This window comes from Sturnira hondurensis, unplaced genomic scaffold (genome assembly GCF_014824575.4).
Source record: "Sturnira hondurensis isolate 20B ecotype Veracruz unplaced genomic scaffold, ASM1482457v3 Scaffold0010428, whole genome shotgun sequence".
NCBI lineage: Eukaryota > Metazoa > Chordata > Mammalia > Chiroptera > Phyllostomidae > Sturnira > Sturnira hondurensis.
This window is the reverse complement of record NW_028083059.1, coordinates 11,479,827-11,624,005: the sequence shown is the minus strand read 5'-3', so window position 1 is coordinate 11,624,005 and position 144,179 is coordinate 11,479,827. Positions and strand designations below refer to the sequence as shown.

At 37.0% G+C, this 144,179-nt stretch overlaps 2 protein-coding genes and 1 pseudogene across 2 annotated transcripts; 2 read left to right on the top strand and 1 right to left on the bottom strand.

Moving 5' to 3' along the window:
- Positions 1-26,381: 26,381 nt before the first annotated feature.
- On the top strand, positions 26,382-26,482 carry LOC118995900 (uncharacterized; annotated as a pseudogene).
- An 11,213-nt stretch (positions 26,483-37,695) lies between these two features.
- Positions 37,696-38,173, top strand: SNRNP27 (small nuclear ribonucleoprotein U4/U6.U5 subunit 27). Its single transcript, XM_037058828.1, is given in 4 exon segments — positions 37,696-37,804; positions 37,806-37,871; positions 37,873-37,925; positions 37,927-38,173. Coding segments are annotated over 4 exon segments (459 nt in total). The 5' UTR covers positions 37,696-37,711.
- A 26,852-nt stretch (positions 38,174-65,025) lies between these two features.
- On the bottom strand, positions 65,026-142,650 carry PROS1 (protein S). Its single transcript, XM_037059002.1, has 15 exons — positions 142,404-142,650; positions 114,283-114,440; positions 111,617-111,641; positions 100,314-100,400; positions 98,630-98,752; positions 98,396-98,527; positions 95,959-96,084; positions 93,653-93,774; positions 91,715-91,830; positions 84,643-84,832; positions 76,890-77,057; positions 75,430-75,598; positions 71,787-71,935; positions 69,562-69,787; positions 65,026-65,367 (listed from the first exon to the last, which is right to left on the bottom strand). Exons 1-15 carry the CDS (start codon positions 142,480-142,482, stop codon positions 65,207-65,209), a joined length of 2,031 nt encoding a protein of 676 aa, XP_036914897.1. The 5' UTR covers positions 142,483-142,650; the 3' UTR covers positions 65,026-65,206.
- Positions 142,651-144,179: the final 1,529 nt, after the last annotated feature.

Sequence of the window (144,179 nt, the reverse complement as noted above, 5' to 3'; positions counted from 1 at the left end):
AACAAATAAAGTTAATTATAAGAAAAACTTATACAGATAAAACCCCACTTTTTCTGCTGTATATTTTGAATTCTGCGTAAGATATTTTTGGTTTGTTTGTTTTGTTGATCTTTAGAGAGGGAAGAAAGAAGACAGAGAAACAGAGAGCAAGGGAGGAACATCAGCATGAGAGAGACACATGGGTTGGTTGCCTCCCCATCCTTGCCCCCACTGGGAACTGAACACACAGCCCGGCTATGTGCCTGGACTGGCAAGCAAGCCACACTGGCCAGGGCAGTAGTAAGAAGTTTCTGAAAGCAAAAAGATTCTGCCACCAAAATTATTCTTGAGCCACAGATGACTCAAGAATAGTTGAGTCATCTTTACTTCTTTCTTTATTGTGATTAATTAATAGCTTTTGGTCAAGTTGATTAATTTTGATTGATCTGAACTTTGGTGTCTTAGCAAATGCCCAAATAAACTCTTATTTATGGTTTTAGAGGGTGAGTGTTTGTCACTTACAGTAATTGTACTATTATACATTTCTAGAACTCATTCTGCCACCCTCTGGTAACTCTACCATAGTTACATTCCTTAGAAACTTTTAATTTTGCTGAAGTAAAATATAAAAGGAAAGGGGAACTGTTTTTCCATAAACTTTGGTTCTTTCCAGAATGTGTATTGGCTTTGCCACCTTATCAATCTCAGCCTCCATTCTAATATCATTTTTCCCCCAAACAGTTTAAAGAGTATGGTCACAAGAGAATAAGCAAAATTTTGCTAAAGTTTGTGTTATTTCTATTTCTCTGAACACAAATCCTGTCTTTTTATTATCTTTCTTTCCTAAAAAGTGCTTCCATATTATATCAGACATTCTTCTGTCTTCTCTTTCATTTTGTAAATTTTACTTGAAGAAAAAGAGAATGCTAATACTATTCAGAGACTAGCCCACTTGCCTTTAAAGGAAGGTGTCTAGGAATCCCTTGCTGGACTTTAAAAGAGGTTGATAAAGATACAAATAACAACAAATGGACATAATAATCACCATTAGGTTTATGCATTTTACCCTACGTTTCAAGTTGGTGTTAGCTAGAAAATTACAGATATGGAAAAAATGCAGCTTGGAAAATAAAAAAAGTTCATTCTCTTTTAATTGGATGAATGTGACTCAAAGTCTGAGCTACTATGAATGCCCTGTAAATTTTCCTTATTTAGTATTTGTCTATAAAAATGCCAAATAGAACTATAATGGAGAATTTGGGTATATTAAATCACAGGGTAACGCCATACAGAAAATAATTAACACCCACTTTTCTAAGTATGTAAAAGACAACAAAATGAAACTCTGTTCTATATTTTCAGAGATTTATTTGTGATAATAATGACTCTAAGAAAATCATATCAACTCTATGAAATCCAGTCATGTTTACTATGGTTTGTATTTTACACTGAAATATGTTATGCTTTACAGGGATAAAGAAATAACATAAAGTTCAGAAATGAAACCTTCATCACTTTAGAAATCTAATCTTATTTCTTAGAATCTCTAAAATTAATCTAATTTTTAAAATGTTGATGGCAAATCACTCACACATGTCTACATTTTTCAAACATCAGCATGAATAAAAAACTGAAACTAAATTTACAGAAATGTACAGAACTTAAAATAATTTTAACACCTGTAGATTATTTTTAAATAGATCTGAATCTAGAGTTCTTATTTTATGTGATTGTGTAGTTTTCAACACAACTAAGCTACTACATATTAATTGAACTTTAATAAAATAGCATTTTGAGATTATCTAGTCCAATTATATATCAAGGGAAAATAAAATACTTGCCCAAGATCTTCCTGCTAGTTAGTTTGCCAAATTAGGACTAGGACCCGCATCTAATGATCTGAAATAATAAGTTGGAATAGTAGATTGCATCACAATTAAAAAACACTTCCAAAAAACATTTTATCTAATGCACTTTCTACTATACCAACCTGTTTTTTCCCTCAATTTGGTTTCTCCTGTTTTTTCTAAGTAATCATATCATTGTGCATAGAAATAACAAACTACTTGCCTTTACCTAGTTGCTTTTAAATGGAATTGAATAGCTCATTTTTTAATAATGAATGTCATTCATCTCTCTTAAGCAAGGTGACTTCCTTACATAACAAGTAACACTATTCATTGACCTTTACAAATGAGAACAGTGAGGTTTTAATTCACATTTTCTGCCATCATTGTTACTTGATTAGCAAACAATTCTGTATCTTCATTTGGCCTAAGCTAAAGTCGACTACTCATTTAAATAAAATACCTATATTTATATAGTTGTTTTTTTCTCTGAAGTGTTTATCAGGAGCACATATAATGATCTTTGAAATGTGTTATAACATAATTCAATGGCAGAAAATATAAGCCTAAACCACTTCATTCTATTTCATGGTAAATTGTTCGCTACTCTGCTTTCTCAAGCATTTTCTTTCAGGCTATGACTATATAAAATGCTGATGGTCATATCTTGAGAGAAAAGAGATATTTGCAAATATAATTGAAATGATCATGAATATCTCTAGTAGGGATTAAGGTATAAGAAAAGGAAAGAGCCCCAGCTGGTCGGGCTCAGTGGACTGAGTGACAGACTGTGAAGCAGAGGGTTGCTGGTTTGACTCCCAGTCAGGGCACATACCTGGGTTGCTGGCTAGGTCCTTAGTGGGGCATGCGTGAGAGGCAACTACATACTGAGGTTTCTCTCCTTCTTTTTCTTCCTCCTTTCCCCTCTGTCTAAAAAAATAAATAAAATCTAAAAAAAAATACCCTGGCTGGTGTAGCTCAGTGGATTGATCATGGACCTGTGAGCCAAAGGATCGTGGTTCGATTCCCAGTCAGGGCACATGCCTGGGTTGCAGGCCAGTTCCCAGCAGAGGATGCACGAGAGCAACCATACATTGATATTTCTCTCCTTCTCTCCTTATCTTCCCCTAGAAAGATAAATAAATTAAATTTAAAAAAAGAAAAGGAAATAAACATGCTGTTTTGAATAACATATGGAATTTGTTGACACTCAAACCTATCATTCTAACATTTGGAGGGAACCACTAAAGACAGATATACTGAAAATAGAAAATAGCACAATTTTAAATTATTTCATGCACATTTGTTTGTATCTATAAGGTGCAACAAATTGAATCATACTGTGTCCCAAAATCAGACCAGTCTGCAAGTAAATTTTAATTTCTGGATGTAGACGTAAAGTGTGAATATAAAAAAGACTTCCTCTACTTGATTTATGTTTGTCTATATTATTTACTTCCTTCTTCCTTAAAACTGTGATCTTTATGTCTCTTTACATACAAGATAAGACAAATAATTTCATTCTGTACCTCAGATATGATTTATTGTCCTTCCTTATTGGGGAAAAGGACTAATTCCATGGATTATCCAGCATTACATATGGTTTCATTATCTTTGTTTATTCAGATACTACTCAATTTTCTACTTGACAGTGACTGTACAACACAAGCTAGCAAAAAAAATTTTCATTTTGATACCAAGAAGTCATTAGGATTAACAAGTTAATATTTATCAAGTCCACTCTAAACAGTCAAGTGTATGGTTCTGCATTATTACAAAGGATTATCTTGGTGAACCAAATTAACAGAGATGAACAGCATGGCAAAACTAAAATCATCTGCTTTTAGGAATTAAGTAATTATATATAATTAATGGAAAGAAATCATGATTAATGAATACATAATACTTACACAATGATTAATTAACACTTTTAAAATAATTAACTCTCCAAATGACCATTTTCCACAAAATTAATATAGTTTGCATGAGTAGCTGGTGACAACTAAAATGCTAATAGCTCCTCATTATAGCACTGCCAGAGGGGTGGAAAAACACGAGAGCAAACCTTTATGTTTTTTCATTAGTATGCTCTTCATGGTTCTCTTGCTGAGGAATAATCATTCACCTTCAGAAAATTTAGCTTTGGTAGAATTTAAGCTATAAAAATACATGCACATACTTATATGTACAGATGATATAACTACATATGTATTTATAGTAATCGCATTTAATTTGGAGAAAATTTTAAACTATCTCAGTATCATCTTTGAGATGTTCCCTTTCTTCCTCCCTATAGTCAGTCATCAGTTTGTATATATTTTTTATTTCTAGACCTGTCTCAATTTACCCCTTTCGCGTGCTTCCATCACTGCATGTCTGATCTTCTACAGGTATGCTTATTTTTTAACTCCTATATTCCATCTCACACACAGTCTAAAACCTGGTTAACAACCGGGTGTTAACCCACGCAAAAGGCATGGTGGTTCTCAGTACCCATGAAGCCCCAGCACTGCAACCTGATTTTCAATCTGGTCAAAATCCAATTTCGCTTCTATTTCAAATCTTACTTTATTTACTCTTCTTTTCTTTTTTAAACAGTTCTTGTGTGAATTGAGTAGCTACCCTTATTTTGCTAAAGTTAGTAATTCAAATACTTAATAGTAAGATGATGAAAATTCAAAGTACTCTCATTGTCAGCTATTATAATGGTGTTCTGAATAGCACTCAACTTCCTCTTTAAGACAGTATGCTAGTTAGCACTGGAGAGAGAACGAGTCCTGACCAAAGAAACAATGAGATCAAACTTCCTTCTGTGACTATCCTGTCTAAGTGCTCTACAGTTATTACCAACTCTTTCTAGGACAATGAGTATATGCTGTAGGAATGTGTCTTCTTTTTTCATACTTGACTTTGGACATTTACCTCAGTATCTTACCAGTTGGATGGCCCTGGGTTTGTTCATCATAGACTCCTACACACTGCACCTGGCAGAACATCTGCTGGGAGTCTTTTTGGGATGTCACACTTAGCTACATTATGAGGGGGAAGATATGTGAGAGACTAACTTAGCCTTCAGTGCTGTCTTCAAGGCTATTAGAGGGCACTGCTATAACAGGATAGTCAAGAAATTCAACATTGTGCAATGGTAGATCTGGGAAGATCTGAGAGCGAAGGTAGTCCAAATGGCTTATCTCACAAACAGGGTCCAAAGATACGGCATGGCTGGGAGAGTATTCAATAGCGAGTCAGAGGATGTGATATAATCCGAAAGTAAGTGTTCTGACTGCTAGCTGATGCATGGTTTTCCCACTAATGCATGCTCTAGATCAGGGGACTGCAAAATGGGTGTACCTTCCCCAGGATATATGGAAACCAAGCCTCTATAAGGGTGTAGAAAGTGTTATCATTTCTAATTATATTTACTTTTTATATTTAGAAGAGAAAAAAGGACTTACGCTTCATAAAATTTTAATACACAGATTGGCATTCGTCCCCTCATGAGGATGATACATAGGTCAGATGCTCATGTCCCCTGCACCATTCAGCTGTCCTGAGAAAAGAGTGGGACGCCAGCCATAAAGACAAATGGGACAGAGGCTCCGTCACTTATTCCTTGGCTTTCATCTCACTGATGCGCGCTCTAGTCTGCATTCGCGCCAGAAGTAGATTGATAGATCACATGACTCAGTTTTAACCAAGTGAATTTACAAATCGTACCATCCAGTTTCAACTAAATTAGACCTACATAAAATGGACAAGTAGCTAGGACTACATTATTGTTAATTCTAGTATGAGAGTCTCATTGGCCACATTACAAAGTAAAATCAATAAAATCTAATCATATCTGACAGGATATAAACAAAAAATTAAAATGAGTAAGAAAACTATTAAAATATGAACATATATCCACTGCCAACAATAAAATAATGTTACCCTAAATGTATGTAGATGTTTCCCCACTTATGATGGTTTGATTTACAATTTTTCAACTTTACAATGTTGTGAAAGCAATATGCAGACAATAGAAACTGTACTTTGAATTTTGATCTTTTCCCAGGCTAGCAATACGCAGTAAATACTCTCTTGTGATGTTGGTCAGTGGCAGGGAGCCAGAGCTTCCAGTCATCCACACAATCACAAGGGTAAACAACTGATACTCTAGCAGGGGTGTCCAACCTTTTGGCATCTCTGAGCCACACGGGGAGAAGAAGAGTTGCCTTGGGCCACACATTAAGTACACTGAAACATGTAATCCCAAAAAAGTGTCATAAAGTTTTAAGTAAATTTACAATTTTGTGTTGGGCTGCATTCACAGCCATCCTGGGATGCATGCAGAGCATGGGCCACAGGTTGGACTCCACTGCCAGTGTACTCATTGACCAACTGGAAGCCAGTGTAAGTGCTCTGAGAATGTTTAAGGTAAGCAAGGCTAAACTAGGATGTTCTGTAAGTTAAATGTATTCAATGCTTTTCAACTTAAGATACTTTCAACTTAAGATGGGTTTATAGGGACATAAGCCCATTGTATGTAGAGGAGCATTAATATTGAGAACTTGGTTAATGATAATGGTATCTGCATATATAATGAATGAATGAATGAATGAATAGATAGATAGATAGACAAATAGATAAATAGATGGCATAACCATATATAGGTGGTCCGGCACAAGGATTGCCCCCTTTTTATTACAAAATCTTTTATTGCAAAATCATAAGCATGCAATTCTATACCATAACAATACCACACTAAAGCACACCATTTGATATTTTAGGTGAAATGTTCAAGTCAAACCTATAAATTATTACACCTATATCATTACCCCACCAAGCACACTCAAATAGGCATTAATTCAGCCAGACCCTGTATTTGAAGACCAGTGTTCTATTTAAGGAGCTGTGTATCAAATAACAATAAATGGGCCCAAAATTGGAGACAAACCAAATGTCTTTTAACAGGAGAATGGCTAAGCAAATTGTGGTATATTGATACAATGAAATACTACGTGCAATAAAAAAGAAGGAATTATAAATAAAAATCAGTAAATATGGACAAACCTCCAAAATGCCATGCTAGGAACAAGAACGTAGATCCAAAAGAAAAAAAAATACTAACTGATTTTTTATGTATGAAGTTCAAGTCAAAATTTTATGGCGATAGAAATTAGAACAATTGCTTCTAAGGCAAGAGGAACAACTGAAAGAGGGTAGGAGAGGACTTTTTAGGATGATAAAATGCCCTGTCTTTAGGTGCTGGTTCCTGAGGTACATGTGCTTTTCAAAATTCATTAAATGCTGCATTTGAGATTTGTGCATTTCATTGTGTATAAAGTTTGACTCAATATAAAAAAACATTTAAATAAATAACATCTGGTAGAACTAGCACTTTTACTTGCTGTTCCTTTGTTAGAGCTCTTTTCATGTGACGTAATAATTCTCATTTCTATATCATCTCCCCTTCCTATTGGGAGTAGATATTATGACTTCTTTATCTGTTTTTTCTACCACACACGGAATATCCATGGCATTGCCTCAAGGAAGGTATTGTTGGACAAGTAAATAAATAAAAGAGGTACCGATTTTTTATTTACAAGTTGCTTAATATCCTTTTAATTAACAAGCAGTTGGCTACACTGGCTCCATGAGGGAGCTTCACATTGCTTCTAGGACAATAGTAAGTAATAACATTTTCCAAGTCCCTGAAGGCACCTTGGATCCTTAAATTAGTCAGCTTTGTGTCTCAGTTCTAGGTGGGCTTCTTACTACCTGTGGGGCCTTAAGTAAATCAGTTAACCTTTCTGGGTTCATTTCCTCCACGATGTAAATTATGATGGTAAAACCCGACCCAAGAAGTGCTGAGGACTGATTATAAATGATACAGAAAAAGCGCTCTCATATAATATGACACATATAATAACCCACCATAAATATTAGCTTCATCCCCACATCATACAAACAATGTGAGAGCGTTTCTTCTGCAGTCATCAAAATAATTCAACCTACTGTTGCTCTCAACCTTTGAACATGTGTGCAGAGGGTCAGAGAGGTTCCGTAACTAACCTCTATTTCCTATGTATTTTAGAGTCGCCAGGCTACCTCTCCCCAGTCCTCTGTTTTTTAATTTGGTGTGACTGGTTAAGTGGAAGTGTTAAGCTCCACAGCTTTTGTGGCTTGTGTGTCAAAACCCTCTTTTAAACCCACTAGAAACTTCCTCCCAGAGCACACCGACTCTTTCAGGATGTGACAGCTGACTGTGACAACCCCTTGAGGAATTCAGTTTTGTGAGACTGCCGAGTTATCCAGGGAGCTTCTCCCCCGACACTGCTATTTCACCAGCCACCTCACTCCCAAATGTAGTGTGTCAGTTGCTTCCTGCGAACTGCCTCACAAGATAGCCCGTTAAAAAAGCAAAAACTAGTGGAAGGAAGCCAGTACTTTATATTTGTTCTGTTCTCTGTGAATGTCGTTTCTTTCTTTCTTTTTTTTTTTTTTTTAAGGCTAGGCGCTGATCTTTGTTTATAGTAGTGAAACTGAACTCTAAGCTTAAGGAAGGTTTCTCCACACTCCCAACCCACCAGTTAACACTGGAAATTTATGAATCTCTGATAAAACCTGTTTTCTGTACACCAGGCACTTCACAGCTAAGCCTATAGATCACAAGTATACTAAGCTCTGAAATTTTAACTTTTAGGAAATAATACCTGTCAACTCCTTCATGTATGCAATACATTCATATTTAATGTATGTGATTTGAAGGAAGAAAAGTATGACATTGGAAGCTAGTCTCTTGATAAGAAAATATTTGGATTTTAGTGCTTTAAAATGGAACATTTTTTCCTGAATCCTTACATTCCCACCACATTTTCTATTTTAAATACGAAAATACCTAATTTAATTCGGTTAACTAATTTAAATAAGAAAGATGATCCTGCCCTGGCCAGGTGGCTCCGTTGGGTGGAGCATCATCTCGTACACCAAAAGGTTGTTGGTTCTGTTCCCTGTCAGGGCACATACCCTAGGTTGCAGGTTTAACCACCAGTAAGGGCCTGTATGGGAGGCAACTGATTGGTAATTCTCTCACATTGATGTTTCTCTCTCTCTCTCTCCCTTCCTCCCTCTCTCTAAAATCAATAAAAATATATCCTTGGGGGGGGAATTTAAATAAAAAACAAGGTGATCCTAATGGCATTTCTACTGGACATGCTGGAGGAAGACTTGTGTATCCTCAGATGACTTCCAAGCCCACCATATTCTCTTAAGGAAAGTAACCAGAACTATATATGATGCTTTCGAATGTATACTGTGTGAAATCAAGCTCAGTTTTGGCCACAAGTGATTGTAGCAATAATGAATGTGGTAGTATAAGAATAACACATTGGCATTGAAGCCAATTCCAATTCCTACGTCTGAAGGGCTTCGGTCTGAAAATGTACGTGATAAAATTGTCTCATATTGAAAGATGGTAAGCTAAACCAATCAAATTATTTTGTTTGTAGAAATGTGAAAATAAAATGAGAAGGTGTCTCATATTCCTCTTAGATCTTCGATAATACTGAGTTATGGTTTCAGTTCTCCTGAAGGGACAGTGCATGCCAATCTTAGAAGAACTTTCAACCCAGAATTTCCACATAAACTTAATAAGCTTCCCTTGCCAAAGGCAATTCCTATGTGTCTCTTTCCTGCAGTGTTCAAGAATCTGACTAATAAAATGATACCAGTGCTGGGAATAATGTATTTCTTTTTATGCATGTAACAATGTAATATAATAAAATAAAGCCCTACCATTGATATCATAGATTATATCTCTCACTTGCAGCTTTCCTTACCATTGGAAACATGTCTAAAGGGAACACAATTGGAAGGAAGAAAAGGAATTAATTTAGAAAAGCAGTTGACTATGAAAACTGTACAAGAGGGAAGGGTTTTCATGAACATGAATAAAGGGCACATGGACAAAACCAATGGGAGGTAGGATCAAGGGTGGGAGGTGGGGATGGCTGGGGTGGGGGTGAGTGGTGGGGGGACAGTGGAGACAACTGTACTTGAATAGCAATAAAAAATATGAAAAAGGGTGATTATTGCTCTCTAAAAAAAGAAAACTGTGCAATTGGGATAATACTAATTACAAATAAGTAAATAGCCTAGATCATTGTACCAAATTCATTTTTCTCAGGCTATGCCAAGGTTAAAAGCAGACCTTTTGTTTTCATGTAAATGACTGGTAAATACCAAGTATATGAAAAATGAAAAATTTCTCCCAGTCAACTATGACTAACTTAATAGCTGTTACTGAAAAGGGGACCTGGCCCTTTGCTGGTCTGCCTTGCACTAGTTGGTAGTGTGTGGGCTCTTGACTTTGTGTAGGAAAGATTTCACAACATGAGTCCAGGTGACTGTGAGGGCATGTTTATTAAACCTTATGACAGTAAACAAGGAAGGGCATAATGCAGAAGAAGCAACAGGAGGGCTTAGAAATGAATCTTGAAGGGCTGCTTTACCTCACTGGGAAGTCAGAGAAAAGGGGAGCATTGGGAGCAGGTTCCAGGGATCTGCCAGGACAAACTGTTGCTACCCATCACTGCCCCAGTTACAAGGTCCACGGAGTCTCCCAGAGTTTAGACGGTGCATGTCTTGGGTAGGGAGGAGGGGAAGGGAAAGGCATGTGAGTGCTCCAGGGAGAGTGAGGGAGAGTTCACCCCAGTTCCTTCATCCTGAAAGCTTTCAAGGGTAGAGATCTCAGGGGAGGTCCCAGGGGAAGAACCCAATGAGGGGTCATTGGCTTTCCAGGTGTGTCCCGTCAGGGTCGTGGTTGGTACCAGGGCAGGGGTCATTACTTAATGCAGCTGGTCCCAAGGCTGGCCTGGAGTCACCTATCTGGCTTTGCTGTTTTTCTGGCCCTAGAGCTGAAACCCAACTGAGGCCTAGATGTTATCTACAGGGAGGAAAGCCCAGGAGAGGAGAGGTTTCCCTGGGGGTGAGGTGCTTATCTCCCTGGCTTTGTCCCCTGCCAGGCACTTGGGGCTTTCCACCCTGGTGACCATCTGCACCTGTTTGCAAACTGCTCAGCCAGTTTGTTCAGCTGTCTCTCTCAGTTTCCCCATTCCTCTTGCCAAGGAATTTTCCTAACTTCTTAGTATTCTGCCTCACAACCAACAAAAGCAGATAACCAGAAATAAGGTAAACATAAATACTACCCAGCCAAAAAAAATTTAATACCAAGTTATAGTGACACTTTTAAAATAAACTCTTAGAAGGCAGTGCGAACTATAATGTAAATTATATCAATATCTAAAGTAGGTACTAATTACATATGGAGGGTTTCTGTTATTTTAGCATAGCCAATCATTATTTCTTCCATAATTTTGCTTTCTCAATAATGTAAGCCCTGATGCTATTTGTTCAAATGTCTTAACTTTTCCATAACATATGCTGCCTTGTTTATAATGCAAATCTAATTATATTTAGTCATAAAAACATTAATGATATTTTGCCCCTTATAATTGGTTTTAGCAACAACAAACCTCCTCAATTTCTGTTAGGAGCTTGTGGCTTCATATAGTCCAGTTACCAGTGAAATAAAGTATTTTTGGTGTTTTAGTCTTACCTGTTTTTAGTTTAGCCCTCATCTCTTGCAGTAATGTGAAGGTGCGAATGAGCTCCCTACTCCACCCATTATTCCACTTTGATGCAGCGGGCCTTGGAACAGTTTATGACACCTCTTCCTCCCACCTGTTTTGCACGGTGACTCTCATCCAGACTCTTTGGTTTACACTCACCCTCCCCTCCTTTTTGGCAACTTGCTTCCTTATATCTAATCGCTGCCCAACATTATCCTCCTTTTCAATTCATTGAATACTTTTCCTAACCCAGGAACATGTGTACATGTTTAAGTTTTTTTCATCTTTTAAAAAAATTGTTCTATTACAGGTGTCCCAATTTTTTCCTGTTGCTCTCCTGTGCCCTGCCCAGCACCTCCTCCCAACCTCCTACTCCCCTCCCACAATCACCCCCACCCTGTTGTCCATGTCCATGGGTCATTTATACTTGTTCCTTAATTAGGCCCTTCCCCTTCTTTCCTCCCTTTATCCCGCCTGCTCTGGTCCCTGTCAGTTTGTTCCTTGTTTCCATGTCTCTGGTTCCATTTTGTTCATTTGTTTGTTTTGTTCATTAGGTTCCTCTTATAGGTGAGATCATACAGCATTGTCTTTTGCCACCTGGCTTATTTCACTTAGCATCATACTTTCCAGTTCCATCCACGCTGTCACGCATGTTTATTAAATTTTTGATTGGATGGGTTGACTTGGTGTTGTGGAGATGCTCTATTTAAATAGCTAATTGAACTAATTAGTCCTAGGTGTCAGAGAAAAGCCAAATTTATCAGAAGAGAGCCAGGTAGCAGAAGATAAGGGTCAAAGTCTAGGTTTCCAAAAGAATGTTAAATTTAAGTACCTATCAGTATTAGGCAAGATTAAACTATTCAAAGCCACCAACCTGGTATCTGGCCTAGTATTAGACTGCAAATTCGAAGGCCAATTTATAGAAAAATGGGCCCATGTCTTCCAAAAATGACAGAACAAATGTAGCTCGGCTAGTGAGCATAATTATTCATTATCTACCCACTTATTATCAGAGGGCAATCGAATCAGACTCATCAAACATTTACTGATGTTCTGAAAGTGCTGGTCACGCACGCTAGGTATTGCAAAAAAAGTGGAAAAATATTTTCATTATAAAGTGTTCCACACTGCATAAAATGAGACAAAGGAAGGTCTGTAACTTGACCCTAGATACTAAGCATTCTAGTGACTATGTAAATTAAACTAAAGTTTTTCTCTGATGAAGAAACAAAGGATTTGAAATATAGGTAATAAAAATTGGTCTAAACATGCACTGCAATAGCTCCTTGTACTTCTTAGCGGTGAGAGGTACAAATAGAAGTCTAGCTTCAAAATATTTCGAGTGCAATGAAGGTACATATTAGTCCTTGTTCTCCACAGAAATCATCTGAGAAAGAGGATGTCTTCTGAAATGCTAAGGCTACAAAACAAGATAAAGCTAAACTTAAAGAGTTTGCCCCTGAAATTCGGAGTTCAAGGAGCATTGAAATTTTATTATTCAAATGCAACTTTTTAACATCAAATGAGGTGGGGGTTTTTTTCAGCTCATAAGCTCAGACTATGCTGATGGAAAATCTGGAGGGTCACTCCTGTGTCATGTCTGTGATTGGAGTGGTTGGTTTGTACTTGCCACTTATGAAACAACTTCTATGTCAATATTCTTAGAATTCATAGAATCATAGAGTGGAAAGGGATCACAGAAATCCCCTACAGATGGATGACTTAGTGATAGAAAATTGAATCCCATGACTAGGTAGGAAAGAGAGCACTAACACCAGTTTTTCCTCCCACTCCACTAAAGCAAATGCAAAGGGAAAATCTCCTGTCCACTGGATAGTTTCATTTTAACCATCACTGTTTAGTTCCTAGACCCTTTTGCACACCAATACTGCTTTCCATAAAACTCTAGGTTCTGCTGAGATATGATTTTTCAACATTTTCTGATGTAATTGCTATTTAGCTAAGCAAAAGAATAATTTGAATTGATTCTTTTTTGGCTTGCATTTCATCAAAAAATGTGAAATTTCACCCCTAAGCTATTCTTTCAAAGAATAAGTAACTTTTTAAAATGAATCAAAATCATATTTTGTAAGCATATTCCAAATCACTGTTTCGAAACACTTTGGAAACTCAAATTGCTATGTGTAGCCAAAAGGAAATACTTTTCTTTTTGCTGTAAGAGCCCTTATCTAAAGAGCAAAGGATTTAATTACCAATTCAACAAGAGTTCATACAACCCTATTCTAAATAGTATGAAAATATGCTGCTATAATTTTAAGTGATTTCTCTCATTAATATATGTATTATTTTCTTTTCTAGCAAGAAATCAAAATATGTAAACCAGGACAATGGTTTAGTTACCAAGAATAACTCATTAAAATAGAATTGAGAGAAAAAAATAAGAGCCGTCAGACAAGAAAAACAAAGAAAATAGAACAGTGTGAAGTATAAAAGATAAGTATGAGAGTTTTATATCCATATGGAAGAATAAAAGTGAATACAGACTTCAGAGGACAAAAATCATCTAAGTAAATTTGACCAAAGCATGGAGGATAAACTAGAAAGAAAGAGACCAGAAAACAAAAACATTTTTTTACTAAGATTCTTATTTTCCCTTTAGCACTAAACATGATTCTTTACTCTATGTTTAGTTTTATCATTTCTATATAGAAGCAAGAATTCAACTGAGGAGAAAAAGTATATATACTTAAAAAACCCTTCTTTGCCAAGTTTTAGGGTGGAAATTTACAGGATCTAGGAATTGAGGGGAGGAATGCACAAACGAAAGAGTAGCGGTATAAAAAGAGGCCCAGTCAGCCTTTTCGATCGTCTCCAGTAAGGACTAATATCAGTCACAGCTGGACCTGCAAAGCTTCCAGCCCTGCTGGGTAACCATCTGAGTATTGAACTAAATGACCCTCCATGATTCTCAAATACTGTAGTAGATCAATTGCATGTTAACATTTGCACAGCTGGTTATTTGGTTACATGTGGGCAATTCCCCAAGTCCTCATTTGATTTTGGAGTGTATCTGTTCACTTAAAGCACACCACCATGTGCTGCCCCGGACAGCATATCTGGACCAGGGGAATTAGTGCAGCAGGCCTGTGTTCCTGCAAACGGAATCCTCCCAGAGAAACATGGGAAGGCATTCTGATTTCATAGGTTATAGCCCTAACTACAAACTATCTGCTAATGGCCATTTTTAAACAAAAACTATTAAAATTAGCCAAAAGCTAAAAAAAAGACCAAGTGGCAAAGGTAATTCCCAAATGATCCAGTATATGACCTATCAATGTGGCCTGAATTTCAGCACAGTTATGAAGAATCTCCTTCAAAGAACTAAGTCACGAAATACCACAAAAACTGCCTATACATTCTAAAATAATTTAGTAGGCCATATTATGAGACCTTACTAATGATTGTTAATTTATGACATTTTTAGTTTATTAAAGAGCTCTTAGATGTTTTCATTAATATATATATATTTATACATATATATATATATATATATATATATATATATATATATATATATATATTATTCCCATTATGTGGGGATTTCTTTCTACCATCCAGTGAGGAAAACAAAAGGAAATCTGTTCTTCCTTCTTCAGAAAAAAAAGAGGTGAGACTATGGAAGGGATGTCAATCCAGCAGCCCTCCTTACTTGCTCCTGAATGGTGACATCAAGGCTTTCCTGCTGCTGCCATTTAACAACTACTTCCCTGCCCCAGTTTTCGGATACTTCCCCTGAAAACAGCGATTTTCAACCAATCTGCCTTAAGAATTTTTAAAACATGCAATACCTGCCTATTTAGTCAGGGGCACTGGCTTCTTTTCCCTTAGATTGTCAAATAAAAAACTGATAACAGCCAACACAGCAATAGTTGTCTGGTGTGGATGAATCAAAATTACACCTATTTTTGTCAGGTCAGCAGAAAATATATAATCTGCTTTTTGGTGTGCCACAGAATTTCAGTAATTCATTTATGTGGGCCATGAGATATTTTTTTAAAGGTTGAAAATTGCTGCCCTAAAGCAATGGTTACAGAGTCCTCTTTCTCAATAACTTCAGTTTCAGGGTTTTTGCTTGGAGACAAACTTAGATATTGAATTTATTCAATTACTTCTTAAGGAAGAACTGCCTAGATGATGTTTGTACCCAAACTCTCTAACTCTCAGTACCTCCTTCTGTAATAATTCAAAGGTCTATCTGAAAAAGTTCTGTGATAAATAAAGGAGTAAATGCACATATATGGTGCAACACCCAGCAGTTCAAACATGTTCTGTGGCTGTTAGTTCTTTTTATCAAGCACTCCACCAGAAGACACAGAGGCACTCTAGAAAATTTTTAAAGGAATTTGTAGCTGGGTATTTAAGGCAGAAAAAAAGAAAAGAAGAATGAAAGAAGAACTAGAAAATAGCAAAGGTAAAAAATGCTTTAATTCACTTCACTTTTCATTAATTCATGGAGCTATATCTGCATTGTGCTCTACCTAGAAGCTAAAAAGACGACAAGTGAGTTAATCTCCATTCTATTATTCTTTATTTTTCTTTACAGAACATCCTATTTCAAGCAGCAGCTACAGATATATTGCATTTCTGAACATAATGGAAAGTGGTTAACACTATGGTATATTTATTTGTTTATATCTTGGCCATTAAAATAAATAAAAAGAAGTAAAAGGTGGTAGTCAAGATGAGCTTTGAGTAATGAAAACCCTTATAAATTTGACAAAACTATACTAAAATATTTCTAAAAAACAATCTGAAGTGGATATATAAACATCTTTATACACATACATACATATACATGCCTGAGTCTTTTGTAGTTAGATGCTTCAGAACTTATCGCTGATAACTTTCGTTTACAAAGCAAACGAAAATGAGCATGTACATGGCTGAATGAGTACAGAGAGAAATAGAAGGAAAGAAACCCTCCCTGGAATCATTAAGGTTTCAGCATTGCCACTTTCCCCTTTGAGGGAAGAATTAAATATTTGGTTTTTTCCAGTTTCCTAGAAAGTTCTTGAAATTCAAGTTTTGGGGGGTTTTTTGCAAAGAAGTGAAGAAGGATCGGACAGCAGAGACCCAGGAACCAACTGCGAGGTGTTAATGAGGGTGGAAGAGACAGAAGCGAGACAGGGCTAGGTAGCTGGTACAGCTGGGGATCATTAATAGCAATCAAGGGCCACTATAAACAAATCAGTATGAAACAGAGAGGCTCTACATTTTCCTGGCTGGGTAGAAGGAGCCATCTGGACAGAGAGAACTTGGCTTACAACTCTCATAAGGGAACTTGGCTTTTTTTTTAAACCACTTCAGCATAGTCGGTCACTGAAGTAAACAAACTGAATCTGCTTATCCTGTAACATTAAATTACTATCTCAAAATATAGAATCCACAGTGGATTATGACTAATTTAACACAACAATATAGGAAGAATTTTACAGCTAGGGAAAAGTGGGTATAGTTTTAAGAGTAGCCAGAGAAGCTTAAACAAAGAAAGGAGAGAGAAGAAAATGTTATTTGTTTATAATATATGTGTGTGTCTGTCTGTACAGACACACAAACACACATATCATATTCTCCAGAGTTTAAAAAAGAAATCATGAGTTGTTTAATAGCATTCAAGTCAGCAGAACTGGTGAGTGCAATCATATTTGTTTGCAGTCCTGGGCCAGGAAGCTGCTAATAAGGATGGAGCCACAGAATGATCTGGAAAAACAAGCCTGAGAGCCTTTCCTTCCAATAAAAGGAATGGCTAGGCACAATAGAAAAAACAACAAACTACTAAAAGGTGGCCTTTTCCAAGACCTTTCCTTCTGGTCCATACATTTACAAATCTCCATCATCTCTCCCTCACTTCCAAATGTCCACGTGTTCACTATACCCAGACCAGACTCCAGATCTTTTAGTTTTAAGCGTGGCATTTGCTTTACTGCTCTACCAACCCCTTTGTTTCCCTCTATAGGATGCAGCCTCTCACAGTCAAGGGAACTGAGAGGCTAATCTCCACGGGGGTAGGGGATTCTCTGTCTTTGAATCCTCAGGGTTAATTAACTGTCTCTCCTGACTTCCTTTATTTTTTTTTCAACTGTTAACTGTGTAAGGCCGATTTTCAAATACTGAATCTAGTTAAAACTTTGACTTCAGAACTCTCGGGTAAATTAGTTAAAGGTTTTATGTAAACTCGTGACCCCACATTCCCCATGACTTGTTTTCTGCTTCTGCTGGCTATGAAAAGCTAATTGTTAAAAAATTGCTATGGAATACATTCATTATTCCTATTCAGTTGGGTAATTTAATCCTAAGGGATTTTCTAAAGAAGGCTAACCACATGGAGTTGAGCTTAAACAGCCCAGAGTGCCTGTTAAGCTTGCGTCTGAGTTATGCTCTCAATGTACAGCAATGTATTGTGTAGTTAAGAGGCCCACTCAGGGCAGAATCTCTGTCCTATCATTTAATAGCTGTGCAACAGCTAAGCAAGGTGCATAGCCTCTGAGATTCAATTTTTCTCATCTGCTAAATGAAGAAAATAGTAGCCACCTCACAGTGTTGCTGGAAGGTTCAGTGTTTTAATGTGTGCAAAGTCTTTAGCATGGTGCCAGGCACAAGGAACAGGCTCCTTTAAAATAAGTCAACTCACATACAGATGGCCGTAGACATATAAAAAGATGCTCAACATCACTTATCATCAGAGAAATGTGAACTAAAACCACAATGAGGTACCACCTCACACCTTACACTAGAAAAGGCTGTCATCAATAAATCCACAACAAACAAATGTTGGCAAGGATGTGGAGAAAAGGAAACCTTCTTGCACTCTGGGTAGGATTGTAAATTGGTGCAGCCACTCTGGAAAGCAGTATGGAGGTTCCTCAAAAAATTAAAAATAGAACTACCTTGTGACTCCATAACTCCACTTCTTGGTATTTACCTGAAGAAATCTAAAGCATTAATTCAAACATGCATATGCATCCCTATGTTTACTAAGGCATTATTTACAATAGCCAAGATAAGGAAGCAACCTAATGCTCATCAAAAGATGACTGGTTAAAGAAGATGTGTTAACTATATATAGGTTGGTCAAAATTCCATATTTTTTTTTCTGTAAAATAAACACATTTTCATTCGCCAGGAACTTTATTCATATTCAAAATATCCAAAATATCATTTGGATATTTTGAGTATGTCTGCTATGTCCCACAGGGTATAAGGTTGATCGCTCTCAATTTAAGTCTCGATTTGATTGCTATCAACTTCAACTGGTCTACTGGACTGTGGAGCGTCATCCAACAAGAAATCTCCAGCATGAAACCACTTTTTGGAAACCACTTTTGACACATTTGATCAGTCACAGCACCTTCTCCATACACTGCACAGATCTATTTTTGCATTTCAGTTGTATTGTTACCTTTCTTGAAATAATAAAGCATATTATGCCCAAATGTTGCATATGTTCTTCCATCTTCAATATTAAAATGGCTGCACAAAAATTCACCAGTTTTGATACATTTTTTAAATGCACCTGATATGGCAGCTGTCACAGTATAATCTAACAAAATTGTTTTGAATGAAGTTAAAGATAACTAAGTGCTACTATAGTCATCTTACGGAAAAAACTAAATGAACTTTTTGGCCAACCCAATACAATGGACTATTACTCTGCCATAAGAAAGAATGAAATTTTACCACTTGCAACAACATGAATGGACCTAGAGGGTGTTATACTAAGGGAAATAAGTAAGAAAGAGAAAGACAAATACCATATCATTCCACTTTTATGTGCAATCTAAACAACAAAATGAAAAAACAAAAACAGAAATAGACTCATAAATACAGAGAGCAAACCAATGGTTTCCAGATGAGAGAGCTTTGGTGGACTGGGTGAAAAACAGGGAAGAGATTAAGAAGTATAAATTGGTAGTTAGGAAATAGTCATGGGGAAACATGTATGTGAAAAAATAATTTACATGCATGTAAAGTACAGCATAGGAAGTATAGTCAATAATGTTATAATAACTATGTATGGTGTCAGGTGGGTACTAGAATTTAGGTAGGTCACCTCATAAATTATATATGTCTAACCACTATGCTGTATACCTGAAACTAATATATTAAATGTCAACCATAATTGAAAACATAAAATAAAACAAGTCAGCTCTTATTATTTTTTCCAGAAACTTCTCTGGAAAAATTTTATGACTTCCCTCTATTTTAGATAGACTCATTTGATATGTACCTTTTGTAAAATTAAAAGTATTTTGCTCTGCATAGTTATACCTTTACTTTGCCATTAGTTTTTATCAAATACATTATGTGCACAGAACTTTCACCAAATAAAGACAGAAATAATTTCTTGGTTTTTGCTTTTCTCTCCCAGGCAGGAATTATAATTTGGTTGGGACATAGTTTATTATAAGCCATCAAATACATTTCCCTGTAGTGTCATTGCATACCACCTATATAAATATTTTTCTACTCATTTATTTATTTATTCTTTAGAATAAAAATAAAGCAATGCGACAAACTATAATTAACTTATCCTAGGGTCTTATAAATGGCATGTACATCTTTAGTACCTTGACCCTCTCTTTGCTGTAATGATTTCAAATACCTTAGAGGTTTTAAACTAATTCTGTGCCTTCCAAAAATCCTTAGTTTGGACTTATACACAGAAGGAGAGATTTATATGAAACAGAGACTACACTTAAACAAGGAAAACCTTAGTTATATGTCCTGACATCATGAAATTATTCTTTTTTAAATCATTAAATTAACAACTATTTATAAAATATTTAGATGTGCCAACACTCTGCTAAACACTGGGGATAAAATAGTGAAAAAAATGACTTGACCTTATGGGGTGTAAATTATCATGGGGAAGATAGAAAATAAATAAATAACCTATATGATGTGTTAGATTGTAATCAGTGCTAACGAGAAAAAGATAAAGTAAGGAGGAATGATATAAAGCACGCAGATGGAAGGTTGAAATTTTAAGTGTTGACTCAGATGGTCCACTGTGAAGGTGAATTTTGATGAAAAACCTGAAAGCACAAAAGAACTAACTCTACCAATATCTAAGTGAGTTGCATTTCAGGGAGAAGCAGCAGCAAGGGCTAAGTCCCTGCGTCAGGAGTAGGCTTGGTTGTTAGAGGAACAGCAAGGGTGACCTGGCTGACACAGAATGAAAGGAAGAGAAATGGTTGGTTGGGCAGCATCCCACAAAGCAAGTAAAAATAAACAGTCACCAGTTCCATTCCCTGTCAGGACATATGCCTGGGTTGCAGGTTTCGTCCCCGGATCAGGGCACAATTAAATGGCAACTGATGTATGTTTCTCTCTGTCTTTCTCCCTCCCTTCCCCCTCTCTAAAAATAAATAAGATCTTTTTAAAATAAATTATTAACTCCAAAAAAAGAAAGAGAAATAGGAAAAAATGACAGAGAAATGGTGGGAGCATCAGCATGTATGGTCTTACCTTTGTATATTCCTTGAATCAGTAATAAATATTGTCTAGAAAATAATTAGAAGTTTTAATATTCTATAAAATATGTGTCCCAGACTGAAATACCCTAAATAGAGTATTTTAAATAAGGAAATAGTCTTTTGGCTAATCATACCAAACTCTTTATTTGCATGTATATTTATTTACATGTATATTATCCATAGTGAGTGTTTTGTATATATCAGCCTTGATTCAATCCTAAGTGTAAAGAAATATATTGGAGAATATGATTAGTGAATCTAGGTCTATTACCTTCTAAGATAAATAACACAGTTAAGCATTTGATAATTCCCCTTTAATAACCACCGTAGAGGTAAAGAGAATCTATGAAAAAGAACTGGCCTCAAATAATGGGTAAGAAGCTCTATCCAGTAAAAAGAAGAGTTTATCCCCATGGTTAAGGAATCTGCATCCATTATTCTCAGTAAAGAAGATTCCTTCAGAAACTTCTCGAACTCACTGTGGGCAAAAATAATTCACAGCAGAGAACTGGCAGTTCTACAAAATGGTCTAATAATTCCTTTACAGCTTTGGGTCAAAAAAATATGCTCACACTGAGGCATGATAATTTTTAGTGAAGAAAATGTTTAAGTACGCAGCCTCTATTGAAGAGGGAGACACTGAGAAGGACCAAATTTAACTGACATCAATTAGGCAAAGTGAAGAGACCCATGCTAGACGCTCAGAGAGGAACTGACATCACAATCTACCAGGAAATAGAGACACTCCTTAAAAAAAAACTGACTTTTAAAAACAAACTAAAAACATGCTTTTCTGAATTATTTTTATAACTTCAGGTATAAATTTACTTAGGTAAAATAGAAATATGTAAGGAGTTTTTATGTAAAAAATATACAACCTTACCTAAGCAAGATTATATTTATTCACTTAACAGTGCAGAGAAAATAGTTTCTCTTTGATCATTTTGAATGGTTTAGCCATTTCTCTATTTATAGCCATTATGAAGTCTACTCCTCCCATATCTGATTGTTTTGCCTCTCCAAAAAATAAGGTCTATCAGTAAAAAATATAATTATTATTATTTATTTTTTAAAGATTTTATTTATCTTCAGAGGGGTAGGGAAGGAGAGGGGGAGGAAATATCAATCTATGGTTGCCTCTCATGGTCCCCTGCTGGGAACTGGCCTGCAACCCAGGCATGTGCCCTGAATGGGAATCGAACCAGGATCTTTTGGTTCACAGGCTTGCACTCAATCCACTGAGCTATGCCAGCCGGGGCAAATACAATTTTGATTTCATAATAATAATGCTGACCTCTGTAAAGGAAACATACAAATAGGTTGTGAACTTTCTTGTTCTCTGCCTAGGAAGATAAACCTTTCAAAGGTGATAGAACAGAAGTTGATTTCTTTTACTCTAGTCCATTCAATTCACATGAATCGTAAAGCCACTAAATATACAAAAGACACCTTGATACTCATCATCTGTGACACCACTTTTGTTAAATTAAAGAAGGGGCATTAGAGCCCTGGCTGTTGTAGTTCAGTGGTTTGAGCGCGGGCCTATGAACCAGAGTATCAAGGTTTGATTCCCAGTCAGGGCACATGCCTGGGTTGCAGGCCAGTTCCCAGCAGGGGACCCATGAGAGGCAACCATACATTGATATTTCTCTCCCTCTCTCCTTCCCTTCCCCTCTAAAAAATAAATAAATAAATCTTTTTAAAAATTATTAAAAAACCAAGGGGCATTAGCCTGAGGTGGCTTGAATATCATGGCAGCCTATGTAAACAAAACAAAATCTAGGTCTGTAAAAGTATCAAGGTTACAAAATCAAAACCTAAGGACAAGCAATCAGAAACAGCCAACTAGGCTTTGAGCTATAGCCAATCAATCATCTCCTTGCTTTGCTTCCACCTTTTCTCCTGTTGCTAGAGTGCTCCTAACCACTTCTGGTTTGGCACTGCTCTATTGGAATTAATGTTTGATCAAATAAACTCTTAAAACTAAAATATGCCTCTGTTTATCTTTCTTTCTCATCAGTATCTATCAGAATTAATAGGTACCTGAGCTAATATGTATCTATCAGAATTAATAAGTGACTGAGCTTAACCCAAATTAATTTAAAATTGACTTCAAGCCAGCCCAATGGGAATGTATGAGTTTGCTCAATGGTGGCAAACAAAACCTGAAGATAGACCATTCTGTTCATGCAGTTCCTGCCCTGTGCTTGGAGGTGAAAGAGCCCCACTACTCACCACCATTACACAGCAGCATTCTCAGATATCTCCCAACACTACCAGCAATTCACTACCTGTGTTTCCTCCGGGTTCCAAGGTCCCAGAGTTCCTTACTGGAGTTCAAGGGTGGATGGGAGAGAGAGGGAAAAACAAACAGGAAGGAGGAGGGCATCCATAGTCCCAGCAAGAGCTCCAGGCTGGGATTCAGATTGCTTCCCCCCCTTACCTTCACCTAATAAGCACACCATCCTAGTGCCTTGGATGAACTCAGCTTGAGTAGCTATGCCTATCATATCAGCTATGATTCAACCCCACTTGTGTTTGAATACCACTTTTTACGGCCAGCCACAAGGCTTTGTCTTCACAATTCACATATTTCCCTTTTGCTCATTTTCTTCCTGCCCCACTGCATTCAATATAGAGATAGTTCCTAATGCAGTATACAATTAGGTTTGAGCAATAGATCATAGTTATGAAGGAATCCTTCACCAATGTGGTGGTTTCTCTCTACAATGAGGACACAACTATTTCCCAACCCTAAAGTTCTTTGTCCAATTTGATAAGGCTCTCCAATGCAACTTTAAAAAATGGAAATAAAATTGTATTTCACTCCCATTTGCCTTCAAACTTCTAAAACTAGCACAAAATGTCAATCAAATGAGGAATTCAGGATGCAGTTGGATCTCTGTACCAGCCTTAAAAAAAGTAGCCTCGTAATTTTGCGAGTTACATGGTCTTCTCATGCTCAACACCAACAGTCATGTGATACAAAATAAATTATGATTCAATTAGCACATTGCTCCAGTAAAATGAGGGAAAGATTTTTAAGCATGTTTAAATCAAATTATGCCATGCTTATGAGGTCTTATAACTTGTTTTCAGGTGTCTTCACTCACCACTAACGACAGTGGTGTGGAGAGAGGTGGGTGTGCACCAGGGATCAGGAGTCTCGCTGTGGTCATGCATTCCTCAACTCAACCACTTTGATTTTTTCTCCTCTGAAGTCTAAGAAATAAGAGTTATCAAAAACTCACTGTTAGGTAAATTAACCTTGAAATCTGATAAATAATTGTTCTTATCTATCCAGGTCTCTGTGTGTATGTATTTGTGTATATATGATGATTCTGTTTCTGTTATTCTATGTAAAGTTATAATGTAATCTCCTATATAAAAATGATATTAATTTTGTACATAGAAGCTACTTTATTCAGGAACTTCTACATACAAAACTTTTTTTCAACTACCAAAGCTCCAGATGCTCCTCTTTTTGCAGGATAATTCATTTCACGCTCTTAAAGTGGTAGCCCGTAATAATTCTGATTAAAATTAAACACTTTTTTCTCACAGCTCATTTGAATTTGCACTGATGTCTCTCTAGCTTCCAATGCCTGACTCTCCTTTTCCATTCTCTTCATCATAAGTTTTCCTCCGTTGCCCACATACTAACCTTCCTAGTCTTCCTCCTTCTTCCTCAATGCTCTCCATAGTTAATAGAAGGAAGTTGGCACATTCCTCTCCACTCAGACTACAACATAAAATATCCATTGTCTCTCTTCTACCTTTGAAAGTAAACCAATCAATGTGCCTAGGTTATGTAGTACTAACTCTAGCCTTTTACACATGTCACCAATTTCAAGTGCTTCTCTAATTTGTATTTTTAATACAGCTAAGGTTTGCACATGTTAGATATGTCAGCTGATCTAATCTTCACAACCACCCTATGAGGTAAGTACATTATCAGTCCCATTATATAGAGCCATGAAGTGAAACACATAGAGGTTAATTGTCAAATGTCACAGGTTAGTAAGGAGAAGAGCTGGGGTGTGAACAGAGCCATTGTGGCTCCAGAGCTCATGCTCTTACCCACTGTATGAACCTGCTTTTTGTGTTCAGTATCTGTCCTGTTCTTTATATTTTTGAAGCTTATACATCTAGAATACTAAAATCTTCATTGTTATAAGGACAATGCAATTTAATTCAACCTATATCTGAATTTTTAACTTTTATTAATCATTAGGAACTGATGCATTTAAGGAATTAACTTGGACAGTGCCATACAAAATGCTAACATATAAGAAAAAACTACAAGGAAGAGATGAGGAAAAATATGATGAAGCTGTATAAATTATATATTTGATGAGATTTCATTATGTAATTTATCATCTCCTTCCAAAGATGTCTACTTCCTCAAACCATTGCTGAAAGAGTATATTAATATTCTAGTGCTTTCAAATGAATTACCTGCTTTGTCAGTGGCATTTGTGGGCTTTTTCTCTTTTGGAGGGGAACTACAGTGTATCTCAAATTTTAGAATCATGTTGCTGTTTACAGTGTACTTTTACATACATTGTTTTATTTATCATATCAGCACTGACCTCTTCTTTTTCCCTGACATGAAGTCACTAAAAGTGACATAAATAGACAATGAATTTCTTAGGAAACCCTTTATTTTTAGAAAGTGAAGGTAGTTCTTCATGATACATGCACACCACTCCTTCCTTAAGAACTAACCGTGTGTCTGAACTGGCGCTGAGGTTCACATGCTAAGCAGCCCCCGCAGGCCCATCCCTTCTGTGTGTCACTTTCTACTAAGTAGTTGTTCATTCCATCCTAAGCCTGCTCTAATTCCTCGTGAAAGGGTATGCACGGTTAAATTACCACAGGTTAAAAATTAAAACTCTCTCCTGTTGTCTCTCTCTCTCTCTCTCACATACACACACACATAAATATAAAAGAATCATCATTTTTAATGTACTAATATATAAAGTTCTTCTACTGTTTCTTAAACAAAATAAAAGCTAATAGCAAATTAGGAGGTAGTCTGTTCTCCAGTTTTCTGTAGTCCTATTTCAGAGGAAATGTGTTGTGTTAGGTTTAACAAACAGGGGCGGGGTGGGGGGTGCAGGGATGGGAATATAAGACAGAAAACTGTACTTGAACAAGAATTAAATACAAATAAAAATTAAAAAAACAATTGCAGCTACACTAATTATGAGACTAGGTCTACTTTGTGTACCCTTTCTTCCCTTGAATTTCTATTATTTGGGGGAATATGTTATCCTTTTTGTATTGTTTTTATTTTTATACTTTTAAAGGCACTATTCCACTACTTTACCAAAGTATTGGTATTCCACTGACTTTACCAAACAAAAAGCCCTGATAAGAAAGATTTATACTGGTCTGCAAATAACAGTAGATGAAGAAGTTCATTATGAAAAAGGCCGCCAGTGCTTGCTTCGGCAGCACGCGTACTAAACTCAGAACAGTACAGAGAAGGTGTCCCCTGTGCATGGATGGCACACAAATTCATGAACTGTTCTATATTTTTTAAAAGGAAAAGATCACCAGCACTTCTTTATTCTGCAACCCAATAATTTCACAGTTAACAGGAACAGGAAATAGGGCAGTCGTTTCTCCAGTATAGACTTTTTCAAGGGAATTCATGTGATGTGACTGCCAAAAATAGATTTCTACATCTGCTTAGTGGTCATTGAAGAAATGACACATTTTCAAAGTAAACCAGTTTTTTCCAGAGGCTCTTACTTTAATAAAAACAAAACAAAATATGTAACCAAAGGCCCTAAAATGCTTGAAGAATGTTTCGAAGTGAAAGTTTTAGTCTCATAACATAAATAAGCATCAAGTGCATCTCTAAACTCAAAAACGGGTTACTCTGAACTTGAGAAGGAGTCACTACATGGGACACATACCAAGCTTTGTGTCTGTGAGTTTCCTTTGCACTGGAAGGGAATTACTCAGCATACTTTTACCACCCAGCAACACAGATAGCCTGCAATTATGTTTAAGACAAATCCATATTGTGGAACCAAACAATCACTGCTATATTAAAATTCTCGAGTAACACAAAGATCGTTTTAACACACAAAATCAATCCAATTGATGCTTGAAATCCACAAAGAAGTCACTGTAGTTGTTCCACAACTATTCCTTTGATTTATTTTTTGCTTCCTTCCCAAAAATTAGACCCCAAGTTGAATTAAAATCCTGTCTAGAGACATATGTAATTGATACTCTAACCCCAAATTTAATTATGTGTAAAATGATAAACATAAAAAGTTTTAGACAATTAATATGGTGAACATCAAATACATTCAATGAATGTTATATTTAGAAAATCTCAACATTTAACAGGCATGTAATACAAATGAAGTATTTTTCTTTGTATCACACACAACACATCATGAGAGAGAACATATCAAAATTGGTTACAAACCTTCTTTTGTAAGGTCCCTGACCTGTCTTAACTATCACTGGAGAAACCAGATTACAAGATTCAGTGACAACAAAACCTTCCTGAAACTGTGGTGTGCTTTCCTTCACACAAATATGTGATTGATGCTACATAGCTCCATTAATGGAGACACTAGGCTGATGACATGCTAATAACATGAAAACAAAGGACAATTCCTTGTCACCAACCAGACCTGTTGTGTGTTTTTTTTGTTCCTGTGGGCTTAACACAAAAAACTTTTCATGTCATTCAGGTTTTTTTCTATTCTGAGATATTTTCCAGGAGTCTATTTTTATTCAATTGCTTGAGGAGCGGTGACTTTGGTTCTGGCCTTTGGTTCACAATGTCTTTTAATGCTTGTGTAGATCACCAAAAGCCAGTTAGCAAGGATGGCGAATGCCAGCGTTCCGTAAGTGATGAGCCAGCTGCATCGAACGCCTGTGTTCAATGACAATGACATAAACTCATGTTTTCAAGGTAGTATTAGGTAATAATAGAACAAAAGCTATGGATCCAAACTGCTTCCGTTCAGGTTTAGTTCTGACACTTTCTGTGCCTTTTACCATGTTAGTTTACCCTCCTTCACTTCAATTGCCTCAATGGCAAAAGGAAGATATAACGACGTTGTTATGAAAATTAAATGAGTCAACATGTATTTGTAACACTCAAAAATACATGTCATAGGGTTACATTTCATAATTTACAGTTACTCAAAGGACGTTTGATTGTATGACACTATAGCTCCCCTTTCTATTTCCAGCAGAAAGTGTAGCTTCTTTAGCTATGATTGATACCACCATGGCAAGTGTTGCAAATACTCAGAATTGGTGTAGGCTACAGCCTAGGCAGAATTTTTATTTTGCTTTTAAATTAAATCAAATTTAATTTTTATTGCATTTTTCCATTACTNCAGAACTGGTGTAGGCTACAGCCTAGGCAGAATTTTTATTTTGCTTTTAAATTAAATTTAATTTAATTTTTATTGCATTTTTCCATTACTATTTAGTCCCCTTACACCCCGCCCCCCACCCCACCATCCCCACACTGTTGTCCATGTCTGTGAGTCCTTTTTCTTTTTCTTCAGTCCGTCTACCCCTACCCAATGGCTGTCAATTTCTTAAGGCTTTTCAAATTTTCCAATGTGCCGTCAGGCTTAAGAACCACCAATCTGCATTCTTTCTTACCTAGGTGGGCCGCCCCTAGAAAATATAGTCAGAGTGTGGTTGGAGGCAAATACTGCTAGTTCCCAAGTTCCTATGAAATTTGTTCTCAATTTTTTGCATGCATCAGAGTTACAGAGAAGATTTGTTAAAGATTCTAGCCATGCCACAGGGTTTCTGGATCATTAGTACATTGGGGATAAGGCCCAAAGGTTCACATTTCTAATGGGTTCCCGTGGAATGCTCATGTTGCTGGTCCAGTGATCAGGAGTTGGGGCAGACCAGCCCACAGCAGCCATTGTACTGCCCATGTCTTAAGTATGGCCTGCATTAGTTGGGGTTCTCCAGAAGACAAGATATAGTTACAGATATAGGTAGATAGATATTTTGTTTTCTTGGGGAATTGGCTAAAATGATCATTGAGGCTTGGTAAATCCAAAATCTGCAGGGTCCGATAGCAAATTGGAGATCCGGGGTCTCACAATTTGAGTACAAAGGCTGTAGGCTGGCAGAATTCCCCCTTGCTTGGGGCAGGTCGTCTTTCTTGTATAAAGGCCTTTAGCTGATTGGATGAGACACACCTTCAATATAATCTGCTTTGCTCAATGTCCACCAATTTAAATGTTAATGTGCAAAAAAAAAAACTTCACAGAAACATCCAGAATAATCTTGGGCCAAATATCTGGGCACCATAGTCCAGTCAAGCTGACACACAAATTAACCACATACGTTATCTGTATACAAGTGCCAAATCCAATATAAAAAAGAAATCACTTTTTTCTTGAAATATTTTTATTATTACAAATTACTATTCAAAAAATGAGATTAATCATACATTGGTAGAAACAATAAGACAATTTGAGTGATCCAAAGTGCTTGAGTTTAGTCAAAATCAGTGACAAAGTTCTCACTGTATTTAGTGATCCAACAGGAAAAACTTTCTAAATAAAATTTTGAGACGCTTATGAAAAAAATAGACACAAGACTCGTTCTAGGTACAACTATGAAGCTGACTCTTCTTCGTCAGAACAACTTCTCTAAATTGGTGGCAGGCTTCAGGTTATCCTATTCTTTCCATCTGTTCTGTGTCCCAATCCCAACAGTTCCTAATGTCAGCTGTAAATATAACAGCAAATCAAATTAGAGTGCTGTAGGGTAAGTGGAGGCAGTCTGGCTTCCTCACCCAGGTGTCTGGGTAACTAAAGGGAAGCAGTGTTCCCACAGCCTTCGAGGGGCCTAATAACCAGTGTTCTCACAGCTTTGAGACTGGGTCTGATAAACTGTGCCCATAACATGAAGTGGGCTGGCATGTGCAGAATTATGTTATGGTCTGTAATATTCTGGCAGTTTTCTGGCTTTGTTTCCCTCTAGTAATTAAACAGGTAGGGACTCCTTGCTGGGGGCAATGATGAGAGAAACACAAAGGGACAGGTGCCACAATGGATGCCACGCTGGGGAGTAAAGGCCAGGACTTGAGACATGCAGATAGACACGCAGCTTGCAGTGTGCGTGGCTCACCCACCCATGAATAAAGGCGTGTCAGACATCCCAACTGCTCCACGAATATCATTCCATCTGCGGGAATACCATGGACCTGCCTGGCCTGGAAGGGTTGCAACCCAAGTGTTAAATGCTATGAAGTACAGAGATGACTTGCTGACATTGATTTTTACGTGGCTGGATAAAACCAAACTCTTCCCAACGTTATTTTTCCAAAGAGCTGCAATGGACAGCAGAACAAAGCACGTGGAAGAACTTGTTTTTCACACTGGGGTCTACTGCAAGGTTAGAATTGGTGGGAGAGGTTTTCCAAAACATATGCTATGTAACTATCCACACAGGATATATTAACATGCCCCAGGATGGGGTCGTTCCAGATAATTCAAATAAAACCCCTTCCTTTACCCCCTGTCAGTGGCTCTCAATCCTAATTGTGTATTAAATCATTTTATGAGCTTTTATGACATACAGATGCCAGAGTTCCTCCCTAATCCAATTAAGAAATAACATCTACGATGGCTGGGGAATCACTGTATTTTAAAAGTTCCCCAGGTGATTTTAATATGCAGCCAAGGTTGAGCACCACTGACTTATATTACAAAGAAACTATAAAATATGAGGTCACTGAGTTTGTAAAGAAAACAGACAATACTATTTATCATAATATAAATAAAATCTTTACAGTTACAGTTTTACTATATAGTTACAAACTTTACACTTACAGCCAACAAAAGTTGGAAACAGCCTAGTGTGTGATGAACTTTGGGAAAAAACAAAGATCTTAAGCACCTTATAACTTTCCATTCTCTCAGCTTTATAATTCTTACTCATTGAAAAATTTGTATTCATTGAAAAATTCCACTATGAGTTAGTTAAGCATAACAATTTTCAGAATAAAATAATGATTAATAATAGAGTTCTTTTCTTCATTAAAGGGGCTTTCTGTCTACTAGTCTGATGACCTTGAACGACAAACTCCCTGCAACTAAGCTGAAGTGTTCTTGCAACATTTGATCAAGGAGAGTAGATTCCCTGTTTCATATCAGCTGAGGAATCTCAACAGTTCTGGCGCAGACACAAGCTCAGTGAGTATTAGTGATTGGCTGATCGAGGATAAATTGTTTTATATTATTTTCAATTCCTAAGGTATTTTAAATACATATTTTTAATACACATATTTAAATAAGATATATATAATGGATATATATACACTTTGATTTTAGAAAAGCAACCTAAACCTTCAGAAAATTTTTATACTGCGTAATATTTTGCCAGCCTCAGAGGTAACTAAAAGAGATCAAAGAACTAATGTATAGAAAGAATAAGAAACACTGGAGAATTTTCATTTCCAAAATATCTCAAATTTTAGATTTATGAATATCTTAGTGTCTGAAAAAAGAAAAAAGTATAGCTACTACAAATTCTTACTCAATGAGGCAACCTACACATACACAAAATAATGCATGTGAAATTGTAAGTGGAGCAGACAATTATCGCCGTGGTTGAATTATAAAGGTAACCGCCATGATGCCATACTTCCCCCAGAATCCCATTCATTATGAGGGAAACGCTGCCAGTGTTGTTCATGGAGCCCTAAGCCCTGATCACTTGCAGCAAATACTCTTGAGAAAACTCATAGTCCCAGTGAATTAAAGCAACTTTGTTTTAACAGCCTGTGCTCTGAAAGCACTTGGTGTGAGAAGCAGGATTCAGGGCTCGCAGGCAGCATCAAGTCCAGCTTTGTCTACTTTTCTGAAATGGAAATGTTTAGACTGACTTACATACACTTGCTCAGGATGAGTTGCTCCATCCATAGAGATTCGAGTAACAGTGTAAAGCTTGGGAAATCTGAAACCAGTTACAATGAGATGTTTTTTGAACATAATTTTTATAGTAAAAATTTTTGAAGATCTAATGTATTTTTCATATACCTTTAAATGTTTACCCAGAGCAGTGTGCTCAGTGGAATCTGAAGGAAGACATCAGGGTAATTAACAGCAAAAAGATAATTCAAAGACTATCAGAGTACCAGGGGGTAGTCTCCAATAAATGAGTATCACATTTATATTATTTTAAATTTTACATTTTACATTTTAAGAAAACACAGGTCATTTATATGCATTTCTCAAGTGGGTAATGCTGGTGACATTTTTAATGGTGTGTTCTGTTGTGTTCATTTTAATTTATTCAACTTCTTAGTGATATTTCATTGTGTTTGCAATTATTCCATAACTAAAATAGTTGCAACTATATTTGCAAATAAAAACAACAGATAAGATTAGAAATATAATATCGATAATTAGTATAATTTGTTTTGATAAGGTTGCATATTAATAATTATTTTATATATTTCATATAATTATACATAACATTAATATTATGTGTAATTAAACTACTATTATTTTGAATGCATAAAATTAAGGCATTTGACCATATGACATGTATGTTATTTGTAAAAATCGGTTTTGAAATTAATATTCAAATACTACTTCTATTCTAACCTTATAATACAAGTTTTTTGTTTTACTTTAAAAAAATGATTAAGAAACATTACATCCAAATAGTAAGGTCATATAGATCTATTTAACAGTAAAACGGCACTGTCATAGAGAAATTTTAAAAACTAGATCTTATATTTTGTAGATATAAACTGAAATTGTAATTAAATTTAAGCACATAACAGATAAATAAAAGAATTATTATGAGCCAAGCATTTCCAATTTTAAATCTGTGACTATAGTTACAATTTCAGTAAGTGAAAAATATGTACCAACCTCCTTAAGTGAGAATTCCCCGCTGTTGCTTTTTATAGTCATTAAAATACCATTCATTTTCTGCATAGTGCTGGTTTCATCATCAACAAGTTCCTAAAACCTCAAACTAAAATATCTTTTACAGGATGAAAAAAAACATTAATCAAACAAATTTTCCTGAACCATCAATTTCATAGCAAGAGTTGGGAGACACATAGTCAGAAGAGAAATTGTTACATTAGTATATGTAATTTAAAACATCGTTTTTACAGTAAAACAAATACTGATAACATGGAGCTAAGAACAATTCCCCCAAATGCTTAGGGTTCAACAAGAGACATCAAACGTGTTAGATACAGCTGCTTCGGGCTACACTTCAGCCGCCTGGGACACACAGCACAACTCCAAAGGGCTCTGGGAAAAAGTTTGAGAACTATGACTGTACTCTTTCCCCCTGCTCACTGAACTCTCAACTGCATCTCCAGCCTAAATTATGCGAGCAAAACTATGTTTCTTTGATTAAATTCAACAGGTAATGAGAACTTATTACAAACCCAGCACTCTATATGTATTCAAAACCTACTCATGGATTATACACAGTAATTAAGGAAATAAAGAAAACATTAATTTTTATAGCTTACAGACTCAGTAAGCATATAGGACAGATCTACATAAAATAACACATTTTAACAAACCCTGTAATAATTCCCACAAGTAATAAAATAATTACTTAGCCCATACAGAGAAGGGGGAAAGGCCTTAGCATTAAAGTGAGGAGCAGACACTAAGAGAGGAGCCTTACTTTTGCTTTTAAAAAAACTGGGTAGAGGGGAGGAGAAATGCATCCCTATTTGCAGGAACAGCTTGAGTAAAATAATATCACTGGCAATAATCAGGGTTTGAAAAACACCAAGATTGGACAAGAGTGGATATGAAAACAGATTATGTCTAAGTCCCAGACCTGGGGAACAATGCCAAGGTAAGTCTGAGGAAAGATCTCATGAGGGGAAATCTCATGAGAGAAAAGCTTGCATTTGAGTTTGAATTATGTTGAATTTTCAGTCATTTGGGGGACAGCCAGAAGGAAATGAAGAGTAGTGTTAATGCCTGGCCAACATGAGAAGAGATGACAGGGAAAAGCACAATCACTAAAATTGTTCATTGTTTTGACCACAGCCTTTCTTCTTTCAACACAGAGCAATGTATATTCTCAATGAAGTTTTTGGTAGCATCTCTAGGACTTTACTTGCAGCATCTCTGAGGAATGAAGTTCAACTCAGAGACAATGAGTCAAATCTCCATCCACCAAATGGCGTATTTTTTAGAATCACTTTTTTCACATGCATCCAAAGTTTTCCTAAATCTTCCCAGAGTCTAATCATTAACTCGAATTTACCCCAAGGACACTAGAAAACTATGTCTGGTGAAGGGGCCTAGAATATCAAGGTGAAGTGTAGGCAGCATGATCACACTTCCATCGTTGCACTCTTGGAAAGATGGCATGGTACAAGCTCCCACGTGAAGAGAAGCAAAAGGACCACAAGAGTTTCCTGCATTTGGCCACCTGGTGTGCTTTAAAAATACAGAGTAACCCAAAGAACAACCAGGCCCACGTGATCCAGGCTCAGCTCAGACTCATTGTTAAAGAAACATACTAGACTAGAGGAACCAGAAGGAATTAAAAGACATTCAAATTATTTAAAGATGTCCTTTTGAAAAAATGGCAGCAGTATGGAAATATACTTTGAAAACCACAAATCATCTTAAATATCCATTCTGCCCATCTGTCTGATTCTTAACATTCTCCACATGGATAACAGCAACTCCTAAAAATCTTTCTCTCTGATACTCTCATCTCCCAACCAAACACTCTACTCCGCCCACCATCCCATGAGGGTTTTTGTTTTTCTTTCTCTCATTTTCCTTCCATCGCTGCTCTTTTATCTCTTCCAAATTACACCATCCTACCTTTTCAATTTGTTTTTCCATTGGATCAAAGTAGTATCGAAATAATATAGAAACCGAGAATTCTCCTTGGAGGTCAAGGGCAAGGAGAAAAGAAGGGGCAAATGAGGGGAGGGGAAATCACACATGCATTAACGTTTTTTTGTTCGCATCACATGTAAACACTTAGTTTCAAAATAATTCACCATTATTATGTTTTATTTTGTTCTCAAACTCCAGGACCTTCAGAAGACAATTAGCATTCTCAGGAGGTCTTCTTTTGCAGGATCCCTTGGGCTTTTGAAATCAGTGGGAAACCGAAGAGAAATCTACATGTCAAACCACAGAAGCCTCAAGGGTCCTCTAACTTTGAAGATGCCAAACGTCTTCAGTGGTTTCCTGGCACCTGAGATGAAATGCTAAGCGCACAGTGCTCATAGGCCTGTGGTTTCAGCATTGCCACTCACCAGAAAGCAGGCATGGAATTTATGTCTGCTCCGAGAACTAGTGAACTGACAGTCCCACCTTGCCTCTTTTTCTCCCCAAGACTGTTTTAGTCCTGTTTTGCTTTTAATGAGTAAGAAAATGTTAACTGCATTTTTAATCAAATTTTATTCATTTTTTTTAAATGTTAGAGTACCATCAAGACAGAAAAACTCTATAAAAATAAAGAGCACATTGATTTTTTTCTAAAATGTTCAAGTAATTTTAGGTTATTGGTTGTGAACATCTAGCTAACTAAAAATATTTATATAAATCACTAGTTTCAATTACATAAACTGTAATGATATTAGAATAACAACATATTAAACACAACTTAAACTATCCTTTCACACATAGTAAGACCTTGATAAATATTCATAAACAAATCATTCTCCTTCAAGAGACTAAATTGTTGATAGTGATTGCAGATAATGTCTTTACTAGAAAACTGAAACATTAAATTTTTCTGAAAAACAAAACAAAAATTCTTTAAGCAAATTTTCTCTTAAGAGAAAGTCCAATCCCAGGTAGTTTATTTCAATCATTTTCTCTATGGTAATATTACACACATTTTAAGAATAACTATAAATATATCAGAGAATGTTACATTCTTAATCTCCATTTACATAACAATAAACCACCATATAGTGAGTTCGGAGAAACAAGGGTTGTAATTATGGTGGAAAATGTTACAATGCTCTAACACACTGCTTACTCAACCCTCGCCCTTTCTGGTACTACTATAATTATGTGATTTATGACTATCCTTTATATCTACTCAACTATTTATTCAGCTGCATAAAGACATCAACCAAAGTAGCACCAAGTTGCATATTTCACCTTTGTGCTAGATTGCGTCAAAGACATTATTGAATTATAACTGAGTAACAGACAACAGTTACATAAAATAAATGAAAATCATACAAAGTGAATGAATTCTTGTCAAAGCATATGTGTACCACTTACCTCTTAAGAGAAATGCTGATACTTTCACTGGTTGAAAGAAAATTTGAAATAGTTTCTTAATTTTTCATAGCTAAAAAGTTCTTTAAGCAAATTTGCTTATTCTGTGAATACATTTGTTTAATAGCATTATAAAGTATTACATCTAAGGCACCATTATATTTGCAGACAGCATATTCTTAGGTCACAAAATTATGATTCATATATATCAAGTCACTTAGCACTGCTGGTAAGTGTTGCCAGCCTGAAATATAAAACAGAGAGGATAATAAAACTTTAACAAGCAGCTATAAAACTAATGAAATATAATCTCACATATACCACACTAATTCATCCAGGAGGAAATACAATCGCCCAATCCTGAGGAAGAGGAAATGAAGCCAGGTCCATAAAACACATATTCATCATAAGTAACATGGATCATTTTAGAATTAGAACTAAAAGAGAATTCAAGCTGGTTACAGTAGTATAATTATCATAGCCAAATAGAGGAGGATGACAGGATAAAGCACAGTTCACAAGTGCTTGTTTTGGCTCTGTTTAACACCATAGAAATAAAAATATTGATGTTATTTTTAATGGGGATAATCTTTCATCCTGAGGACAAAGAAATGTCATGATAGACAGATTGAACAGTGTTTAAAAAGTTAGTTATGACATCCAAGATCAATATGTAAAGGGGTCATGAGTTTATTTATATATGGTTTGCATGTGCCTATAATAGCTATGCAATCTATTCCAAAATAACTTCAGGTTGATGTTTATTACTATATCCCTCAAGGTCGTAATTTGACAATTGTGTATACCACTCCCCACCTCTCACCCCTTGTTCTTGTCTGGTTTTGAGAACCTAAAATTCCAAATTTAAGAATAAGGGAGGAGAAAGAGAAAGGAAAGAATGAGAAAAGGAAGAGTGAGGAGTGTAAATGAAGTAACAGAAAAGATGCCATTTGTTATACAAGTTCTTTCTCTGTAGCTTTGATGTTCTGCACCCAAAGTGTTTTAAACCAATAAGACTAACAAAAAATGAACTTATCCAAAAGAAGGAATCAGAATAGACAAGATTTCCTTTTAAGAGACAGCCTCTGTGATTGTGCGTGCAGGGGAGTTTACACATCCAAATAAATTAGTAAGGGAAAAAGGTGGACAGTTGTCCGTTCTCAGACAAGTAGGAGTTCTGAGAACTTTCGACAGTGGGAAGATTCAGAAAAAAATTAGAGAAATTCATATCAATGATGCACTTCTATCATCCAAGAGGCTAAGAAAATGCATAGCATCAAGTAAGATCAAATAAAGAAAATAAGCCATGGGACTCAGTTCAAGTATGTTTATAGATGAATGCAAATAACACGGAAGAGCAATATGGTGTACAGAAATGGTATAGAGTTTATCTGCTGCAGGTCGAATTGACTAAAGCACTTTTGAAACCTCAAACTAATAAGGTGATTGAAAAGACAAGAATGAAAAAAAATAAGATGTAGTGGAGTAGAGGAGATCTCGGAATGGGTGGCAGCCGCAGCCGCTCCCTGCGGAGGGAGCATAGGTGGTCCTGGTCCAGCTCCAGGGAGAGAGAATGCAGGTGCCGACAAAGGTGCTGGTTGGTCCCCGGAGGAAGATCAGAGAAGAAGCTGCTCTCAATCCCTGCACAGAATACACTCCAGGTTCCTACAGGTGACACAGATCCACGTCTCCTTCCCCTTCTCAACTGAAAGAAAGATGAGGAAAAGAAAGCAAAAGAAACAAATAGCAAAGAACATCAGAATACTGAGGAACACTTGGAGGGCAAAACAGAGGAAGAAATAGAAATGATGAAGTTAATGGGATTTGCCTCCTTTGACTCCACAAAAGGAAGAAAGGTGGATGGCTCTGTAAATGCCTGTGCCATAAATGTGTCTCAGAAGAGGAAGTACAGGCAATACGTGAATCAAAAAGGTGGATTTAACAGACCTTTGGATGAGAATTGAAATGTTAAAGAATGATTTTTTTCCCTTATTGGGATCAGAAAAGTAGATGTTATATTTTATATTTTGTATTCATCAAAACAGGATCACAGTCTTTCCTCCTTGTAAAGCAAGAAAATTTTATTTATGATGTGTGCAGTTCACTTATCTTGCCTCAGAAGAAGAAAGGTTAAATAATTACATTTTTTTCTTTTAGGAAATATAATTTGGGATAGTCATTAACCCCATTTTTTTGTTCTTATTCCTGTGGAAGCTGTATATGATTCTTTGGATGTTCATTAGGACTTTTTTAAACACATAAAAGTAACTTGGAGGTAAGTTACTCAAATAAAGCAATATTTCTTAAAAAAGGAAAAGAAAAGAAATAAGATGTGGCATAAAAAATTGTTCCATGAATAATAGGAACAACTTTTTCTTTTTTTCACTATACATTTTATAAATAGAAAACAAAATATAAGGTTTAATTCTAATACAACTAATCAAGTTCATCTTACTTTCTGTGATATCATTTATCTTTTTAAAAAAAGTATACTCAACTTCCAATCAAAATGGCAGCATAGACCTGGCTGGTGTAGCTCAGTGGACTGAGCCTACAAACCACAAAATTGTGGTTCAATTCCCAGTCAGGGCACATGCCTGGGTTGCAGGCCAGTTCCCAGCAGGGGACTCATGAGAAGCAACCATGGATTGATATTTCTCTTCTCTCTCCTTCCCTTCCCCTCTGAAGATAAATAAATAAAATTTTTAAAAAATGGCAGCATGCCCTGGCTGGTGTAGCTCAGTGGATTGAGTGTGGGCTGCAAACCAGAGGGTTAAAGGTTTGATGCCCAGTCAGGGCACAAGCCTGGGTTGTGGGCCAGGTCCCCAGTGGTGAGGGAGGCACATGAGAGGCAACCACACATTGATGTTTCTCTTCCTCTTTTTCTCCCTACCTTTCCCTCTCTCTAAAATAAATAAATAAAATCTTTAAAAAATAGCTGCATACGTAAATGCATTACTCACCTCCTCCCACAACCACATCAAAATTACAATTAAACTATAGAACAATCATCATATAGAACCATCTTAAATTTGGCTGAATAAAAGTCCTACAGCTAGAGAACTAAAAAAGAAACCACATCAAGACTGGTAGGAGAGGCTGAGACACTGAACAGGCTGGTCCCACACCCAATGTGACAGATGAAAATTGAAGGGGTATCTCCCCTGCAGAGGTCACTTCTGAGGAGTGAGTGGTCCCTGTCCCACACCAGGACACCCAGCGTAGAGTTCCAGATCCAGCAAGAGAAGTCTCCATAAATTCTGACTATAAAAGCCAGCCAGGATTGAGGTGGAAAAGACAGAGGCTTCTGGAGTCCCAGGCAGTTCCTCTTAAAGGCCCACACACAGACCTACTCAGACTCACTCTGTAGGAGCTCCAGCACTGGGGCAGCAGCTTGAAAATCAACTGAGACTTATGGGAATGAACTGAATTGTCTGACATCAGGGCAAGAGTTGAGGGGGCACACTTTCTCCCAGACAAAAGTGCTGGCAGATGAGCCCTCCCCCAGCAGAGCTGGCAGGCAAGCATCACATCTGAGCTTTCATCAAAACTCAGATGTTGGCCCCACCCTGGTGATTCCTTGAGACCTCACCCCACCCCACATACAGGCCCACCCAAGCTATTTTCAGTAGCTTTTTCATACATACAGCCTATCTTGGCTCATGCTTCAGAATTTCCTAAAGTCTCAAGCAAGTAGCCTCCCCCCTCAGAGCACCCTCTACCTCTCATTAAATGGCCCCCATCTAGCACTACCTTTGGTTAACAACTTGACTTTGTCTGGGTACCTCCAAGCCCAGAACAAGCAGCAGCCATCTACAGATTGCTTTCTAGCACATGCGGGTGGCCTAGGTAGGACAGAGGTGACACCTGACCTTGGCCTGCCGTTCCCAGAAGGCCCTAGAGCCAGCACACCCAGTGGATAACTTTAGACTACACCAAAGCACCACCAACCACTCCCACAAGTGACACACTCAAGGTGTGGACTGAGCCAGCACCATAACCCTACTGAATTCAGTCCCTTCTGTGTGGTGAGCCCCTACAAAGCTGATCCTCCACAATGGTCACTGGTCATGACAGTCCTTACAGCTGATTGGCCCTGGGGGTAAATCCTTCCCCTTTATGTGCCAATAGTAATCAAAGCTCAACCATAAGAGGAGGGTACACACAGCCCACCTAAGGGGAGCACCTGGAGTGCACAGGCCTAATGAACTAAGAGGATGTGCCACTGGACCCTATGGAACACCTACATCAGGTCACAGGAAGGCTGCCAAAACAAGGAAGAAAAGAATCATGTCCCCAATGAAAGAACACAATAAAACTATAGTAAAAGAACTAAACAAAATGGAGACAAGCAATCTACTAGATACAGAGTCCAAAATACTGATTAAAAGGATGCTCAGAGAACTTAGTAAGAACTTCAACAGCATTAAAAAAAACAGTCATAAAGGATGGATACACTAATTAAAATGAAGAATAACTTACAGGAATCAACAGTAGAGTAGGTAAATCTGAGAATCAAATCAGTGACTTAAAATGTAAGGAAGCAATCCCTGTCTGGTATAAGCCGGTGGATTGAGCGCTGGCCTGTGAACTAAAATGGAAGGAAGCAAAAAATACCCAATAGAAATAGCAAAAAGAAAAAAGAGAATAGTGTAAGGAGCCTCTGGGATAATTTGGGGCATCCCAATAAGCACATCATAGGCATAGCCATCAGGAGAAGAGAGAGAGCAAGAAATGTTTGTGGGGGGAGGTAGGAGAGGGTATAGTGGGATAAATGGTAATGACAAATACAATTTAAAAAAGAAATTAAAAACATACTACTGGGGAAAAAAAGAAAAGCTATTTGAAAAAATAATGACAGAAAACTTTCCTAACTTGGTAAAGAAAATAAGCACACAGGTCCAGGAAACACAGAGCGTTCCAAACAAAATGAACTGAAAGGTGGTCACACCAAGACTCATCATAGTTAAAACACCAAAGGTAGAATCTTAAGAGCAGCAATAGAAAATCAATTAGTTGTCTACAAAGGAGCTCCCATAAAAACTGTCAGCTGATTTCTCAACAGAAACATTTCAAGTCAGAAGGGCTTGGCAAAAAATACTCAACGTGATAGAAAGTAAGGACCCACAACCAAGATTGCTCTACCCAGCAAAGCTTATTTAGAATCAAAGAACAAATAAAGAGCTTCCTAGACAAGAAAAAAACTAAGAATTCATCACCATCAAACCAGTATATACAAAATGTTAAAAGGTCTTCTTTAAGAAGAAGAAAAAAATGATAAAAATATGAACAATAAAATGAAAATAAATACATATTTACCAATAATTGAATCTAAAAAAAATACAAATGAACAAACAGAAACAAACTCACAGAAGCGGAAAACCTTCTGACAGTTGCCAGATGAGAGGGGGGTTGGGTGATAGGTGAAAAGTGAAGGGATTGGAAAGCACAATCGGTTGTTACATAACAGTCATGGGGATGTAAAGCGCAGCACAGGAAATAGAGTCAATAATATTCTAATAACTCTGTATGATGTCAGATGGGTGCGAGATTTATCATGATGATTACTTAGTAAGTTACGTAATGTCTAATCACTGGGATCTACACCTGAAACTAATATAATAATGTATGTAAGTTGTAATAAAAATAATTTAAAAATAAATAAATGAAATATGTATACTCATAGCAATGTCTTTATTTCAGTTTGCTGTATGAGTACTATCATTGAAATTCCAGCCAAGATGGAAGCATAGGTAGACACACTGTGCCTCCTGCACAACTGAAGTAAGGACAACAAAAATTTAGAAACGAAAAAAATCCAGTAGTGACAGAAGACTGAACAGTATGGAAGTCTGACAACCAAGGAGTTAAAATAGACACATTCATACAGACCAGTAGGAGGGGTGGAGTCGGGCGGCTGGGTGGAGAGGGGTCTCCACAAAAAAAGCGGTGGTTGGTGGGCCTGGGGCTCAGGGTGGCAGCAGGTAGACCCAGAGAGGTGGCAGATTGTGGAGGGGCGTGGTGTGCAAGGCAGCTGGCGAACCAGGCAGTCCCACATTAGTGCACAGATAAACCAGGCAAAACTGGGGAGCAAGACAGACCTCGCAACCCCGGGTCCCAGAGCTGGGAAATAAACCCTCAAAACACCTGTGTGGGTTGAGGTGCCAGGAGAGACTCCCAACCTCACAGGAGAGTTTGTTGGAGAGACCCACAGGGTCCTAAAATGTACACAAGCCCACTCACCCGGGAACAAGCACCAGAAGGGCCCAGTTTGCTTAGGGGAAGCAGAGGAAGTGACTGAAATCCGTCAGAGAGCAGAGCAAGTGCCATTGTTCCCTCTCAGATCCCACCCCCACAGACAGCATCACAATCCAGCAAATGGGTTGCCCCACCCTGATGAATACCTAAGGCTCTGCCCCTCATACATAACTGGTGCATCAAGACCAAAAAAAAAAAAAAAATGGCCCAAACGAAAGAGCAGATCAAAGCTCCAGAGCAAATATAACTAAGTGACGAGGAAATAGCTAACCTATCAGATGCACAGTTCAAAGCACTGGTGATCAGGATGCTCACAGAATTCGTTGAATTTGGTCACAAATTAGATGAATGAATGAAGGCTACACCAAGTGAAATAAAGGAAAATGTACGGGGAACCAATAGTGATGGAAAGGAAACTGGAACTCAATTCAATGGAGTGGACCAGAAGGAAGAAAGAAACAACCAAACAGAAAAAAAATGAAGAAACAAGAATTCAGAAAAATGAGGAGAGGCTTAGGAACCTCTAGGACATCTTTAAACGTTCCAACATCTGTATCATAGGGGTACCAGAAGGGGAAGAGGAAGAGCAATAAGTGGAAAACTTCTTTGAACAAATAATAAAGGAGAATTTCCCCAAACTGGCAAAGGAAATAGACTTCCAGGAAGTTCAGGAAGCTCAGAGACTCCCAAAGAAGTTGGACCCAAGGAGGAACACATCAAGGCACATCATCATTACATTACCCAGGGTTAAAATGAAAGAGAGTGACATGTGCACTGGCCTGCAGTGAATGTGGCATTATGGATGGAAGATCAAGACAAATTCACATGGACTACCAAGTCCTGTGGAGAAAAAGGAATGGCACAGCTATTTCCTCAAATGGGGAACACCTCAGAGCGGCCTGGCAACTCTCTCAAGGGGAGAGCACACTAACCTTTGCCTAGATGGGCTTTTATTGTTTTTTTTTTTTTTTGCACAGAAGTTCAGGTACAACTTAGTAATCATTGTCGGGCAGTAAACAGTAGATAGCATACAAAGAACTATTAGGGCTTCTTCTGAGTCAGGGTCTATTAGCTAAAGGACTACAAGACTTTGTGAAAACAAGCCCTGGCTGGTGTAGCTCAGTGGATTGAGTGTGGGCCACTGAACCAAAGGATTGCTGTTCGATTCCCAGTCAGGGTACATACCTGGGTTGCAGGCCAGTTCCCAGCAGGGGACTCATGAGAGGCAACCATATGACATTTCTATCCCTCTCTCCTTCCCTTCCCCTCTAAAGATAAATAAATGAAGTACTTTTTTAAAAAAGACTTTGGGAAAACAAATTCATTTTCTGCTTGGGCCTTTATCATTTAACTAAGAGCATTCTTAGCAAAGCAGTCGTCACAGGATTTTACATATCCTTTCTCAGACCTAATTACCTGGGAGCCCACCATTCCCAGCACAGGGCTGCACCACCCTCAGTCATTGTTTTCAAGGCTTCAGTCAGGGAGAAGAGGCAGATAGCCAAGGGATTTTCAGAGACTTCTCTCAGACAGACTGAGGACTCCGGCTTCACCAAATCTGAGGGGTGAGGGTTCATCACCCCCTTTCTCCCTAGACCCCCAAGTCCTTTCCTGGGGCCTCCACATGATTATGTCTGTCTTAGGTCGTTCACCACTTGGGGAATCTTACCTGTCACTGGCTAACTGATCAAGCATTGGAGACCAGTTATGGAAAAAGGAGCAGAAGCGATGCTCCTGCCAGGGAGATTAGCTTTGTCTCCTTAGTGGCCTTTGGTCCGAAGGTCACTCACTCAGCCTTACCCATGGGGAGTTTACAGCTCCTGAATTCAGGCAGGGCAGTTCCCAACAGGAGAGACTCCTAGAAGCATCACAAGAGCAAAGGAGACAGTTATGTACAAAGGAGTTCCCATCAGACAGCAAATTTCTCAAAAGAGACCTTGAAGGCAAGAAGGGGCTGGAAAGAAGTATTCCAAGTCATGAAAGGCAAGGACCTACATCCAAGATTGCTTTATCCAGCAAAACTTTCATTTAGAATGGAAGGACAGATAAAGTGCTTCTCAGATAAAGTCCAGTTCAAGGAGTTCATCATCACCAAGCCCTTATTATATGAAATGTTCAAGGGACTTACCTAAGAAAAAGAAGATAAAAAATGAAGAATATGAACAGTAAAAAGACAGCAAACTCATAGTTATTAACAATCACACTTAACACTAAAACAAAAATAAACTAAGCAAACAGCTAGAACAGGAACAGAGTCACAGAAAGGAGCTCAGATGGAGGGTTAGCAACAGGGGAGCGGGAGGAAGAGAGATGGGGAAGAGGTACAGAGAATAAGTAGCATAGATGGTAGGGGGAAAATAGACAGGGGGGAGGGCAAGAATAGTATGGGAAATGTAGAAGGTAAAGAACTTATAAGTATGACACATGGACATGAACTAAAGGGGGGAATGTGGATGAGAGAGAGCATGCAAGGTGGAGGGGAGTGAAGGGGGAAAATGGGGCAACTGTAATATTATAATCAATAAGAGATATTTTAAATTAATAAATAATTTTTAAAAGAGTACTATCATTAGTCTTAAAATTGTCCTCTTCTAAAAAGATACGTTTCATTATTTCTCACCAACCCTGAAATTTTATTTTTTTCATCAAATCATACTTTATTTAAGTGTTCTGTATTCTTAATACATTTGTTTTTTATGATTCTTTTAGTTTCTTTTTTTAAATTACTTCATTGTTGTTCAATTACACTTGTCCGCACTTTCTCTCCACCACTCTCCCCCACCCCAGGCAACTTCCCTTGCTTCCACCCTCCCCCTTGGTTTTGTCCATGTGTCCTTTATAGTTGTTCATGTAAACCCTTCCCCCCACTGTCCCCTCCTCCCTCTCCTATGGCTATTATTAGATTGTTCTTAATTTCAATGTCTCTGGTTATATTTTGTTTGCTTTTTTTTCCCATTGTGTTCCAGTTAAAGGTGAGGTCATGTGGTTATTTGTCTCTTACCCGGACCCTGAAATTTTAACAGCCAGGTAACATATAGCTCATTTTTAAACAGATAATTATTCAGTTTATTACTCACTTCTGATGGATGTCCTAGGAGTTAATAATACTAGAAGAAAAAAAGCACTTTGTAGAAATAAAATAATGAGGTTTGCAAGAGTTATAGGTTGATAAAGAATTAACTTTTTATACCCAGTATTAATGCCTGATCATTCTTTTCAATAAAAATAATACCAAAATAGCAATGCCTTTAACATCTATCTGCTATCACTGATTATAATAATCTTATCAGCCTATGGTGGGGTAGCAGGAACCTCAATATAAACAGTAAAAATTGACAATATTTTAAATATGAAGGGGTGAGGGTATGTAAGGGGACCAAATGGTAATGGGGGAAGAATACGATAAAAATTAAATTAAAAAAATAATAATATGAAAAATATTCTGTGGAATAGGAGAACTGAATTAGGTCACATTCATGTTTTAAGCCAGTAATTTGGGCTGTTAACATTTTACAGTCCGAAAACAAGCTTTTTTAGGTTGCTTTCATTGTAAGGCTTTCATGCAGCGCCATCGTGTGGTAAACCAAACACATACCAGTTTATTTCAGATAGTGTTAAAAGTCCCAAAGAGAAAGAATGTGCTAGTTCAAGCTGAGAACCATCTTACCAAAAATCGCCTATAGAGAGTTAGCTGTGTAGTGTCATAGTGTAGCTCTAAGCCTAGGCACGTATTTAAAAGCAGGCTCAGACAGTGTTTGTTTGAAGCCAAAACCAAGTCAGCATAGCTGAGAAGACCTCAGGCAGCAAATGAAATTTCCCATTTCTGAGCTGTTTAATATTCTGAGTATCTTATTTAAAAGACCTATCAACTATTCAAAGTTGTGTTATTTATATAATCATTTCCCAAATCAGAAGTTACAGTTAATATTTTATAACCATAGTGCCTTTTTTATCTAACTAAAAAAATCTGGGTACATGAATAGACAAGTTTAAGTGCACATATGGGGTAAATCAGAGCAGTTCAAATGGGAAATATTAGACCCACAGCATGATATTGTCCTGTTCTCATTTGGAGCATGCACATTTTTTCAAAAGTACAAAACCAACTTTTGTTCCAACTCTCTTTTACTTAATTCTCAATCTCATTTCTAACACTGAGGGATGAGTGTAATAATTCAAGTCACGATGACAGTGAAATTATTTGAACAGATTTATATTCTGTAAGTTAAGTTTTTTTCTCAAGGTCTGAACTTAGAAGTTAAAGCACAAGTTAATAAATGACTGATTCAGAATTTAAATACAAAAGTTTTTATAAATCCTTTAAATTTTTTTCAGATGTAAAACATTGATACAATTTAAACATAGTAAAAAGTACGGACTTTTGGCCTCGGTGGAGGCATAGATACACTTTGCTTCCTTGCACAACTAAATGAAGGACAAGAATAAATTTAAAAACAAAAAACAACCAAATGTGCCAGAAATTTGAACTGTATGGAACTCCAACAACTAAAGAGTTAAAGAGGAAACACTCATTCAGACTGGGAGGAGGGGCAGAGGTGGGCAGTTGGGAAGGAGAGGACACTGGCAAAGCAGCAGCTAAAGGCCAAGGCAGGTGAGTTGGCAGCTAGCAGTCCCACACATGGGTGCAGATAAACAGGGAACAAGACAGTCCATGCAACCCAGGGCTCCAGCTCAGGGAAATAAAGCCTCAAAACACAGATTGAAAACACCTGTGGGGGTTGGGGTGCGAGGAGAGACTTCCAGCCTCACAGGAGAGTTCATTGGAGAGTCCCACAGGGTCCTAGAACATACACAAGCCCACCCACCTGGGAATCAGCACCAGAAGAGCCCAATTTGCTTGTGGTGGCAGGGGAAGTGACTGAAAGCCAGCCAAAGGCCAGGCAAATGGCACTGTTCCCTCTTGGACCCCTCCTCCATTCACAATGCCACAAGGCAGTGAAGTGGGTTGCCCTGCTGTATTGAACACTTAAGGCTCAGCCCCTTACAATGTAACAGGTGTGCCAAGGCAAAGAAATATAGCCCAAATGAAAGAACAGATCAAAACTCCAAAAATAGAACTAAGCAAGGAAGAGATAGCCAGCCCATCAGATGCAGAGCTCAGAACACTGGTAATCAGGATGCACACAGAAATGGCTGAGTATGGTTGTAAAATAGAGAAAAAAGTGAAGGCTATGCAAAGTGAAATAAAGAAAATATACAGGGAAATAACCTTGCAGGGAAGGAAACTAGGACTTGATTCAACGATTTTGAGCAGAAGGAGAAAATAAACATTCAACCAGAACAGAATGAGGAAACAAGAATTCAACAAAATGAGAAGCTTAGGAACCTCTGGGACAACTTTAAGCATTTCAACATCTGAATGATAGGGCTGCCAGAAAGAGAAGAAAAGCAAGAAAATGAAAACTTGTTTGAAAACATAATGAAGGAGAACTTTCCCAATGTGTCAAAGGAAATGACTTCCAGGAAGTCCAGGAAGCTCAGAGAGTCCCAAAGAAGTTGAACTCAAGGAAACACACACCAAGGCCATCATAATTACATTACCCAAGATTGGGTAATCATAATTATATCACCCAGGATTAAAAATAAGGAGAAAACCTTAAAAGCATCAGGAGAAAAGGAGACAGCTACCTAGAATGGAGTTCCCATAAGACTAACAGCTGATTTCTCAAAAGATTCTTTATGGAAAGAAGTTATCTGAAGTTATGAAAGGCAAGGAACTACATCCAAGATTACTCTTTCCAGCAAAGCTATCATTTAGAATGGAAGGGCAGATAAAGTGCTTCCCAGATAAGGTCGAGTTAAAGGAGTTCATCATCACCAAGTCTTCATTATATGAAATTTTAAAGGGACTTATCTAGGAAAAAGAAGAAAATCAAGCTATGAACAATAAAATGACAACAAACTCACAACTATCAACCACTGAATAAAAACAAAACCAAACTAAGCCAACAACTAGAACAGGAACAGAATCACAAAAATGGAGATCACATGGAGGGTTATAACCAAGGAGAGGGAGCGGGGAGAACAGGGAAAAATGTACAGGGAATAAGAAGCACAAATGGTAGGTACAAAATAGACAGGGGGAGGTTAAGTAGAGTATAGGAAAGTGAGAAGCCAAAGAACTTATATGTGTGACCCATGGCTAGACATGAACTAGGGAGAGGAAAGCTGGTGAGAGCAGGGTGCAGGGTGGAGGAGAATAAAGGGGAGAAAAAATGGAACAACTATAATAACATAATCAATAAAATACACTTTTTAAAAAGCTACGGAGAAGTGCAATTTAGTTAATGATTTCTCTTACTTTATAAAGCAGAAAATGAGCTGATGAAATTTTCTCCTTTAATTGAGAGTATAAAGAGAGAGAGATGCGGTCATTTAACCTGTATTTTCTTATTGTTTTAAGAAATGCCAAGCACTTTCAAACATATCTCAGACTATAAAATTTAAATACACCAGTCAACTTTGTGAAACAAATTTCTAATTTACTTGTTTCTTTTTTCCCTTCTCTATTGAACACCAACTACAAATCACTTATTATGTATCTAAAATATATAAAATTATCCCAAGGTACAAAATCAGAAAGAACATAACTATAAATCTAAATTTAGGGTTTTAAACTGTCATGGCTTTTACCACCCCATCTCACATAGTGACTTTTTATAATATGTTCATGAGTTTATGATAGTTTTGTATAAAATAAGCTTGTTCTGATCACTTTCAGTAGAAAGGGATATATAAAGAAACATTTTTAAAATGACCTAGTAAGTATACATCCTAATGAGGAAGCAATGTTTTGAGTAAACATGGTGTTTATTTAGCCCAAAAATTAGATGAACAAAATTATTTTGTTTATGAGTGTCTATTATGGAAAATAAACCCTGTAAATAGACATAATAAAGAAGTAGAAAGCCTATTGAAATCTCAACACAGTTAAAAGGAATACTAATTAAGGGGATGAGACCACAATTAAGACCAGTTAACACAGTATTTAATTGTCTGCTAATCCCAGAACAGTTCAATTTAGCCACCATGTGTTTGGTTCAACAGGAGCATCGGAGGCAGCTGCCACTGGTAGGGCTACGGACCAAAAATCTCCTGAAACTTCAATTCTCATGAAGGAGAGGAAGGGCGTCCAGAAGATCTGGCCACGTGTTAACATCAAGGAAAGAGTATTGGTCAACTATATATTAGTTGCATTAAGGAGAAGGTTGGTTGGGGGCAAGAATCTTAGTCAACTGTTTTTTTTAATTGCAAATTATAGAAATCCATTTGAGATTGTTTAAGCAAAGAAGGAGCAGTCATTATACGGATATTAGTGTATAGTTCTACTCAGAGCACAATCCAAAGGCTATGATGGGATTAGTTATAGAAATTGAAATGATGTATTTAGAAAGTTGTGTAACATTTGAAACCGTCCTTTTGTTTGCTAGTTCTTTACTTAAAGAAATAGTCTAGGCTCTATATTAGTTTTTATGGCCATTGTGACAAATTACCACAAACTTTGTGGCTAACAACAGAAATCTTTTTCTCTCAGAATTCTAGAAGCTGCTCCTGCCATCTTTTTAAAAGGGGGCCTTGAGCTGGCGAAGCATCTTTGCCAACATAAGCAGCGAGCAGGAAGTGCTTAAGAGTTTACCACCACTGCCTCCAAGGATGGCCACCAGCCAGGGACTGGTGGGTGAGGTAGTGTGAAAGCCCAGCAACTTTGCCTTGAGTCAGGACAAACAGTGTATTGTAACGTACACTCCAGGGTTACCCTGCTGAACCAGGCTGTTGCCAGCCTTGCTTGTAATAGCACCCTTGCTTATTACCTTCCCTCTTAGGCAACCCTCCCTTACTAATTTACTTGAGAGCATTTTCTTTTTGTTTTCCATTATTTATTTTTTTTCACATTTAATGTTTATTTTTTAATTTATTTATTTTTCAAGTACAGTTTTCTGTCTATTACTCCCATCCCATCCCACTCCCGTGCTCCTCCCTCCCATTTCCACCCTTCTCAGTTGTTGTCCATGTATCCTTTATATTTGTTCCTCTAAATCCCTCCCTTATTTCCCCTGAAATTCCCTCCCCCCTCCCCTCTGGTCACTGTCAGCCTGTTCTCTATTTCAGTGTCTCTGGTTATATTTTGCTTGCTTGTTTGTTTTGTTGTTTAGCTTCCTGTTAAAGGTGAGATCATATGGTATTTTCTTAATAAATTATTTGTATATGAATCCCTTGCCTATGGTCTCTTTATTTTGAAGAAACTGACCTAAGTCAAAGGATATTTCACAGATGCCTTATTTAATGTCCCCTTAGGTTAGGGAACCCAACTAAGACAAACCTATTTTATACAAACAAAAGGCAATAAGAGCACCCAAACCTCACTGATGAACTAGAACCAGATCATCCATCTCTCTTTGTCTCTGCACCTCCAGAGTCCCATGAACCGTCCCCTCTGCTTTCTGTACGTCCATTTCACTTTTGCCTTTGCACACATCTGTCCCTGTTTTACTGAAATGGCCATAACCATCAACATAATTTTGGGGCCTCAATTTATAATTTCTTTCCATTTAATATAGGAACTTTCCCAATCAGTAATGAACTTAAAAGAAGCTTATTTAATGAACTTTAATAGAAAAGAAAGATGACATAGTTCTAAAAAAAGAAAAAAATTACAAAACTCTTTATAGTGATAAGCCAGATTAATTACTTCTTGGTCCCATTTAAGTGTGGAATAAAAGTGGATCTGATTGACCCAGACTGTTGGGAGAAATAACAATGACACTGGGTAAGATTGTTACCATAATTATTTAGCTAATTGTTAAAAAGAAAGGGAAGCAAAGGAAATTAGACATTGACCTTAATAAACTGGGGAGCATGAGCCTGTTTGCTTCATCAGGAAGCTGTAACTTCATGCCTCAAGGGATCACAGCATTGCTCCACCAGGGGAATTAACACTTCTCCTTTTCTCCCCATGTGGTACCAGATTGTTGGAGGTCACAGGGGAAGATGCTTGACCAAAGAGGCCTGTCAGTCTAACTGGGGGGCAGATCCATCAGAAAGCCTGCAAAAGCTTGGGAAGTTGATTGATTCTTTTGAAAAAGTACCTGGTCTGTCCCAAACCCAAGCTAATATAGTCCCAGGGGAACAAAGCTGTCTCATTCTCACCCAGTAACACACTTGCCCTGTGCATTCCTGCATTCTCTCTCACCCCGAAGTGTAACCATGTGGGTCTAGCAAGTACTGGAGCCTCAGAAGACTGTGTGGGGTCCAAAAGTTTAAGCTTTAATATGAAACGGAAACTCCGGATACTGGTTTTGTTTTGGCCTTGCTGAAGACGTGGTTGGACTTTTTCCATGGTAGGACAGAGAGAGACGGAACTGGAAACCCAGGGACAGATTTTTACCCAAATAAATCATCTTTGCCAAAGCACAGTCTCCGGTGCATGGGTCCTTGGAATGTTTTCCTCACAATCTAGTGGAAGAGTCTAATTTCTACCTACAACAGAACCAGTAGAATTATAAAATATACAGATGACTGCCACACTTTTAAAAATCTCCGTCTCTTTGAAAAGAAGAGGTGCATGGTGTGGGCAGATACCACCCACGTGGAAGCTACAGAAAATGTCTGGAGAAAGACATGCAGAGCCTTATTTCGGGAGCCCTAACCAACTGAGGGAAACACTGATTGACACAGAGGCGTTTCCTTGACCAACAATGTATTTGTGTTTGAGTACAGAAAATTCTTAAAGTGAATGTAACATAAAGTAAAAATGTTAATAATTAAGCCATTATTGAAGAGTAAAATCATTATTCGGTCTTTGGGAGCTTTATTGGTTAGACTAACATAACTTTTCTACTGTCATTAAATACAATATTATCATTAATACTTAAAGGCTAGCTATCACTTAATAAATACCTATCACATACCAGGCATTTATTTAAATCTCTATATGTAATAGCTCATTTACCTGCCACAGTAATACTTTGTAATGTATTTTATTCCCATTTTAAAGATCCCCAAACTAAAACTCAACAAGTAATAATTTACTCACAGTCACACAGCTAGTAACCTGGAAGGGAAACGTAGGTCTCTGTTTAGCAAAGCCCATATCATTTCTACTCCACCACACCATTTACCCTGCGTAACGTCTTTTTTCCACAGTGCCAACCAACAATCCTATTTCTAAATCAGTTCTATTTCTAAATCAGTTCAGCTCGTTTTACAACTTCAGCTGCCTCAGCTTCACTTCCTTCCTTTTCAGAAGTCCTCCTTAAGGTGTTACAGTGTTAACCTAAGACGTCTCATGAAGAGTGAAGAGCATATCACATGTACATATACTCCATTTCATGCCTTGTCCAGTTTCACAGAACATGCACACAACTTCCTCCGTGGGGGATAATGAACCCTCATTTGGTTCCATGTGAGAACTTCCAAGCAAGCTTAACTCTTCCTGCCTCTGGAGTGAATTAAGTGCAATTAGATAACAGGCAGCAGAATATACCAAATAATCTCTTATTCTACTGTGGTTATATTTTTAAGAAAATTAACTGGGTAAAACTTAAGCCACTGAATAACGTTGAAGATGAAGGATAGTTCTTGATTTTCCTTGGTGAAAACGGGAAATTAAATGTGACTTCACCTCACTGAAGCTTTGTATCAAAGATTACTGCTTAGGGATAGACCATACAATAGGAAAACTACCTCCTTATGGGAAGTCAGAAAAATAACAGTGTACACTTTAAAAGGTTAATTCGAATACACTCACAGATTATCAAACACCACACATTTGTCATTGACTACACAGACTACACATTCACTACTGTGTTAAATAATTTAAACTTAATTCAGCACAACATGCCTGAACTAAATGTCTTATTATGACTCAGGCACTGTGTTTGATTCTGAGGTCACCACTATGAGTCGTCCATGGGTCTTGATCACAAATAAAGAACTTATAATCTTGTGATCACATAATTAAGTCCTTATTGATTCAAGCATATAAATTTATATATTATGTATGTGTATATAATATATTGAGTACATTCTTGTAGGAACTGGGGGTCCAAGTTGAGAAAAGATACCATAGCTGCTTTAATAGTATACATTACTTAGTAGGGAAGATGGATCTTAACAAATGGATAATCATTACAAATATGTAACACAATGAATAAAAGAAACAGGGTGCAATGAAGCATATAATAGGGGAAATTATCTGTCAGGGAGGGAGGGCAAGAAAGGTTTTCCTGAAGAAATGATGAGGTGGATAGTTGATGTCAGAGTTGGGGTGAGTTAAGTGGGGCTGGTGGATTTCCAGAATGTAGGAATAACTGGGGCTAAAGTCCTGTCATTTACGAAGCTGAGTAATGTCCAACTAAAGTGACTTGAAAGCAAACAAGGAGGGAATGGAAATTATGAAATTAGACTGGTAATGTGGGCCAGACCGTGTAGAGAGTAGAATGCTAAGTTAATAACCTTGATCTTCCTCTAAGAACCATGGAAGGCACTGAAGAGATTTCATACAGAGAGTTTTGGCCAGATAACTCTGGTGTAGTAAGGAGAATGGGTGGAAATGAGCAAACACTGAGAAAGATCCACAGAATGAAAATGACTGTAGCAGTTCCAGTGGGAGGTGGCCAGGGCCAGGAGTAGAGGTGCTAAAGACGGACAGAAATAGACACATTTGAAATGTGTTTAGGAGCTGCTATCAACAGAAATACACAAGAGCATAAAAATGTTTGGCCAGAATACAGATGGAATAAGTCATTCTTTCTAGGAATAAAAAGGAAAGCCTTGACAGAAATAGTATTAAATGCGGGCTTGAACAATGAATGAAAGTTTGCCAGAGAGCAAGTGAGGGAATGGTAGTTTATGCAAAGAAAACTGCACAAACCAGTGGAAGCTTAAAATGAAGGCTCTTTAAAGCAGAAACTCTTCCTGCTGCATTTTTTTCTGCCCTCAGCACTTATCACAATGCCTGTCATAACGAAGCTGTTCAGGAAATGAACGTTCAGAAAGTAAGTGCACCCACTGTAGCTGAACTGTGCAGTGCGTAGAAGAAATCCAATATAGAGAATAACAGTGGAAACCCGAGCAAGTAGAAGATGAGTTTGAATTTCCTCTTTTCAGCAACGGACAGTCAGAGACAGTTTTAAGGCACAAAAATAACTTCATGGATCTTTCTTTTTAAAATATAAGAATAACCAAAAAAGGAAGGAATATAAGGAGATTAGAAAGTTGAGGCAGAAAGACATTTAAGAGGCAAATGCAATAAATCTAGTGAGAGAATATGCGCTGAGGGCAGGAGCACTGCTTGTAGTAATCTAGAAAAGGTAAATATATCCAAAAAATACTTGGCGGCACAGGTTACCAACAATGTGGAGGGAATGGGAAAAGAGCACACGAGACAGGAGAGACCCTGAGCGGGAGAAACGGGGCTTTCCCTCTGCACTGAGGAAGAAGGGCTGGACAGGGGCAGAGATCACGATAGGCTGTGGGGTCCCTGTTTTCCAATAGAATTCAGACAGTAAGTCATCTAGTGAGGGCTAAAGCACAGGGCACAGCTCAGGTATGATGATATGATAAAAGTTTGTTAAATTTATGGAAAAGCAGTCACATAAGAGAGAAGTCCATGAATTAGAGAGTACATTGTGAATTCACTAAATGCCACCACAGGTGGCTTTAAAAACTGGCTAATTGTATGTTGTGTAATTATATGTTACTTCAATTTTTATTGTTGTTGAGTTAAAGTTGTCCCCATGTTTTACTTTGATTTAAAAATAAAAGAGGGGAGCAAACGTGAGAGCCTGGACAGCGCGCAATCCCAGGGAGTATGAGGAACAGGGAGGGAGACAGGAGGGTTCTCAAAAGCCGAAACACGTCCCTCCGTGTGCGCTCCATTCTGTTTTTACTTTCCTGACAGGGGACAAATTGCAGCTGAATATGGGTTTGTCTTCAAAGGCAGACAGAGAGAAAAGGCAGAATTGCAGGCAAAAATATAAAATATACTAAAGGAAACAAGGTAGTTGGCTAGTGGGCCTTTATGTCAGAAGAGGGGAAATAGGTCTGTTTAATGTAAATAATAGGAAGTTTTTTTTTTCTTTGTGACTGAGTAGAATTTGAGTTATTCCCAAGGATGTCAAAGTAACGATGAAACACTCCTTTGTAAGAGTATTTAAAAGAACGACATGTCCAGGTTGATACAAAATTGAGGATTTCCTTTGAGACAGTTCTGTCAAGATTTGTGGATGGGGGCTGTTCTACGGTAATATGAGTCATCTGTTCTGCCTGGGACATGAAATTCCAAGAATGAGCAGGAAAACAGAATGGATTTTTGCATGTCAATACGTTCCTTACACATTAATATCTCTTCATAGTGCCAAGGCCTTTTACCCCAAATCATCCTGTTGTGGACTTGAGCAGGGACAGCCTTTCTTGATTCATTATAGACAGAACACAAACACAAACATCCTCAGTGTTGCCCTTTCTGTCCCGCAAGGTTCTGCTCTAAATACCAGTACTAAAATCTTCATTGTCGAATTATTCTCTCTTCTAAATGAGATGATGATGTAGTATAATACAACTCCTCTCAGCATACGAAGAAAAGGGCCCACTAAAACTCTGACACCCCACTCCTGTTCACCTTATTCCTTATGCTCTCTTTGATTTGCACTAGTGCCTCATGATTTTAATGAGCCCAGATTTTTTTTCAAGTAGCCATGAGGTCATTGGCACTTTAGGAAGAAATGAGGTTGTCCAGAAGCAGCTGTGGATAAAAAGAATGATAGGCATTTGCCCTATACATAAATATGTGCAACCTAGTTGAAGACGAAGTAAAGCAAGTGCATATAAACAATAACATTTATTTATTTACTCAACAAATAAGTATAGCTTATTAAATGTCAGGGGTACAGATAATGTCCCTCCTGTCATAAAAATTACAGTCTGTGGAAAGACACTTTGCAAATAAACAGTATACATTGAAGCTACATGCATATGTTTCAAGGTGATAAAGGTGGGGAGGGCTTGATTAGTCAAATGAAAAACTGGCCAAAGCAAGAGGAAGACACGTGGATTAAATGGTACCTATAAAGGCCCACTAAGTAACTGATCTAAAGAGGGAGAGATAATGTCTGGGGACAGGAGGAGGGGGAAAGATTATGAAGGACCTTGGAAACCTTCTAGAGAATATAAGAATAAAGCAAAGTAATTAATGGCCAAGGAAGTAATCTGTTAAAATGAGTTTAAACAACAGACCTCACCTTTCTTGTCTACAGTGAAGATTGGGTCTTTGTCCTATGACTGGAGGATTTTGTGGGTGAGAAGTAGTCAGGGAAAGGAACTGAGGACTTTTAACAATTTGCCACATTTGTCCCTAGTTGCCACGGGTTTCAGTTATATTCTAAACTGAAAGCATATGAGGACTGTCCAGAAGGTATCCAGCCAAGTAATATGAAAAGTAGAGACAGTTATTGAAGAAGATACAAGAAATATTATACATAGGACAATGAGGCTTCATTCTGATTCAAAGTAGGCACCTTGGGACCTCAGGTAGTTTAAATCATCATCAGCTGCTTTGTCCTATTTTTGTGAATCTCATCCACCATCTAAAATCTCTTCCCTTTTAAAGGTGATTTTAGTTTTGGGAAAAGCCAGAAGTCACAGGGCACCAAATCTGGGCTGTAGAGGGGCTGAGTCACTTGGGTCATTTGTTGTTTCACCAAAAAATCTCTGCATGAGATGTGATGCACGAGCAGGCATGTTATTGTGATAAAGCTGCCAATCACCAGTTGCCCATAGCTGCAGCTTTCTGAATCATCCACATAGTTTCTGCAGAAGAATGTTCAAGCTTAAAGCAAAATTTGATGCAGATTCATTGTGCTACTCACTCAGTCATTTTGAATGTGACAGCCACACAGTACACATGCTCACTCAATGGCATCTACCACTCCCCAATGACTAGCACAGTGAGGTTGTCATTGTTCACATATAGGCATTCCAGTCCACTCTCCTTGGGTGACAGGTTACATTGATGTTGTGTAAACCATTATCGGTATATTAACAATGGCTGTCCTTCTTCCAGACAGACCTCTAAATGGAGAGAAAGTGGATTCAAAGTGCTACTTTTAAATTTAAGTTAAAAACAAAATCAAAAGGTACCTAATCCTATTGTTGAATTTGGAATAACTCATAATAAATATTTTAAGTTTATTTTATTGATTATGCTATTACCGTTGTCCCATCCCCCCTTTATTCCCCTCTGCTCTTCCTTCGCAACCTCCAACCCTCCCCCTTAGTTCATGGGTCACACATATAAGTTCTCTGGCTTCTCCATGTCCTATACTATTCTTAACCTCCTCCTGTCTATTTTGTATACTTGATGTACTTCATTATGCTATACTTTATTATGCAATTAATAGAGCTAAATATTTCTCATGTTTGAAATATCACTGAGTAGTCCCATGAATGCAAATAATAGAGAATCCTGAGGAAAATTTTGAAATATATGTTCTCTTCCTGACTTCACCTCAACACGGTCATCAAGCCACTTTTCTAATTCTAATAGCCTGACATTTTCTAGTTTCTACTTAGGCACACCAAATGTAAATCATAATAAAGTAGACAGAAACTACTTTCAGAAACACAGCTTTATCAATTTAAACTGATATTTTTTCTTATTTAATATTTGAGTAGTTTAGTATCTCCCATTTTACTCAACCAAAGAGGTCTTACATTTGTATATAATACAATGAATTTTAAAAGTTAAAAAACAGAACAGAGCATTAAATAATAACTGCCTATATAATTGACTAGATCACAAAAATAATTTTTATTTGAATGAATTTTTGGTTTACAAATAGAGCAAAGTTGAATATAAAATTCAAGAGGCTTTTTAAAAACTTTTTAAACTCCATGATCAGGTCTCTGAAAGTTGTAAAGAACCAAGATATATTGATGCTCTTAAGTAATTTCTACAGGAAGCAACAAAGATATTTTAGTGCTTTCAGAGGAAATGCACCTAAACTAATTATGCTAGTTAATTATTTTCTAGATTCCTTACCTTCCCCCTCACATAATTTATGAGAGTCGGAACTATGTGTTTTGTTAAATGAAAATTAAGATGAGTACTTGGTTGGATAGCATGTCTATTCTTGTATCATAATAAATCAGAATGTATGTTCTAGTGATGCTGGTAAAATTTGCACTGGTGAGAGCATATAGCATACACACATCTTTAAATTTTACCTTTTAGGTTTTTAAATTTTACCTTTTTTCTGAAACAGATCCTCCTCTCACAGCCATTAGAAGAAATGAAAACCCCCGGGGACTGACTCCAGTGACACCGGCTTTACACTCTCCAGCAGCTACTTGGCCAAGGGCTCCACCCGCAGGGCATGGATCATCAACTCATTCAGTCCTGTGGTTGCCACCCTTACCTTGATTGAACTAGCTGAGCAAACTCTTCTTTCTGCCTCTCTATACAGAGTTGGGCAAAAGTAGGTTTACAGTTGTGAGTACACCCAACAGAGTTTATTCTTGCATTGTTATTTATTAATTATTGTATTATTTTCCATACAAACTGTAAACCTACTTTTGCATACATACACTGCATTTCTCTTTTTCCCTCTTTTCTCAGTTTCTATGTCTCTAATTACACATCTTTTTTGCTTTCTTTTGTTTCTTTTTTTTTTGCTTTTTCCTGCTCTTTCCAGACACATTTTTTAATTTAATTCTCTATCTGCCTCTCCTTATATTTCTGCCAGAGCTCTTTCCCTCTTTCTTTCTGTTTATATTTGCTGTTTCTTCCTGTCTCACACTTTCTCTCTCTCTGCTTAGCTCATCTTCCTTTCCTCTATGTAATATTTTTCTCTATTTCCATTCTCATTTGGTCTTCTTTCCACTTCTTTCTTTCTCCCTTTATTCTTTTATTTTTCTTTTTTCACTTTTGGGCTTTTCTTTTAGATATCTATCTCTACTTCATTATCTGTGTATCTTTTTAATCTCTCTTTTCTGATCTCAACTTGTCACTACCTACTCCTATCTAAGTGTCTACAGGAGCAGATAATTCATTTCCCTTTGTGTTTTTTATTTCTTCCTTATCCTCTTCACCCAGTATGTTCTTATATTTTTTGCTTCTTCTCTTCTCTTTCATTATCGTTCTGCATCTTACCAAACCCCTTACTAAATCTTTGTTTTCATAGACTTTCTTTCCTTCATTGTCTTTTTCTCTCCTCTGGTTTGTACACACACACTCCTGTCCCTCTCTATCCTTTTCTTTTACCTCTATGTTTCACTCCCTTTTTTGCTTTGTCTGTCCTTTTGTTGTCTACACATGCACACAGGAGTCAAAAGGGGAGGAGGAGGGGGTGCATGAGGCTAGAGCAGCAACTTTCTACCTTTTCCATCTTATCAGCACCCACAAACTAATTACTAAAATTCTGTGCACACAAAAAAATATTTTTTGCCTATCTGATAAAAAATTAGGTATAATTTTCATTGATCTACAAAAAATATATAATAGTAGTTACTAATGTTTTTGCTCTACACTGACTTTTTAAAGTCAGGTGACTTGACTTGTATAGAAGGATTTCCATTACCAAAAATTAACCAATCTGCTGCAATCTTATTTTGAGACATGACCAATAAAATGCATCTCTATTTTATGGATTATATATTTATGGTTCAAAACATGCCACTCACACCAGTTAGCGATTATTGTGTTGGCTGTTGTCATTTGACAACAAAGGGGAGAGAGGTCAGTGCCCTGAATAGTCAGGTATGTTTTAAAAATTTTTGCACCCATTGGAAATTGCAGGGCTAGTTACCCACATGTTGGATATGTGGCTTTTTACCTTGGATGCCTATGGGAATCTACTGATTTAGTTGCCGGGGAGGGAGCCAGTGAATCTAACAAGCATCGTGGGTGGAGACCCACTAGTTTAACGATGAAAGCCCTGGAAAGCCAGTATTAATTGTATGTACTTCATGCAATAATCAATACAAAAACAAAGGAGCTTTTGAAGATTGTAGTGTAATAAGATCTTTGTGTGAGAGATCATCTGAAAACATTGAGAGAAACAGGACTTGCAAGCAGAGAAACTAATGTAAATTTATATCTATCTTATGGAGCCTAATTCAAATAACACTTTGCTAAGCTTCCATTCAAAATCCACTTATTCTTCCCATAACCTCCTGCAAATGTTTATTTCTGTGCTGCACCCCTTATCAATGTCAAGCTCGTATTTTAATCACTTGTACATTTGTCTGCTTTTCCCTAGACTGCAAATATGTTGGTGGCAGAACTAGGGCACTTTCCCCAGTTTTCTTTTTTAAAATCTTTATCGTATTTTTTATTATCATTTATCCCTCTACCCTCATCCACCCCCTACCATCACCACACTGCCATCCATGTGCACGAGCCCTTTTTTGTTTGATCCCTCCACCCTGTAACCACATCCCTCCCACAGCTGGCAGCCTATTCTCTGTGAGTCTGTTTTGCTTATTTCGGTTTGTTCATTAGATTCCAAAGACGAGTGAAATTATGTAGTAATTTAATTGCACTCTGACTGGCTTATTTCACTTAGCATAATATTCTCTAGGTCCATCCATGCTGTCACAAAAGGTAAAATTTTCTTTTTTGTGGCCAAATGGTATTCCATTCTGTAAATGTCCCACAGGTGTTTCATCCACCCATGACTGAATGGGCTGCTTCCAAATGTTGGCTATTATCAATAATGCTGCAGTGAATATAAGGGTGCTCATATTCTTTCAAATTAGTGTTTCAGTTTTTCAGATAAATTCCCAGAAGTATAATTTGAGTTAAAAGGAAGTTCCTTTTTGATTTTTTGAGGTGACTCCATAGTGCTTTCTACAGTGGCTGCACCAGTCTGCATTCCCACCAACAGTGCAAAAGGGTTCCCTTCCCCCCTCAGCACTTGTTGGTTTTGATTTATTGATGATAGCCATTCTGGGGAGAGGTGATATCGCTCTGTGGTTTTAATTTGCATTTCTATGATGATTAGTGACATTGAGCATCTTTTCATATGTGTATTGACCACCTGTATGTACTCTTCGGAGAAGTGCCTATTCTGATCCTTTACCCAGTTTTTAACTGGATTGTTTGGCTTCTTGGTTTTGGATTTTTTTAAGTTCTTTATAAATGGTGGATATTAAGCCCTTATCAGATGTATGGTTAAATATGTTCTCCCATTTGGTGTTTTATTTTTCATTTTGTTGATAGTTTCCTTTGCCAGGCAAAAAATTTTTAGTTTGGTGTAGTCTCATTCATTTGTTGTTTTGTTTCCCTTACTGAGGCGATATTATCAGATAATAAATTGCTAAGAACAATGTCCAAGATTTTACTGTCTATGTATTTTTCTATGATTTTTATGGTTTCAGGTCTAACACGTAAATCTTTAATCCATTTTGAACTTATTCTCATTTGTGGCATAAGAAGGTGGTCTAGTTTCATTTTTGTGCATATATCTGTCCAATTTTCCCAACACCATTTATTGAATAAACTATTGTTAGCCCATTGTATGTTGTTGCTTCCTCTGTCAAATATTGACTATAGAATTGTGGGTTTATTTCAGGGCTTTCTATTTTGATCCACTGATCTGTGTGCCTGTTTTGATACCAGTAACATGTGTTTTGATTACTATGGCCTTACAGTATAATTTGATATTAGGTAGCATGATTCCTCCAACTTTGTTCTTTTATCTCAAGATTGCTGTTGCTATTCAGGGCATTTTGTGGTCCCATATAAAGTTTGAAATATTTGTTCTAGGTCTCTGAAATACATCATTGGAATCTTGATAGGAATTACACTGGATCTATATTGCTTTGTGTAGCAAGGACATTTTTATGAGGTTGATTCTTCCTATCCATGGACACAGTACGTGCTTCCACTTATCTGTATCATCTTCAATTTCTTTTTTATAGTGTTTCCTAATTTTACAAATACAGGGCTTTTACATTCCTTGGTTAGATTTATTCACAGGTATTCTATTCTTTTTGAAACAACTGTAAACAGGATTGTCTTCTTAATTTTATTTTCTGATGGTTCATTCTTAGCATATAAAAATGCAACTGTATTCTACATATTATTTTTATCCTGCTACTTTACTGAATTTATTTATACATCTAGTACCTTCCTGGTGGAATTTTTAGGGTTTTTCTATGTACAACATCATGTCATATGCAAATAATGACACTTTTCACTTCTTCCCTTCCAATTTGGATGCCTTTTATTTCTTCTTGTTTTTTGATTGCTACGCATAGGACTTCCAGTACTACATTCAATGAGAGAGGTGAAGGTGGGCATCCTGTCTTGTTTCTGATCTTAAGGGGAATGCTTGTGGTTTTCTGCCTGTTACATACAGCGCTAGCAGTGGGTTTGTCCTATACGACTTTTACTATGTTTAATATGTTCTCTCCATTTCCACTTTGCTCCAGCTTTTATCATAAATGGGTGCTGAATTTTATCAAATATTTTTGCATCTATTAATATGATCACATGGTTTTCATACTTCACTTTGTATATGTGGTGTATCACATTTATTGACTTGCAAATGTACCAACTCTGCATGCCAAGAATAAATTCCACTTATCATGGTATGTGACTTTGTTGATGTATTGCTGCATGTGGTTTGTGAATATTTTTGTTGAGGATTTCATCAAAAAGACCCATCTTTCATCAGGAATACTGGCCTATCATTTTATTTTTTTGTTGTGTCTTTTAGGATAATGCTGGCTTTGTAAAATGAGCTTGGGAGTCTCCCTGCCTCTTGAATAGTTTGAGAAGTGTTAGTTTTCAGAATGTTTTGTTAAATTCACCTGTGAAGCCATCCAGTCCAGGACTTTTGTTTGTTGAGAGGGTTTTTTTTTTATTACTGCCTTGATTTTACTAGGTGTAATCTGTCTATTTAGATTCTCTGATTCTTCCTGATTTATTTTTTGGAAGATTGTGTGTTTCTAGGAACTTATCTATTTTATCCAGGTGGTTCAATTTGTTGGTAAATAGTTGTTCATATTTTCTTACCATCCTTTGAATTACTTTGGTGTCAGTTGTTATTTCTCCTCTTTCATTTCTGATTTTATTTACTTGGGTCCTCTCTTGTTTTTTTCTTGATGAGTCTGATGAAAGGTTTGTCAATCTTTGTTTATCTTTTAAAGGATCAAGCTTTTGGATTCACTGATCTTTTATATCATTTTCTAGACTGTATTTCACCTATTTCTGCTCTGATCTTTATTATTTCCTTCCTTATATGCACTTTAGGCTTTGTTTGTTGTTCTTTCTCAAGTTCATGTAAGTGTAAAGTTAGATTGTTTATTTGAGCTTTTTCTTTTTTGATGAAAATAATACATTTTAATAATCCAATATTCTAATATGTGGAAATAAACATTCTATGAAATAAGGACATTTAATATCCATAAATATCTTTAAATATAAAAAAAGTGTTAAAATGAATTCATTGGTTGATTCTTTTATCTGCCCTAACTGGGGATGGAACCTGCAACCTTGGTGTATGGGGATGATGCTCTAACGAATTATGCTACCTGGCCAGGGCAGTAATTTTATGTTCTGTTCAAAGAGTTGATAAAAAATTGGTATTATTCATACAAATTTTTAAAACAACACCAATTTTTTATGCTTTATGTGATATAAAATATCTATAGTGGGAAAATTTTATTTTTTAAACTGTCAATAAATCACCCTAATTCCTAATGTGAATGGTAGGTTAGAAGTGATAAAACTGCTTATTTCAAAAACACAACATTAACTATGTCCCTCTGTTGTTACTCTTTCATTAAAATCTATTTTAGTTTTCATAGTTCGTCTTGTCCTTCAATAATCAGTAACCTTCTGGCAACTTACTCTGGTGATTAAAGTCGGAATCAAGGGGCTTCTTAGTTAGAAAACTAGGAGCTTTTCCATTATTCAGTCTCTCATTCATTCCCTCCATCATTAAGTTCTGCTATTCCTAATCTACAGCTGTGAGACCAAGCACAGCCACCTTTAAGGAATGTACCCAACTCAGTTTTCACACCCATCCCAACACAAGCTAGTATCTCATCCTCAGATAACCCAATTAGCAACAGGCAGGATTCACAAGTGATGTTGTCTTGAAAATTTGTCCCACTTGCTTTCTGATGCAGTAAAACTACTGGGTTCAAGAGTGAAGCCAGTGAAAAAGAGATGAAGCCAAAGCTGATAGCCCTGAGGAACTGTTTTGGAGTAAAACTTTAAGACCTTCCACTCAATTAAAATTAATAGGCCACTCTTTCTTCTGCTGTGTTCACTAGGAAAAAACAAAACAAATAAAATAGTATCTGCTATGATCAACAGTACTTAGTCACATGAACATTTGTTTAGGTTTATTTTCTTGCCTTCCAAGAAAAATAGATATTTAAACACCAGTTCCTGATAGTACAATTAAAATTTACTTTTATAAACATAAAAATGAAGAAATGTCATTTGTAGTAAAAAACTCAAATTAAAATTTTTTAGGCTTTACATTATTTAATTTCTATACAGCAACAGAGTTAAGAGTTTTTAAAGTGTGATTTGTATCACAAGAGAAGCTTGTTTTCTTGAAAAGGAACCTTTTTATAATTCCAAGGTCAAAGTACTATAAAATAATCAAGGTCTGCCCATCCATAAGTAAAACCCTTTAACTGTTATTAAAATATAAGTATAATTACACCCGGGAAGAAAATGTCAGTAGAGAAAAGATGACTTAAGGCCTCTTTTTGTTTTCCAAAGCTGACGGACATGAGTGAGCTCTGATATCATTGTGTTTAAAAGTGGCTTCGTCCAGATCCAGCTGCTGGCCATTAATGTTCACTTCCATACAGCCATTATAAAAGGCGTCCACTGGTGTGGCATTGAGTGGAATAACTGAGAGAAAGAATATGAAAATGTTAGCCCAAGAATTTTAGCATCTTATTTGCTTACAGGAATTGTTCAGACTTCTCATTTCTAACCAAAAGTTAATAATGTAATTTGCTTTAGTAAATTTATATTAAAACAATCCTACATGTATAAGGTACTGTATGTAGCACTGAATTCAGCACACGAGTTGCTGTGATTTCATAAACACAGTCAGTTCCACCCAAACCTAAGATAAACACACCTTTAAAAGAGAGAAATGAGCACATTCTTACTTAGGATATTCTACTTCATTATTGTTTCTTTAAATTTGAGCAATAGTTTAAGCATTGTTAAATCACTTTTCAACTCTAAATTATAGCTACGTACAAATCTTTTTTAAATGCCAAGAAAAATATATCTGTTATTATTACTGGAATAAAAGCAAATTTCTGTATTTTCCAAAGAAATAGTTTCTTGCTGAGCATACAGGGAATTCACTTTTATGTAATATTTGGTTCTAAAAAATAACAATTTTCATGATGCTTTGGTAAACAGTTTAGGCCCTTGGGACTTTCTACATTCTCATCAACTTAATTCTTAGGTAACACCCTCGGATTCCTAAGAACTACGGTTAATCTTAAAAACATCCATCCATCTGTGTCAATGTGTGTGTGTGTGTGTGTGTGTGTGTGTGTTTGGCATCTCTTCATGAATCTTAATTCCCAGTGAATATTCTCAGTCTTTCTTCTTCTTCTTCAGTACCTTATGCAAAAATATATAGTGTATACTTTAAATTTTCCACCTCTAAATTGACAATACAGTGAATAAAGTCCATGCTTTTCTGTGGGCTTATAGCATTTATTAAGAAACCCTTTCAAGTCTGGCTGAGCACTATAGATTATGCCATTATCTGATTTTTAATTTATAACATGCAATTTAACATGCCTATTTTGCATACCAATGCTAATTTACCCATCCCACAGTTTATACTCTTAATATCTCAATTTTCAATTCCCCTTCATTGTTCCTCACTCTTTGCCTAAGCTCATCTTGCCTGAAGTCAGTCTTCAGTGCTGTTGCCAAAGTCCTGGAACTGATACAGGGTGCAGCCAAAGGCGGGGGCCCAGAAAAGATTTGAAATGGTGTCCAGAACTCAAAGTGTACAGGAATATTGGAGGAAATATTAAGATGTCCTCACCAACCCCGCCAAGTGTCAGTTGGGGGAAGGGACAAATGGAGCAGGGCCATTGAGAGCTGTTTTGCATAGCAACAGTTTTGCAGCTAACCTCTGGTATGGTCATTTAACATATCTAGAACCTTTAACTGGTTGCATAGATATGTTAAATAGGTGTGGCCAAGTTTTGGGCCAGGGAGAAGTGAGTGGCAGCTACCCAGGCTGGAATTGGGGGCTGCTTCTCTGAGAGAGTGCCTGCGAGAGAGGCATGTGGCTTTAGCAGAGTGAGGACCCCCTCTTGGCCAGGTGAGGGGGAGAGCCACGCTGTTTTGGAAAGATGTAGACCCCTGTAGCCATTAGGAGGGAGAGACACGAGGTTTCAGCAGAGTGCAGACCCCCTCTTGGCCAGGTGAAAGGGAAAACCACATAGCTTTGCCAGAATGGAGATCCCTGCAGCTAGGTGAAGAAGAAAGACATGCGCTTTTGGTGGAGTGCGGCTTTGGCGTGCTCCCTTTGGCTGAGTGGCCTGGAAACCAGGAGAGACTTTGACTAGGACTTGGTACAAAGAACTCTTGCCAGTGAAAGGTGCCACATGACTTTGGATTAATTGGAGATCCTGCCTGGACAGGCAGGCGACACAGCTCACGTGCCAGTGACCTGAAAAATGGACGTGTGCTCTTTTCCTGATTGACGGTACCCGGAGTTGGGACAGTGGGAGAAGGGAGCGCTGTGTGTGTGTGTGTGTAGGTGTATACCCTTAAAGACTTTAATATTTTAAAGAAGGCATTAGGCCTGAATAGCATTAAATAAACATTTTGTTTCCTTTTCACTGGCATTGAGAGATGCCAGTAAATCTCTGGCATTGAGAGATGTCTTTCCAATTGGCGGCGGACAGAAGAGCCCTATAGATATTAGTGTATCGTCCTTGGGAGGGGCCCCTGTTTTCTGTAGCAGTTTTTGGCATCCCTCGGTGGGCCAAGTATTGCCCCCCCCCCCTCGGACCCTTTGTTCGGTAACAGAACCACTGATATTTTCATATTTTTACTTCTTTTTAACACTTTGGATGTTTGTTTGATGTCCTAAAATTGCATTCAAATAATTTGTGAATAAGATAGTAGGTGGGTTTCAATGTAGAACTTATTCATTTGAACTACAATTATAATTCCTAATACTTCATCATATAAACTTAACTAACTTCCTAATAATCAACCAACCTGCTAACTCCCTCTCTCTCTCTCTCTTTCTCCCTCTCAACTGTTAGAACCTCTTTATTCCTATTCCCCCAAAACCAAGATAAAAATTCCTTTTATGGACCCTGGCTGGTGTAGCTCACTGAATTGAGTGCGGGCCCGCAAACCAAACAACTGCAGTTCGATTCCCAGTCAGGGCACATGCTTGGGTTGCAGGCCAATTCCCAGCAGGGGACCCAGGACAGGCAACCATACATTGATATTTCTCTCCATCTCTCCTTACCTTCTCCTCTAAAGATAAATAAATAAATAAATCTTTTAAAAATTCCTTTTATGGGAAATGAAGACTGCTCAGTTCTAGTAATATAATGGTTACTACATGTCCAGACATCAAACTCAGAATTCTCCCCATAAGAATAACCTGCAAAGGTGTTTGAAAATTCTTCTAACAAACTTTCTGCCTCATTTTTTTGCCATTTAAATTAAAATATTTATACCAACTTCATGTTTTCCAATATTACATTAAAGTGAACCTGCTTTTCCTCCAGTTCTCTCCACCTTGGTTGGAAATCTCCAACCCCGTTACTGCGCATGCCAGACACCTAGGAGATCCCACACCTGCCTTTCAATCACTAAATCCCATCCAAATTTTGTTTTTCACATACATCTGCAATCAATTCACTGTATACCATCTCCACTATCATCATGCTAGTTGGGCACCTTCTTCGCCTGGAGACAATAACGGTACCTACCGCACAGGACTATTTTGAAAATTCAGTGAGTGGATACATTTGAAGCACCCTGCTTCCCAGATTATTTATTATGCACCAGTGGGTGGCAGTATAGTTGCTGCTGCTGTTATGAATACTGCTTCCGCACCTGGACTACTTCAGAGGCCCCGAGTCATCTTGTCACTTCCGCCGCCCAGCTGTCCATCTCCATCCATGACATGGCATGATTGTTTTTTTAAAACTCCTATATTGATACTATACAACCTCCTTGTCTAAAGCTTTTTAGTTATTTCCATAGCTGTTGAAATAAGACTTGGGACCCTGAACCGGGCCCAAACACCTCCTAAACCACCCTCAACCCCTCACCCAGTTCAGAGTCTCCCCCTGCACTGCCATTCCCCCCCCGCCCCCCACTCAACATGCTTTCACCATTCTGATCCATATACTCCTCAAGTAGGTCAACCCCTCTCCATTTTCCCCCCACACAGACCTTTTTACTCATGTATTAATGCCAATCCCCAGCCCTACCACCTGGTTAAATTCAATTAATCCTTCAAATATCTTAATCTTTTCTTTAGGGAGTTTGTTTCTGGCCTGCACAACCAGAACACTGCCCCATTTCAGGCTCTAGAAGCACCCCACATTTTTCCTTCACCGAAGCTATGGCAATTTTAATTTTTTAAAAAAGTTCCTAATTATGTGTTTAATGTCTGCCTCTGCCACTAGATTGTGAGAGCCGTAACAGCAGGAGCACATCTATTTGTTTATGACTGCATTCCTAGTTCCGGGGGCATAAGCTCCTCAGAAATAGTGGGTGCGTGATGATGGATGATGAACTGAAGAGTAGACACTGAATTCACAGGACTATTGTAAGGATGAAATGGAATAATACATTCTTTCTGGTGAGTGTAGTCAAACTCAGCAAAGTTTGGTTAGTTTCAGTTCATCACTAAAAATTTTTTTAAAGTACCAATAAAATGCCAATACAAACACTGGGGAAAAGAATAATTGATACTAGAATTTTGTTTTTCCTTCTGATGCCCTTTGCCTAAAATTACATATTTAAAATACTTTCAATTCGATTAAAAGTACACTTTCTAAAACGGATGGAAACATAAGCAGATACCTGGAAGGCCACCCAGGTAAGTGGCTACTGTTCCTTTCACGGCTTTCTCCAAGGTGTCAAATTGTCTTTGAAAATCTTCAGAGGAGATGATATCATCTTTAAGTGGGGTTGACAGCTCCAGTTTTTTGCTGTTGATTCTGAATTCCAGATGGGATTGTTGACTGGAACACAGACTTATGGCCTCTATTCGAGCTACTACCGTGTTTTCAATGGATACCAGGATATCCTGAGGAAAGGAAGACTCGGTGTAAGCAAGTACTGATGGCAATGCCTCTTAAGAGTGACTTAGAATTTTTGAAATTCAAAAACTACATTTCAATGAGAAAAAAAATGTACAACAGAGCCTCCAAGTTTAAATGGGAAAAATTACTATTATAAAAACCATAATTTTAGAATATACATTAGTGTTATAAACTTAAGGTTTAGCTAAGATGTAAATGTATGATGGTCACTGAAAATTCAATAAACAACACAGTTGTGACACCAACAATGGGACCCTCAAGCAGGGTCCCAAGCAATATTTTCCTTTCTGTGAGTCTTCCTAACTTCAAGTCTTACATATGAAAAAGAAAGAGATGAATCACTATTTGTTGGGAAGAAAAGACTTGAAAAATCTGAAGTGCTTTAGTAAGCATATGCCAGCAAGACTGAGAGAATTCTCGTGCCACCCACGCAAACCTACAGACGGACAAAGTACGTAAAGAAACTCAGAGACGAAAAAACCAGGGATCACCAGCAGGAAGTTACAGACAATTTATCAGAAGATTCTCAAAAGACAAAATGTATTCATTTTGCTGAACTTTTCAAATTACTGATGCACAAAATCACTCAACCTACTGAGAGTGATCTATGCATACAGCTTACATAATACAGAAAGGAAATGCAAACTATGAGAGAAAATGAAACCAAAACTAGGGAGATGAGGTGTTGTCCTGCTTCCCAGATGGTCGAAGGCAGTCTGAAGTGTTTACTTAGGAATCCAAGATACCTGCGTTCAGTGAAGTCTGTACATCACAAATGCTGGGTATTCCAGAAAACCTGTTACTGTGTTATATACTTTGTATCTATGAACTCATTAAGACTTGAAGATGACTGGATGAGAAAATGTTCCCAAATGGTCAGTAGTGTGTGGAATAATGTTATGAAACAAGGTACACAGACCTTGAGAAAGAAATCTGACTTGCAAAAGCAGAGGACTATGGACACAAACACAAAAAGATAAACATCAGAGACATGGCTAGCAGGAGTTAAGAACATTCACTGAATGACTGTGGTGTTAAAGATAGAAATTCCATTTTGTTTTTATAAACAAAACAAGCAAATAAAAAGCTTAAATTCTGATGTAGTAAACTCCTATGGTGGTAGATTGGAGATAATAACTCAGCAGGATCTATTTAGATTGCTTATGGTTAACAACCACAAACTCCTCCAAATCATCTTTTAAGTTACAGACAGCAAGCAGCATTTTCATTACTGCAGGCATCACTCAGTTATAGGTCTCTTTCTAAAAGCTACCAAGAGCATTCAAGCCTCCCTTGGCACAAATGCAAGCTTCCTGCTGTAACCTGCTGGAATCCACCGTCAATGACACATGGACAGAGCTATCATCCTCTAACGGAAAGATGAATAATACAGATCTGGTAACTCTCATGTTTCCTTTGAAGCAAGAGTTCTTCCTGTTCTTCCTCCTAATTTCAAATCAGAGTTGCCAGCAAGAAGCCAAGTGGACTGGTTTTAGTTTTCTCTGGTCTTTTCCAATTGACTCACGGGAGAAAAGATTAAGTGTGCCAGAAAGCACAAAATATAATAATTCGGCACTGAATATCTGAGAGCAGATTGTAGTCACACTCACTCGTATTGCGTTAGTACAAACTAATTCTCATGATACCTGGAGGATTCTGAGGAAGGGTGGATCCCTAGGCACTCTGAGAAGGCACCAAGCAGCCTGCGTGTGAGTCTGCCTGATCTTAACTACAGGTGCAACAAACTTTTCAATTTCTCTCCCTCACTTCTTGGCTCAGACCTGGGAATAGGCCAGCAAAAAAGTAACAGTAATGGACATAGTGAGTCCTTGATGATGTGGTAGAGAATGTATCAAACATTTTACATCAGTTATCTTGTTTAACCTTCATAATAGCACTTTGAGACAGCTGCTGCTATAATATCCATTTTGACATATTAAAAAAAAAGAAAACAAGGATCATGAAGGTTTAGAATAAAGTTACCTGAAGCTTTTCAGAGGAGGAGTCCACCAAGGAGAAGGCAAAGGGCACTGTGTCACCAGAAACCAAGGCAAACATAACGCCAGTACCCATGGATGGGCGAATATTCAAAGTCACATTTATTTGCCAAGGCTCAGGATTCGATACAGTATCTGTGTGGACAATAACACAAAATCAGAATCAAAGTACACCAGGAGGAACTATTACAATCTTATTAGTACTCAAAGCCATTTTTGTGTAATGCTAGAGATTTTAGTTCTTCCCTCTCCATGATCTATATGACCTAGGCAAAATAAAACAAAAGAAAAAATTAATGCAGGCAAGAAACCCATACATGGAGCCCCATCTTTCTGCTCTTCCTAGAATAGAATACTGGATTATGGTATTTAGGATTATTATGACTTTTCCCTGTTTGCCCTTTAACTGATCTTCCTCCTTCTGTGCATATTCACCAATGCGCAAATCTCAGAGCGGTTATATTTTAAAGAACACATTTAGAAGGAAGGTCAACAAATTTATTATAATGTTTCTGAAGGAAAATTTTGTTTTGGCTGCCATCATGACCCTGCCACTTCTCACCCATAAAGGGATCAGGGTAGAGCTACAGAAAGGAAAGATAGGATTTATATGCATAGAGGAGTTGAGTAGTTGGGTAGAGAAACACTCTTTAAGAAATACTGAAGTCAAAGGCTGACTTAGACATTTGAAGAGAAACGCTTCTCTGTGATTCTCTTGCCATAATACCTAACACCCTTTTTCTTAATGACCAGCTTAACTGTCCGCCACACTAGAATGCAAGCTCTCTGCATGTCTTTGTCATCGCTCTGTTGTCACAGAAGTCACGCGACAAGTATTTGTTGAATTAACATGTTCCCCAAATAGTTTGATTCCTAAAAATGTTAATTCGCAATCTGAATGAAGCCTTCCTCATTTCATATAAAGTAATATATAATAGTAACTGAGGGACTTTGAGAGGGTGACCAGGAATCAAAATGTGGGAAAATAGTTTTCCTTTGACAAGATGTTCTTCCTTTTAGCCACAACTAATGCTCTTACTTTTTTTTCATTATAACTGTCTAATTCCCACCCACAAGAAAGGATACATTTTATATTTAATCATTCTGAAGTAAATTTAGTGTAAGATATTAACAAAGTCAAACTGAAATGAATGTGCAAATGCACAGAAATTATAATGTAACATTAAATAGTAATTTAGAGGTAGGTCTCTTTCAAGTTATTTATAAAAAACTAATTACTTATTAAAATATTTTCAAATACAATATAACTTATTTTCACTTTTCCTAAGGGTTAGTCTCCTTTCAACAAATTGTTGTGGGTCAATTATTTTCCTATATTCAGTCATTAACCCAATATTAGACATTTTTAAAAATCCTTCATTTATAGAATGAAGTAAAAGTAAAGGCATCGTATTAATTTGTGTTAGGAAAACAGAAAGTACTAGTATAAAGCTCTTCCTTAAAACTTTAGTAAGCCTTTTTTAGGCTTACTACAAACACAGTTAATATATAATTTTTTTCTTACAACAGAGATATCAGACTAATACTAAGTTGACAACACAAACTCTTAGTAGCTCAAATAATAAACTCCTAAAACAGAAAAAGACAAAGATTTCAATAAAATAACTAATATATATCACATGAAGAGATATTCAACTTCAGTAGAAACTGGGATAACACTATTTAAAACTACATATAATATTTAATTTTTCAAATCTGCAGTTAAAAAGAAATGTCAAGCCTAATTCTATTTATTCTGTTGGTAGAAGTATAAATTGATAGAACATCTTTGGAAGAGAGTGTGATCAGAGTCTGATCAATGTAAGAATTATACATTTGCATAACCTCTGAGAGATGTAGCTCCGAAAATCTCTCCTACAGAATTGGTTAATAGTGGTACAAGGATGTATGTCCAAGGATATTCAGGGAAGTGTTATCTGAAAAAGTAAAAAGCCTAACTCCTGATGGTCAGTCACTTAGTCCGTAGAAAAATGGGAGGAGTACTGCTCCCACTCTTACAATCTCAAGGGCTCAATTATCTGCATAATCACAACTTTTCTCAGACTATCACAGAGCTAGGATTGAGGAGTAAGTAACTACAGAAACCTAAAGAAAGGTGCTTCCAAGGAGGGAGAGGATGAAAGTACTCACCCAAACAGACACTACATACTATACAATTTGGTGGGAAGAATTTAGGTAAAATTTTAGCAATTGCTAAAGTCCTAGTGGGAGCTGGTGTATTATAGAAGCTCTGGGAACTGCAGACACACGACAAATGCACACCCATTCCAAGCCTTTCTACACAGACCTTCCTGGGTGCTCCAGAGAAGAACTGGTGGCAAAGAGGAGCGGCAACTGGCAACCTGCAGGGAAAGGCACAAAGTCCCACCCACATCCTGCTCTGTCACTCACTCAAAACAAAAGCCTTAAAGCGTGGGGGAAGGGTAGCAAACCTGCCATATTTGGACCCATGGGAAGACCCACAGTACCTACAGATTAAGAAAACAAGAAACAACAACAACAACAACAAAATAATCTACCAAGAAAAAAGAACAGAAGAACACTTTGAATCCTAACCAGCAGACATCTGCCCGACTGGTGTGAAGGAGAGACAGACAATGAAGAGTCCACACCCTGAGACCCAGGAACACCTCACCTAAGACTGAGTCTGTACCAGAGCAATAGAGAATGCTCCTCCCACCAGTCTCAACTCCCAAACCCCTCTAATATGTCAAAGAATGTCAAATGTCAAAGAATAAGTAAGAACATTTTGCTGGGTGAGGCAAGCCCATAGAGAGGCACTTTCCTGACACATACCACAAAGAGAATACCCAAACTTTAGTATAGATCAGCTATTAAGAAAAATCCTCTGGCAAACCATCTGCTACCCTAAGCACAAGGTAATAGTAAAAGAATCTGAAGACTAGTCACAGAAACAAGGCCTAAGCCATTCAACTCTTGACTACATTGATTCTACACACCTAGCACGAGCAAAGGTGTGCTCACTTCCAGATCTAAATATTATGTATTTAGTCAGTCTCTCTACGCTTCTGCCCACCTTTAAAACAGAAATGATGTGATACGAAGGGAAGAAGGGGAAAAACCAACATATGGTCAAGAGACAAAGCAATCAGCCTGCTCAGGCTTAGATACAACATAGCTGTTGGAACCATCAGACAGGGAACTTCTTAAAATTTTGACTACTATGTTGAAGGTTCAGGTGGAAAAGCTGGGCAGCATGTATGAACAGATAAGAAATTTTGTGAAAGAGGTGGAAATTTTAAGAAAAGATCACATGGAAATGCTAGAAATGAAAACAAATCCTTTTGATACATTAATCAGTAGACTCAATACAACTGAGAAACTGCTGAACCTTCAAATGAATTTACCCAAAATTAATCAGGTTATGGGCCAATAATCTTTAAATAAAAACACATGCATATTCAACTATCCTCCCCCCAATATGCTGGGAAAATTTTATAAAATGCATGTAACAATATGAATAGGCCTAACACTGTGCCCGGCACAAAGTAGGTACTCACAGTATTTACTGAAGGAATTGATGCTGTTTGTCAGTGAATAAATTTAGTCATTAATGAGAACAGAAAGACAAAATAGAAATCACTCACAGTAATTCATGTTAAATTGAGCAACTCCAGAACCAGGGTAGTAAGAGCCCTTTTCCACAGTGATAAAACAATGTTTATTTTGTTTTTCTTGAATAACTTTCTCTACTCTTGAAGTTCCTTGATTCATCAAATTCCAGCCCCGTATACATCCATCTAGACGAGGATTAATCTAACAAAACAAAATATACAACAAGGAGTGCATTTTTAACTTCTAAGTCAGACTGATAATTGTTTAACTGATTATAGATACAGATTTTTGTTTAGAGGTGAAACCTTTTCTTGATGGTATTTTTAAATATTGTAAATGTTTTGAATTTTTTCTAAAATTTTATTTTCAAAATGTCCTTCAGATGGACCATCTTTCTCAGTAAAAGTAATTTAGGCCATCACAGGCCTCCACTAAGGTCTTAATAATTCTCAAAACCTCAAGCCCTACCTGCCTCCTGTACATCATTCAGGGGTAATTCTTCTGCTCTCGGGTTCCATATAGGCTTCTAGCTGTGGCCCTGGGCTCTCTGCTGCTTTTTGTTTTTCTTTCATTGCATTTACCGCACAGGCTTTTCTTGCTACCAGACTCAAGGCATCTTCAGGAACTAAAGTGTTTCCACCCTTCAGCCTACTCATGGCATCCCGTCAGACCGAAGACAAGTAGTAGCCATTTCATAAATCGTTGATTCTTTTTGAATAATTTATTTTACTGTTAAAATGGCTTGATTTTTCTATTTAAAAGGACAGGTATATTCACTCTGACATGGGTTCACTAATTCAGGTTCTATATCATATCACAGAACTCATTTGAGCTAAGGTAACCGTGAACTGCCGTGAGTGAAAGATGGGTATAAAATAGAAGATATTTAAGTTATATCAGCAGGTGCAATTGGCAGATGAAATATTTAAAGGACAGTGATTAGTCTTCTTCCTGAAAGCTATTCTACAGTTAGACAAATATCATATTCAGAAAATCATCTACTATATCTAACTTCAATTTATGACAGGCTACAATTATATTTTCAGTAAAAATTTCTTAAAAATAAAAAAATTTCCACATTATGTGCCATTCTCATCTCCAAAATTTAAGTCCTAAAATAGACCTAAGAAAGTTCTTTGACTGACTTTACAAAATAATGTATTTTTGGATTCAAATATATGTATTTATAAATTTAATGCCTAAGTATGGACTATTATGAGGTCAGCAGTGGATTGAACCTAAGAATTTATTTATTTTTTACTTCTCCACAGGTAATACTGGAGGGTTTAATGGGCTCAGAAATACTACACGCATTTTCTTATTTCCTCAAATAACTTCAAGGCCCACTCATGTTATTTTTCCATGTTCAGTTTAAGTTGTCATAGTTGGTATATTCAATAAAATAACGCCTTTTGACTTTTGTGATACTTTTACATCTACTACAGGCAAAAGGACTGTATCCACGATGCATGATAGCAGCGTGGATCATTACCGGTTTAATGAGTGTATCCTCCACCTTCCGAGGCAATCCTGCAAAGTATACTTTGGTTTCTACAGATCCATTTGTAGACTCAAAAAGGCTTTTCGGTATATTTATATTCATTGTGGCTTCTTTAGCTATTTTCACACTAATACTCCTTTCTAATTCTTCCACAGAGACCTAAAATTACAAAGACAGAGATTATCAAACAATTAAACATCATTGCATGCCATTTTAAATACTAAGTGTGAAAAACTCTGTTATTGTTCCAGTAAATAATTTTCCAAAGTAATCATTTCAATGTAATTATTAATTTGCTCCAATCCATTTGAAATGTCAAATAATTATAAAGGTGATAAAATGTGTTTTAGAGGAATAGTAACAGATTGAAAATTAAATGACTATATTTTAAAAAATTTTAAATCAATATTCTATTACATTTAAACATCCTATTATATGCCCTTCAAACCAGTATAGAATAAAATAGAGAGCTTTTTAAAAAGCAAGTCATTCTACAAACTCTTAAAAAAAATTTAAGTGCTCTTACTCGGTAATTGTCTGATAGTATACTATACAGAATCAGTCAATAATGTAAATAAATTCTTCATGTAAATGAAAAGAGACCAGTACATCTAGTATCCTGAATTATTTTATTATCTGAAAAATTATATTTTATTTCAACATTCAAAAGTAATTGAGGTTATTAGAAAGCACAACACATGAAATTAAACTGTTTTTTTTTTTCAAATTTTGAAAGTAGTTTGGGCCTCAAAATAAATATTGGTCGTGATAGTAAACAACAATAAAAAACCCTCCTATAAAGACAATTCAAAGAACCACTGTTGCAACCTCATATAAATCTGTAGCTCTCAACATGCAAATTCTTCACTTATTAACCACTTAATGGGAGCCAAACAATAGGCATGTTAAAGCACCACTGCAAGAAGAGGAAAACTATTCTCTACAGTAAAATAACTTTGGTGACATTTACAGTTTTAGGTGGAACACACTCTGTTTTTAATGTAGCCCTGATGACTATTCTGTCCTTGAAAGACATCCCTGATAGCCACTAGGACCTAAGAATGGCTTGGTTCTCCTACCTTCTCACCATTCCTTCTCATTCTCTTTGCTACATCTGCCTCTTCTTCTCAACCTCTATAAAAACTCCAGGGTTCCACCTCCAGACCTTTTTTCTTTAGCCATGCAAGTATTCCTAGATGGGTACTCTCTTGCCGAAGCCTCCGGCTCTTGGAAAATTTAGGGTGGGGATTACTCTTAGTTGTTACAATGAGTAGAAGGTGTAACATGGTGATATTGATTTAGTGACATTGTAACACATGAAGGATAGTCATGCAAAATAAAGAATACAATATCCAATATCCTGCAAATCTTCTGAATATCCCTACTGGATATTAATGCTTACAATTATTTCAGTTTGTGTATGTATACACACAAAATATTCACCATACTATTTTAGCATTTACTGATTTTTTTCAAGAATGTAACAGTCTTGCCCTGGCTGGTGTAGCTCAGTGGATTGAGCACGGGCCTGCGAACCACGGGATAGTGGTTCGATTCCCAGTCAGGGCACATGCCTGGGTTGCAGGCCAGTTCCCAGCAGGGGACACAGGAGAGGCAACCATACATTGATGGTTCTCTCCCTCTCTCCTTCCCTTCCTCTCTAAAGATAAATAAATAAAATCTTTTAAAAAAGAATGTAACAGTCTTGTAAACCAAGAACAGACTGATTTTGTTCTGTTTGGATCTTTACCAAGAGGTTTCTACCCTTTTCAAAAATTAGTATTACTGATGACAACCCCATTTATGCTCTTATGGTATTTTAGTTGCCAGTACAACAACCAGCATATGTCTGCATTTGTAGCTTTCACATTATTCCATGTACAGGAGCAAGATTTGACAAGTACTGTATTTGTACTGGAATATTTATATATATATATATATATTTTTTCAATGTATGGTTGCCTTTCATGTGTCCCCTGCTGGGAGTTGGCCTGCAGGGAACCAGCCTGCAACCCAGGCATGTGCCCTGGCTGGGAATCGAACCGCGATCCTCTGGTTCGCAGGCCCGCGCTCAATCCACTGAGCTACACCAACCAGGGCGGAATATTTATATATTGAAGTGTACACTATTTTCTTATAAAGTACTTTCCTTCATTTATATAATAATTAAAGTATTCTATAGGTTTTATATTAGGGGTATGCGAAGGTAGCTTACATTATTAATGCATTTCATTACAGGACAGTAAAGGAACATGATAAATATTTGGGCACTGAATGACAGAGTTTAGAACAGCAAGTTGACATACCCAATTTCATGGCCTTTACACCATTGTTTATGCTGAATATTCAAAAGTTTATGTCTATCTTGAAGGCCTGACCTTAAAAATATATCCAGAACCTGATCACTTATCACAACTCACACCACCAACAGTGCAATAAAAGTTGCCATTTTCATGCTACTGGATTATTGCCATGGTCTCCTCATCCCATGTCCTGTTCTACACTCACACTCTACTGCCTATTTTTCACAAAGCCATGAGGTACTGATCAGAATTACCTTTAAAAATGCAAATTACATGATATCACGTCTCAAATCATCCAAAATCTTTCCAGTCAGCATTAAAACCTAAGTCCTTATGATGTTCCCCAAGGCCCTAGCCTTATTATTCCAGATGACATTTCTGACCTCATTTTCTCCTACTCTCTTCCTGCCTCCCTCTACTGCACCTACACTGGCCTTTGTGTTGTTCCTCAAATGCAACAAACACTTCCTCTTGCTTTCCATGTGGCGTGGAATCACCTTCCCCCATATATTTCTCATGACTTTGCCCTCAAGTCTCTGGTCTGATGTAATCTCATCAGAGAGGCCTTTCTTGATTCCATATGCACGCTCACCATCACCACTCTCTATTGCCTGGCCTTTTCTTTTTCCTCATAGCATTCATCACTATTTGACACATCTATTTGTCCAGGTATTTCAAGTTTTCATCTCACCAACAGAATGAAAGCTCTGTAAGAGCAGTGACTTTGTTTTATTTATTACTGTATCCTTATCACCTAGAAGGAATAGCACATAAAAGTGCTCGATAATCATTTTGCTGAATGAATGAAATTATGATAGGAAGTATATATTTCCCACTAATATTAGGATTAAATCTAAATAGAAGATATAATAATCACTTATAAAGAATCAATATTTCTATGGGTTACAGCCATGCTAACTACTTAATAATTACACATTCTATTAATTTATCTGAGATATAAAACAATCAAAAGTTATATATTCTAATTTTAATTTCTTATTTTAAAGTATTTTATTTAAAACTTTAAAATAATTTAAAATTGGTAAAAGAACTGCTATATAGTAAATAGTCCATCTGATAGAGCAATTAACTTAACAACTCTGCTGATTAAAATGCTACTTAGACTTCCAGTCAAGATGGAGACATAGATAAACACTTCGCTTCCTTGCACAATTTGAGCACAAATTACAACTAGACTACAAAGCAAGTAACACCCATGTTCATCAGAAAATTGAGCTGTATGGAAGTCCGACAACCAAGGATTTAAAGAAGCAACATTCATCCAGACAGGACGGGCAGAAAGGCAGAGGTGTGGAGAAGTGGAGACGCGCAGAGAGGCAAGGAGACTTGAGTGGCTGGAGAGGTGGCAGAATGGGCGGTCTCACATTCACATGTAGTGGATAAAAATTGGGAGGGATACCTTGGGAGTGAGGGATCTCAGCCTCACCCAAGATGACCCAACTCAAGGTTCCAGCACCAGGCAGATAACTCCCCATAACTTCTGGCAATAAAAACCAGTAGAGGTGGGGCAGTGGAAGAAACTGCAGGATTGTCAGGAGACTCCTCTTAAAGGGTCTCCAAACGACTCAGGACTTATGCAGGCCCATTCCCTCCAGGATTCAGAACAAGGACAACAGCTGAAAGGGCACAAGTGGCATATGGGAGAAAGTGAAGTGACAGGGCAAGTGCTAGGAGACAATTTCTTCCCCAGCAAATCTCAAGAGGCCAGGCAGTGGCACTGACCCCTCCTTGGGCCCTCCCCCCACGCAGAGCCATGAGGCAGTGAAATGAGTTGCTCCACCTGTGCAATTACCCAAGCCTCCATCCGACACAATTTACAGGTGCCTTTTCTACAATAGGCTATATTACTAAGACAGGGAATCAAGCAGCTCTACTTAATACATAGAAACAAACATGGGGAGGCTGTCAAATTGAGGAAACAAATAAATATGGCCCAAATGAAATAACAGAACAAAATTCTCCAAAAAGAGAATTAAACAAAATGGATAAAAGCAACCTATCATTGCAGAGTTCAAAACACTGGTTATCAGGATGCTCAAAGAACATATTGGGTATTGCGACAGCATAAAAAATGCCCAGGCGGAAAAGAAGGTTGTCTTAAGTGAAATTAAAAAAAAAAACAAAACTACAGGGGGCCCTGGCTGGCGTTGCTCAGTGGATTGAGTATGGGCCTGCGAACCAGACGATCACGGTTCGATTCCCACTCAGGGCACATGCTTGGGTTGCAGGCCGGTTCCTTGCAGGCTAACTACCAGCAGGGGACGCACAAAGGGCAACCATACATTGATGTTTCTCTCCCTCTCTCCTTCCCCTCTAAAGATAAATAAATAAATAAAATCTAAAAAAACCCCCAAAACCTACAGGGAAACATCAGTGGAGGAGATGAAGCTGAAAGTCATATCAACAATTTGGAACATAAGGAAGAAAGAAAGCATTTAATCATCACAGCAAGAAGAAAAGAGAATTCAAAAAAACAAGGATAGAATAAGAAGACTCTCAGACATCTCCAACTTACCAATAACTTAATCATAGGGGTGGCAGAAGAAGAGGAAGAGCAAGAAACTGAAAACTTACTTGAAAAAATAATGAAAGAAAATTCTCTAATTTGGTGAAGGAAATAGACCTACAAGTCCAGGAAGCACAGAGAATCCCAAACAAGTTGGGCCAAAGAGGACCATCCCAAGATACATCATAATTAAAATGCCAAAATTTAAAGATAAAAAGAGAATCTTAAAAGCAGCCAGATCAAAGCAGATAGTTACCTACAAAGGAGTCCCCATAAGACTGTTACCCGTCTTTAAAAGAAACTCTGAAGGCTAGAAGGGACTGGCAAGAAGTATTCCAGGTGATGAAAAAAAGCAAGGACCTACAACCAAGATTACTCTCTCCAGCAAAGCTATCATTTAGATTGAAAGTTCAGATATAGTGCTTTCCAGACAAGGCAAAGCTAAAGGACTTCATCATCACCAAGCTGTCATTATATGAAATGTTAACAGGAACTATACAAGAATAAGAAGATCAAACCTATGAACATTAAAATGGCAACAAATGCACAACTATCAACAACTGAATCTAAAAAATAAACTAAGCAAACAAGCAGAACAGGACAGAACTATAGATATGGAGAACATTTGGAGGATTATCAACTGGGAGGGTGAAGGGGGAGAAAGGAAGAAAAGGTGCAGGGATTAAGATGTACAAATTGGTAGGTACAAAGTAGTAGGATGTTAAGAACAGTACAGGAAGTGGAGATGCCAAAGAACTTACTATGCATGATCTGTGGACACAAACTAAGGAGAGGGTTTTGCTGGAGAGAATGGGGGTACTTGGTGGAGTGGGACAAAGAGGAAAAAATTTGGACAACTGTAATTGCATAATCAATAAAATATATTTTTGAAAAAAGAAAAGAAAATGACATTTAAAATATTTACTTCAAGTAACTTCTATGCTGCATAAATTGGTTTGAAGCATTACATTTACTAATAAACCTTCAAAATTGTAAGCTGATAAAATATCATGTGGTAATTTTTTTAAGATTTTATTTATTTATCTATAAAGGGGAAGGGAAGGAAAGAAATATCAATGTATGGTTGCCTCTCGTGAGTCCCCTCTGGGAATTGGCCTGCAACCCAGGCATGTGCCCTGACTGGGAATCAAACCGCAATCATGTGGTTCGCAGGCCCACGCTCAATTCACTGAGCTACACCGGCCAGGGCTCATGTGGTAATTTTTTAAAATGAAAGATATGAAGTAGGAAAAGAAAGCTTACTTATATGGGGAGGAATTCATAAATTCTTAAAATACTGAATTAAGAATTTAAGAAAAACCACTAGCACCATATTTATTACCAGATTAAGATTTTTCTGTGACTTGTTTATTTTTCCTAAATTTTACTTTTATATAAAATGCATTCAGTTTAAAAGGGGAAATTTTAACTATTTTTTTTAATGCTCACCGAAGGACATTTTTCTTCACTGATTTTAGAAAGAGAGAAAGGGAGAGAGAGAAATGTCAATCGGTTGCCTCCCACAAGCTCCTACACAGGGGATCATACACACTGGACCGGGGATCAGGGATTGAACCTGCAATCGAGGTATGTCCCCTGACCAGGAATCAAACCCCCAACCTTTCAGTTATGTGATGCCACTCCAACCAACTGAGTCACACCAGAGAGATCTTAACTAAAATGTTTTAGTTGAAATGTGGCTATACAGTAAATAGTTCCTTTCAAACAAAGATCATAAACATAGGAGGCAAAAATGTATGGAACTGACTTGCTGCTTTCCATCCAACCCTAATTCCTGCCTTTAACAGTATGATTCATGGAGGATTAGTGAACATGATCTGCAGCTCATGATGTTGATCTCACAGCTAAACATTTGCCTTCTTCATGATGCATAATAAAACCTAACTAGGCATTTATCAAAATTCTACTTCAATCACCTTTTTTCTATTTGTATAAACTCACTGGGGAGAAATGCTCTCTTTTGCTGAAAAAGTGATCGTAGTGATTTTGGATACATTATTTTGGGACATTAGTCAATCCCTTATCTAAGAAAATTTCCATTTTAATACAGTTTATTAAAATGATGCTATTGATTATTAAAATAAAGGCCTATTATTAGGGATTATCTAAAACACTAGTTTCTAAGCACTCTAATTGCTACTGGCAAATTAAACTGCACAGATTGATTACCTATATGCTAATATTTAAAAATGAATTAACTTTGACTTTGTTTCTAAGTGTAATTCTCTTTCACTGAAAAATAATTGGTGGCTATCCAGTATAGCGGTCCTTGTCCAGTGGTGTCTTTGCATAAACTATTATGCCAGCTAATAATTCATGACCTATAAGAGAGACACCCCTGTTCACCCAGTGATTGCCACTAAAAAGGGTAAGAAGTTAGCTCTGGTCAGTGTGGCTTGGTTGCTTGGAGCATCGAGTAACGACTGAAAGGTTGTGAGTTCAATTCCCAGTCGAGGCACATGTCTGAGTTGCATGTTGGATACTTGGTCCCAGCACCTAAGATTCCCAGTCCTGGTGTGTACAGGAGAGGTAACCAATCAATGTTTCTCTTTTGCTTCAATATTTCTATCTCTTGCTTCTCCATTCCCTTCCTTTCTCTCTAGGGACAATGAAAAATGTCAAGTGATGATTAGAAGGGTAAGTAGTTAAAGATAGACTATGTCAAGCAAATAACTGAAAACAACTTCAGTCAGGGGAAAACCTGAATATATTAAGTGAAGTTATTCTTCTTCAGGCCATTTCATGGATTTGTAGTGCACAGAATATATTTCATATAACATCAAATTAAATCCAACCCTATCTAGGCTCAGTATCACTATAAAATTAAGTTATTAATGACTTATACAATCTATATCAAAGTGAAAAGATTCTTTATAAAATCTGCACAACGTACCATATTCCACACACCATTATTAATAATCTGGCCTCCAGTTGTGATCTGGGTTGTATGTTCATTCTTAAACTGAATTTCAAGCTTTCCATCACGAACTGCAATCAGGAACCAAGCTGAATGATCAATAGATTCTGCATAAAGTATAACACCTTCAGAATCGTATGTCCGGAAATCAAATGTGGCTGAAAATCTAAACAATGGACAAAAAGAGAGTCTTAATAGTGTGAATATGGTAGGCTCATGGTATTATTCCTTTTTTCTTGTACTAGCAAAAAGCAATATGTTGAAAGAGTCAACTATTTCTGTCCTTGGGATTAATAAAAGACAAGCACAGAATTAGACTGTTACTATATTATCTCTGGTTCCATGTGTGTTAAATTAAGTTATACTTTTTTCCTTATTCTTGGAGTCTTTCATCCCAGTGAACAGATACTTGGGTAATTTTTCATTATTTTTTGGCATTTGTTTTGGAGGTACCCTTTCAAATGCTCGAATTAATGCACATGTACCAATTTTAGGCATATCGTATCTCTCCTAGAATCTTTTACACACTATATAATTTGGTTAAGTTCTTTTTGCTGTATCTGTAAGTGATTAGTAAAAGATATTACAATTTCATTATTGGTTTATCCACCATAAAGCATATTTTCCTCATGATTTCATATCAGGAAGAAATCACTCACAGAGATACATAAAATAGCATCTGGATGACTGACAACACAGTTAAGCCTTCATGTGTGGTTACAAAGGTAAAGTCAAAAAATGTATCTGTCAGGTGATTTCAAAAAGGTCTTCAAAACTCTAACTGCATAAATCATTCATACTAGAATACATGGAAAGAGAGCTTAAAAGATATAGTCTAATACTAGCAAACCAAATTCAACAATACATTAAAAGGATTATATACCATAATCAAGTGGGATTTATTCCAGGGATGCAAGGATGATCCAATATCCACAAATCAATCAACATGATATACTATATTAACAAAATGAAGAATAAAAACCATACATCACCCCAATACATACAGGAAAAACATTTGCTAAAATTCAACATCCATTTATGATAAAAACTCGCAATAAAGCGGGTATAGAGGGAATGTATCTCAACATAATAAAGGCCATATGACAGACCAACAGCTAACAGCATATTTGGGGGAAAAAGGCGAAAGCTTCTTCTCTAAGAGCAGGAACAAGACAAGGAGCAGGACAAGACAAGAGGAGTAGCTTTCTCTTGCCACTTCTATTCAACATATTTTGGAATTCCTAGCCACAGAAATCAGGCTAGATGAAGAAATAAAAGGTATCCAGACCAGAAAAGAAGAAGAATCATGATTTGCAGATGAAATAATGCATGTAAAAAACCCTTTAGACCCCACCAAAAAACTCTTATAATAAATGAATTCAACACAGTTGCAGAATACAAAATCAATGTACAGAAATCTGTTGTATTTCTATCCACTAATAACAAACTATCAGAGAGAGAAATTAAGAAAACAATCCCATTTACAATGGCACCAAAAAGAATAATACCAAGTAATTAACTTATCCAAGGATGTGAAATACCTATGGACTGAAAATTATAAGATACTGATAAAAAGAATGACAAAAACTGAAGAAAATACAAATAAATGTGAAAACATTTTGTGCTCACGAATTGTTAGAATTAATATTGTTAAAATACTCATACCGCCCAAAGCAATCTAAAGATTCAGAGCAATCCCTATCAAAATTCCAATGGCCCCACCCCCCAGCCATCTGCCTTCGTTGCCACTAGCATGCCACAGGACCCTCCCCACAGGGCCCGGGCTGGGCACAGCATCCCCCTTCATGGCTTATTCTTTTCTCCTTCCTTCCTTCCTTTTTCCTGGTCACTCCTCCAGTCTCACTGGGTCTGGTTTTCTGTATTATTTCCTCTCTTTCTCCACCTACCTTTGTCTCTGTGTCTCTCTGCGCCTGTGTACGTCTAACCTTCCCAGCCCCATGTGTGTCCTTTCTCTCCTTTCCTGTCTCTGGTTCTCCCCATTTCTCCCCTCTCCTTTTCCCTTACCCTTGTCTGTTTTTCTGTCCTTGGCCCACCCTTTCTCTCTCTATGGCTCCCTCCACTCCCTCCCCCTGGAACTCTCTTGTCCATCTCCCATCTGGCAGACCACACTCCTCTCCATCTCCATCCGTCCCCCTTCACAACCCCTCTGCCTTCCCGGTCCATAGCCCTCCCTTTCTCTATCCCACAGAGTCTCTCCCCATTCACCCCCTTCTGCAGGGCACTGTCCAGGCCTTAGACCCCAGCCCTGGGCACCCCCAGGGCCAGCTGGGCAGGGGACACCAATCCCTGTTCCCCATGATCTTTTCTCCAAAACCTCAACCCCATAAACAATTCCAATGGCAGTTTTTGTGGAACTAGAATAAGTAATTCTAAAATCTGTAGAAAACCACAGAAGATCCCAAATAGCTAAAGCCGGAGGTATCACACTTTCTGATTTCAAATTACACTGCAAAGCTATAGTAATCAGAATGGCATCAAAATGGCAAAAAACCCTGACACATCAACAGCAGAATTGAACCCACACATATATGGGCAATCAATTCATGGCAAATGAGTCAAGAACATATAATGGAGAAAGAACAGTCTCTTCAATAAATGGTGTTAGAAAAACTGGACAGCCCCTTACAAAAGAATGAAACTAGACACTATCTCACATCATATGCAAAAATTAACTCAAGATGGATTAAAGATTTGACCATAAGACCTGAAACTGTAAAATACATAGAAAACAGGATGTAAGCTTCCTGACATGTGTCTTTGCAATGTTTTTGTGGAGCTGACTCTAAAGGAAAGGAAAACAAAAGCACAAATTAAAAAATGGAACTACATCAAACTAAAAAGCTTTTACATAGCAAAAGAAACAATAATCAAAATGAAAAGGCAACCCATCAAACTGGAAAAGATATTTGCAAATGATACATCCAACAAAGAATATCTAAAATATACAAAGACTTCACACAACTCAACAATAGTTTAAAAATGAGCAGAAAATCTGAATAGGCATTTTTCCAAAGAAGGTATACAGAGAACAAACAGGCACAGGAAAAGGTGCTCAATTTCACTAATAACTAGAATAATGCAAATCAAATCTATAATGAGACATAACAGACCTGTTAGAATACCTATTATCAAAAAGACAGGAAAGAACAAATGTTGGATAAGATGTGGAGAAAAAGAAATCTTCATATACTGTTCATAGTAAAATACATTGGAACACCACTGTGGAAAACAGTATGGAGATTCCTCAAAACATTAAGAATAGAACTACCATATAATCCAGAATTCCACTGCTGGGTATTTATTCAAAGAATACAAAACATTAATTTGAGAAGATAAATGCACCTCTATGTTCAATGTAGCATTATTTACAACAGCCAAAATATAAAAAACAACATAAGTGTGTGACAGATGAATAGATGAAGAAGATGTGGGAATATATACACACACATGCACACACAGGAATAGAATCTTTCCCTTTGAGATAAAAAGAATAGAATGAGATAAATCAGATAGAGAAGGACTAATACTGCAAGAATTTAAAACAAACAAACAAACAGTACACATGAAAACAAAACAAATTCATAGATACAGAGAATAGGTTGGTAGTACCAGAGGGGAAGGGAGTTTGAGGGGTAGGTGAGAATGGTGAAAAGGGTCAACTATATGGTGAAGCACAGTAACTAGAATTTTGGGGGTGATCACTCAGTAGCATAAACATATATCAAATTATAATGTACACCTGAAACTTATGTATGAGGGGAAGACCACACCAAAAATGGAATTATTTTCTAGAGGGCGAGCCCCTGCTAGATGAGTGTTCTAGAAACCCATCTGTATCAGTGTACCAGCTGGTGTTGTGAGAAACTGCATTCAGCTTCAGTGAACTTTTTTTTCAAGGTATTTTTTTTAAGATTTTTAAGATTTTATTTATTTATTTATCTTTAGAGGGGAAGGAGAGAGGGAGAGAAACATCAATGTATGGTTGCCTCTCGTACGTCCCCTGCTGGGAGTTGGCCTGCAGGGAACCAGCCTGCAACCCAGGCATGTGCCCTGACTGGGAATTGAACTGCAATCCTCTGGTTCGCAGGCCTGTGCTCAATCTACTGAGCTACACCAGCCAGGGCTCACTGTTCATATTTTTTATCTTCTTTTTCTTAGATAAATGCCTTTAACGTTTCATATAATAAGGGCTTGGTGATGATAACTCCTTGAATTTGACCTTATCTGAGAAATACTTTATCTGCCCTTCCATTCTAAATGAAAGCTTTGCTGGGTAGAGCAATCTTGGCTGTAAATCTTTGGATTTCATGACTTGGAATACTTCTTTCCAGCTCCTTCTTGCCTGTAAAGTCTCTTTTGAGAAATCCGCTGACAGTCTGATGGGTACTCCTTTGTAGGTGACTGTCCCCTTATCCCTTGCCTCTTCCAGGATTCTCTCCTTCATCTTAATCTTGGCTAATGTAATTATGATGTGCCTTGGTGTGTTCCTTCTTGGGTCCAACTTCTTTGGGACTCTCTGAGCTCAACACTTGGCCCATTTCATGATAGGTGATTTACCAGTGCACCTTCTCACACTGCACTGAGTGTTCAGCAGTTTTTGACCAAAAATGGCATGATCCCTGTGTCCCTCACCCCTATTCATAGGATCTCGCTGAAAAAGACTTTTTTTTGTTGTTTTCCCATGTGAAAAAGTACTTAAAGGGAAATGTTTGCTGAAAGAGACAGAAACACTAAAAGGCATCAAAATCGACAAATTCAAAAACTGTTTTGAGCAATGGAAAAAATGTCTCGATAGATACATGGCATCAAATGGAGGGTACTTTGAAGGTGACTGAAGTTTAACATGTAAGAATAAATACACAACTTTTTATAAATAAATTTCAGGGTTTTGCCCCCTTCTGTAACATTATATACCAATTTTATCCTAAAAAAAGAAGGAGTCTAGCCATGTGTTTCGGGCTATCAGAGCTCTGGCAAAGCCTGTTGCTATTAAGACTCTGGACACAGATGTGGCTATTACAAGAGTCAAAAATCTAAAGGATGCTACATTTTAAAATAGCATGTAATGATTCAGTGACCATTGGACATTTTAATGAGAATCAGTGATAAATTATCAAAGGGACCAACAAATCAAAATGATCAAAAAAAGACAAGGAATACAAAAGTATAACTATTAGTCATCTCAGTTAAATTAACACAAAGATAACTTAAGTTAAAAAGTTAGGGCTTTTGCTAAATACAACAAGGAACCCCACACCTTATCCCTCAGTGTAACAGTAGTAACAACAGAGGTGCCATTTGCAATGCAGCACTGATCTACCTCGGATGGAACAAAGAAGAGTGATATGATAATCTTTTTAATCTTAGAATTTCATGGAAATATTCTAAAGAGGTAAATGTGAAGTAAAGTGTGTTGAATGGATAACAATGTAGTAGAAATATACTGAACTCAGATTATTTTATAAGGAAAGAAATTTTTCGTGGAAAAAGTACTTTTTTCCCATAATCACCATATTTTGCTGATGTAAAGTGTGTGTTATCTTGCCAAAACCTAAATCTGTGTATGCTCAGAACCTTCCTTAATAATTCTATTATGGAGATAATTTCTGTCTCTTTGTAAAATCACACTGAGCCAGTTGTGCTCTGTATATTTTCTTTCTGAAATACATCAACACACTGATTCATTACACTGGGGAACAATTCATTATTTTTTCATAAGTACTGTAGAGTAAAAAAAAAGAGTGAATCTGTTAACTTTCGGGCAGAGTATTTGATCATGGAAAATGGCTGAAGGAATTTGCAAAAATAGAAAAAAATCAAAAAAGCACAAGCTGTTCTTTTTGTTGGTTACACAGGTGGCAGTTCATACAAATTCATCAAGCTGTACATTTAAGACGTACATTTCTGTACATATTAAACCTCAATGAAAAGCTTAAACTAAGTAATTACCTAAGTAAATACATAAAACTGGGAAAAATAATTATTTGGCCAATTTGATCCAATGTTAGACTACAAACTATTGTGAATTGTCTCTGAGAAATGAATACCCCCGAACATGCCTGAAAATATTTAATAGTTATTTTTTTCCTCTCTCATTTTCATTATTCACTTGGCACAGAACAGTTATCTCCAGCCTATCACTATATGATATTATCTGTTCTGAGATGTTGAAGGGGAAAACCAGGTTGTAGCAGAAAATAAATGATCAGCAAATCAAAGAAGAAGAAGAAGAAGAAACACAACTACATCAGTGAATCTTAGAATAAATTTCAATGATTCTTAATGCTAAGATTTCTTTGAATTCACATTTAATGAAAAGTTGCTCGTGCACATAATAAATTAAATTCTATATATGGCTGTTTATTTAATTAAAGTATTTTAAAATTTGGACTCTATAACCACTCTCATACATGTTTCCTTTACATTATTCCAACTCCAATTTCTTTTTTCAGATGGTATATGACTGAGAAAATTTGATAATTAAAGTAGAATCACGACTCAAAAACATAAGCAACTATTTCTTCCCTAACATCACCCTAAGTACAGGAATAGAAGACAGAGTACTCAGAGAGTCTATTCATTTCTTTAATTGCCCTTAAGCAATCTTATGAATTTTCCTTAATAAGTATGAATGAATCATATTTAAAAGCAATACTTTTTAGTCTTTTCTCATTACTTAGTTTTTAAAACATATATAAAAAATAATAAAAGTTTTACACATACACTAAATCTATTTTCCCAGCTTCTTAGCAAATGTGTATTCACTAAAAAAGGAAGGATGAGGGGATACGGGAAATAATGGTCAGCGGGGAAAGCCTGCCTAGAATGACCCAAATTGGTCCTGGCATGAAAATTACACATGTGAAGGAATGAATTAACTTTACGGTTTTCCATATCCTCTGATTGATAATATACCTAAATTTCTGATTTATAAGCAACTTCATATATTTCAAATTTTTTCAGTCACTTCCTTCTTCTATTCTGACCTGCTTACCTCTAGAAATTGTCACTGACATTGGTACCTCACCTGATGACATCCGGTAAGCGAAATTTTAGATATAAAACAACCCCTGCAAACTGCTGTGCCAAGTAAAGTAGTTCGTAATTTTTGTCAAGGTCCAAGGGAAGGCACACTGGAACAGCCTGGGGGAAAGAAAACACACACACAAAATGCATAATTTACTGCTTGATGTTTTTGTCAGATGAAGCACTGTTTTTTTGGTTGCTGGAGTTCTTGTCAAATGCGCTCTCTATGATACACTAAAATAAATTTAAAATACCTTGGTAATAATAAAGCACTATCTTTTACTTTCCTGTAGAGTCCATCAGTATAATCTTGGAGCATAAGGGTGTTTTAAAATCTTGTTGAATGTGTGTAGCTTTGTATTTTTTGTCTTTAATATTTCCTTCATATATCACAATCCAAAATACAGACTTTTTTCTCTAGTAACAATATGTAATGCCCCATTTCACTGATACAGGTATCAGACCTTCCATGAATTATTTCTGAAAATTATTTTTATTTGGAGTCATAAATAGATGAGAAAATTAATGTACCAATAAATGGTACGTCATTTGTTCACTCATTTATTAGTAAGAAAAAGTTTCTGAGCAAAAATTGTGCTAACCAGATGAGAATGGGAATATTGACACACTTAGATGGAATAAATATAAATAAGGTATCACTGTAGTCTCCAATGAAGATACCAAAAAGTGATTTAGAGTCATTAAACCTGAAATCAAGTACTTTCTTCTGAAAAATAAAAATAAACATTAAAATGTAAACTCTTTTAGAGATAAATTCTTAGGCATATATATGGCTATTTTAGAAGGAATTGTGTACATAGACCTATATTAAATCGGGGTCCAAAAATAACATTTCATCTCCGCTTTCATCTCCACAACTTTAATAAACCTCTTCAGAGGTAGATGGTAATGTGTAACTACAGTAAATACTCAAATTACAACAGTTAATTACAAAATAGATGTTCACACAGCATGGCACTTCAAGTAAGTACTTCCAAAGTTAGTAAAGTAGTTACTAACTACTTTTAGTAGTTACTAACAACTATCTCATCTCACCACCCTCTACCAAGTAGGTAGGAAAAACTGAATGTCACATTTTGGGGGACATAAGACAGCGTTGTCTTGATTATAAAGAGACATGTGTATACACACTATTAAATTGTTACTAAGGATTTTGTCTTTTTACTGTTTGACTCATAATCATATAAAATTTCACCTTCACTTGTAAAAGTAAGAGATACAAGAACTACACTAAGAATCACAAACATATGATCCTCATTCAGAAAAAAAATAGCCTCAGAAGTTGATCTATTTATTTGAATATAGGGAAAACTAGAACCTATCCCTAACATTCAATTTCTGGGTGAATTATGTGTTAAATCTCAGTAACTAAAAGCAAGTTCAATAAATACAGATGAACAAAATCAGCCTCTAAGAATTCTGATATACACAAACCCCACTCAATGCTCAACAACTCTGACAGAGTTGTTTCCACCCAAGATTTTATGAACTCTCTTGTAGGTACTAACATGCCTAAGGTGTGATCAAACTTGCGATCAGAATGGTGAATAAAGAAAAGTAGACACTGGGAAATATTTTCACTAACGTTTCAATGCAAGATTTTTTTTCCTCACAAAGAGAAGTATAAACTTCGGCTTTCCTTAAGTTTCTAAATCAGCACATTTATTTTGTATCATGTAATGTACATGCCACACAGATGAGCCTCTCTGAACTGTGACCCTGCAGCTTTTCTTCACACTCAGGTAACAATTATTCCCAATTGTTTGTGACTTTACATGACCACAATTAGCAAATAGATTGTGACTCTCTGTGTAAATGGAAGTATAGTAGTAATTGTAGAACACCTGTATTTTCCTGAAAAATGCCTGGACTCTTCTTTTAGAAAACAGATGGGACTTTTAGCATTGCAAAATGTTACCTCACAATTCCTCTGATCTTGGGCAAGCTTGAATCCTTTCTTCCCATCACAGTAACAAGAATAACCTCCAGGGTAATTGACACAAAGTTGAGCACACACATTGTCAGAGCATTCATCCACATCTGGAGTAAAAGAGAATGTAAGTCTTAGTATCTCCTAAACGCTCAATCCAGTAGAAGGAATATTCTGATTTTAGTCTGAGATATCAATGATAACAGATCCTTAGTAAAAGAGATCTCTATAGCAAATTACATTTAAACACTTGGCATGAAAATTTAAATGAGTCACAAGTGTAATTCCTATGTATTTATAAACTGGAAACCACAAATTTAATGTAAAAAATCCATTAACAACTAACAAAAATATAACAAGTTCACTAATTTTCTGACTGTGAACTTGAAGGAAAAAGGACTGAACCTTAAGTTAGTTGTCATTTCTGATTATTTCATTCCACTGAGACAACCTCCCAACTCTTCTCTTCAAAGAAAAAAAAGGGAAGGGAGAGAGGAGAGGAGAGGGGAGAAGGAAAGGAAGATGGGGAAGAAAAGACTCCTTTTAACTGAAAGGCAATGTAATTGAAGATTAAATGACAACATCAAAACCATTTAACTGTTCATAATGCAATGAATAATGGTGGCAATAAATTTAAGGATATACCTTTTTTCTTATCTTTAATAAAATAACAAAACCAAAAATCTCCCTGTGTTATATTATCTCCCATATTGTGAAATCTATGTGGTCCCTGTTCCCAATCCACATTTTGAGAGAAATCAACCTCAAACATTTGTAATAATAAGCTTCTGCTAAAGTCCACTTCAGAGCTACTAACATTTTTCAATGAATACACCCAATGAAATCTTTGAAAATTCCCAAATTCATAAGTGCTATATAACACAAAATGCTTTACAATAGAACCTCAAAATCAGTGAACCCTCAATACCATTAAAATTTAATGTTATATAATTAAAGTAATATAATATTATGTCCTAGAAATCATTTTTAATCTGTCATTCACTGAAAAGAACTACAATATCGATGATAAAGTTGGCTAACGGTCCATCTACAAATGCCTAGCGTTTACCACAGTAATCTCTATCTGGAGTGGTGAGAGAGTAGAAATGGTGTGTGTGTGAAGGGGGTAGTGGTGTTGCTGGTGAGTGCATGAAGAGGTAAGGCCTCAAAATCACAAGAGGAGTATATATAATTGAAAGACTGTATTCTAAAATTATTATTAAGTTAGGCAAATTCATGGAGACAGGAAGTAGGTTAGAGATGAACTGGGTTTGGAAGAGGGAGAAAGAGCCATTACTGCTAATGGTTACAGAGTTCAGTTTGGGATGGTGAAAACTTTTAGAACAGATAATGGTAATGATTACATGAGTATGTAAAATATAATTAATGCCACTAAACTGTACACATCAAAATGGTTAAACAGCCACACTATATCTCATATACAGCTTGCCACTATAGAAAAATTACTGTTTATTTTACTAGTTTAGTCATAGTATTAAATTCATTTTGAAATTTTAAAAAATTTTAAAGAGGGAGTGAGATAATTTGTATATATCCCTGATGAAAAAAATAATAATGCCCTAACAGGTCCATCGAAGCTGCCTGAGGCACACACGCAGCACCACTGCAGCCAAATGAAGTCATACCAAGTCCGAGAGCGTCCACCCTTACCCACAGGTGCCAACAGTACTAACCAGTGCTTCTCTCATTTCTAGAGCCGGTATCATTTGGTTATGGTTTTTATTTGTCTTTTATATGTATTTAATTATAATAGAACTTTGTCATTTCCTATTTCACACACAGAAAGTCATAGTTGGTATAAAATTAAGGGTTTCTAGCCACCCTTGTTGTAGGGAATGCCCACATAATTCTTTTCTTTTTTATCCCACATTTTTTATTGTTGTTCGAGTATAGTTGTCTCCATTTTTAACCTTGTCTTTTTGTATATGTGTGTTATTCCTTTCAGCTTGAATTTTTTTTACCCTTGCATATTATTTAAATGATGTAAAAATGTGGGTGTTTTGCTTTTCTCATACATGTGAGGTCTCCAATCCATTATTTAGCTTAGACAACCAATCAGAGCACATAACACTAAACCTAATAATCATGTGTCTTACATATACTTTTACTCTGGACGGAAGCCAATGATTACTCAACTGACCACACTATAAGATGGATTTTACCATCTTAGAAAATCTGATTGTTGATGTCAAACAGAGCCAACACTTCTAACATCAAACCAGGGTTCAAACCCACTCTCTCCACCATCAACAATGACAGCACCACAAGTCTACCTTCACAAGACTTTGATGTGGGATTGTATCTGTAACCTTCAGCACATTCACATTCAAAGTCTCCTGGGATGTTCTTGCACACAGCTGTACCACAAATGTCAGGCTTCACAGAGCATTCATCCACATCTGTAAATGAAACCAATATGTTAAAGAACATTTTTCTCATATCAGAACATGCTAGTGAAGAACCCTTGATCTGTGTTTCCTGGACCTGGTTTAATATGAAATAAGACAACAGGGTGGCCTGGGAATAACAAAATATTAAATCTATCACCATATTTTAGTTCACTGAGTATATCTTTATGCAAATGCAAACAATCTGACTGATGTTTGCAATGTTCCTGTGTACTTATGAAAAAGAAAAACAGGACTTTAGTTATTGTCTTATCTACTAGGTTACAGTAAGAAAATAAATAGGACAAAAGATTCACCATATTCCTAATATGTATTCCTAAATCTACATTACTGAATTATGGTCTTAAAAGTATATTCCTTGTATTATCACAAATATGAAAAATAAAAATGAGCCAGCTTAGCAGTCTTATGTTTTATTCCCTTGGAAATGGACAATGGCTAAATCTGCACACCATTATGTTGCCTGAAATATTCAAGAATGATTCAAACTTAAAATCAGATTGGTGACCGGGGGGTAGTGGTTGGGAGGTTGGACTGGGCAGAGGAGAGCAAAGGGGGAAAAATTGGGAAAACTGTAATAGAATAAAAATTAAAAATTAAAATTAAATGAGATTGAATAAGGTCTTAAAGTATTTATGAATCTGCAATTAATCCAATACAAATTTTAGTGCTAAATTCATACTCCTGAAATTTCAGATGCATTTACTATATTATATAGTAGAGAAGGAGACAAAATACTGATTACAATTAGTTACTAAACACCTGTGAAAAAATAAAAACAAATGACAGAAATAATTCAATGGATTTCTAATTATAAGTGAACTTTTCTCATTTGTACTCTCTGAAGAAGGTCAAATTATATTGAAAAATGTATTTTGTAATCTAAAAAGTTGAGAATTCAATTTTTCAACAGAGCAATAACCAAAATTTCAGAAACTACCCTATTTAGAGTGACATGCACAAAAATAGTAGAATCAATCCTTTGTGGTAAGGGAATTTGTCTGTATTTTCACTATATTACTGTCAGTACCCTGGAGGTGATCATGTACTATAGTTTTGTAAAATGTTACCACTGGAAAAAACTGGGTAAAAGGTATATGGGATCTCTTTTTACTATTTCTTACAACAGCATATTAATCTATAGTTATGTCAAAATAAAATATTTAGTATTTTTAAAAGAAAATAAAAACACATGCCTAAATTATTTGGTCTGAGAAATACTGCAAGGAATTGTTTAAGTCGTATGAGTTCAGGTTATAGCACTTTGATTTTACAACTCTACACTGACATCAAATGACCAATGAAAAGTTTTACTCTTCAATTTTTAGACATTTACTGGCAACCTGATCCAAGCATAGTCACATGTTGACAAAGGCCTTACGGTAACAGCTGTATACATATTCTTCTAATAGTTCTGTACTGTATTCCTTAGCTATTATGAATAAAAAACTATGCAAATGAAGACCATAGGTTCTAGTCATCGGGGACATGCTTATTTGTGGGTACTTTTTGTAACAATTTACATACACGTGTATAAATTCAGTATATAAGGATGAAGTACCTTTTAATTAAAAATATAAGTCATAAGCTCTTCAGGACAGACTAATTCAGCTTTTAAGTGTAGACATATGAGTGGGCATTACTTGTCTATGGCATACATATGGTATCCTGCATTCTGGTGCTTTTCTATAACCGGTGTTCTAACAACACTGGTGTTCTAAATTTCTAACCTGAAATAGACTTTCAAAAGGCAACCAAGAAAGATACATGGTCACAAATTAGGTTTGTGTTTAGAAGAAATTATTAGTTAATATAGTTCACTTTAGTCATTTAAATGTGCTTTAAATAAATATTAGGCTAAATTACACTATACTGAACACTACAGTGTAGTGAGGGACAGACCACTCCTTGACTATTTAGTTGGGTGGATTTACCAAAGTAGATAGGAATGGAGTTGAACAAGAAAATTTTACATTTTAAATTACTATTTTTTTAACCTTGTAGCAAGAAGAACAGGATGAGGATGAGGAGGAGGAGGAAGAAAAGGAACAAATGGGGAAGAAGGAGAAGAAAAAGAAGACAGGGAGGGGGGGAAGAAGGAAGGGGAGAAGGAAAACTCACTTCTAGTTTCTAACCACAAGGAAGTCCCATAATATCACAAGGCTTCAAGTGGATAATAACGTGTATTTATTATAACAGCTTATAACCAGAGAGTTTTACAAGAATTTCCTGTGGAAATTTCTTTAACTGAATTTTACTCTCACATGGTAAATATCTTCCTATTCTACCCTCTTGTTCTTACCTTTGCAGTCCTTTTTATTGGAAAGTAGAACAAAACCAGTTTTACAGGAACAGTGGTAACTTCCAGGTGTATTATTACAAATCTGACTACAATCTCCATTTGTAGTCAAGGGATTTCTGCATTCATTTATATCTGAAAAGGGGAAAATAAATTACTTTTAAAGTGATAAAGCCTTCAGAAAACTTTTCAGGAGGTCAGTGCAGACAAGCTGGATGGGTTTACTATTACACATACCAAATTGACACCTCTGTCCTTGCCAACCTGGTTTACAAATGCAAGTGAATGCGGCTCTGCCATCTTTGCAGCTCAAATACCCGTCTTCATTGCATGGCAGAGGCTCACACTGGTCTGGAATGGCTAAAGGAAACAGATATCTATTTAGTTTTGCCATATGCCATGGTGAGATCAAATTATATGCTCTTTAATAGAAATCTTGTATATAAAATCTATAATAAACCAAAAAAATTGTAACTCCTTCCTTCATATACTACTTAGAGTATATGAATAGTGAATAGAGTAGTGAATCCAAGAGACAAATGTTTATTATTTTCAAAGGAAAATTACTTTTATATTTGTAAATATGTACCCTATTTTATAACTGAAATTTAGATATTTTGCATATATATTACCTTATTTGACCCTCAAACCAATTCCATGAGATATGCAGAACAAGAGTACTCCCCATATCAATAGGAAAAAAATGTGGACTTCCCACATAGGCTAAAATGGAGTAGCAGGGGCCAGATTTATCTCCCTGCCTTAACTACACAGAATTCTGGTCAAAATATATGAAACAATGGTTTTCGGACATTAAACAATAGGTAGCAGAGTACTGTGATTTTTAGGGGTGGGGCATAATCATCATAAAACACTAGAGCACTTTATGGCTATCTTAAATGATATGCCCATTTGTTTCTTTACTCATTTGTGGTTTCTCTCTCCTCACCAGACACTGCAATGGTCCTTTGGTTCCTACACGTTTCTGCACCTGCTTCTCAAGCCCTCCTGGTCAGCTCTGGGCATTAAGAGCTTCCATTCTGCCAATACAGTCCCCTCTGCTTAAGTTAGCTAAAAAAATTTGTACTTGCAAAGATAAAAATTTTCTTAACCTAGCTAAAACTTAATTAATGTATTTTTCAAAAAAATGTTCTTATAAGTTCACAGTTTTTTGGAAAAGTAGTAATAAAGTAGGTATTAGTTAAAATGATAGAAAAGCTAATCAGGGAATTGTTATCAAATTATTTCCCTGTCTTTTGGTAAATTGAAAAAAGGTTAAGTGTGAATTAAATATATGTGTTTAAACAGTTTTACTTAATGTAAGTAAAACTAACTTTAAATTAGAAAAATACAGATAAATACCTAGATATGGACAATACTGCACGTAAAATATTCACAGTGAACATTTCAGTTTATATCTTGCAATTTCACCTTTTTCTCTCTGGCTCTCAGTTAGGAAATTGGTGGATTAGAGACAGATAAGGTACCCTAGCCAGGGAGAAGACTAAGTTGGTACCATAATATTTTCTACATTTATCATCTTGATACCAAAAGTCAGAAGAATAAACATGGCTCCATTTTGATCTGTTCTTCAACTACAACACTTGGTCATACTACATGATTATGTAACAAAAGCCAAAATACCGCTGTTGGGAATAAAATTCTAATGTCAGTGGTTTAAAGCTCAGTAAACAAGGCACACTGTTCAATTTAAACATCAGGTGGAAATTCATTTTGTCTAAAACAGCAGCATTTATATACAAAAAACATTTTTTAAAAATGCATTTTGAGAATAACTCCTTTTAGTGCATAACCTTCAAGGGCTCATTTGTTAATTTTTAAACATTATATTTTCACAGGTGAGCTTTACACCCAGGTTTTTGTTTGGTTTTGTTTTTAAATTGATTGTAGTGATGGTTACCATTAACACAGCTCCTTAGGTCAGTGTAAGCGTTACTTGACTGACGTGCAGCAGTGAATAATCCAGCTCGGAAAGAGCCAAGACAATCTGTAAATACAAACAAATGTAATTTTGTTAGAGTAGACGTGTTTACTTGATCTGAAATCAAGGCAGAAATTATGATCCTGTGGATTTACAGGACCCGGCATTCAAAAGCAAGATTGCAAAAATAAGGAATTTTGAAAAACAGGTTTATGGAAGCTTCTCTTTGGAGAAGAATCTTAAAGCCAGAAGTGAAAAAGATCTTGAATTGGCAAAGAAATTTACTGTCACAAATCTATGTTCTTAATTCCATAGCAGAGACATATATTTATCCTCAAATCTATAGACCAGAGAGTGATTTAAAAAATGTCTGTAATTAAATCAATAGAAACAGTGTTTCTGGTTGCTGTACACAACTTGCAATTCCTCCAACGTTGCATAGAGACTAACATAATATTTGCATAATGCCTCTATATTACAAAGCAAAGCAGGTTTACTATATTCAGTTTATTCCTCACTCCAACCTTATGAAATTAGATATGGCAATTTGGCAGAAATAACAATCAAAATAATAGGGAAAAATACTTACAGTCTTTAAAGTAATTGGGAAAAAAACAAACAACCCAATTAGACAATGGGCAAAGGACTTGAATAGACACTTCTCCAAAAACGCACATACAGATGGCCAACAGACATATGAAAGATGCCTAGTGTCACTAATTATCAAAGAAACTCAAATTAAAACCACAAAAAGATATCATCTCACACCTGTCAGGATGGCTATCATCAATAAATCAACAAACAACAAGTGCCGGCAAGGATGTGGAGTAAGGGGAACCCTTTTGCCCTGTTGGTGGGAAGGCAGACCAGTGCAGCCCCTGTGGAAAGCAGTGTGGAGATACCACAAAAAATTAAAAATGGATCTGCCTTTTGACACAGCAATCCCACTTTTGGGAATAAATCCAAAGAAACCCAGAACACTAATTCAAAGGACATAAGTACCCCTATGTTCACTGCACCATTATTTACAATCACCAAGATATGGAAGCAGCCCAAGTGGCCATCAGTACATGAGGGAATAATACAACTATAGGACATTTACACAAGGGTATTCTCCTCAGCTATGATAAAGGAGAAAATTTTACCCTTTGCAATAGTATGGATGGACCTGGAGAACATTATGCTAAGTGAAATATGCACCAAGCCCAGACCATTATTTATGTCCATGAGTCACGCATACAAGTTCTTTAGCTACTCACTTCCTACACGGTACTTCACATCCTCAGGGCTATTCTATAGCTACCTATTTGTACTTCTGAATCCTCTTACCTCTTCACCCATTCCCCCACACCCCTCTCCCATCTGGCAACCATCAAAATGCTCTTCATATCCATGATTCTGTCTCTGCTGTTCTTGTTTACTTGCTTTTATAGATTCAATTGTTGCTAGATATGTATTTATTGCCATATTTTGTTCATAGTCTTGATTTTCTCTTCAATAAGTCCTTTAAACATTTCATATAATAACGGTTTGGTGACGATGAACTTTAGTTTTTTGTCTGGGAAGCTCTTTATCTGCCCTTCAATTCTAAATGATAGTTAGCTGAGTAGAGAAATCTTGACTGTAGGTCCATTTTTCATCACTTTGAATATTTCTTGCTAATCCCTTTTAGCCTGCAAAGTTTCTTATGAGAAATCAGCTGACAGTCTTATGGGAACTCCCCTGTAAGTAACTAACTGCTTTTCTCTTGCTGTCTTTAATATTCTCCCATTCTCTTTAAACTTTGGCATTTTAATTATGATGTGTGGATGCAAAGTGGGCCTCTTTGCATCCACAATGTGTAGGACTCTCTGTGCTTCCTGGATTTATGTGGCTATTTCCTTCGCCAAATTGGGGAAGTTTTCTTTCATTACTTTTTCAAATAAAGTTCAAATTTCTTGCTCTCTCTTCTCCTTCTGGCACACCTATGATGCAAATGTGGGAATTCTTGAAGTTTTCCCACACACTGCTTACATTACTCTTTTTTGGATTTTTTTTCTCGTGGTTATGATTGTTTTTTTCTTCCTTATGTTTCAAATCATTGATTTGATTCTTGGCTTCATCTATTCTACTGTTGTTTCCTTGTACATTATTCTTTAATTCAATTAGTGTGTCCTTGGCTTATGCTGTTGAGATCCTAACTAAGTTCCTTGAACATCTTTATAACTAGTGTTTTGAACTCTACATCTGGTAGATTGCTTATCTCCATTCTGTTTAGTGCTCTTTTTCTGGAGTTTTGATATGTTCTCTCATTTGGGCCATGTTTCTTTGTTTCTTCATTGTGGCAGCCTCCCTGTGTTTGTTTATATGTATTAGGTAGAGCTATTATGACCCCCTCTCTTGGTAGCATGGCCTAATTTACCACGTGTCCTGCAGGGTCCAGTGGCACAACCTCCCTTATCACTCAAGCTGGGTACTCAAGGTACGCCCTTTGTGTGGGCTGAGTACACCTTCCTCTTGTAGTTGAGGCTTGATTGCTATTGGCACGTAAATGGAGGGTTTTACCTGGGCCAGTCGGCTGAAAGGACAGGCTGTGACCACTGATCACAAAACTCTACCCTCCACGGAGGATCAGCTGTGCAAAGGCAGGGTGCACCCAGGTGGTCTGTAGCTGTCCAGTGGGTGTGCAGGCTCTAGGATTTCCTGGGTGGGGCAGGCCAAGGTCATCCCCCACCTGTTTTCTGTCTGTGGCCAACCTGCACGAGCTATAAAGCAACCTGAGATGGCTGCTACTTGTGATGGGCTTGGAGATTCCCAGCAGAAGCCAAGCTGTGAATCTAAGCTGGCTGCTGTTAGTACTTGGCCTGGAACCACTTAGTTGTTGCCAGTTTGATATTATTTAGGAAGTTGTGAAACATGAGCCAACTGTTAACTGTGACTTTTCCAACCATTCATACGGAAAAGTCACAGTTAACAGTTTGGATGGCCCTGTAGGTTGGATGGGAGAGAGTCTCAAGGGATCTCCAGGGTTGGGAAGACAGTATTAGCCAGGTTGATGGAGTCTCAGATATGGTACCCATCTGCAGGTTCTGTGGCTCCATTGGGAAAGGGCTCAGAAAACTGACAATGGCCTCTGTCTGCCTTTCTGTCCAGGAGAAAGCTGTCCCCCAGCTCCTGCCTTGATGCCAAACACTTCAGTCCCTGCCTTTGTCACTAGTGCCTTTCAAGCTGCTACCCCAGTGGTGCTTGAGCCCTGAGGGAGTGTATCTGTGTAAGTTCACATGTGGGTTCTTTCAGGGGAACTTTTGGGACTCCAGGAGCTTCTTCCACTGAGTCAATCCCCATGGATTTTAGCAGCCAGAAGTTATGGAGACTTATCTTCCTCATACCAGAACCCTGGGCTGGAGGATCTGGAGAGAGGCTGAGAGTTCTCAGTCTCAAAATATCCCTCCCAAATTTTTATCCACCATACATGGATGTGATATACTATACATGTGACATCATGCATGGATGATCTGCCCCTCCTACCACTCTGGATGGATATGGTTTCTTAAATTCCATAGTTGTCATATTTCGATTGAACTTGATTTCTGCGAGTTGTGGGTGACGGTCGTTCTATATCTTAGCTGTAATTTTCATGTGATTGTGAGAGGAGGTGAGTCTTGCTTACCTACGCCACCATCTTGCAGCCCTTTCCTTTTCAATGACAGAAGGTACCTTCACATGAAAGTCTAAATGTTTGCTTATTTTAATTTCAGAAGTGGAAGACTGAATTATTCATACTTCTCTCTTGATGATACATTACCATTATTTGCCTCTGTAAAGCCTATTGCTTGCTGCTTTTAAAAAATATGTCTTTTTATCTCCATTTCCATTCCCAATTACCTCTTATGCAACCATTCTAATGAGTTACTCTATATTTTCATTTGTATGTGTTCTTATAAAACACGTATTTGTAATTTTGTGTCCATGAATTTTCATTTCTGTAAATGGTTGTATATTATAAATCATGTGCTGACATTCCTTATTGTACTTTTATGACCTATCCATGCTGCAACGTGTAATTTATTGCTTCTAAGTGATAAATATTACTCATAGTATGCAATCACCATTTAAAAAATCCTCTCTACCTGCAATACTTAAATTGCTTCCAATTTCCTACCTCTCTAAAAGTAGCCCTGCAATGGATATTTTCATGCATATCTCATTATTACATTCATAAACAATTTCTTTAGAATAGGTTCCAATAAGTTTCTGGAATTGTAGCATTTTTCAATAGGCATAAACTTAGTGGCTAGGTGCACTCTCTCAAGCAGTGCATGTGAATTTCTATATCCTGCCCTAGCCAGTGTGGCTCAGTTGGCTGAAGCATTGTCTCATAAGCCAGAAGGTCACAGGTTCAATTCCCAGTCAGAGTACATACTTAGGTTGAGGGTTCAGCCCCAGTTGGACTGAGTACAAGAGGCAACTAATCAATGTTTCTCACTTGCCTATGACAGGCAACCAGCCAATGTTTCTCTCTTGCATTGATGCCTCTCCCTCTCTCTAAGATAAGTCAGCATGTCCTCAGGCAAAAATAAAATAAAAAGAATTTCCATAACCTGGCTTTCTAATTGTTGCAGAAAAGGTAATAAAGTGACATCTCATTGTTTTTCTGATTTCCAGTGAGATGGAGCACAACTTCATGTCATTTTAAAATATTTTGGGTTTCCTCCTTTGAATCTTTTATTTTTTTGTAACCACTTTTCTATTGGCACTTGTTTATTGTTCATGTGGGTTTGCAGAAATTTAAAAATGTTTATAAATATCAGCTCATTCTCTCATCTGTCTTCTTCTTAAATTTTACTGTTTTTTGAGAGAGAAGGAGGGAGGACAGAGAAAAACATCCATATAAGATAGAGACATCAATTGGCTGCCTCCCATATGTGCCCCCTAAAGAACCGAACCCACATCCTAGGGGTGTGCTCTAATTGGAATTGAACCCCCAGCCTTCTGATGTAGGGGACAACGTTCCATCTGAGCTCAGCTGGTATAGGGTGCAACTGAGCCACACCGGCCAGGGCCTCTTATCTGTCTCTTAACTTTATTTTTATGTCTGTCTTTTAAGAGAAGTTCTTAATTTTGTTACAATCAAATCTACCAATTATTTGGCATTATGGTTTTTGCACTTGAAGTTTTTTGTTCCATGCCATTGATCGTGAAAATATTCTCACAATTTTTGTTTAATTTCGTAGTTCTACTTTAACATTTGTGTCTTTACTTCATCTACCACCCATCTTTACATTTGGTGGTAGGAACACACATTTATTTTTCTGATTATAGACAGCCAGTCTTCCCAACATGATCTTCTACACAATTCTAAGTGATATGTGGTATGATCTTTATGAAATATTAGGTTGCCAAATAGAGAGGGGTCTGTCTCTGCACTGTTACATTCATTAGTGTACACGTTCCCTCTACAGCTTTGTATTATTTATATTTGATGAGGTGTCTCCTTCTTTCTAATTTTAAGATTAATTTATGCACGTGTAGACTGTTATTCCCTGATTTGAATACAGAATTCCTTTAAAAAATCCAGCTGGAATTTTAAAAGTGATTGCTCCCAAATATATAGGTTACTTGATCTCTTTATAGCATCACTCAACTCAGAAGCATGAAATATCTTTCTATAATTTGTTCATCTTCTATACCCTTAGTTTGACTTCTAAAGTTTACCCTACAGAGGTCTTATATATACTTAAGATATTTCTAGATATTCTATGGGATTTGCTGTTGTTGTGAATGGTATCAAGTTTTTATTTTCCAGTGGACTACTGTGTAAAGAACTACTGCTGAATTTTTATGGGGTAGACTTATAACTATCTAATATCTCTTATGTGTTCTAATAGTCTGTCTATGGATCCTGTTTTTTTTTCTGGTATATCATCATATCAATTACAAATATGTAATGACAGACATATAGTTTTCCTCAGGATCTATATAATACTTAATTTTCTCTCCCTACTGAATTATCTGTAAACCTAAAGTGCTTCTACTCTTGTCCTCAATCAAAAAGAGATTGTATCTAAAGTTTATCCATTAAGTATAATGTTTACTGCAGGTTTTGTTCTTTTTAGTTCCTTTCTTCCCTTTCTTTCTTTCTCTTTTCCTTCCATTCTTCGTTCTTTCCCCTCCTTTCTCCCTCCCCCACTCCCTCTTTCCCTCCCTCCATTCCTTCCTTCCTTCCTTTCAGGTTGTATGTGTATCATTAGCATGACCATACATGCCAATTTACCCAGGAGAATCCTATTTATTTTTTACTTGACATTTATCTGGCAAAGAATTAGTCCTAGACAAAACAGAAAAATCTGGAAGATAAATTATATGGTTACTCTATATAACCTTTACTAAATTAAAACAAGTTTTTCTTTTTTTATTAAATATGTTATTGATTATGCCATTACAGTTGTCCCCGTTCACTCCCCTCCACCCTGCACACCCCTCCCCCACCACTGCCCCCCTTTCATTCATGTCCATGTGTCACAAGTTCTTTAGATTCTGTATTTCCCATAGTATTCCTGCCCTCCCCCTGTCTATTTTCTACCTACCGTCTATGCTACTTATTCTCTGTACCTTCTCCCTCCTTCTCCTCCTCTCACTCCCCTATTGCAACAAAACAAACAAGCAAACAAAATATAAGCAAAGACACTGAAATAGAGAACAGGCTGAGAGTGACCAGAAGGGAGGGAATTTCAAGGGAAACAGGGGAGGGATTTAGAGGAACATATATAAAGGATACATGGACAACAACTGAGAAGGGTGGAAATGGGAGGGAGGGGGAAGCACAGGTGGGATGGGATGGGATGGGAGTAATAGACAGAATACTGTACTTGAAAAATAATTAAATACATTTTTTAAAAAAGAAAAAAAAAGAACAGCTCAAAGCCCCACAGCCTATAATTCTAAGTGACCAAGAAATAGCCAGCCTTTCAGATGCACAGGTCAAAATACTGGTGATCAGGATGTTCACGGAATTGGTTGATTTTAGCCACAATTAGAGGAACACATGAAGGTTAAACTGATTGAAATGAAAAGAGTTTTTCTATAATCATAGTTTGCTAAAAGTTTTTATCATAATTAAGTGTTGAATTTTATCAACTACTTTTTCTGTATGAACTGAGGTAGTAATAAACTATTTATGTGGAGAATTATATTAATGGATTTTCTGATGTTAAACCATCCTTGAATTTCTGAAATAAAACCTACTTTACCATGAGGTGTTATTTTAATATACTTTACATAAGATTTGACATCATTTTATTTAGAATTACATTATACATGGAAAGAAACTGTATCTGTATTTTCTGTGTTATCCTTATCTGGTTAGAGAATTGAAATTACACTAGTCTTCAAATAAGCTCACAGCATAGGCATTTTTCCTATTTTTCAGGACAATTTTATAAGAGAAACTTTAACCATTTCTTTACATGTGGAAGAACTCACCTAAATAATACCTGGGTCCGAACTTGGGGGCTTACAGAGGAGACTCTGGGGTTGTAGCTTATTTAGTACTCATCTATATAACCGAGTTCTACATTTCTTCTTGTAAAATTAAAGATGTTTTATATTTTTCTAGAAATGTACCCATTTTATCTAGTTTCTAAATATCACTTTATAGCTATTTATAATATTGTATGATATACTTTATTTTATCCATATGATGATCCTTATTTTAGAATCACAAATCTCATCTATACTGGGGGTTTACAGTATTTCCCATTTTTACCTTATCCTTTGTTCTCGCATTCCTTCTTTCCTTTTCTTCTTTTTCCTTGATTATTCTTCCCAGAGATCAGTCTAACTTACACTTTTCAAAGAATGAGATTTTGCTTTTGTTAATCTCTTTTGATTTCCATTTAACTTACTTCTATCCCTATTTTTGTTATTTCCTTATTTCTTGTTACTCAGGGTTTACTTTTAAATGTTTTTTCACTTGGTTGGAATGTTTAGATCATTTTTTAAAATTCCTATCTATCCTCTGAATGGTGCCTCAGCACTGAGCACCCAATTCCCATATGCACATACTAGAACAAGCCAGCTTTTAGTCTACCCATGGGTTTCTCGTATTTCTTGTTGTATTTTTTAATTTTATTTTGTTATTATTAGTGCCTAGAATGCTATTGTTTCTCTTGAGATGATTTTAAGAGAAGTCAGTACTCTGGGCTAATTCACCAACTTGCCAAGAACAAGAAATTAAAAATTATTTCTCATTATTATATTTAGGCCNTTTGTAAATCTCTTTTGATTTCCATTTAACTTACTTCTATCCCTATTTTTGTTATTTCCTTATTTCTTGTTACTCAGGGTTTACTTTTAAATGTTTTTTCACTTGGATGGAATGTTTAGATCATTTTTTAAAATTCCTATCTATCCTCTGAATGGTGCCTCAGCACTGAGCACCCAATTCCCATATGCACATACTAGAACAAGCCAGCTTTTAGTCTACCCATGGGTTTCTCGTATTTCTTGTTGTATTTTTTAATTTTATTTTGTTATTATTAGTGTCTAGAATGCTATTGTTTCTCTTGAGATGATTTTAAGAGAAGTCAGTACTCTGGGCTAATTCACCAACTTGCCAAGAACAAGAAATTAAAAATTATTTCTCATGTTTATATTTAGGCCTCTAATTTAGCATTCTTCCCAAGTTCTTCCCCCATTAAATAGAATCCTCCACTCTATCAGGTCATATTTTAAAGGTCAATATAGATGGTAGAGTTATTTATTCTATTTTCTAAGGAAAAGAACATGACTTAAAAACACAGAGCTTAAACTCTGTCCAAAATCTGTTTTCAATGCAGAAATGGAAGATGTGGGTAGATTGAAGTCTTTCTGAATCTCTGAAACTCTAAATCTAAGCACTGTCCAAACAGTATGCATTATTAGTGGTGAAATTTCTTGGGTGTTCTTATCTCACTGTAAGATACTCCATGCTGTGGTAATTAGTAAAATTACTGTTAGGTTTATCAGAAACAGAATTATAAGTTTCTATCAAGTAGGAAAATCTGGCCTACAGAATATATATATCAAATGACAGAAAAGGTAAACTAAGAGCATTTTTTTTTCCGTTTCAACAGTGGAATTCATTACATATGCCTATGTGTAAATAAGGTCCTAAATATAAAATTTAAATAAAAAATAAACCATAATAAAATAATTTTTGTTTTACATAGGAACTGGTTAAATAATAATATGTTACATTTAAAAAAAGTCTGGCCCAGTAAAAAGTATGTCTCCATAAGTACTTATTTGGTATTCCCAATAGCTCTGGAGTTAGAAAATATACCACATATTTAAATATAGGACTTGAAAAGTTAAATTACTTGCATAGTCTGACACAGAAGTTTTTATGACTGGGACTAGAACCTATATCTCATTTACTTATTTATTTATTTGATACTTAGCTCCCTACTATGCTGTCAAATAAGACAGGCAAATAGAAGAAAAAGTTAGGTTGAATGAGCAAAGGGGAAGATGAAGGGAAGAAAAGGAGAAAAAAGAAAAAATATTTTATCTAAGGTACTCCTCCAAAACACATACTGTTGTATTGAAGAGTTACTTATCTCTACACAGATATACTCTGTGATCAAAGATGTGTATTTTCCAGAATGCTGACACCTACAGAAATAGTCTCAATATAAGGATCTAAGAAATGGGGATTAATACTATATTTTTAGTGCAAGCTTGTAAATTTTAATACCCAAATACTGTCTACCTTAAAATAAAATATTCAAATTTCTACCTAAAAGTGAGAAGCTTAAATAGTCTTATTATTCTATTTTCTTATTATTCTCTGTACTTTAACAGTACAGACCTGAAATTTTTGCTTGAGAAAGTGAATCATGTATAACTTTACAAAAGAAAAGATGTTTTTCATGGATGTGTATCTATATCCCATTGTTCTTTCAAGATGTAGCAGATAAAGGTTTCAGAAATTCTTGTTGCAACTTCATATCCAGAGACAAAAATAATATCACTACACAATTTTTATAGTTCCCTTTTCAAGTTCAAATTAAACTGTTTAAGTCTGTTATTAGTTGATAGAAAAGAGAAGTGAAGAAAAATAAAATGGAAATAAAGAAGTCATAGAAAAAAATTATCGTAATTTTAAGATCTTGCAGGAGAAATGTCGGACTAGAAATTACAAAAAAAATTATAATAAGTCAACTGGAAAATACCTACCAGCCCATTGAACAGAAATGAGTCATGCCATGGAGTTCTAAAGAGAGATCCCACTGAACTGAGGTCCTACAGTTGATGAGAGGGTGAAATGAAATGTAGAACGCTACTGTTACGTCTCCTGGGCCCAGGATGTATCACACAAACAAGATTCAGAGCATCATGGACACTCAAAAATGAAAGGATAACCAATTCAGGATGAAAAAGAGCACTTGGCTCTAACAGGTTCTTCTGCACAGTGGTCTCAGGCTCTTTTTTGTTAATTGTTCTGAAAGGTAGATACACCGATAAGTACATACCATTGTTTCAATGGAAGCTTCTTTAGGACAGCAAGAAAGGAAGAGATATACCCAATCTAAAGACAGTCTCTGGACTCTTTACATGGGTATTCAGAAACAAAACAAAAGCAAACAAGAAGTGAAACCCTAAACTGTAATTAAACCCTCCTTTGTGGGCTGGACCTACAGAGAATCCCATCAGAAAGAGGTAAATAAATCATACTCAACTTTTATTATGGAGAATGCTTACAACTATCCCAAGTAATATTAATACAAAATGTTTTTATATTTGCTTAAAGCAAACCAAAATCTTCTCATTTTTAATTGATATTGAGTTGAAATCATCTCATCTATTTGAGCATAGAAAGCACACCTCACTCCTTGGGAGTCCAGAATTGTGTACAAAAGGAATACTGCCAGAAATGATGAAATGATGTTGCCAAGAGAGAAGCTGTTAATAATATCAATAAGTGTGTATGCCACAAGCCCCAGTGAGTACAGAGATCTTTCCTTTCATTAAAAGATAACCCATGACCTAAATATAACTTAACATTAGCCCAGTGAGTCTGTAAGACAAGAAATTGAAAAGACTTAAAAAGTCAAAATGCCACATGTTAATTAAAGAACCATTAAAATTTTTTCTGCATAACTTTAATAAAAGGACAGCAATATTGCATAGAGAATGGGATCTTACTCCCAGAGCTAATTAAACTGTATTGCACGAAATATACAAGTTAAGGATTGGGCTTGATCATATCTAAGTTCCTTTCTGTACCTAGAATTATATGAATGAAATCCTTCTGAACTTACCTAAATATCTTGGATAAAAATACTCCTAGAAAGAAAGAAAAATGAATAAATTATCTTAGCAAACCTTAATTTCACTACAAAGTTAAAACAATTTTAAAATGTGTTTTTATTTTAAAGATGCAATTTTTTCTCTTTATTGACTTTGTTGGGGTGACACTAGTTAACAAAATGATACAGTTTTCACACGCACAATTCCACAACACATCATCTGCATATAGTATTGTGTGTTCACCACCCGAAGTCTGAAGATACAAGTAAATTACAAATAAATGTCATTTCTACATTATAAGATTTTTTTCTATAGTAAAATATACCTGCAGTAGATAACTAATAACTTCAAGCAAGTAACATTCTCAGGCTTAAGGCAATATCGATCAATTAAATCATGCTTCAAAAGCTTCTAATCCGAAAACAGGTTCTACTGGAGCTATGAAACGTAATCCTTTTGTAAATCCTGAATTTTTTCCATAATGGTTAGATACCCATTTGACACATTTCCTGCCATGCTGATTACACACAGCAGATTAAATGTTGAATAACAATGGGCATTTATCTTTTAGCACCATAAGTACAACTAATACCTTTTGTATTAATTGGTTATGTATGCAAAGTTTGTCTGTAAATCAATACTTTGGAATAAGAATGCGCTTTACCAAAGAGAGAAAAATGTTAAAAACGATTTCTAATGGTAAAGTTCTCAGGATGGTTCGCGAACGCCTTCTTAAGCCATAATGTATCTAATGTGTAACATTACTAGCACAAGAACACCTCATGAGAAACCAGTGTTTCTACACAAAACATAAGTACAAAACATAACTTCACCCAGTATACAGTCAAAGTCCTCACTGTTTCCTCCTCTCACATACAAACCTACACAACACTTACCTACTAATTTATAAGCATGGACTCTCCCACCAAGTATTGTGGACAGTGATGTTACCTTCTACAGAACAAAGGTCAGGAGGATAAGAAGCAATGAATGGATTCAAAAGATTATGTGATGGGTGAAAGGAATAGATTAGGGATAATGAGGTAAACAGCAGAGTCAAGATTGGGAATCTGGGCTAGAGTATTAGGGATGTGGGAAGCAACAACAAATGTTTTTTCTTTTATTTCTCTCATTTCTTCCTTTCTCTGTCATAGCTTTTCCTTCTGTCAATAAGACTGATGTCAGAATGAATGAAGAGGAAGCACATTCCTGAGTTTCCCTTCTACACCATCTTCCCCTCTCTCCATTATCATCTTCAACTTCACTCCACATCTGCTATTAATATGCTACAGTATAAGAACATATCTATGGTGCTAGAAGTGCAGACTCAAGTATTTCTTGTGATATAATACAGTATCTCAGGCATGCGTACTTGCTTTAAAATGTTCAAGCAAAACAGAACAACATTAGAATGGGTGAAGTAGAAAACAAGCAAAACAATCATGGCAGATTGTTGATCATTGCTGAAGTGAGAGAAGCCTATGCTGGGGTTTGTTATATTTTTCTTTCCACTCTGGTATATTTAAATTTCTATAACAAAAATAAATGTGTGTACACACATGTGTGTACATGTACCTGTTTTCTACAAAATAAGAATACTCTGTATATTGTGTAGAATAAAATATTTTTGTCTTGCTGATTGTTTATCAAAAAAAACACCAAAATTGAGAGAAACATTTTGATTCAATACCAGAGAATGTTAAAACTGAATCTTTGGGTATCTATTACGGTAGGTGGAGGTAAAAGAATTGAAGAGAAGACAGTACTGCCTCAGGCAAGTTCTCCAACTACAGAGATGACTTTTGCTCATTCTCTCTCAACTCATGGTCCCAAGAGCCACGGCAGAGGTAAAGGAGATGCTCTGGACACATTTGCACCCTCACTTCCCTTTGGTTATATAGTTCATCTCAGAAAAAAAAATATGAGGTAACTACAAAGGTTACCAAACTTGAATACTTAGAGGCACTATTTATACTCCTGTCACCCACAGGATATGTCAGAGAATATGCTCCCCTAGGAAATAAAAGGACTAAAGATAAGGTCATATTTCTGTACGATATTTAGGAACACTTATGATTCAATTTTTCTAAACTAATAAGATGTACATTCTAATCCCAGGAATGACTGAAGACATAAAATGGCTCAGGAAATTTCCCAAGGGCTTATGGAATAAATTAAAATATACTCAGGGAACACAGTGCTGAATGAATTCTTTAGTAAGCATTCACTGAGTACCTATTATGTACCAAGCTTTATGTTGAAGGCCGGTTAAAAAGGCAATGAAGACATTTAATGAAGTATAATGATAATGATGCAATCACATGCTCCTGGGTGTGATCACACACACACATTATACCTTCCCCCTCACCCAATACTCTTAAATTCTGGTTGGATGAAAGTATTTACAAACCATGAGTTCGATATTATTTGCTGATAATGAGATATAACTGAATTATGCTTTGGTCAAAGCACATTGCTTTTAGCAATAGAGTCTTCTTAACTAGCCCACTTTCATTTGAAGGTACTTCTTTCTAAAATGCTTAAGTGGTTACATGTGAAACATGACATATACCAACCATTAACTCTACAAAGGAAAAAATGGAACACGGACTCAAGCTGAAATGTTCTGTTGTTTGTATGCCTGGGTAAGCTAACATTAATTTTCACGAGTTCTTACCGTTTCAGGGTTATTTTCAAAGACTTCCCTGGCTTCTTCTTTATTGCACAGTTCTTCGATGCACTCTCTTTCAAGATTACCCTGTTGGGTTTCTTCGGTCCAAGAGTTTGCACGGCGTTTCCTAACCAGAACTTGTGAAGCATGTTGCTTTGACAAAACTGAAGAAAAACAGTAAGTTCATATAAATAAATCTTTCATTTCTCCAGCTAAAATATATTCTTGTATTAAACAATGAGAATTAAAATCATTTTATTCCTTTAAAGTGTATGGCATTTAAAATCAGTATGGTTAAACTGAGAAAAATGCAGATACATAACACTTTCATTAACAACTCAACTAGCAAGTTTGGTATACAGCTACAACAATAATTGTGCTTTTAATAATCTACACAAACTATTCAAGTTCCTGCTAGAGGGCATACATAACAGACAATACTTACTATTTATCTTATGAACTACATTGGAAATAGCACCATGCTGAAATGACTATGTGAAAAACCATAGCCATCCCATCTTTAATGCTACTTTCTTAATATTAATGGAGAACTTACATGATCACTGAAGCAGGAGTATAATTCAATCAGCTATTTAAAATACACTTGATAGGCTAACACACTTAATTATCCATACCAACAGGAAAATAAAAATTCATGATAAAAGCAAGTCCAAAGAGAAGGCTCTTGAATCGACATGGACTGATCCTATCATGCCCTTTACAACCTTCTTCTAATAAAGGGCATCTCAATCCCATCAGAAATGTCCCCCATTTCTTTGCTCTCCTTGACACAGTTGTCTATATTCATATTCCCCATATCCTCTTTTCCCTTTCACACATACACACACTAATCAGGCTTTTGTCTGTGAGTCCACAAGGCTGCTTTAATTGTAATGGTTAACCATCAGTCACCATCTTATCTGACCTACCAGTAATATTTGACAGTAGTTAGTGATTATCATCGCATCCTAAGTACAATAGTTTAACCAGACTTACAGGTCATCAGGCATTCTTCATTATTCTTATATCCCATTGCCCACGCCCTAGTCATCTCTTCCTTCTAGTGACCTCTAAATATTGGTTACTTTGTGCTTCATGGTTATATCCTAATATACTGTATCTGCAGCTCAAGCCTCTCTCCTCACTTCAGATCATATGTCCAGTTGGCTATCGGACCTCCCCACCTGGGTGACCAACAAAAATCTCAAATATGGCATCATAAGAATGAAATTCTAATTTCCACACTCTATCTGACTGGTAACTATCTCCTAGTAACTTCTAGGAGCTCAGGCCAAAAAACTTGAAACAATCATTTACTACCCCCCCCCCCAACACCATAGACATCCCAATTCTATATCATGACAAAATCCTTTCAGGTTTCTCTTCCAGATTTGTAGAAAATATGACCACTTCTTACCACCTCAACTGTTTTTAAAACTTCCACAATTAAAATTAGTAAAACATTTTCTTTAACCAACTATGAGTCAAACTTTAAAAATCAGGCAATACTGTATGGCACATGAGTATGTGAAGAACATAAATTTTTACAAAGTTATTGATAATTTGGGGGAATTTAACTAATTAACAAATATTATTCATTGTTGTGACAAACCAATGGGAGGAGTGAAGGGGGGGGGAAATGCAGACAACTCTAATTGAACAACAATAAAGAAATTTTAAAATAAATAAATAAATAAAAAGATTATTAATACAACTAAAATGGCTAATGTATTGCTTTTTAATTTGATACTATAATACTTATATTATTATTTTACTTTAAAATATATTTAATGGGATATCTAGGACACCTAGCCAAGATGGAGGTATAGGTAGATATGCTTCACTTCTTCGCACAACCAAAAGAGGTATAACAACCAATTTAAAAACAAAACAACCAAAACTGCCAGAAAACCTGTCTGGAAGTCTGACAATCAAGGACTTAAAGAAGAAAGATTCATCCAAACTGGTAGGAGGATAGAGATGGGCAGCTGGGGTGGAGAGGACACATGTCAAGGTGGTGGCTGAAGGATGGGCAGTCCCACATTCATGCGCAGATAAACTGGGAGGAACAACTGGGAAGTGAGACAGATCGCTCAATCCTGGGTTCCAGTGTGGGCAAATAAAGCCTCAAAACCTCTCGCTGTAAAAAACTGCAGGAGTTACAACAGCAAGAGAAGCTCCCAGTCTCACAGGAGTGTCCATTTGAGAGGCCCACAGGGTTCATACACATGCCTGGGTTCATACACATGCCCTGTGGACATACACATGCCTACCCAACTGAGTATCAGCACTAGAAGGGCCCAATTCACTTATGGATAGTGGGGGAAGTGCCTGAAAGCTGGGCAAAAGCCAAGCAAGTGACATTGTTCCCTCACTGACCCCTTCCCCACATACAGTACCACAAGGCAGCAAAGTGGGTTGCCCCACCCTGGCAAATACCAGAGGCTCCACCCTTTACAACATAACAGGTGCGCCAAGACAAATAAATATCCCCAAATGAAAGAACAGATCAAAACTCCAGAAAAAAAAAAAACCTAAGCAACGAGGAGATAGCCAACCTATCAGATGCAGAGTTCAAAACACTGGTAATCAGGATGACCACAGAGATAATTGAGTATGGCTGAAAAATAAAAGAAGGAGTGAAGGCTATACAAAGTAAAAGTAAAAAATATATATGCAGGGAACCAACAGTGAAGGGAAGGAAACCGCGACTCAAATCAATAATTTGGAACAAAGTGATGAAATACACATTCAACTGGAACAGAATGAAAAACCAGGAATTCAAAAGAAAAAAGAGAAGAGTCTGGGACAATTTTAAGCACTCCAACATCTGAATCATATGGGTGCCAGAAGGAGAAAAGGAGGTGCAAGAAATTGAAAACTTATTTGAACAAATAATGAAGGAAAACTTCCCCAACCTAGTGAAGGAAATACTTACAGGAAGTCCAGGAAGCCCAGAGAGTCCCAAAGAAGTTGGATCCCAAGGAGGAACACACCAAGGCACATCATCATTAAGTTACCCAAGATTAAAGATAAAGAAGGAATCTTAAAAGCAATAAGAGGAAAGGAGAGAGTTGCCTACAAAGGAGTGCCCATAAGACTATCAGCTGACATTCGAAAGAAACTTTGCAGGCAAGAAGGGGTGGAAAAAAGTATCTGAAGTCATGAAAGGCAAGGACCTACATCCAAGATTGCTCTATCCAGCAAAACTATCATTTGGAATTGAAAGGCAGATAAAGTGCTTCCCAGATAAGGTCAAGTTAAAGGAGTTTATCATCACCAAGCTCTTATTATATGAAATGTTAAAGGAAGTTATCTAAGAAAAAGAAAATCAAAACTATGAATAGCAAAATGACAACAAACTCACATCTATCAACAATGGAACCTAAAAAACAAAAACAAATAACAAACTAAGCAAACAAATAGAATAGGAATAAATTCACAGAAATGAAAATCACATGGAGGGTTATCAGAGGAGATGGGGAGGGGAAAGAATGGGGAAAAAGGTACAGGGAATAAGAAGCATAATTTGTAGGTACCAGACAGACAGAGGGAAGTTAAGAATAGTATAGGAAGTGGAAAAGCCAAAGAGCTTACATGTACAACCCATAAACACCAACTAAGGTCGGGGAAAGCTGGAGGAAGGGGAGTGCAGGGCAGAGAGGGATAAAGGGGAGAGAAAATGAGACAACTGTAATAGCATAATGAATAAAATATACTTAAAAATAAAGTAAAACATATTTAATCACATTATATAAAGAATATGTAAGACAAAACAGAAGGCAAAGAAAAACATTTTAATGGGTGAGTGACAACAAAAAAATGACACAGCAAAATTCAACATCAAGCAACAGACTGGAAGGAAATATTTGTATTGTATAGAATAGAAAAAATTACATCCATAAGTTATGAGCAACTTTTTTGGGAGGGAAGCAATAGGAGGTTTGGGGATGATGGCTGAGTAGGTGGAAGCTGAGTCCACTTGCTCTTACCTCAAACTCTGATTTTCAGCTTATCTTCCAACAATTAACCTGAACAATCAATGAAATCTTAGCTTATATGAAATTTTGAAGCCAATGAGTACAGAAGATGCTTTGTGCCATCTATTAGGATAATTTTATAACTTGAAGGGGAAATACCCAGTGCAAAGGCAGCAGCAGAGAGACAAGACAGAAACAGTCACTTTTGAGCTCCCTCCCATTTCAGAGCAGGGAGTCTTAGTCCCACACAGGGATCCCCAACCCTAAATGGGAAAGACTTGGAGGGATATATGGAGTCTGGGGGACCCAGGCTGCACACACACACACACACACACACACCACACACCCCCCAACCGGCATATCCATAGCTGTAGGGCCAACCTGAAGAGCTCCAGAGAGGGACACAACCTCCTAAAATGATCACGTTGCTGCATCTGGGTCCGTGAGAAGCACCTGCAGGCTGCAGCCACCTGTGACCTTGAGAGACATTTTGCTTTTGGGGGAGGCTGTACGCAAGAGAAACAAACAACAACTCAGTACTGTTGTGCGGGTACTGCATAGAGACTTTTTAAAAGGAACTGAAACATGGCTCAGCAAGAACCCCACACGCAGCGAAGAGGACAGAGTGAAAGTGCTGTTATGGAGAGAAATCTAGCAAAATGGAGAAAGTGCTTCTCTTTGATTGTTCTGAATTTCTCTCTGCTGCACCAAGCGATGCTGGATCTATGGGTTTTTTTCTCATTGAGACCAGCTGAACAGAGAGATCAGAAATTGGCACAACACAAGGAGGAGGCCACAAGGGAGATCTTGCTGAGTGGACTGAGAAAGAAAACTGGTTTCCCCAGAGTCAAGTCTGTGAACAGTGCCCTGCCTCCCAGCATGAGCTAACACTGCCACTGCTTTTGTGGCTGTGAAGGAGAACTTTACAGAACAGGAAATTTGCTTTTTGACCTCTTCTGAAGTTTCCTCAGCTGTGCCAAGCCATACTGGATCTCCAGGTCCATTCCCACTGAGTCTAGCAGAGCAGAGAGATCAGAAATTTGCACATTAAACAGTTTGCTGTCCTATGCCCAGCTCAGATTGTAAGCTAGCTGGGGGCTGGGCTGTATAGAGAGTTCTCTACTGTGTCTCCTGCAAAGGCTGTGGGCTGGGGTTGGCAAGAGGTGAGTACCTGAAATTATCTGCAGCTAGGCAGACCCCCTTACAGAGTATAAATCCCTGGGAGGGGTGGGAGAAGTAGGGTGTGCACACCCCCTTTTACAAGGTTGTAGACATGACAAACAATGGGGAAATTTTGCCGAACAGTTCTGCCAGGTTCAAGATCCCCCCGCTGGGTGCATTTGCACAGGGGGAAGAAAGAGAAACTTCAAAAGGGGCCATTGTGAACTTTTTTCAGCTGTTCTTTAGGTCCTAACCCACTGAAAACACCTGGGCAGAAAGATCAGAAATTGGTGCAACAGGAGGTTGTCTGGGCCACATCTAGCTCAACTCACAAGCAAACCAGAACAGATCATTCTGGACTGTGGCTCCTGCAAAGGCTGTGGGATGGGAATTGAACAGCCAGGCAGACACCCTTGTAAGCTACTCCTCTTTCTGACTCCAATGTGCCTTCTTCCTTCCCTTTCTTATTTTCATTTTAAATTTTATCTTTCTTTCTTTGACCTTTTCTGGCAATTCTTTGTTTTTATTCCTCACTCTTATTATTTCTCCTCCCTCTAAGCTCTCACAGTAATTTTTCTTTTCTTTAGCATATCATATTCTTTTTTCTTATAATATTCTTATTTCCTTTCCACCTTTATTAATCTTTTCTAACTTGTTATTGATATTGCAGTTGTTGTTGAGCGTATATTGCTTGTGTGGATTTTGTTCTGTATTGTTTTGTTTTGTTCTGTCAGCACCTGTATAACAGTATACAAACATAGTGGGTATTTAGACTCTCAGTCAGCCACCTGGAGAAGAGAATCCACCAATGAATGGACCAACAAATATCAAAACCCAAATACAACAGGAGAGCCCACACAAACTGCATAAAGGTCATCCCTAGAGCATCCAGCTTTGGAGATCAAGGATACTGCACCACTGCATCGCACAGGACTCCTATGGGATGTAAGACCACCCTACATAAGACCACCCTACAAAGACAGGGAGACAAACTAACACATAGAAACAAAGGGTCAACTAACATGGAGAGACAAAGAAACAGCCCCAATCAAAAGGAAAGGAGGAATCCATAGAAAAAGAGCTAAATGAAAATGAGGGAAGCAATTCATTAGAGGGTTCAAAGTAATGGTTATAAGGATGCACAAAGAACCACGTGAGAACTACAGGAACTTTATGGGAACTATAGGGAACTTAGTGGGGACTATATCAGCATAAAAAAGGACATAGAAACTACGAATAAGAACCTGGTGGAAATGAAAAGTACAATATCTGAAATGAAGAATACACTAGAAGGAAGTAAAAGTAGGTTAGATGAAGCAGAAGATTGAACCAAGTTGAAAGACAACACACAAAAAAACACCCAGTCAGATCAACAAAACAAAACAAAACAAAGACTTAAAGATAATGAGGATAGTTTAAAGAAGCTTAGGAACAACATGAAACATAAAAATATTAGCATCATGGGGATACCAGAAAAAGAAGAAAGGGAACAAAGGATAGAAAACTTGTTTTAAAAAATAATGACAGAAAACTTCCCTAACTTGGTGAAGGAAAAAGTCATGCAATTTCAGGAAACACAGAGACTCCCAACAAAGATGAACCCAAGGTGGCCCACTCCAAAACACATCACAATTAAAAGTGGAAATACTTAAAGACAAAGAGAGAATCTTGAAGGGAGTAGGGATGAAACAGGTAGTAATATACAAGAAAGCTGCAAAAAGGTTAGCTAATTTCTCAACAAAAACACTACAAGCCAGAAGGGACCGGCACAAAATATTCCAAGTAATAAAAAACAAGGGCCTGAAACCAAGACTGCTTTACTTGACAAGGCTTTCACTAAAAATGGAAGCAAAAAAAAGGAGCTTCCCAGATTCAAAAAAAGGGCTAAAGGAATACATCTCCATCAAACAGAATTGCCAGAGATAATAAAGAGACTACTTTAATAAGATGAAGAAAAATGCACAAATGCACATGCATCATTTTCAAAGACAGACCACATGGTAGCACACAAAATGAGCTTCAACAAATTCAAGAAAATTGAAATAATATCAAGCATCTTCTGGAATCACAATGACTTAACACTAGACACCAACCTCAAGAAAAAAACTCAAAAACGTTCAAATACATAGAACTTGAATAAAAATTAAATAATGATTACATTAGCAAAGATTTCAAGGAAGATATCAAAATATTTCTGGAAAAAAATAAAAATGAATACACAACAACCCAAAACTATCAGATACAGTGAAAGTTGTCCTAAGAGGTAAGTTCATAGCACTAGAGTCCTACTTATAGAAGATAGAAAAATCTCAAATAAACAACCTAACCCTACATCTAAAAAAACTGGGGGAACAACAACAAACAAAACCCAGAATGCGTAGTAGAAAGAATGAAATAACCAAAATCAAGCAGAATTAAATGACATAGAGACTAAAAATAAATCAAAGGATCGCGAATCTAGGAGCTAGTTCTTTAAAAAGGTAAACAAAAATGACAAACCTTTAACCAGACTCATCCATAAAAAGAGAGAGCCCTGACTGGTATGGCTCGGTGGATTGAGCACTAGCCTGCAAACTAAAGAGCCCCTGGTTTGATTCCCAGTCAGGGCACATGTCTGAGTTGTAGACCAGGTCCCCAGGGGTGCATGACAGGCAACCACACAATGATGTTTCTCTCCCTCCTTTCCCCCTGTCTATTTTGTCTAAAAATAAATAAAAATCTTTTTAAAAATAAAAAGAAATAGGTCACCCAAGTGAATAAAATCAGAAATAAAATGAGACTGGAAAGATAACCACTGTTACCACATAAATACCAAGGACTGTAAAAATTAGTATGAACAACTATACACCAAGGTATTGGACAACCTGGGTGAAGTGGATTAATTTCTGGAAATATAAAAGAAGCAAAAGACCTTAAATAGCCCAGTAACAACCAGAGAAATTGAAGCAGTGGCTTCACAGGTGAATTTTATTAAACATTCAAAGAAGGGCTAACACTTATTCTTCTCAAAACTATTCCAAAAATTCAAGATGAAGGACTTCCAAACTGTTTTTTATGGGACCAGTATCATCCTAAATCCAAAACCAGGTAAAGACACAACAGAGAAAGAAAATAACAGGCCAATATCTCTGAAGAACATACTGCTAAAATCCTCAACAAAATTTTAGCAAACCAGACCAGCAATACGTTAAAAAATCATGCACCATGATCAAGTGGGATTCATCCCAGGGATGCAAGGATGGTACAATCTTTGCAAATCAATAAACATGATACATCACATACACAAAATGAAAGACAAAAAATCACACCAATAAATGCTGAAAAAGCATTTAATAAAATCCAGCACCCATTTATGATTAAAACACTCAGTGAAGTGGGAATAGAGGGAACATACCTCAACATAATGAAAGCCATATATGAAAAACCTACTGCCAATATCATACCCTATGCAACAACTAAAAGCATTTCCCTTAAAGTCAGGAACAAGACAAGACTCTCCGCTTCCACCACTCTTATTCAACATAGTACTAGAAGTCCTAGACACAGTGATCAGACAAAAAGAAGAACTAAAAGGCATCCAAATTGGAAAGCAGGAAGTAAAACTGTCACTATTTGCAGATGACATGATAATGCACATACAAAATCCTGCAGACTCCACCAAAACACTATTCAACCTAATATGTGAATTCAGCAAAATAGTGGGTACAAATATTCAGAAACCGATGACATTTTTGTACACCAAAAGTGAATTATCAGAAAAAGGAACTAAGAAAAAATCCCATTTACATACTACAGCAATAACAATAACAAAAAAGTACCTAGGGATAAATTTAACAAGGAGGTAAAAGACCTGTACTCAGAAAACTATAGAACACTAAAGAAACAAATTGAGGAAGATACAAATACATGGAGGTATATAGTGTGCTCATGGATTGGAAGAATTAACACCATTAAAATATCCATACTACCCAAAACAATCTAGAGATTTAGTGCAATTCTTATTAACATACCAATGGCATATTTCACAGATCTAGAATAAATATTTCTGAAATGTACATGGAATCAAAAATGACTCCAAATAACCTCAGCAACGTTGAGAAAGAAGAACAAAGTTAGAGAGATCAAAATACTTTATATCAAACTATACTATAGGACCACTGTAATCAAAACAGTCTGGTACTGGCATAAGAACAGACAGAGAGATCAATGGCACAGAAATAGTGAGCCCAGGAATGAACTCATGCTTCCATGGTCAATTAATATTTGAGAAAGAAATTCTGTTGGGAGAACTGGACTGATACGTGCAATAAAATGGAACTAGACCACCAATTTACACCATATGCCAGAATAAACTCAAAATGGATAAAAGACTTCAATATTTATCATAATGCCATAAAAATCCTAGCAAAATACACAGTAAAATTTCAGATCTCTCATATAGTAATATTTCTGCTGATATATCTTCTAAGGCATGGGAAATAAAGGAAAAATAAACGAGTGGGACTACAACAAATTAAAAAGCTTCTGCACGGCTAAAGAAACCATCATCAAAATGAACCGACTGTAAAGGATAACATATTTGCCAATGATACACTGGACAATGGTTTAATCTCTAAAATATATAAAGAACTCATATGACTCAACACCAGAAAGACAAACAATCCAATCAAAAAATGGACAAAGGACCTGAATGGACACTTTTCCAAGGAGGATATACAGCTGGCTTATAGGTATATGAAAATATGTTCCACATCACTAGCTATCAAAGATTCAAATTAAAACCACAATGAGATATCACCTCACACCTCCCAAAATGGCTATCATTAATAACTCAATAAATAAGAAGTACTGGAGAAGTTATGGAGAAAAGGGAACCCCAGTGCACTGTCAATGTGAATGCAGACTGGTGTAGCCACTGTGGAAAGCAGTATGGAGATACCTCATAAAATTAAAAATGGAACTGCCTTTTAACCCAGAGATACCACTGCTACAAATACACCTAGAGAATCCTGAAACACCAATTCAAAAAAATTTATGCACCACTATATTCATAGCAGTGTTACATAATATTAGAGAAACATTCTGTAATGTTAGAAACAGCCTAGATGCCCATCAGTAGATGAGTGGATTAAAATCTGTGGTACATTTACACAGTGGAATATTAAGAAGCAGAAAGAAAGAAGGAATTCCTATCTTTTGCGACAGCAGACAGCATGGAAGGAACTGGAGACTATTATGTTAAGTGAAATAAACCAGCTAGTGAAAAACAAATACCATATCATCTCACTTATAAGAGGAATCTAATCAACAAAATAATCTAATGAGCAAAATAGAAACAGAGGCATAGAATCATGGAAAGGACTGAGAGCTGTGAGAGGGGAGGAGGGAGGTGAGGACTTTACCTTGAAGGAAGGTAAAGGGATTAGTCAGTGTACATATATGAAGGATCCATGGCCGTGACAACAGTGTGGGGAATGACTGTGGAAGTGGGAAGTGGGCAGGTTGGAGGGGGACAAAATGGGGAAAAAGTGCGACAACTGTAATAGTATGAACAAAAACAAAATAACGTATTAAAAAAATAAAAAACAGCAACAATAAGCCAGTCAGTACAGGAATATGTGCTAGATTAAATTTAAAAAAACACTTAAATAGTATGCATGAAACATAAACAAAACAATATAAATAAAGTCATATAAACATAAGTACAGAGAAAAATACTGGCAATAAACATATGAAAAGATCTTCAATACAAATTCAATAAAACAATTATATTTGCCTATTGAATTTACAAGAATTTAAAAGACTGATAATACCACGTATTAGTGAGGATGAAGGAAAATAAGTATTCTTGTACACTGAATGGTAAATATAACCTGGAAAGCATTATTAGAAGGTAAACTGGTTGTACCTGAAAATTTAAAGCACATATATTCTCTAACTCAACAATTCTGCTTCTAAGTATGTCCTACAGATATGCACTTATGCTAGAAAAGGAAATGCATAGGATGTCTGCTAAATCACTGCAATATCAAAAAAGCAAAAAACAACCTCAATAACTATCAATCAGAGAACAGGGAAAAATAAAAGCTCTGAAATATATCTGTACAAGCAGTTATTAAAAAGAAAAAAGACATTTTTGCACTGAAGATCTCCAAGACATATTAAGTTAAAAAATGCAAGTTGTGGACTGCCAGAACTATGGTATACTCCTATACATATCAGCCAAACTTGTAGAAATGTAAATGCTATGCAGACAAATAGAAAAGAATAAACACACTTCAACTACTTATTGCAATTATAGTTGGGAAAAAAGTATAGACAATATAAAGTTTTGACTTTGTTATTTTAGTATATGAACACAACAGTTTTTAACAAAAATTTTCACAGCACAAATATAACCTACAACTAGATTTTTAAATCCTGATTTTAACCACAAATGGTTCTTTCACTAGGAAAATAACAAAGTAATATAAATAACTCAATTTATTTTTAACTTATTTCTCTTGTTACCTGACAACTAATAAGCAATAAATACTCAAAGTTGACAATAAAAGAAAGAAGAAAAGCAAAAGGGCTAATTAACCAACAATCACCATGAGTATTGGTTAAATAATTAAACATCTTTCAAAGACTGTTTAATTGTTCTTAATCTTTGAAAAGACAGGTTCTCAGATCCCAACCCTATCTTTCAAAGGTTAAGTACTCCTATTTTCTTTCTCTTACTTGCCAAAACAGAAATTTAAACGTTATAAGTAACTAAATAAGTAAGGTGTTTGGGTTATATTTTTGAATCTATCTCTTACCATCTTTACTACTGCTCATTAAGATAAAGATCAAATCAAGCCTGTGAGTCTAAAAGTACTAGTCTGTGATGATGCTACCTGCTCAGTGTATTACTGACTGACAAACGGCAGCCCTAAGAACAATGAAAAAGTCTGACATGGACAGTTATGTCATTTATTTAAAGTAAGCTAAAGTATGCTATTTTAAAATACACACAGCAAAAACTCGTCCCTTCTGTACTTTGAAGCAAATACATGAGTGTCTTTGAAAACAAATACACTGATTCAATAACCAAAAAAAAGGTCAAGGTCAAATACACTTAGGAAACAAACCAACAAACCATAAACATCACTGTTTGGCATTTCTTCCTTATACAATACTGATATTTATTTATTTTTAAAAAATATTTTATTTATTTATCTTTTAGAGGGAAAGGGAAGGAGAGAGGAAGAGAAACATCAATGTATGGTTGCTTCTCCTGCATCCCCTGCCGGGAACTGGCCTGCAACCCAGGCATGTGCCCTGACTGGGAATCAAACCACGATCATCTGGTTCGCAGGCCCGAACTCAAACCACTGAGCTACACCAGCCAGGGCCCACAATACTGATATTTAAGAATACCACCTACCCTAAAAGGATCTCCACGACAAGACACAGACCAGGTATAACAACACATTATATTCATGTTTGTGAAAAAAGAAGTTTTCAACTGTCCAGAGAGAACTAAGGTGGTGGTTTAAAGGAATGCCTATATAAGTTTAAGGAAAAAAACACATAACAACCTCCATTATTTCAGAGATGATGCAACTCAGGTAAAGAGCAGGCAAGACATTTGACATTTGCCCCATATCATAAAGCTGATAAATAGCCAACATACAACTCAGATCACAGACATCCCAGGGCTCCGAACTGTGACCATCCACTACCATGCGCTGCCTCTCAGACAACAAGCAGAAGTCTCTGTGTCCATTAATGAAAGGAATATTTAAAAGAAAAAATTATTGTAACTTTGACCTAAAGGATAATGAAGCTAACAATAAAAAACTAAGTTTGTCTAAATACATTTTGTCTAAATTTGAATGTTTGTTTTATTTCATACAGGTATAACCCAGTAATGGCATAATATTTAATAACTGTCAAAGCATATGTTAATTATTGATCCCTGTATAAGTAATAAAATACACTATAGGATAAAATTTTCATTCCTATTTTCCTATTGAAGAAATTGAGAGAGACAGAGGTTACATCATCTGACCAAGGTCGTAGAGCTAGGAAGTGGTGCTAGTGGGACAGGAATTTAAATGTACCCCTTCCTCCTAGTCCGGTGCTCTTTCTTCGTGTATGCTGTCACTTAAATGTCCACAATGTACTTCATTCAAAAAAAAGAAAAGAAATTAGGTGGCTGTGGAGTTGACACGTTTGATAGCTTAAATGAGACAATTATTGTCCTTTGTACAGTAAAACCATCCAACAGCATGTTCTCAAAGGAGTTTTTCAAACATGGCATCATAGATCCAAACTAAGAATTACAGAACTGTAGGATACAACAACTAAGTGATTAGACATGCTTTTAACGGCTGAGAGTCTGTTCATCCAAAAACATCCACCCTACTAGCCTGCAGAGATGTCTAAGAATTCCATTATATATCATAGTAACAGCTATGTCACATAAGCAAATAAATGCTATTTTGCATCACCTCCTCTAATCCTAATCACACCTGCTCTAACTAGATAATTTCCCCATTTTACACATTTACTAAAAACTCAGGGAAACTGTCCTTAATTTTACCAGGTTCACAGAGCTGAAAACAAAGCCAGGCCTGCCTCCAAAACCTGTTCTCTTTTAGCTTTACCATGGTCTCTAATCACGTTTCACTTCTTGAAATGAAGAAGTTTTCAAGGAAGTCCTTGCTAAAACCCAACTATGTTGCTTGCAGAATGTTACATTCAGATTCAAAATTTTAAGTTATTTTTAGTTATGGTGCCTTTCAAGATTAAAAGTATGACTGAATCGGCTTGTTTTTTAACTTATCTGAGTCATCACTTCTCCAAAAGAATGATCATAGCAGGTTGAACAACAATTATCAGTAACAACCATTGTTCAAACATTAATGGGAATTCTCTTTTGAAACTGTCTTCACAGCCTTCACATGTTCCCTTCAGTATTTTCTCTGGGGGCACATCTTTGTTTTGTAAGTTTGGTTGTTTTGTCTCCAAAAAAAGTAACTTATTATTCGTAGTACTTGACTTAGGCATCTGTAATAAGGATAATGAAGTTAGTTTTGCCTCTACTCACAGGAAAACTCCTCCACTACTCAACTCGGCTGGCCCTTGGTCAAGGGGAGGTCCTTTCTTCAGGCCCTTTTCCCACTTGGTTTTCCCAGCTTGGTCCTCTCAGTCCAGGCAGATCAAGACCATCAGTCCGCAGGTTGCCCCAAACCGATGAGTCAGATGAGGAGGGGGAAGCAGATGGAAGAGGTCCAAGCTTTAGGACAGTTCATCCTCTAAAAATCTTCCAGTCTGCTGCTCTCTTGTCCTTGCAAAGATTATTTGTACATTCCTCCCTCCAAAAGTTGATCTGTTTCCTCAGTTTTGCTTTCTGTCTTTCCTTTCCCCACACCCTTATTATCTGGCGTGCCAAGAATGAAAAACTGCTCCTAAGAGAATGTGTCTGAGAAGAGAATCTTTGGCTGGCATTTGGGTTGGCAGAGTCTTTGAATCTTTGTTTCTGCTTCAATGTGGACAGGGTCAGGGAAATGCTTTTCCAAGTACAAATAGAGCAACTAGATACTAATTTGAGATACAATTCTGCCTCTTATGTCTCAACTGTTAAAATGGCATATTGTCCTTAGTCGAAGCCTAAAAAAAAATAGCACTGCAGGTTAATATATAAAAAACTTTACTTAACAATAATAAGAAAACATATGGCCACATATTACAAATTTTTACTTTAAATTATCACGTATTAATTAACTATAAAATCTTCCATTTTTAATAAAGAATTCTACTACATAAGATTGTCAATCAAGGAGGGATACTTAACAATGTGAAGGTTGCATAGGATAAGAAAAATCCAAAGACAGATCTTTACTTAGGCATCCATGAGCCTGTATAATTATTATGAACTTTTAGAAAAGCTTGCGTTAGCCTTTAGAAAGAAATGCTATGTCTTTACGTATGATATACTTAATCTTACAAGTCTTTTTTAAGAGAAAGCTTTCCTCTAAATTTTACTTCATGTTGAGCACTATACTGCTGAACAACTGATTCTTCTCATATTATTATGTTAAGGGTTAGAAGACTGTTAGAAAAAGTTTTCTCTAAAGGTGAACTATGCCCTGTCATTCAAGAGGAGTAAGCAATACATAGGCTGGCTTTAAATGAGTCAAATATCGTAGGAGATAGTTCTGGATAAGGATATAAATCCAAGACAGAAAAAGATGAAATAATCTGTGAATTATATGCAGCAAACAAAAAGGTGAGTTCTAAAACATTTGGGTTCAAAGGGGTGAGGGCTGTCATTTATTTGGAAACAGGAAGGCCATTGGTAGCGTTAAAAAAACCACCACCTGTGACTGTCGACCCCCTCTGGGACAGATCAGTGAATGGCTAAGGGAACATGACTAAACTGTTCAGCCTCAACAGAAGTGAAATGGAACTCTCCTTAGTCCAAGATTTAATTATAACTTCACAGCATTAGTCTACAAAAATAAAAAAGAAATCAAACACTGCCACTGTCTCCTCAAGATGAAAACCTTTGATTTAGCCATAGAGATAGCAGTACATTTTAGTTATTCCTTCCAAAACAAATACTTCTAAATCCAAAAGACAGAACAGGCAGCTTATCACCCAGGAAATAATTGCATTAACCATCTTTTTTACTTGACTTGCTTGCTCTCGGTGAGTGACAAATTACTGTACCTTGTCAGAGTTTAGATTTTGGTAAGGTGCGAAGGGGAATTTTCTATAGCCTTGTCTTTTCTTCTCTGGACCACTACATTGCCAACTGGCTACATGTCCTAAGGCTACAGCAGGAGGTCTCTTTTACGATGTGCAGCAAGATAACCACACAGGCTTTCCCGCCTTTTTTATTTCCTACACTTTAACACCAAAATACCATCTCATTTTGACGTCATGTACCAAGAGGTTACAGAACAGGAAATGTTTTGTTGTTTGTGTTGTCTGACATAGTTTGTTTAGGGTGCCATCAATGATTATCAACATTGATGGCTGTGTGTGCACTTATGTTTGGAAAAGAAACAGGCAAACTGTTTCTGGACTTTTTAAAGGAAACAATGAAAGAGTTGCATGGATTCTGCAATATCCCACTTCCTGCAATGTCCCAGATCTCCCCAATAAGCAAGTCTGAAGTATACTTAGAGGCCTTGAAAGACTATAGATCTCAATGGCTTCTCTTTGACTCTTAGGATATTATTTATTTCTTAAAAACTGCTGATGTGGATGTGAGATTATTTGGAATATTGGTATATCATTGATTAGGTGTTTCTAGTTCAATATAATTTCTGCCAGCCTCTCAGAATTCCCTGTTGACATTCCAAAAGGCTATGAGACACTGTCTAAATGACAACAGAATACAATGATAACTCATTAAGAAGAGTAAATGACTGGGATAAGGAGTCAGGGAAAAGAAGAAAAACAAAACAAGTTATAAGGAAAGTTACATTTAAAATATAGAAACTCATTTAAAGTTAATATCCACAGACAAAATATAAAACCTACTTTTCTTTCATAATAATAATAATAATAAAATAAGCATTTGTGTTCTACTTCACAAGTCATTATAGACTGTATGTATCTCCCCAAAATCGTGTGTGGAAGCCATAATTTCCAGTGTGGCTGTCTCTGGAGATGGTATTCCAAGGAAGTAATTAAGGTTAAATGAGGTCATAAGGGAGGGGCCCAGATCCTATTGGATTAGTGTCACTAAAAGAAGAGAAAATAGAGTTCTCAAGTGAGATTATATTAAGGAAGGACTACTTGAATGAACAATTTTAAAAAATAAAGCCAACAATCTTGCAAAAAATAAAAACAAGTTGTCCTAAAAATAAGTAAATAAAAAATAAAAATGTTAGGGAATCAGTAAATTATAGTAGTTTAAACTGCTGACCAAAGAAAACAGAATGTCAAAATAGAACCTCAGAAAACCCTAACATTTCAGGAAAAGCAGAGACCATCAACAAAACAGAAGCAGACTCCTGGCCAAGATGGATGTGTAGGTGGAAACACTGTGCTTCCTCGCACAACCAAGTTTAAAGACAACAAAGTTTTAGTAACACAAACGCAACCATAACACAGAAAATTGAACTATACGGAAGTCCGACAACAACGAACCATTCAGCCAGACCGGTAAGAGGGGCAGAGTCAGCGGCTGGCGGAGCGGGGTCACGCAGAAAAAAGTGGCCAGACCAGACCGACCCAGGTGCGCAGGATATGATTGGTGGATCCCAGGTGTGGGGTGACAATGGGTGGACCCAGTGAGGGCAAGAGGCGGCTGGCTGACCGCAGTCACACATTCACACTCAGATAAACCAGGTCAAGGAGCGAGCAGTGAGACAGCGTAGACTAGTGCCCCAGCAACAGGAATCAAAGTCTACAAGCACCAATCGGAAAAACTTTCGGGGTCAAGGTACCGGGAGAAGCTTCCAGGCTCACAGAGAGTTTGTTGGAGAGACCCACAGGGTCCTGAATGGTGCACAGGCCCACACACCCGGGAGCCGGCCCCAGGGAGGCCCAGTTTGCTTGCAGGAAGCAGCAGAGGGGACAGAAATCTGAGAGAGAAAGGAACAAATGCCATTGCCCCTCTCTGACCCCGTCCCCACATACAGCATCACAACCCAGCAACCTGGGTTGCCCCACCCTGGTGAACACCTAAGCCTCCGCCCCTCACACCTAACAGGAACAAACACACCAAAAAATCTTATGGCTCAAGAAGAACAGCTCAAAGCCCCAGAGCCAATACTTCTAAGTGACCAAGAGATAGCCAACCTATCAGATGCACAGTTCCAAACACTAGTGATTAGGATGCTCACAGAACTGGTTGATTTTAGTCACAAATTAGAGGAACAAATGAAGGCTAACCTAATTGAAATAAAGGGAAATGCACAGGAAACCAACAGTGATGGAAAGAAAACTGGGATTCAAATCAAGGGAGTGGACCTGAAGGAAGAAACAAACAACCAAACAGAAAAGAAGGAAGAAACAAGAATTCAAAAAAAATGAGGAGAGGCTTAGGAACCTCCAGGACATCTTTCAACATTCCAACATCCAAATTATAGGGGTACCAGAAGGTGAAGAGGAACAGTAACAAGAGGAAAACTTTTTTGAACAAATAATAAAGGAGAACTTCCCCAATCTGGCAAAGGTAATAGACTTCCAGGAAATCCAGGAAGCTCAGAGAATCCCAAAGAAGTTGGACCCAAGAAGGAACACACCAAGACATATCATAATTACATAAGCCAAGATTAAAATGAAGGAGAGAATCCTAGAAGCAGCAAGAGATAAGGGGACAGTCACCTACAAAGGAGTTCCCATCAGACTGTCAGTGGATTTCTCAAAAGAAACCTTACAGGCAAGAAGGGGCTGAAAAGAAGTGTTCCAAGTCATGAAATCCAAAGACCTACACCCAAGATTGCTCTACCCAGCAAAGCTTTCATTTAGAATGGAAGGGCAGATAAAGTATTTCTTAGATAAGGTCAAATTCAAGGAGTTCATCATCACCAAGTCCTTATTATATGAAATGTTAAAGGGACTTAGCTAAGAAAAAGAAGATAAAAAATATGAACAGTGAAAGGACAGCAAACTCACAGTTATTAACAACCATGCCTAAAACAAAAGCAAACTAAGAGGACAGCTAGATCAGGAGAGGAACCATAGAAATGGAGATCACATGGAGGGTTAGCAACAGGGGAGTGGGAGGAGGAGAAGGGGGGAGACGGTACAGAGAATAAGTAGCATAGACAGTAGGAAGAAAATGAGGGAGGGTGAAAACAGTATGGAAAATACAGAATCTAAAGAACTTGTGACACATGGATATAAACTAAAGGGAGGGGAATGGTGGAGAAGGGGGTGTGCAGGGTGGAGGGGAATGAAGAGGGGGAATGGAACAACTGTAATGGCATAATAAATAAAATATTTTTAAAAAACAGAAGCAGAATTAGTAACATATATGTATATAGAGAAAGAACTTTGAAGAGTATAATGCTTATAGATATAAAAGTAGGTTGATTTCAAAAGGCAAATTTCAACAGGGTCAAATGTTGCAAAGGATTTATTAATAATTATTAAAAATTATTATTATTATTTAGGATGAAAGTTAAAATGTACGATTGACTTAACAGTAAGTCACCAATACCAGTGGGAGGGTAAGAAGAAAGAAAAGAGAGACCTCCGGAATAAACTATTCCGAGAAACTCCGTATAAGGAAGAGAAAAAGGAGGCAATAACTTTAGAGAGAGACAGAGTTATAGTAATATTTTCCTGAAGTTGGAAAGGTGAATCTCAGAACAGCTATGAAACCCAATGAGAAAAGGCCAAATGTATCATTTTAAAAGATGAAAAGTATATAAATGCAGGAAGTTATACTTTTAACATTTTTATAAAGATCTAAAAGCTATTGTTCTTAAATGAGTCTTTTTAAAATCTGTTCCAATAATGTGGACAAGAGGACTATCAAGAAGATTGATAGTGACGGCTTAGAACCAATGAGAACCAGTTCCTATTACTTTACTCATCTGTAGAAATACTCAGAATCTATTTAGATAAATTATACTTATTTTACTTCCTGATAAACCTGAAGGATAACATTTCTATATTTAGAACAATGTAATATAAAGAAACATCTTAAATAAAGGGGTTGTCCCATACTAGAATTAATAAAAATTTATTATATTTTTCTAAAAGTAGGCAAGTAATAAAAAGCATTATTCCCCCTCAAAGGCTTTTTAAAAATTTAATTGTTGTTTAAGTACAGTTTTCTGTCTTTTACTCCCATCCCAGCCCACTCCCGCAGTGCTCCCCACCTCCCTCCCATTCTCACCCTCCTTAGTTTTTGTCCATGTGTCCTTTATAGTAGTCCCTGTAAATCCTTCACTTTTCCCCCTGAAATTCCCTCCCCTTTTCCCCTCTGGTCCCTGTCCCCCCGTTCTCTATTTCAGTGTCTTTGGTTATATTTTGCTTGCTTGTTTGTTTGTTGTTTAGCTTCCTGTTAAAGGTGAGATCATATGGTATTTGTCTTTCACCACCTGGCTTATTTCACTCAGCATAATGCTTTCCAGTTCCATCCATGCTGTTGCAAAGGGTAGGAGCTCCTTCTTTTTTTCTGCTGCAAAGAATTTCATTGTGTATATGTACCATAGTTTTTGGATCCATTCACTTACTGATGGGCACTTGGTTGCTTCCAACTCTTGGCTATTGTAAATTGTGCTGCTATGAACATCGGGGTGCATAGGTTCTTTTGGATTGGTGTTTCAGGGTTCTTAGGATATACTCCTAACAGTAGAATTGCTGGGTCAAAAGGCAGATTCATTTTTAGTTTTCTTAAAAAATTCCATACTGTTTTCCATAGTGGTTGTACCAGTCTACAATCCCACCAACAGTGAACTAGGGTCCCCTTTTCTCTACAACCTCTACAACACTCATTGTTTGTTTCTTTGATTATGATGGCCATTCTGACCAATGTAAAATGGTATCTCACTGTGGTTTTAATTTGCATCTCTCTGACAGCAAGTGATATTGAGCATCTTTTCATGTGTCTCTGGATCTTCCGTATGTCCTCCTTGGAGAAGTGTCTGTTCAAGTCCTTCTCCCACTTTTTAATTGGGTTGCTTGTCTTCTTAGAGTGGAGTCGTGTAAGTTCTTTGTATGTTTTGGAGATTAAACCCTTGTTTGAAGTATCACTGGCAAACATGTTTTCCCATATAGTTGGTTCTCTTTTTATTTTAATACTGTTTTCTTTAGCCATAAAAACCATTATAACTCTACTTTCCAAAAACATTCACTATTAAAATATTATCCATTTCTTTAAATCTTTTTTGTTATACAGAATATATTACTTTTTTTGGCTGAGATATAATTGACATATAACATTAGTTTCAGATATACATGATTTTATATATATGGTATATACTTATATGTAATATATATATATATATATATATATAACATATAATCACCCATAGAGTTAATTTTGTATCTGTGAGAACTTTTAAATTTTACTCTCTTAGCTTTTAAATATACAATATATTATTATTAACTATAGTCACCATGCTGTACATTGTATTCCCAGGACTTGTTTTATAACTGAAAGTTTATAACTTCTATACTGAGTATATTCTTTTTAAAAATTATTGAATTCTTAATGGCAATTATATTACAATATAAAATGTATCAAATTAACATGTACAGTTTAGATTTTCAGTTATATGACAAACATATTTCAACTTAAAATCTTTAATAAAAATTGAATTATTGCACATCTCCCCAAGTAATTATATGTATTTCCTACAAAACTGTGAAATAAAACAGGAATATTTCGATAAAAAAGATTTGCATCACTCGATAGAAGAGGAGTCAAACACACTATTTTTTTGCAGCACTAAGGTGGTTTTTTTCTTCTACCATAACAAAACATAACCCTCAATCAAAGTGTAGAAATTTAAAGATAATTTAGCTTTGCCAATGTCAGAGATCTGCCCCTTTTCATCCACTGCGTGGTGACATGAAATACAGCTTCCAGGAACTGAATTCTACCAACACTCAGTGAGATCGGAAGAGCTTCAGATGAGACCTCAGCCCCGGCAGACTCTTGATTTTAGCCTCGCAAGCCCCTGAGCAGGTCCATGGACTTGCACCTGGATTTCTGACATATGAAACCAACAGATAATTGTTTTTCTTTAAGACGCTAAGTTTGTTGTAACTGTTACATGGCAATAGAAAACTAATGCAAAATGCCATGTAAATGTGAAATCAGGTCAAATGTGTTAATACGGCTGATTTCATTTTATGAGCTAGCTAGGGCCACCAGCTTAAACTCTAATAGTTCTCTCGATTGGCTAATGCCAGCTAGTGAAACCTCAGCACATACTAAAATAACACTGAAAAGCCAGACATTTCTTGGCATAAGGTAAAAGAAAGAATTCGCAAAGACTAGGGGACAGACATTCTGGCTTGAATATTCCATGCAGTTCCTACCTATTCACCTCTTCATTCATTCATCCCACCCCACCCCTCATACATAAAAAAGAATATAATTCCATAATTATCATAGAAATAGATTAAGAAAATTACTGGAGTTTTTTTAAAAAGCATGTTACTGATTCTCCTCCCTAGATCAAAAACACTGGTGGGAGGGGCTAACTTCGAAATGGGCTCCCAGATCACAAGTGCAATGGAAGGAACCTGGGGTGGTTGAGCTTAGGTAGCAGCCTGGACTCACCCGAATCAAAGTCAGGGTGAGTGTACTGATCAAACCTTGGAGAAAAATCCCCCTAGAATGAGATAGAAAGACAACTCACAAAATTCTTCCTTGAGTTTTTCATCCCAAATGCCCCTGTTCAGTCACAACACAAAGAAATCACCATCTCTTTGTAATTACCAATCTTGAATCATTGATGAATCCAGAACCTCTTGAATGAAGGAGGAGAGGAAGGATGCCCGTAAAGAGCTATCTGTATATAGCACTGCAAACTTTTCTCCCAGTTTTCTCCAAAACAAAATAACTGCACTGGGTAACTGCACTAGGGAAAGAGGTTGCAAAAACCTGTAGTGATTATTAAATATTGCGTTGTACAGACAAGATCCAGCGGTCAACCCGCCACAGCCAGAAACAAACACACACACAAACTATAGCCTCTCTCAAAAGTGGTCCCGAGAAGCCCTGGTGAAACAAAACCCTCCTAATGGGCAGACATACCAGCAGTATTTCTCAGTGTTCACTTTGCCTGGAATGATAATGTACCTGAAATGAGACCCTATTCTACCTCCTGAATTGTTCAAATGGACTGTCCAGTTATTCAGGAACCTGTAGAGAGCTAGATCTCAGACCTAGGGACAAGGAAGTTTGGGGGAGAACTGGCCCAGAGCTGAAATATTTGTGTTCCAGGTGATTATTCACAGGATGGCCTCATACCAGAGTTCTTAATTATAAGAGGGGACAGAATGACCCACTTAATGATTGTCAGTTGTGTTTCTTCTCATGACAATCTGGTAGAAGAGTCACAAACACAAAAACCTGTAAGTGTCGAATAGGTATCATAAACAAGGGAAGAGAATTTGGTGAGAGACAATGGCCGATGCTTGGAATTATGGCAAACTGAGAGAGTTCCTGTCTAAAGAAAGCAGCTCTGAATCAGCTCTAGCTGGGTCTGTCCATGTTGGACTGTGGGCCTAGTGTTGCTGATCTCCCTTTATTTGTTTCTTGAGAGAAGTCATAAAACCTTCAGCTCTCAGAACTGGACATATAACAGAATCTAATCAGCTACCTAGTGCACGGTTGATTAGTTAGAGCCTGTCTATCAGGGAAGAACAGCAACGTGTACCCAGAGAAAGAGACATTTATTCTGTATTTGGTTTAATTTTTTTCTCAGCGCCACTATTGGTAGACTAATTCAATGCTTTATGCTACGCCACACAACATTATCTCTAACTAAAGAATTAACTCAATTAAGGAAATAAGTGAATGGGATGATCATTATGGTTTTCATTGCTCTTGTTCTGTACTCTAATACCTTAAAGGAGCTAGCCTCAGGGAATGAAATACCGACCAATTATTGAGGGCTCAGTCACTGCCCTTGGGATACAACACTATCTTCTACTGTGGTTTGAAAAAAAAAGTAGTGCCTTCTCAGTACAAGCAGTCATTCATATGTGGTACTTTTTTTCCTAAAGCTAAAACACATAAGTCAGGAATGGAGGTAGAAAGAAGGAAACACTTGTCATGATTTGAGGTTCAGTGCCAGTTATGTGTTGAACTGTGTCCCCTAGAAAGATGATGAAATCCTCATTCCCCAGTACTTGTGAATATGACTTTACATATTTCGAAAATGGAATGTTGCAGATAATGAAGTTAAGACGAGGTCAGCCCTGGCTGGTATGGCTCAGTGGACTGAGTGCCAGCCTGCAAAGGGTCACCAGTTTGATTCACAGTCAGGGCATATGCCTGGTTTGCTGGCCAGGTCCCCAGAAGAGGGAGGCAAGAGGCAACCATATACAGATGTTTCTCTCCCTCTCTTTCTCCCTAATTCATTACGACTGGTGTTCTTATGAAAAGGGGAAATCTGGAACAGAGACAGAGAGGTATAAGCAAAGACAGTGTGAAGACATAGGGAGAATGTTATATCCAAGCCAGGGAATGTCTTTGGAAGCCAGAAGCCAGTAGAGAAGCGTGCAACAGATTTTTTCTCACAGTCCTCAGAAGGACCCAACCCTGACGACTCCTTGATCTGAGATTTCTAGTCTCCAAAACTGTGAGAGAATAAATGCTGTTACTTAAACCACCCAGTTTGTGGTACTCTGTTCCAGCAGACCTAAGAAACTAATCCAAAGACCTAATCTTGAATTTTTTGCTTTCTTCCCTCACAAATGGGTTCTGCCCATCTAGAAATTAAAGAACCAGGGAGGAACACACTCATGAGGGGACCTAATATATTTCCTACTGAATTAAAAGATGAGACTGCTTTATGGCTATTTAAAGCTCTTGACTCTTGGTGAGAAAGAGAGGATTATCCTGGAATGACAATAATCCAGACACAATAGTGCTGTTGCTGCATATAAACTGGAGTTAAAAGGATAGTTACTATTCCACAATAACTTTTGTACACAGCAGAAACTGTAAAAGAAAAGATGAAAACAACCATCCACAGGTAGGAACCACAGGGCTCACATGGTTTCAGAAGAAGGGTATGGCTCACTCAGCTCCTGGAGCAAGCAAAAACGCAAACATGAAGAACTGCCTAAGAGTAAGACAGATATGAATTGAGTAGTGAAAGATGAAGTCCTTCATAAACACCAGCTCGAGATTATCAAGACAGTCAGGCAAGCCCTAAAGTGAGTACCTATATTCCCCTCTTTATTATTATTATATTATTATTATTATTATTATTGGCATATAGTAGGTGTTGGTACACTATCATTCTGCCCATAGGGCATAGCACATTGACAAGGGATTGTGACAGAACTAGATGAGGCATGGATATCACCCAAGGATGCTCAGCTAGGAAAGGGTGGCCTTGATCCTTCCTCTCTGGTCATGGAGATAACCTATTGAGGAAGAGAAACTTTCTGTTTGCATTACTAGATTGCATTGTATTAGAAATGTATGCATGTATTTGAAATACTGTCAAACAGTTTTGTAAAAAGAAGGCTGTGTGTATTAGCTGTACAGCCAAAAATTAGAATGTGTAGACTTTTCTTGTTTCTGCTTCCTTCCCAACATCTATTCCTTTGTGGGGCACTCTACCTTACTCTACTGAGATATCAACCACAAAACTCCAGAAATAAGCTAAGCCAAAATGATGAGGCTCCCTTTTCCAGGGATTTCAATTGTGAGTAGAGACACACAGGACCAGAAGACAGTTAGAACTAAGTCATACGGTGGCAGTTCCTAACATAGTGACCACATGAGATTCCATTATATTGATCACCTATATTTCCAAGTCCCTGGCTTCCCTAGACCTGGTTATTCGACCTGCCATTCAGTAGCCCTCCAATAAATCCACTCAGCTTGCTTCCTTCCTTCCCTCGTTTTTCCGTACTCTCTTTCTTTTGCTTTCTTTCTCCCCTCCCTTCCCTTCACCTTCCTTTTACTTTCCTTCCCCTTCCTCTTCCCTCCTTTCCTTTCCCTCCTTCCCCCTCCCCTCCCCTCCCCTCCTCTTCCCTTCCCTTTTCTTTCCCTTCCTTCATTATCAATACCATTGCTTGCAGTTAAAGAATACTGATATATGTATTACCAGGCTTCTTATATTTTTTCTCATAATATTTTGAAAGTTTACATATAGACATAGAACATTTATCTATAAAGAGGCTATTAAACTTGGTGAAAAGAAAAGGTCTATTGTGAAAAGCACCTCTGTGTTTCCTGGCATAGAATTAGTGGTAAGAGAATATGGCACAGTGTGTTGTTGTTGCTGCATACCAGAAATTGTTTCTAACTCTTCTAGCACCAACCCCAACTCTAACCAAACCTTGATAAAAAAAATCTCTTCATCAGTGCAACATTTTTGAACTCCAAAAAGAAAAGGGCTTTAAGTTAAGACAAAGACGGATAAACAGTGAGAGGAATAGTTAGAAAGGAAAAGACAAGAGTAAAAAAAGAGAAGGGAAATAGGAATGAGTAATGTCTAGGATAGACTGCGTCTACCCAGAAGTGGAAGTCTCCAGGGCGCCAAATTAGCACAGCTAAAAGGGGACATGTTTCCTCGGGTTCTCTTCACCGCAGGCCTTAGTGGGAAATGATATGAAATATGTACACAGTATATGTTTTAAATCTCTCTCCCTCCATATATATCTATGGTCTGAAAGTGTCTGGAAATCAGTTAACACATCTGAACAATTGTTTATTGTTAAAATGAAGAAGTTAAACTGGATTTCTCACTCTCAAAACTAAACCTATGATTTGCTTTTCTTTAAATAGCAACTAAACATTAAGTATAAATCAAATATTTGTATCTCAAATTCTACCTCAAATTTAAAATATTAGGAAGTAAACTAATTCCATCTGTATCACAGTTTCTTCATGAGCAAACCAAGATGACCTTCAATCCAATGGAACTATCAAATTGTTTAAAGTCAAGAGACCATAGAGACTTTATATGCTATACTGGTGGAATTAATTTATCTACTCTAATACTATCTATACATAACAAGTATATTTCTCTCCACACATAGTTTGAATACCTGCATATAACACACACACACATACTCTTTAACTCTGACTAGATTCAATGAAAATATAACAATTTCTTTTTTTAAGGGCTTAGCAAATTCCTGTGATGACAAGCAGTAAGCATGGGAAGTCACTTTTGCTTCTTTCTCTTCTCCAAAGCACCTATTAACAGACAAATATTTGATTGTCTTCATGAACTACATAGAAGACAATAGGGTAGTGCATATGGGCCACATGCAGGCTTAATGATACAGGCTCGAGTGTTAAAGTTCTGCTACTGCACTTCTTTAATATAAAATCAACAAATAATGCCTTAGCCTCTAAATTAGAATGTAAAATACCCCATTCACCCTCAGCAGTAATTTATAAAAACTAGTGGATTGTTAGTAAATGCCCACTTAATTCTCCGGACATTAATTCTTTGAAATTTTTATACTGGAGCCTTATGCAGCCTAAAAGTTTTTTCTAATTCAGAGTTTTTCTCTCCTATGCCATTTCCTGAGAATAAAACAACACAAGTAAGCATTTTAAATCAATGAACATTCTTAAACTTCAGAAAACAAATTAACTGACAATGAAAATGTTCTAAATGCCTTAATACTTCTCATGTATCTTCCAGATAAAACACAATATCCTACCTTGAATCCAGACATGGGAATCTAAAGAACTGGGAATACAAAGATAAAGACAAAAATTCCTGCCACGACCTTAGATTACTGGCACTCAGTGTCAAAAACCCTCCGAGCAATACGATGTTTAACAAGCCTTTTGATTTCAAAGTCAGAAAATGACATCTGCCAACTGCTATCCAAAACTTCACTCATTCTAAAACAATTCGTTTGTCAATGTTGAAACAAGCAAGCCAAGCTCAAAGTCGAGAAATTGCAAAAGGAAGAGAGGCTGGGGGGTGCTCGTTGGGGACAGGCGTGTGTACAAAGGGAAGATAGTGGGTTTCCTTTTCCCTCAATTTATACTGTAATGTGCTTATCCCTGTCCTCCGACTGGGAACTCCAGTTGTTGGGGTCAAATGGGTAAAGCGTTCTAACTCCTTCGATACTTAGCGTCACTCAGGTTTTTTAGTCTGTCCTGTAGGCAACACATCATTCCCAGAGCAGGACAAATATTGACCGTTCCCAACCATTAACACTGCGGGACAGATCCATGGCTGCTTCCATCAGCCGGTGGTTGTCCCGACTTGCCTTCAACTTTCTAGGAGACCACAGCCCTTGCAAAGACAATCCAACAAGGCTGGCAGTTCAGTCAGCATTGCTGGGGAAAGAAGCAAGACGCTATTTACTACTCACAGTTTGCCTCTGCGATGGGAAACACTAGGACGACGATGCACGCCAACAGCGCCCCGCAGCACCCACCGAGGACCCGCATGGCCAGGCCGGCAGAGGCACAGGCGGGGACAGGGGCGCGTCTCAGCCGACCCTGAGCGCTCTGCGTGCGGCGGAGTTGCTAGCCCGGACCCCGCAGTGAGCCCCGGCGCCGCTGCTTGGGGACTGCGGCGCGGCGGAGCCAGCGAGCGAGCGCGCCGGTGGAAAAGCGCCAGCCGGGGGCGGAGAGGACCGCCCGCTCCCAGCCCCCAGCTGAGGGGAAGTGATAACGAGGACATTTCCAGGAAGCTTTTGGGAGCTGGGGGCAGGGGGCAGGGCTCAGGGAACGTGTTGGAGGCCTAGTAAACATTGGGGAGACAGCCTTCCTTGCTGGTTTCCAAACTCGTTCTGTTCCAGGTCTCCCGAATGGGGTGTTTTCGAAGGGGCGGAGGAAGCAAACGCAGTGAAAAGCTCCAGCGAACTTTGGTGGGACGCTAAGTGGCCAAGAGCACTTGGAGGAATCAGAGGACAGGCTTTCCCTACTTAGGAGAAGTCGTGAGAGATCGAGGCAGGGAATGAGGACTCTAGAAAGACTTGGCAGAGAACAGAGATAATGGACGCAAATGGGATAATTTTGATAATCACCATTTTTATTTTGTACCTGCATGTATGGTGTAAAAAAAGAAAAACTACAGCAAAAAAAAATGTTTTGAGGAAAGAGAATGTATTAAATTCTATCACCTTCGAGCAGCTCGTTATGTTTTTATGTATTACCTCTGCTCTTTGTGCTTAGAGATACACCTTTGAATATGTTATTTAATGTTTATGGTGCTTGGGAACTAAATGTGTATGGTGCTTGTGGATTTAAATCATAATACTCAGCTACTTACTAGTTATGTAAACTTAAGCAAATTAATTAGCCTAAGTCTCAGTTGTATCACCTCTGAAATGGAGATAATAGTGTTAAAGTGTTAACGTACGATTTAAGATGACACATGTAAAGCAATTAGTGTGTGTTGAATAGTAGAACTTACAGCTTATTGACTATTATCACTTGTAGTATTTCTGACCATATGAACATATAAATTGATTTCCTATGTGTGCACAAAACTTGATGGGCCGATCTCTCAAGAGTCTCTTCCAGCTCTAGCTTTCTGTGGTCTGTGATCCAGCTGGATGGAAGTTGATGCTAGTCACTTTTTTTAATAAGAATATTTGCAAAGGAAATGGGAGGGAGGTGGGGAACACGGGGTGGGGGTGGTGCTGGGATGAGAGTGGGGGACGGAAAACTGTACTTGAACAAGAATGTAAAAAAAAGAATATTTGCAAAGGAATTATTGAATGTTTTTGAACCTTCCCTCTAATTCTCTTTCTTACTGTCTGACTCAACCACGTCAGTCTATTCACCACTTTATTCCCAGCTCCAGATCAGTTAATTATAAATAAAAATCTGATCTCTGTGGGGGTTTTTTTTGGGGGGGCGGTGCTAGCAATCATAACAAAATAACCTTTCATCAGTATATTAATTTATTAAATGCATTTAGGCCACAGGCTTTTGAGCAGAGGCTTGATTTGGGACTCTCCTCATCTTCGTGAGGAAGAATTTAAGAGTGGAATATCAATTTTGAGATCCCAAAATTTCACAAGGAGGGAAAACCTCCAAAATTTTGAATCAACAACATTCATAACAAGTCACCTCCAATACAGATATTAAAAAAAAAGATTGCAAAGAACAGGAGAAAAGGAATGTTAAAGAAACAG

What these genes read in the sequence shown, in the direction of transcription:
- PROS1 (XM_037059002.1), bottom strand. Translation starts at nt 142,482, where the DNA reads ATGCGGGTCCTCGGTGGGTGCTGCGGGGCGCTGTTGGCGTGCATCGTC. An exon ending in TTTTTATCCAAGATATTTAG is followed by an intron (nt 100,401 to 111,616) that starts GTAAGTTCAGAA and finishes TTGTATTTACAG; the next exon opens with ATTGTCTTGGCTCTTTCCGA. An exon ending in AAGATCAGAGGAATTGTGAG is followed by an intron (nt 91,831 to 93,652) that starts GTAACATTTTGC and finishes TCTTTCCCCCAG; the next exon opens with GCTGTTCCAGTGTGCCTTCC.